Source organism: Rhinatrema bivittatum, chromosome 4 (assembly GCF_901001135.1).
Source record: "Rhinatrema bivittatum chromosome 4, aRhiBiv1.1, whole genome shotgun sequence".
NCBI classification, from domain to species: Eukaryota; Metazoa; Chordata; class Amphibia; order Gymnophiona; family Rhinatrematidae; genus Rhinatrema; species Rhinatrema bivittatum.
The window spans coordinates 339,433,790-339,536,214 of NC_042618.1; the positions used below are offsets into that span (position 1 = coordinate 339,433,790).

Genomic DNA, 102,425 nt, shown 5'->3' on the forward strand with positions numbered 1-102,425 from the left:
CTAAAGCACGTATTACTTATTTAAATTATTATTAATGCAGCAGGACTTCTAAAGTATTTTATTCGGAGCAAATACTTTTGTTTTCCACTGTATTTCCCACAAGAAATATAATAAAAATCTATCTGCTGCGAACGGTAACCTCAAAGCTTGAGTTCTTTTGCTACAACTTAGCTCCCTAAAGGCTTAAGACAGCCTCACTCATCCTTACGCTTCATATTTTCCTCAAGAGTTATTAGGAAAATCAGATATAAATTTAAAGACACAAGCTGATCAATTCCGATGATATCACAGCCCAGTAGGCATGCGCACACATAGAGGAAGACCTTGCGTCATGTATGTTTAGAATATTCGTAGCGCGTTATCACGTGCCATCACCGTTATTTCGGATTGGTTGTTAGACACAGGGTGGGCGGGAACGTGGTCAGGTGAACTCTGAACCTAGCGGCGGCCGAGCCTGATAGACATGGCGCTAAACAGGAACCATTCAGAGGGTGGCGGAATCATAGTGAACAACAGCGAGAGGTGAGAGCTGACATTACGCTTTCGGGGAGCCTGCTGTAGGTTTTAATAGACTGTGGCAGAATAAACTCCCGTCACAGTCTGGCAGCTGGCTAACCCTCCTCACCACCGAGATAAATGTCTTGCTACTACGCATGTCTATTCTGGCTGTCAAGCACTCGTCGGGGGGTCACGCCAGGAGTCTGGGGAAGTTGGCGAGGAAAGGTTTAGTCTGCCCCTGCCTCCCCCAGTGTTACATAACGGGAACTCTCGCGACTCTTCCGTTAGCTGCGCGAGGGTCTGTCAAAAGCACGTGCCACGCCCCTTTCGCTTAGTTTCCATTGGCTGGAACCTGTGGGGCGTGGTTCTGGAAGAGAGAAGAGGGAGGGTGATGGCAATTTCAGGCTGCAAAGTGCAAACTTTGTAACTGGAGTTCAAGGGTATAATAGCTGCAGTTATATCTGACAAATGCAAGGCTTTTACGTTGCGTGCACATCTATGTGATTTGGGAGTGGGGTAACCAAACTCTTCCCCTCGCCCCGCTTACAATGACAAATTTCTTACTTTGCGTTTACAGTTAATTGATTCTTACACACAATCTTTATATAAATCATAAGTTAATTATTCATGCCCAGACAAGCCAATAAAATGCTTGATGCTACAAACTAGACTTAGTGGTAAACTGAGAAAACGACAAAAACAACCTTACTAATAGAAATGTTAGTACTAAGCAACTATTCTGTGCTATGTATGGCGAAAGAGAAGATCATCAAGTATGTATTTGTAAAACTTATAACCCACACCTCCAAATATCAAAATGTTCAATGCAGCATACAATAAAAGCATACTTAGGCAAATTTAAAAACACAACACAAACCACAATTTGAATATACAAACCATTTGTCATCCATTACCAGGAGTTGTAATCGGAGGCCATGACAATGTGGCCTAATGATACAGAAACAGTCCTGATTGGGTACCAGTCATGTGATTAAAAAACTTCCAAGCTCACAGCATGCAAACTTCAGAAAGAAGCTGAAACATTCTGTAACCTGGCTTGGCCAGATTTAAGAGTTTTGCACCCATAGGCAGAGTTGGAGAGTGATGAGATTGGAAAATGGGGAGTTCCTTTCCCCTCACCCCCACCTAAAATCTCAGAGTGTCACAGCAGTACCCCTCTGAAGTGGATTGCTAGTGCAGGGTTCTCCTTGGCACAGTTGCATTCTTTTTTGGGCTGGGTATTTGGTGCTGTCAAAATTTGGCACCCTAGGCAATTGCTTATGTTGCTTATGCCTATGCCTACCGCTGGACGTGCTGTTCACCTAGGACACGGAGGAGTACTTTGAGAATCTGCATGAATTCCAAAGGAAGCAGTTGGAGGAGCAAGAGAGGAGTGCGAAGGAGGCCCTGCGGAGGATAGGGAGCTGCTTCATTCCTTCTTTACGGGGGTGCGGATGGTGGGATGATAGGGAGATTTCAGGCTGTTTCTGGGGCCTTTTCCGCCCCGAGACAGGACACAGCCAATTCACGGGGCCCTAAGCCACCAGAGACATGCTTCCTGCAGCTGCTTGGAAGCCCGGCCAGCGTCCGCTTCCTCCTCCACCTCCTTCTCTTCCAAGGGCGCTCCATGGCCACCACACAGCTATGGCCCAGCGCTCCATCAAGAAGCCACTGCTGCTTCCCGGCTCCAGTGTTTTCTGTCCACTACACCTCAGCACTCGGCATCCTGGTCAAGCTATTCCCAGCTCAGAGCCGCGTTATTTCCTGGGTGCCACAGCCCAGTATGGTATTCCCTCTGCCAGGCTGTACACAGTAGAATTAAGCAACGAGTGCCAGGCCCCGGAGCAGGAGCGACCTCTTCTCCCACAGAAGGTGAGCCCTAGGTGAGCTGATTGGCACAAGACATCACTGGAACAGATGAGAGGATTCCGTCGGAACAGGCGAAAGAGCCGATTGGCATAGGACTGCCAGCGAAGGCAAAAGAGCCGCTGTGAGAGGTAAGGAGGTAGAACTCCCTACTCTTTTTCCCTCCCATTCACCAACCTCCAACCAAGCTAGATCCATTGCAGGGCTTCCAGAGAGGGTAGGGGTTAATCGCAGAACCTGACCAGCACAGGATACCATCGATGCAGGCGAAAGGATACTGCAGGAACCTGCGAGAGAGCAGCCATAAGAGGTGGGGAAGCAGGAATCCCTACCATTCACCCTCCCGTTCACCCACCCTTGGTCTTTGGTCCTACCGTTCACCCTCCTGTTCACCCACCCTTGATCCTCGGGTGGCGCTGCTATGGTAGTCAGATCAAAGGCGCCGGCCGGTAGTCATGCCGTCAAAGATCTAACCACCTCAAACCCGGATGTTAGATAGCAAGTGCTATACCGGGGTACAAATTATATCGCAATGACAGAGAGGAGCACTCGGGAGGACATGTGGCGCTTTATGTCCGGGATGGCATAGAGTCCAACAGGATAAATATCCTGCATGAGACTAAATACAAAGTTGAATCTTTATGGGTAGAAATCCCTTGTGTGTCTGGGAGGACTATAGTGATAGGGGTATACTACCGTCCACCTGGTCAAGATGGTGAGACGGACAGTGAAATGCTAAGAGAAATTAGGGACGCTAACCAAATTGGTAGTGCGGTAATAATGGGAGACTTCAATTACCAAAAGTACATAACGAGCAGGAACTGCACTTGAAGCAATTTCGCAGAACACACAAAGTGCAGATAAGAGTTCAATCCTGACAGGACACTCACAAAGTGTGTATAAATCACAGTTTTTTTATTTCTCCAATATGGCAACTCCACTGAGTTATACAAGCAATAGCTTAATGGCGTCCCCCGACACGGTCCCGTGTTTCGCCGCGGGCTGCATCGGGAGGGCTCGCCACCAGGAATTCACAAGCAAGCTGTAAAACATAAGTATACATCAGGACAACGAAACAGGACTTACAACCAACCATAATGTAAAAAGTGTACAAAAAGTCATAACATACCTGACAGCAAAAGTACTTGAAAGGTGACAGGGAGCGCACTACCCTTAACCACTGACAGGTATTTAAAGCTGAATAAGGGCGCCAAAAACCTACAGGAGAGCCAATCACGTGGGTCAAAGAACCCCGTTCATTGGTTCCCGTTCCTGTAGTGCACCGCAGCAGGAATGCAGACCAACCTATCTTAGTTTATCAGAGCTCTAAGTGAATAGAAACTCTAAGTGAATAGAAACCATTCAATCTCCCGGTTCAAACCCTTCGGAGACACTGAATCTAGAGTGAAGATCCAGCGTTGTTCAATCCGGCCAAGCTGTTCAGAATAGTTACCACCACGGGGCGGCCGCGGAAACACCTCAATCACACTGTATACAAGGTCTGAAAGGGTATGCGATTTTTTTATCCAGTGATCAACGAGGGGTTCATTCTCTCGCGAATGGCGAATATTAGAGCAATGCTCTATAATTCGGGTTTTCACCATGCGAGAGGTTTTCCCAACGTAAATCAAAGGACACGGACAGGTGATAACATAAATCACACCAGACGTAGTACAATCAGAGTGAGAGCGTAACTGAAAATTTTTTTGAGAGACTGGATGGGTGAAACAGGTAGTAGGTGACGTATAAGACGTACATCGACCGCACTACCCGTGCGGTCGATGTACAGTGTGTTCTTATACGTCACCTACTACCTGTTTCACCCATCCAGTCTCTCAAAAATTTTTTCAGTTACGCTCTCACTCTGATTGTACTACGTCTGGTGTGATTTATGTTATCACCTGTCCGTGTCCTTTGATTTACGTTGGGAAAACCTCTCGCATGGTGAAAACCCGAATTATAGAGCATTGCTCTAATATTCGCCATTCGCGAGAGAATGAACCCCTCGTTGATCACTGGATAAAAAAATCGCATACCCTTTCAGACCTTGTATACAGTGTGATTGAGGTGTTTCCGCGGCCGCCCCGTGGTGGTAACTATTCTGAACAGCTTGGCCGGATTGAACAACGCTGGATCTTCACTCTAGATTCAGTGTCTCCGAAGGGTTTGAACCGGGAGATTGAATGGTTTCTATTCACTTAGAGTTTCTATTCACTTAGAGCTCTGATAAACTAAGATAGGTTGGTCTGCATTCCTGCTGCGGTGCACTACAGGAACGGGAACCAATGAACGGGGTTCTTTGACCCACGTGATTGGCTCTCCTGTAGGTTTTTGGCGCCCTTATTCAGCTTTAAATACCTGTCAGTGGTTAAGGGTAGTGCGCTCCCTGTCACCTTTCAAGTACTTTTGCTGTCAGGTATGTTATGACTTTTTGTACACTTTTTACATTATGGTTGGTTGTAAGTCCTGTTTCGTTGTCCTGATGTATACTTATGTTTTACAGCTTGCTTGTGAATTCCTGGTGGCGAGCCCTCCCGATGCAGCCCGCGGCGAAACACGGGACCGTGTCGGGGGACGCCATTAAGCTATTGCTTGTATAACTCAGTGGAGTTGCCATATTGGAGAAATAAAAAAACTGTGATTTATACACACTTTGTGAGTGTCCTGTCAGGATTGAACTCTTATCTGCACTTTGTGTGTTCTGCGAGACTTCAATTACCCCAATATTGACTGGGTAAATGTATCATCGGGTCACGCTACAGAGATAACGTTCCTGGATGGAATAAATGATAGCTTTATGGAGCAATTGGTTCAGGAACCGACGAGAGAGGGAGCAATTTTAGATCTAATTCTCAGTGGAGCACAGGACTTGGTGAGAGAGGTAATGGTGGTGCGGCCGCTTGACAATAGTGATCATAATATGATCAAATTTGATTTAATGACTGGAAGAGGAACAGTGTGCAAATCCAAGGCTCTCGTGCTAAACTTTCAAAAGGGAAACTTTGATAAAATGAGAAAAATTGTTAGAAAAAAACTGAAAGGAGCAGCTACAAAAGTGAAAAATGTCCAAGAGGCGTGGTCATTGTTAAAAAATACCATTCTAGAAGCACAGTCCAGATGTATTCCACACATTAAGAAAGGTGGAAAGAAGGCAAAACGATTACTGGCATGGTTAAAAGGGGAGGTGAAAGAAGCTATTTTAGCCAAAAGATCTTCATTCAAAAATTGGAAGAAGGATCCAACAGAAGAAAATAGGATAAAGCATAAACATTGGCAAGTTAAATGTAAGACATTGATAAGACAGGCTAAGAGAGAATTTGAAAAGAAGTTGGCTGTAGAGGCAAAAACTCACAGTAAAACTTTTAAAAATATATCCGAAGCAGAAAGCCTGTGAGGGAGTCAGTTGGACCGTTAGATGATCGAGGGGTTAAAGGGGCACTTAGAGAAGATAAGGCCATCGCGAAAAGATTAAATGATTTCTTTGCTTCTGTGTTTACTGAAGAGGATGTTGGGGAGGTACCCGTAATGGAGAAGGTTTTCATGGGTAATGATTCAGATGGACTGAATCAAATCACGGTGAACCTAGAAGATGTGGTAGGCCTGATTGACAAACTGAAGAGTAGTAAATCACCCGGACCGGATGGTATACACCCCAGAGTTCTGAAGGAACTAAAAAATGAAATTTCAGACCTATTAGTAAAAATTTGTAACTTATCATTAAAATCATCCATTGTACCTGAAGACTGGAGGATAGCAAATGTAACCCCAATATTTAAAAAGGGCTCCAGGGGCGATCCGGGAAACTACAGACCGGTTAGCCTGACTTCAGTGCCAGGAAAAATAGTGGAAAGTGTTCTAAACATCAAAATCACAGAACATATAGAAAGACATGGTTTAATGGAACAAAGTCAGCATGGCTTTACCCAGTGCCAGTCTTGCCTCACAAATCTGCTTCACTTTTTTGAAGGAGTTAATAAACATGTGGATAAAGGTGAACCGGTAGATATAGTATACTTGGATTTTCAGAAGGCGTTTGACAAAGTTCCTCATGAGAGGCTTCTAGGAAAAGTAAAAAGTCATGGGATAGGTGGCGATGTCCTTTCATGGATTGCAAACTGGCTAAAAGACAGGAAACAGAGAGTAGGATTAAATGGACAATTTTCTCAGTGGAAGGGAGTGGACAGTGGAGTGCCTCAGGGATCTGTATTGGGACCCTTACTTTCCAATAGATATATAAATGATCTGGAAAGAAATACGACGAGTGAGATAATCAAATTTGCAGATGACACAAAATTGTTCAGAGTAGTTAAATCACAAGCAGATTGTGATAAATTGCAGGAAGATCTTGTGAGACTGGAAAATTGGGCATCCAAATGGCAGATGAAATTTAATGTGGATAAGTGCAAGGTGATGCATATAGGGAAAAATAACCCATGCTATAATTACACAATGTTGGGTTCCATATTAGGTGATACAACCCAAGGAAGAGATCTAGGTGTCATAGTGGATAACACATTGAAATCGTCGGTTCAGGGTGCTGCGGCTGTCAAAAAAGCAAACACAATGTTGGGAATTATTAGAAAGGGAATGGTGAATAAAACGGAAAATGTCATAATGCCTCTGTATTGCTCCATGGTGAGACCACACCTTGAATACTGTGTACATTTCTGGTCGCCGCATCTCAAAAAAGATATAATTGTGATGGAGAAGGTACAGAGAAGGGCTACCAAAATGATAAGGGGAATGGAACAACTCCCCTATGAGGAAAGTCTAAAGAGGTTAGGACTTTTCAGCTTGGAGAAGAGACGACTGAGGGGGGATATGATAGAGGTGTTTAAAATCATGAGAGGTCTAGAACGGGTAGATGTGAATCGGTTATTTACTCTTTCGGATAGTAGAAAGACTAGGGGGCACTCCATGAAGTTAGCATGGGGCACATTTAAAACTAATCGAAGAAAGTTCTTTTTTACTCAACACACAATTAAACTCTGGAATTTGATGCCAGAGGATGTGGTTAGTACAGTTAGTATAGCTGTGTTTAAAAAAGGATTGGATAAGTTCTTGGAGGAGAAGTCCATTACCTGCTATTAAGTTCACTTAGGGGCGGATTTTAAGAGCCCTGCTCGCCTAAATCCGCCCAAATCCGGGCGGATTTAGGCGAGCAGGGCCCTGTGCGCCGGTGAGCCTATTTTACATAGACCTACCGGCGCGCCCAGAGCCCCGGGACTCGCGTAAGTCCCGGGGTTTTCTGAGGGGGGCGTGTCGGGGGCGGGCCCGATCCGCGCGGCGTTTTCGGGGTGTGTCGGGAGCGTTCCGGGGGGCGGGCCCGGGGGCGTGGCCGCGCCCTCCGGACCTGCCCCCAGGTTGCGTCCCGGCGCGCTAGCGGCCCGCTGGCGCGCGGGGATTCACGTCTCCCTCCGGGAGGCGTAAATCCCCTGACAAAGGTAAGGGGGGGGTTTAGACAGGGCCGGGCGGGTGGGTTAGGGAGGGGAAGGGAGGGGAAGGTGAGGGGAGGGCAAAAGAAAGTTCCCTCCGAGGCTGCTCCGATTTCGGAGCGGCCTCGGAGGGAACGGGGGTAGGCTGCGTGGCTCGGCGCGCGCCGGCTATACGGAATTGATAGCCTTGCGCGCGCCGATCCAGGATTTTAGTGGCGCGTATCTACTAAAATCCCGCATACTTTTGCTGGCGCCTGATGCGCCAGCAAAAGTACGCCAAATCGCGCGGTTTGAAAATCTACCCCTTAGAGAATAGCCACTGCCATTAGCAATGGTAACATGGAATAGACTTAGTTTTTGGGTACTTGCCAGGTTCTTATGTCCTGGATTGGCCACTGTTGGAAACAGGATGCTGGGCTTGATGGACCCTTGGTCTGACCCAGTATGGCATTTTCTTATGTTCTTATGTAATAGGGCCATCAACATGCATTTGCATGTTGCGGGCGCTATTAGGTTCGGGGGGGTTAGACGTGCATTTTCAACCCCTTACTGAATAAGGGGCAACACTAGCGCGTCGAAAATGCGCGTCTAATCGCGGGTTAACAGTGTGCCTGATAGCAAGCTTAAAAACTAAGCTCTAGCAGTGCAATCATTAATGACTCCGACTCCATTCCCATCTTCCAGACAGTACTTCAACAGTTCTCGTTGGTAACAGTTCTCGCGCAGACCCGATCGTTCGTACCAACAGTTCAGAACACCATCATATTCCACTTATCAAAGGCCACAATCACATCAGCCTCAACAACAACAACAAAGGAGAGGCAAACTGAGATCTCAGAGACAACAAACACAACAACCAGCAACCCCACTAAAAACGACACAATCTTTTTAAGTTCACGGCCGCCACCACTCCCTCCAAAAGCACCCCCAGGAAGAATCATGGCACATTTCTCCGTCTGGGAGACCATAACGTCAGACCAATGGGTGCTAGAAATTGTAAAGAACGGCTATCAACTTCGGTTTATAGCCAAGCCCATACTTACTCATTTGTCCATTCGAGTGCCACAAACATCATCCCTAACTCAGCCAAGAAATAACTTACTTCAAAAACAACGGGTAATCTGACAGATTTCTCTGATGGCCCATTTCAAGGGCTTCTATTCCCCATATTTCCTAATTCCCAAGAAATCCAGGGGCCATCATCCAATTCTGGATCTTCGGGAATTGAACAAATTGCTCATCAAAGAGAAATTCAAGATGGTATCATTAAAATAAATTCTTCCCCTCTTACAACCAATGATTGGATGTGCTCCATAGATCTGAAGGATGCATATACCCATATTCCAATCCATCCATCCTCATGGCAATACCTTTGTTTTCGACATCATGGCAATACCTTTGTTTACAGACATCAGCATTACCAGTACAAGGTTCTTCCCTTTGGCCTTTCAGCAGCACCCAGAGTATTCACTAAATGCATGGTGGTGGTGGTGGTCTACCTTCGGCAGCAGGGTATGACAATCTTTCCATACCTGGACGATTGGTTGATAGTAGCCTCGACTCCAGCCCTATTGCTGGAACATCTTCAACAAGTAATCACTTGTTTACAACTTTCAAAAATCAACGTTGCAACCTACTCAAATTCTACAGTTTATTGGAGTTTGCCTGGACACTACACGCAACAGAGCGTATCTCCCAAATGACAGAAAACAGGAAATGTGTCACCTGCTACGTTCCCTACATGCAACACAGTATCCTACGACTCAGAAATCAACAGTCTTAGGCCATATGGCAGCAGCAAATTTCACTGTTCCCAACACAAGACTACACATGAGACTCTTACAGTGGGGTCTAAAATGCCAATGCAAGCAACACTCGCAACCGTTGACGAAACGTCTATTGCTCACATCCCAAATGAAAAAAGATATAAATTGCTGGCTCCTCAAACCCACACTAGACAAGGGAGCGTTGTTCAACCCCCCCACCACACAATGCAGTCCTCACCACCGATGCATCGCGCAAGGGCTGGGGAGCACATCTAGACCTGTTTGAAACACAAGGCCTATGGTCAGTGACTGAGCAGAAACTTCAAATAAATTTACTAGAACTCAGAGCGATATGCAATGCCCTACAGACCTTTCAAACATACCTGCAGGGTCGAAGAGTCATGATCTACACGGACAACCAAGTAGTGATGTTCTACATAAACAAGGAGGGTCCGGTTCCTGGTCCCTCTGCAAGGAAGCCCTCCAGATCTTCCACCATGCACATCGACATTCCATACATTTGCAAGCCACTTACCTTCCGGGAGTGGCCAATACTAGAGCAGACAGGTTGAGTCGCATATTCCACCGACACGAATGTTCACTCATTCCAGAAATAGTACAAGAGATCTTCGTTCATTGGGGTGTTCGGTAAATAGACCTCTTTGCCACAGAAGCCAACATTCAATTTCCACGGTTCTGCTCAGTTCGACCCAGTCACCTGCAAATTGCTCAGGACGCCTTCCTCATTCCGTGGACAACCAATCTCCTGTATGCCTTTCCATCGATTCCACTTATCACCAGGACAATTCAAAAATGCATAACGGACAGAAGTCAACTGATCCTCATTGGCCCAGACAACCATGGTACAGCTATCTCTTATGCCTTGGATTCTGCGCACATGAAATACCTCACATGGAAAGTTGTTTTTCTCGAAGCAGTAACATCCACATGATGGGTTAGTGAACTTCAAGCATTAGTTCACTACGATCCATACCTACAATTTTACCACGACAAAGTGGTACTCAGAACTCACCCAGCTTTTCTGCCAAAGGTAGTCTCACAATTCCACCTCAACCAATTCCACCTCAACCAACTTTCTTCCCAAAGCCTCATTCTAATGACAGGGAGCGCTTATTACACACACTGGACTGTAAATGTGCATTGGCATATTACAAGGAAAGAACACAAATGGATGCTCGAGCATCTCAGCTTTTTGTCTCCTTGAAGTGCAGCATCGTATGCCTCGCTGGAAAATGAGTTGAGCAGAAGTTCCTCAAGAACTCCCCAATAACCTAAATCAAACAAATGGGGTTGAGTGTTACAATCCCCCTGCATCAAACTGCATCTAAGAAATGTCAGTCAACATCGGCACTGTTAGCGCTAGTGCCTTGATGCACTCGATGCATGGTGTACCAATGGATGCACTCAATACAAGGTACCCTGATGGATGTTCATGACACGCCAATGGACCTGCTTGATGCACAGTGCTCCGATGGATGTGCTCGATGCATGAAGCACTGACAGATGTGAAGCACTCAACCACTTTTCACCATGATAATTATCTTCCTAAACCTGCATACATTTAAGTAATATTACTCAGATTACCTGTATTATAATGCTTACAAAAATTGTTTGTAGAAGCATAATAATTTTGTTTGTTGCCTGTCTATTTAACAACATGCATCCCATTTCTTATGTACTTTTAGCAAATCTAGCAGATTCTCCCCATGCTTTATTAGAAAGCGGTATCCTTAATCCACTCATAGTTTAACCTATGGATGCTGTAAAGTTCCTGCCAAGTACAGGCCTGCCTGCATCTGTGTACATGCCCTTATACTGGCAATCTCTTGCCCACCAAATTGGTTCTCGTTTTGCTTTTGGGCAAATACCTAGCCCTGCAAGCTTCTCCTTGTTGGTTTCTAGGAACATTGAGATCCCACACAGCCCAAGGGTCTTACAGTTCCTAGAAATGTCCCTACAGACCAAATACAAACAATACTGGAATTGTCGAGCAACTAGAGACAAAGCTAACAAATTTAAAAGTTTATTAACAAACAATAAGAATAGTGAACAGAAAAAAGATGTACGGTAATTTGCAAATAGCCAGCAGGTAAAATAACAAGGATTCATATAGTTAACACTGTCTATACAAGTTTCATTGTACTTGCCAGTGCCTGGGAAGGTCAGGTCAGGCTGTCCTCACAAGGAAGTGTAGAACCGGACTGGACTTTTGCACAGATCTGGTTTCACTGACTCCTAGCCAAGCCTGGATAATACTAGTGAGTTCTGGGCTATCCCCCACTAGTACAGATACTATACAACCAATGATAGCCCAAGCACTGGCTTCCTGACCAATCACTTATACTTTCTTGAGGAGACTGGGGGAGTACACATGCCAAACATGTGTGACCTGGCATCACAGTCAATGATTTGAACTATTGGCATGCATGCTGGAGTTTGTGTTTAACTTTGATATGCTTCTTCCAACCATGTATCTCCTTTATGCAAGTTACTGTTTAGAGCAACTTCTAGATAAAATATATTTTATTTCTTCAAGCCTTCTCATGACATATGACCATGTAGAGATTACATTCAGTGATATGGAAGTCACACACGACTCTTTCAGAGGAACCAAGAAAGGAAGCCTCTTTCTTACGCCTTACAGAGTAAGTGGTGGCGACACAACTTTTGTTTCAGACTAGCACATTTTTAATTGGAGGGGTGGAGTGGTTTAACAGGAAGTTTTATCCTCCTCCTCTAGCCATGGCCATAACATTTTTATTTTCCCAGTAAGATCAAGAGTCAAAGTGTTAACCTCCCCATATCTCCGTTTCAGCCAACAAGCCAAGAAGCAACCATCCTCAGTTTGTTTGATCTTAGCCATAAAGGCTAATTGGTCAATAGTGTAGAAAGAGCAAGACTCAATTAATGGAAATTTCTTACCTGAAGCCACAGATTTTTAGCAGCCACAAAAGATTATATTAAATTCTGTTAAGTTTATTTTGGTTCATTTTGTGTTATGTAATACCTAATTGATTCAATAACAAATCTTTTGATCCTTGTTTCCCTGTATGTACCCGGATCAATCCAGACAGTGGGTTGAGCCTCCTGTCCAGCAGATGGAGATAGAGAAAAAACTAAAAGGGTATCCTATATGAGGACAGTGCTCACCCTGCATCCCTTCAGTATTTCTCTATCCAGCAGATGCAGATGGCAGACCCTGCGGCTCCCCTCTAGACAGCTAGATTGTTTGGGAAAGTCTTCTTTCTCCCTCTTTCTATCTTATTTGGATCAAGCAAGTACTTAATTTCTAGTTTCAGTTAAAAAAAAAAATCAAGTTTTCATCTTCTGGTAGGGAGCAACAGTGTTTGCCCCTTGCTCTTACTGGGTGCCTAGGGGGGCTTTGCCCTTTGAGATCCTCAGCCTAGCACCCTACCCGGTGACCTGCCTGGCTAGGGGTGAAACTGGTGGTCCCTCCCCCGCGCAGACCCAGAGACGAAGCATACCTTGGGTCTGCTGCAGAGAAGTTCATTCCTCTGCTTCCTCAAACTTAACAAGTTAAAAAAAATAAATAAATAAACCTTCCACCGGGGGAAAGAGCGGGTAGCTGAACTTTTTCTCTTCCCTGCTCTCAGCCAGGCACTGGCAATTCTTGCCGTCTCACACGCGGCAGATCTGCCCCTCCCCCTCTCTCCCTCTATGCCTCGATCGGCCTTTTGCCTAGCATGTGGAGAGCTAGGCAAACGGCGGACATTTTGGCTCCACACCTCGCTGAAGATTCTGAGCCTGATGGGGGAAGGGACCCAATTTTTCCTCACTCCAACCCTCCCCCCCCCCCAATTTATGCCCCGTGGACCCTCCAGATGCCAGTTCTGACAGTTGCCTGCCTGCCCTCCTCCTGCCAAGGTCCCTAGATCGGCTACAGTGCAGGGACCCAGGACCCCAGACTTTCAAGGGGGGAACTGGGTTCGGGTGGTCCCAGGGGTTCCGGACCCACCGGCCCCCACTGATCCGCCTGCTCCAATCCCAGACCCCGACCCGGATGCCGATGTCCTCACTCTGAATCCACCGATAGAGGGGGACGACCCCAGAGTGTTGCGTCTCTTCCAATGTGAAGAGCGGGATCCGCTTATACCCCATGTTCTGGCCAAGTTGGGCACTGCGGTAAGATATCCCCGAGGGCTCGCCGACAACGGGCAAAGAAAATCCAGGCCCTACGGGCTGCAAAGGGAAGCTCGTATGCCCCTCCCTCGGAAGCTCACTCTTCCCCGGGGCCTGCAAAACAGCTCCCTCTCAAGGCGTATCGAGCGGCTTCGATGGAGCTCACTTCCTCCAGGCTTGGGGGTGACAAAAGTGCTAGGCCTAAAAAACATGGAGCCAGCACTAGGAGCGCGAATCTGCGTCTGACTCAGTTGCAGTGTGTTTCGGCTTTGAGCATTGGGAATCCAACTGCGTCGACACACAGCAAGGCACATGAAAAGACGAAGCATTCAAAGCATGAAGAGTCGCGTCGTCGGCGTGCCGACTCAAAGCAAAGAACATCGGAATTGAAAATAAAAAAGTCGAAGCCGACGCCACATGTATCGACTTCGAAGTCAACCACTCCCAATGCAACCAGCGATGCTGACGCACTTAGCGCCAGTTTCCTCAGACTTGGAGCACATGCATCGCCATCCTTCATCGACGCAGTCCAAGAGACCATCGACGCATACGACGACGCACTCGAAGCAGATCCTGAAAAGGGGAGCGCAGACTCAACCACAAGCAGAAAAACGACTAAAGACGGACTTTTTTCAGGATTCCTTGGTCCAACACCATACTCCTTCACCAGGAGTGAGCACCAGGCAACCAACTCGCCTGTCATGGAGCCCACAACCCACTACACATTCCCACTCATCGTTAGACAGCGATTTGTTGACGGGATCTGAAGCAGAGTGGGTACGAGTCACGTCTCACTCATCACATTCTTCAGCCTCTTCTCAAGTTTTTTCGGACCTGTTGGACCCCGCTAAGCGGCGTGCATCCACCCAAGGTCTGCAGGAACCTTTCCAGGACAAACAACTCCCAAGTAGGGATTGGCATAATAAACAGCCTTCTCGTCCACCACCGGACTCAGATATCCTTGCGGCGGCACTTCCACCACGTGGGGAAGAATCACCCAAAAAACGGGCAATGCCTCCGGAGACCCGCCAAGCGTTCACCCAACTTTCAGAAGCTCTTTCAGGATTCTTCGAAAGTATGCAGGCTACATTCACATTGCCTCCCTCAACACCAAACACTAGGCCTCCATCGCCAGAGCCTACAGCAGTGCCATCTCCTGACAGGCATAAGTCTTCGGTACCGGATATACCATCACCGAAACTTCGGCAACGTAAGACAACACCTGCACCGGTTTCTCCAATGCCAACATATCTACCAACATCTCCAGACACTTCCACGGGATATCCTTCCGACCCCCCCAGAAGAACCGGCAGAACCCTAGTCCCCACCGGAAGACCTGACTTGCCCCAAGTTTCTAGAAAGCTTGGATCAGTTCTTCATCTCGAGGTACAGAAGGTTCCAGACCCTAGAATGGAGACATTAGATCTCTTAAAGATATTTGATCTTCCATCGGAGCCTATCTCACTTCCATCTCATAAGGTTCTTGATAGCGTACTGGAGAAGTCATGGGAGACTCCATTTGCGATCCCGGCAGTCTCCCGAAAGACAGATCTCAAATATAAGATGAAATCATCCCCTACTATTCCGTGCTGCAGTTACCGCACGCTTCCATTGTGGTGGAGTTGGCGTTACACAGGTTGAAGAAAACACGCTTACATTCCGCTACCCCTCCAAGTAAGGAGTATCGATGCTTAGATGAATTTTCAAAACGTTCATTCCAAGCATCTATGTTAACCACGAGAATTAATCAACATCAGTTCTATATCGTGCAATACTTGCATGAGGGCCTACAAGCATTGAAACATCAGCTGCCGTTATCAGATCCAGCAAACCCGCTTCCACAACCCATCCAAGATATGGAGGAGGGAATTAGGCACTTACTACGAACGGTTTACAAGGCGTTCGAAACCTCATCACGAGCGTCGGCCTCAGCTATTGCAGCCCGTCGCATGGCATGGCTAAAATCCAGCGCCATTCGTGACGATGTGCACGAAAAACTGGCCAATTTACCCTGTAAAGGAGACAACCTTTTCTGGACACGATTCCAAGAGACTGTGGCCCAATTAAAAGAACAGTCGGTGGCGGTGCAGAGTCTAATGCATCCTCAATCCTACGCAGCTTCGTCCAGATGTTTTTACATGTCCTCTCGAAGACCGACATTTACCCGTCAACCTTACCGTCCATACGCATCTTACAGGCCACAGCCGTACCAACCACCACTATGAGCAGCGCCTCAGCAACAGATACATAACCGCAGGGGTCGCCCTCGTGCTCAAAGACCTCAAGGACAACAAACTACCCTGGCTCCCAAAACTCCTTCCTCTTTTTAGGAGTTGCTCACCCACCTCCACTGCCACCTTTCACAGCGGGAAGAATACAAGCGCACATCCATGAGTGGAAGATAACTACAGATCGATGGCTGCTGGATATAATTCGACACGGTTACAACCTTCAATTTACAACATATCCTCCACTTCCATCAAATTACACCAGAGGGAGAACGTCGAACCAACATCAATTGAAAATAGAGATTGCCTCGCTATTACAACGGGCAATACAACGTTTCTCTCCTTCCTCCCTCTCTATGGGGGTTCTATTTTATTTTATTTATTTATTTGGTATTTTTTATATACCGATATCCGTTTGCACATCGTATCGGTTAACATGGAACTAAAATGGCATCACCATGAAACAATAGTGAGGCCTTTACAAGGAACAGGAGCAACAACTAGGTTAAATAGACTTATATAAGGAACAATGTACAAGAACAAAGTACAGGGAACAATGTACAAGGAACAAAGTACAGGAACAATGTACAAGATTGATTATATATGAGGAGGTTATTAACAGTTTAAAGTTGACATTGAGGAGTAACGTTATTTACAGGATGACATTGAGGAATAGCGGATGAAAGTGAGATGTGTTGAGGGACATCAACGGATAACATTGATAAGGAGATTTTGAAAGGCAAAGGAAGAGGAAAGAGGTAAGATTGATTAATTGGAAAATAGAGAAAGCAAAAGAAGATCGGAAATTGGATATATACATGTGGATGACCATAGTGAAATTCTAATATTTACAGCTCTGCAAATTTACAATTATCAGTGGGAGGAAGTTGCTGGAAAGGCTTGTAAAAACAGCCAGGTTTTCAGTTTTTTTTTTAAATTTAGGGGTAGAGGTTTCTGTTCGTAGATCCAGGGGCATGGAGTTCCATAGAGTGGAGTCTGCGAGGGAGAAAGCTCTTTTTGTTGTGGTAGTGAGTCTGGTGGATTTGACTGAGGGAGGGCGGAGCTTTCCTTGAAGAGTGGAACGAATTGGTCTTGTGGATATTTCCTAATTCCCAAGAAGTCGGGATCTCTTCGCCCCATTCTCGATCTCTGAGAACTCAACAAGCATTTACTCAAGGAAAAATTCAAGATGATCTCCCTCAAAACCATTCTTCCTTTGCTGCAACACAAAGATTGGATGTGTTCAATCGATCTGAAGGATGCGTACATGCACATCCCTATGCATCGGGACTCCTGGTGTTACCTATCCTTCCTGTTCAAAACTCAACACTACCAATACAAGGTCCTGCCGTTTGGCTCTCGACAGCACCCAGAGTGTTTACAAAGTGCGTGGCAGTGTTATAATTTGTGGTAGTTGTGAGTGGATCCTTGGGCGGAAGGCAGATGACCACACCCCCGGGGGAAGATCCCGAGAGGGACCACTGGTCAGACTCAGAGGTTGGAGTCAGACACACACTAGTTCTTTTATTAAACAGTATATAGAACCACCAGAGGTGGCAGTAGTGAGCTGGAAGTGCCCGGCTGGGCTGTAATCCCTCAGATACTGGAACAGCGATCCCAGGATGGCTGAGCTGTAGAGAAACTAAATATAGTGAGTTGGCAGGGTATGCAGAGTTCCGGTACCGAACCTTGATAGTAACACTCACACAATAGTCTCATAGAAGTAGTCCAGGTGTTGGAATGAGTTAGGCCCTCGAGGAGCGAGTACCTGGTTCCAGGGAAAGCTCTGAGAGAGAGATGATGACTCAATGGTGTGGTAGGCAGCGATGACTTCCAGGCAGAAAAGAGATTCAGCAACCAGTCCGGGAACATGGGCCCTTCATGGGTACTCCAACATAAGCTAGAGCTCTGGGCTCTAGCTTATGTTTTTGGAAAAGATAAGTTTTCTATTCCATAAAAGTTTCATCATTAAGTTGGAGTTGATGTTATATACCTTCAATGGTTTAAAAAATTTAACAAAAAATCTTCAAAAAAAAGTTTGTTCTGCTTAAAAGAGCGGCAGTTTGAAATGTAATTGAAAAGGGTTACTCCATGATTAAAGTTGAATGAGCAGTTACACTTGTAATAAGTGTACAATAGTTAAAACGCTGTGGCAGCGAATGTGTACAATAGCTCATATATGAGGGTTTACCTGAGTCAACAAATTACATTGGATATATGTAATTTTTTCTGGTTTGTTTCCATAATGTGCTGGGCCAGGCCTGGTATGGCCTGTAAGGCATTAAGTTGTGCCGGATCCATGGAGTTAGCAATCTGTTATTATTTGTGGTAGTTGTGGGTGGATCATTGGGCCGGTGGCAGATAACCACGCCCCCAGTGGAAGATCCTGAGAGGGACCACCGGTAAGGCTCAGAGGTTGGAGACAGACACACACTAGTTCTTTTATTAAACAGTATATAGAACCAACAGAGGTGGCAGTAATGAGCTGGAAGTGCCTGGCTGGGCTGTAATCCCTCAGATACTGGAACAGCGATCCCAGGATGGCTGAGCTGTAGAGAAACTAAATATAGTGAGTAGGCAGGGTAAGCAGAGTTCCGGTACCGAACCTTGATAGTAACACTCACACAGTAGTCTCATAGAAGTAGTCCAGGTGTTGGAATGAGTTAGGCCCTCGAGGAGTGAGTACCTGGTTCCAGGGAAAGCTCTGAGAGAGAGATGGTGACTCACTGGTGTAGTAGGCAGCGATGACTTCCAGGCAGAAGAGAGATTCAGCAACCAGTCCGGGAACATGGGCCCTCGAGGAGCGAGTACCGCTTCCAGACTGTGACCTGAAAAACAAAGAGAGAGCGAGGCCCCCGAGGAGCGGGTACCCCTGGTAAGTCCGAGGAGGCAGAGTAGCTTAGAACAAATCCCTTGCTAACTCGATTAGTTAGCGATTTCAAAGACCTTACATATCCGGTACTGATGATGTCAACCTAGGGGGACATCCCTGAGGTTTGCGCCACTGGTGGTACATTAGTTGGGGCCGCGTGCGCCCTTAGGCTCTTGTGAATCATGGCGGAGTGCAGTGTCGAGCCACTCCGGAGATGCCGGAGGAAGACGGCAGAAAGACACTGCAGCAGCCAACCTCCCACTTGAGCAAGAGGGAGTTGCCGAGGAGGGCGGAGTGGAGAGATCGGGCAGCGATGGTTACAACAGGCGGTAGTGGTGGCGTTCCTTCGACAGAAGGGTATCAAAATATTTCCTTATCTGGACGATTGGCTCATAGTGGCCTCCAGCTCAGAAACACTGAAACGTCATCTGCAGAACATATTCCAGGCAGAAAAGAGATTCAGCAACCAGTCCGGGAACATGGGCCCTTAAGAAAGCCTTTCCAGACCCCAAATGAACCCTAACTCACCATCAATTCACTATCAGACTTTAACATTACACTGAAAAACATACCATTGTAAATAATTCCTCTTTTTGTTAAAATTCCTATCTCCTATTTTCTTCTTTGGCTCCCAGTTGTGTACATCCCTGTTTTATTGTAACTGCAACATTTCCAATTTCACACTTGTCAAAGTTCTATTGTATTTATTCATTTTATTCACCCCTTGTTTAATGTAAACCGGCATGATGTGATGCATATCATGAATGCCGGTATTAAAAAACACTAAATAAATAAATATTCCAATGTCTACACAGATTAGGGCTCATTGTCAATTACGAAAAGTCACACCTTCAACCCTCTCAAATCCTACACTTCATAGGGGCTCGACTGGACACAACCAGGAACAGAGTTTTCCTTCCAGACGAACGGAGGATGGTTATCCGATAGGTCCTACAATCCCTCCAAACCACTCTCTCACCGTTGGCTCGTCAGGTACTAACGGTCTTGGGTCATATGGCGGCGGCCATTCACGCAGTGCCAAACACCAGACTGCACATGCGCCGTGTCCAAGGGGGTCTCAAGTGGCAATGGTGTCAACATTCTCAACCGTTAACATGGAAATTGTCCTTGACCCCAGTCATGATCATGGACATACAATGGTGGCTGAACAGAACCGCACTTACAAAAGGGGCCCCATTCACCCTACTTCCTCACAACACAGTCCTAACCACGGACGCCTCCCTAAAAGGATGGGGAGCACATCTTGACCATCTAGAGATGCAAGGCCTATGGTCCCCGACCGAGCAACATTTCCAAATCAATCTCTTGGAACTAAGAGCGATCAGGTACGCTTTACGAGCCTTTCTCCTCCGCCTGCGAGGTTGTCGAGTCATGGTCTACATGGACAATCAAGTAGCCATGTTTTACATAAACAAACAAGAAGGGTCCGGTTCGTGGAACCTTTTCAGAGAAACGATCATCATTCTGGAATGGGAAGCCCGCCACTCCAAGTTCAGGCGACCTACCTTCCCGGTGTAGCCAACACCTGGGCGGACCGCTTAAGTCGGATTTTTCATCCGCACGAATAGTCACTTCACCCACAAGTGGTACAACAGATTTTTGCAAAATGGGGACGTCCAACCTTGGACCTCTATGCCACGGAATTTAACAGAAAAGTAACACACTTCTGTTCCATATGGCCGAGCGATCACAGAACAGCACATGCCTTCCTCATTCCTTGGTGGGAGGGACTGCTTTATGCCTTCCCCCCAATTCCGTTAATCACCAGAACAATTCAGAAATGCATGGCGGAAGGAGCACAACTTATTCTCATCGCACCAGCGTGGCCTTCACAACCATGGTAGACTCATCTTCTACAACTCTCCGTAACGGACCCACTTCGCTTGCCCAATCGGGAAGATCTTCTCTCGCAGGAAGAGGGAACTCTCCTACACCCGCTGCATGCCTTCCTCCATCTAACGGCATGGAGATTGAACGAGTCCTCTTGACCGAACAAAGCTTATCGTCAGAGGTACAGGACATAATCATAGCATCCCGAAAACCTTCAACCAGAAGGAGTTATTCCTTCAAGTGGAAGAGATATAATGCTTGGTGTGCATCCCATCACATTGATCCATTAATTTGCTCCCCGGAGCTCTTATTGGACTAACTTTACAAATTATACATGACGGGTCTAGCCACAACATCACTCAGAGTTCACCTCAGCGCGATTGCACTTTCCATAGACCACATCAAAGTTAACCCATATCAGTACACCCGACTATATCTCGTTTCGTCCGAGGTCTGACACACTTACGACCCCCAGTATCCAAGCCGCCAGTAGCATGGGATCTCAATGCAGTTTTGGAGCAGCTCATGCTTTTTCCATTCAAACCAGTGGAGTCTGCTTACATCAAATACCTAACCTGGAAAGTCGTATTCCTGGTGGCAGTTACGTCAGTTTGTAGAGTCAGTGAGTTGCAGGCTCTAGTTCACTATAGCCCTTACCTTCAGTTTTTCCATCAGAAGGTAATCCTCAGAACTCATCCTTCATTCTTACCAAAGGTGGCCTCTCAATTCCATCTCAATCAAACGATAGAGCTTCCTACATTCTGTCTGAAATCACATCAAATTGACAGAGAGAGACTTTTATACACACTGGACTGTAAAAGGGCACTGGCATATTATAAGCAAAGGACAACATCAATGTCCAGAGCGTCTCAGTTATTCGTTTCCTTCAATCCGGTTGCCCCTGGACTACCGGTAGCTAAACAGACCATTTCCAGTTGGATTGCTCAGTGTATCCAGTACTGCCACCACAAACAGAACTCTCCTCTCACTGTTCATCCTAAAGCGCATCAAGTTTGAGCGGTGGCGGCTTCGGTGGCAAACCTCAGGCATGTCCAACCAATAGACATTTGCAAAGCGGCAACTTGGTCGTCTCTACACACGTTTACGTCCCACTACTGCTTAGACAAACACACTGCCGAGGATGCTAAACTGGGACATGCGATTCTCACTCGCTGAAACATTAGTTCACTTAGTTGACTGCCACATGGATGGGATCACACTAACCAGTCAATTCAGCTTTATAATACAGCGTGATCGGGAGCTTCGGACTCCCATGACATCATGGCTAATTCAGCCCTGCTATCAACGGGAAAAAGCAAATTTGCTTATCGTAAACGGTGTTTCCGTAGATAGCAGGATGAATTAGCCATGCTGACCCATTCACCTCCCTGCGCAGTCGACGTTACGCCGTATCCGGCTTACGCTTGCTTTTGTACAGACTGAAAAGATTCTGTCTTCCTGCGTGGGAACTCACGCACAGCCTCAGAGACAAACTTCTGAAATCTACTTTGAAGTTCTGCCTCCCGGGCCCTGTTAGACAGTTCCCATGACAGCATGGCTAAATCATCCTGCTATCTGCGGAAACACCATTTACGGTAAGCAAACTTGCTTTTCCCGTCAATCAGTCAGTGGAGCTTCCTGCGTTTTCTCCTGAAGACATTGTATGTATGCCTGGCGGTGACCTCCGGCATCTTGATGTAAAGAGAATCCTACTCCAATACTTACAGGTTACTAACGAATTTCGCATCTCTGATCATCTCTTTGTCCTATGGAGTGGCACAAATAGAGGTAACAAGGCCTCTAAGGCTACCATTGCTCGCTGGCTGAAGGAGGCCATTGCGTCAGCTTATATCTGTCGTGGCCGGTCGATTCCGGAGGGCTTGAAGGCCCATTCTTTGCTTGCACAATCTACTTCTTGGGTGGAGAGTCAGTTGGTCTCTTGTCAGGAAATCTGCAGAGCAGCTACTTGGAAGTCTCTGCATACTTTTGCTCGTCATTATCGCCTCAACGTCCAGGCGCCAGTGTTTGGCTCCTTCGGCAGGCAGGTGCTTCGAGCGGGTTTGTCTCGATCCTCTTTAGGGAAGCTTTGGTACATCCCACTGTCTAGACTGATCTGGGTACGTACAGGGAAAGGAAAATTGGTTCTTACCTGCTAATTTTCGTTCCTGTAGTACCATGGATCAGTCCAGACTCCCGCCTGGGCTGTGGTTTCTTTTTGATTCGTCCGCGCGAAGGTTTCTTCTTTTTTCGTTTGGTTCTTAACAGCATTTTGGTTCCAGTTACTTCCTATAAGAACTTCAAGGCACTGGAAGTCTTTCTCAACTGGATATCTATGTAAGAACGGTTCTTTCATGTGTTGATAGTTCAAATTACATGTTGGGTGTTACTTGTTTGATCTTCTACTGGTTAACTTTACCTTTTCTTGCTTTGATAACATTTATACTGAAGGGATGCAGGGTGAGCACTGTCCTTATATAGGATACCCTTTTAGTTTTTTCTCTATCTCCATCTGCTGGACAGGAGGCTCAACCCACTGTCTGGCCTGATCCGTGGTACTACAGGAACGAAAATTAGCAGGTAAGAACCAATTTTCCTATACTGTACAAGATGTCTCATTTTTAATAGTTATTAAACAAAATTACATTTCAGCATAGTTATGTATCTAGCACCCATTTCATTTTACTTTGTGTGTTCAAATGAGCATGTTATGTGACGTAGGAGTGCAGGATGAAGGAAAGCCACTGTTTAAAATGGGTGCAAGCAGTTTTTAATTCATTGCCTGTATCTCTGTTAAACAGTGAACTTCAGAAAGGGTAATGCCATTGTTTTTCTACAGCTGTGTTTTAGTGATCAGTATAAGAATTGTAGAATTGATAAGAAATGAGAAGTAGTTTTAGAATGTATGTAGTGCAATTTTAAGAATGTTTAAGTATACCAGTTTGATCTCTGCCTTAATATAATTTTCTATTCCAATCATCTGCAGATTATTTTTGTGTCCAAAGGGAAGGACAACATGCAGTCTTTCATGATGCCGTTTTATCTAATGAAAGACTGTGAGATTAAACAGCCTGTCTTTGGCGCAAACTACATCAAGGGTGCTGTGAAGGCAGAACCAGGTGGTATGTATATGTCAATAGTGCAAAAAGAATCCAGGGACAGCTATGACATAAATGTATCCACTTTTTCTAGCCGCCTTATTTACTCAGCTTGTCTTCTTCATGCACCTAATAGGAAAAACACAAAACTCTCCTATTTATCCAAGAACAGGTTCATTATGCATATCTCATCTGCATTAGTTATGCTTACTACACAAAAAAATCAAGTATAGAGTATCCTAACCTACATTTTTCAAATCACCATAGAAACATTCCACTGTTTTGAGGTTAATAGAGTGTAAATCGATATTGGGATCCTTTTATTAGAATGTAAGATGTGCTGAAGCCCTTGCTTTTTACTTTATGAATACAAGTGCCTGCATGTTTATTGAAGGAATTTATAAGCAGTATCAGTCTTAGAGTAAGAGACATGTCCTTGGTTTATGTTAGATTATCATAAGATACCTATTTATAGGTGTTTTATTCCAAATTTTTTAAATTTTAAAACAGTGCCATACTATTGTGAAGGGGGAAGTAGGCCTACTAATCAAGCGATTTAATTGGCTAAAATCATGCATTGGTATATTATAATATTAAACTGAGAGTGATAGGAGTATTGTTTTCATCTAGCCCTCTTTTTCTTTTATTTCATTAGGAAATCTTTTATCTCTTAGTTATCTCATTGTTACTTGATACTGATGAGGATTTTCTTTCTTTCTTTCTTGGATACGATTATTTTCACAAACAGAGCATTTATATATCTATATTAACTGCTCCCAAAAAAACACATTCTGATATTACGTTCATCCATGATGATCAGTAAGAGAGAATTTTCTGGCAGTTAATGTCCTCTTAAAGAAGTTGAATGTGGTTGGTCCATTTGCCAACCACTCTTTAAATAATAGGAAATAACTAACTTGGAGGTTGCAGTTTTCTGTCGATATGCAGGCTTATTTAGCCATGTTGTCTGGGTGATGTCATCTGGGTATCACAGGGAGGAGCTGTCTCTCTAAGCTCCCAGAGCTTTTGCCTCTGCAGCTGTGCAGCTTTTCCTCTGCATCTCGTGCGAGTCTCCTCAGCTCTTTTTTTTTCCACACTCTGCAGACCTTGAACCAGGGAGGATGTCTGAGAAGCAGACGCATGCGAAAACATCCACCTGCTCAAAGTAAGAAAGAGCGCCCATTTCGACCCATGTCAAAACAGAGAGATCAACAGAGATAAACTGCTCAATGCAGAAAGAAGCATCTAGTTCAACTCGGTTCCAACCATTGAAGCACCACTCAATGCAAGACAAAGTGTCGGGGCAATCGATACACATTAAAACATTGTCAAATCACTCCAAACAGTACGTGCGTCATTACAGGCGACATGACCAGAACCATTGCTTCGTGATGCAGCGACGAACTTTGAAGCTCTGTCCAAGTACATTGTTAGAGCAGAGAAGGGAGTGCATACTCCAAAGCCACCCCCTCGCCTAGATATTTTCTTAACCTCTCATATCTAGAAAGAGAAGTAGAATCTCTGATTCATATATCATCCTCTCCTTCCCCAGACTCAGAGAGCTCGGGATGTGACCTCTCATTAAAGGACCTTAAACGTGATGCTCCCTTTCTCTTCAGGAACTTCTACACAGTAGACCTAAGCTTCTCGTAAAGGAACCTCCAGCGCCCAGACCTAGAGTCATGGATGCCAGTATTCTTTTGACAGCGCTACCTGCACCAGGGTGAAGGGGTTCCAGATCCCACTCATCTCAGGATATGAGATCTCTTCCCAAAACCTGCTGAAGGTTAAACCACACAGGGAGAGCAAGCGTACAGCAGCTTCCGCTACCTTTGCTTCAGAAGCAATGTCTCAGATTACTACATCAGCTACCCTATTCAACATATACCTACTACCACTATGTCACCTACTGGCTGGTCTGAACATCTCACACTACATCTATGCTGATGATATCCAAATAATTTTACCCATCAACGATACAATTGAAAAGACACTAAACATAGCAAACATGTATCTGGATTTCATCAAGCAATTACTAAACCAGATGGAATTAGTGATTAACATCGATAAAACAGAATTCTTACTCCTGGAACGCAAAAACATTGAAATCGTCCAAAACCCCATCATACTTAAAGACAACCAAAAAATTGTTCTAACTGAGAAAGTTAGAAACCTCGGAGTAATAATTGACACAGAACTTAACCTAAAACATCACATATCTTTAAAAGTAAGGAAAGCATATGCAAAACTCATGACCCTCAGAAGACTAAAACCCCTACTAACAACAAATAACTTCTGCTCAGTACCACAAGCTCTGATTTTCACTAGTACTGATTACTGTAACACCCTCCTACTTGGGTTACCATACACAACGATTAGACCACTCCAAATAATGCAGAACACGGCTGCAAGAATTCTGACTGGTAAAAATAAAAGAGAACACATCACTGAAAGCCTAATGGAATTACACTGGTTACCAATCGAGCAAAGAATACATTATAAAACACTATGTACCATACATAAATTAATACATAATGATAAAGCCGATTGGCTAAACACAGCACTACACGTGCACGTCCCTAACAGAAACCTAAGATCAGCTAATAAAGCTTTACTGACCATCCCCTCAATCAAAACAGCCAGAGTAACCCAGGTAAGAGAGAGAGCAGTTTCCTTAGCAGGTCCTATGCTATGGAACTCCATGCCTGTTGAGATCCACTTGCAAAGAGACATCAAAACCTTCAGAAAACATTTAAAAACATGGTTATTCAAACAAGCGTACAACAAAGGGAAAGGTGAGTAGAACACAGGGATAAAATGGCGACTGGCAAAAACACCCAAACTCAATACCCAATTATACCCGGGTATTTTGCTCCATTTTTAATTTTTTATTATTATCTCTATTCTAAATCCGGTTCTATAAATACGGACAAGATACAACATGATCTTTTAAGTATATATAAAGATCTTTGTTACCGTAAAGTCTTGGCACATGTTTAATGACAGAATTTTTTATCTATCCCTAATAGTAATATTTGTGCCTTATTGTAAACCGTTATGATGGTACCCAAATGAATGACGGTATAGAAAAGTTTTAAAATAAATAAATAAATAAACTCCTTTTTTGCAAACCTCTCTGCAGAACAGCCTTCTTGACCTCATCACTCTCCTTTACCATCTGAAGGAGATCATTCACTTCCATCAGAGGATCTTCCATCTCCTACAGGCGAAGACATCAGCCCACAGCTTCTAAGGAGTCCACGTTTTCCCCTGAACTGGTCGACCATCCTCTACAGTCACCTCTTCACCAGGGAGCTCCACAGGGATCCCCTGAGGAGCCCGCTGAGCCTCCTTGCCACCTGAAGACCTTATGTATTCCAAGTTCTTGGAAAAGGTGGGCACTCTTCTGAAAGTGGAAAACTGCAAAATCTCTGATCCTAGAGCATAGACGATGGGCATGTTAAAGATTTTAGATGTCCCATCAGAACCAACGATGCTCCCCTCATACTCACTTCGTGGACAAAGCATGGGAGGTCACTCATACCACACTCACAACATCCAGAAATTTAGAATGTGGAAGTCCACACACTATAGCATGGTTCAGATTCCACATGCCTCTGTGGTAATCAAATTGGCTATTAAACAAGAAAAAAGACAAGATTGCACTCCAATACGCCCCCCGGCAAGGACAACAGGCTTCTGGATGAATTTGGTCGCAAGATATTCCAAAGTTCCATGCTCAATGCGTGCATCCAACAACATCAATTTTACATTACAGAATATGTGTATGAATTTGTCCAAAAGTTGAAACCCTTGGTCTCTAGGGAATATGGTGACCAGGGAACACTACAGCCGGTAATAGTCCTGGAAGAAGGTTTATGTCATCTCCTAAGAACCGTCTAAGGCCTTTGATACATCGGCTCGGTTCTCAGTAATTTCCATTGCAGCCAGACATATGGCTTGGTTACGCTCCAGTGCAATTCGCGATGATGTACATGACAGTCTAACCAATTTGCCATGTAGACCGGACAACCTTTTTGGGGAGAAACTGAAAGAAACGGTCTCCTAAATAAAGGAGCAAAACATGGCAGTACAGTCATTAACATCACCTACAGAAAACCAGTCTGCCACCAGAAAGTATTATTTCCCATACAAGAAGCCCTTCTACCAGCACAAGTCATATAGGCCAGTGGTTCTCAACCGGTGTGTCGCGACACACCAGTGTGTCGCCAAGAACACGCAGGTGTGTTGCCACACTTCTCGGTCCCCCGCTGAGTCAACTGCTCCCTGATCCACCTCCGCCCAGGCTTAAAATGCTGTCAGCCTGGGCGGAACACGGCAGAACAGCTGGAGTCAGCAGCACTGGCATGGTCTCTTGTTCCCGCCCCCCCCCTGTGGCCCGGAAGAGGAAGTGGTGAGCAGCGGGTGCGTGAGAGGGAAGAAGAGACCATGCTAGTGTGGTCAGCGTCGGTCCGAAGAACAGAAGAGAGGCATGGCCTGAGGAATGAACAGCGCAGCTCGGAGAAAAATGAAGAAGAACGTCAACCCCCGCGGCCAATGGGGACTCCTTTCTCCACGAGGGCTGAAAATGAAGGAGGGTTAGGGTTGGGAGGAGGCTGCTGCTGCCACTAGTTCCGGGGAGGGAGGAAGGGAGAGAGAGAGAGTGAATGAATGAGCAAGCATGTGTGTTTGAGATCCTGAGTGTGTATGTGTGTGAGTGAGATAGCATGTATGTGAATGATTGAGAGCGTGTATATGTGAAAGAGAGAATGTCTGTGATTGAGAGCCTGCCTGTGAGAGAGAGAGCATGAATGTAAGTTTACGATTGGGAACCTGTATGTGTAAGTTTGTGATTAAAACCTGTTTGTGTGAAAGAGTATGTGTGTATGATTGAGATCTTTTGTGTGTGAGAGAGATCATGTGTATGTATGATTAAGAGCCTGTGTGTATAAGTAAGAGAGAGATCATGTGTGTCTGTGCGTGATTGAGAGCTGGTTTAGGTGAGAGAGCATGTCAGTATGTGATTGAGAGCCTGTGTGTAAATGAGAGAAAGAGAGAGCATGTGTGTCTGTGTGTGATTGAGAGCTGGTTTAGGTGAGAGAGCATGTCAGTATGTGATTGAGAGCCTGTGTGAAAGTGAGAGAAAGAGAGGGATCATGTTTGTAAGCATGTGAATGAGGGTCTGTGTGTGAGAGAAAAAGACAGCATGTTTGTGTGTGATTGAAAGCCTGTGTGTGTAAGCGTGAAAAGATAGACAGCATGTGTAAATGTGTAATTAAGAGCCTATATAAGTGAGAGAAAAAGCATGTGTATATGTGAGTGACTGAGAGCATTTATGTAGATTCCCTTGTTACATCAGGAGTGCAGACTCTTCTACATCAACAAGCGATCCACGCTCTCCCGCTTTCTCACATCAACAAGGGCTACTATTCCCAATACTTCTTCATTCCTAAGAAATCTGGGGGTCTCTGTCAAATTTTAGACCTGCATGCTCTTGACAAGTTTATCAAGAGACAAAGGTTCAAAATGACTTCCCTGAAATCAATCCTACCATTCATACAACCCAATGATTGGATGTGCTCTCTGGACGTCAAGGATACGTATACTCGCATTCCCATCAACAGTTCGTATTGGTATTACCTTTGTTTTCAAGTAGGGGATCAACATTACCAGTACAAAGTCTTCCCCTTTGGACTCTCTTTTGCCCAAGAGTCTTCACAAAATGTCTGTCAGTGGTTGTGGCCCATTTATGGAAACAAGGAATCAAGATTTTCCCGTATCTCGACAACTGGCTCATTGTCTCTCTTTTTTTTTTTTCCATTTAAAGTTTTTATTGAAACTTTCACAATATCAAAATCACAAGGCAACTAGCATAATAACAGGGATTATAACAAAGCAGTGAAAACAGTGTATACAGCTCTACAAAAAGAAAGGTATACCCAAGTGCATCACGTAATACCAAAGCACGCCCTGTGGTACAGAACATAAATCCTCCATTTTGGCTCATTGTCTCTCTAAATCCGCACTCTATGGAATCACTTGCTTGAGACAATTTAATGCTTGGAGTGACTGGGATTTATCATAAATTATGAAAAATCCCACCTCGACCCTTGTCAGATTCTTCAGTTTATAGGAGCAAAGATTCCCACATCGCATGTTCCTGCCCAACAACAGGGTGCAAATGTTATGTTCTCTGTGCCAAATTCTTCAGGGGCAGACCCTCATAACAGTATGCCGAATTCTAGTCTTGCTGGGACACATGGCAGAAGCAATATATGGCGTCCCTCACTCCCATCTTCACATGAGGCGATTACAATGGGACTTAAAGTCACAATGGAATTGATGCAGACAGCCCATGTCAAAGAGGTTTCGTATTACAGCCTCAATGAAAAGAGACATATCTTGGTGGCTAATGCCCTCAGTATTGACAATAGTGGCACCATTCAGGAGTCGCAGTCACCAGTTTATACTCACCACGGACCCATCAACAAAGGGTTGTGGATCTCATCATCTTCATCTGAAAACACAGGGCACAAGGACCCCAGCAGAATGCCAGTTCCAAATTAAACCTATTAAAATTGAGAGCAATAACATAGAAACATAGAAATGAGGCAGAAAAGGACCAAATGGTTCATCCAGTCTGCCCTGCAAGCTCCCATACTTATCAGTTTCCCAGACCATCAAAGTCAGGGCCCTTGTTGGTTACTATTTGAGTCCAATTCCCTGTTACCTTTTGCTGTTGAAGCAGAAAGCAATGTTGGAGTTGTTATTGTTTGTAAGGATTTGGGTGGACCCCTAGACTCTGTGGCTGCTGACCATGCCCATGGGGGGAAGTCCCGTGAGGAGCCACAGGTCAGGCTCAGCTTAGGACACACACACAGATCTTTTATTAAACAGTATTGAGGAGCCACCAGAGGTGGCGGTAGTGAGCAGGAATGTAACCTGGCTGGGCTTGTAGTCCCTCAGGCTCTGGAGCAGCGATCCCACAATGGCTGTGACAGCGGTCTCTCGGTATGGAGCACAGGAGCTGAAGTAAAGGCAGGCCCTCGAGGAGCGAGTACCTGGTTCCAGGGAACAGCTCTGAGAGAAGTAGATGGTACTCACTGATGGTATAGGCAGCGGTGTCTTCCAAACAGAAGAGAAGTCCAGGTAGCGAGTCCAGGAACATGGGCCCTCGAGGAGTGAGTACCGGTTCCAGACAGCGACCTGAAAGGGAAGAAAGAGAGCCCGCGAGGAGCGGGTACCCCAAATAGAGTAGTCCAATAGTGGAGGCAGAGTATCTAGGTATGGAGAGCATATCCCATCCATTAGGAAACCTTTGCTAACTCGACGGCTAGCAAGCGCATAGGCTATTTGTATCTGGGATGCGTGACGTCATCACAGGGGGACGCCCCTGAGGTTCGCGCCAAAGAAGGTATTTGAACCAGGGCCGTGTGGTGCGCGCGCCCTAAGGCAACTGGACAGCATGATGGGAAGCAGCACCCAAGCCGGAGTGGGGACGCCGGAGAGGACGGCAGGCAGACGCCGCAGCAGCTAAACATCCATCAACCGCAGGAGGAGTCGCCAGAGAGGTAAGGAGGGCGGAGAGGAGACGTCGGGCAGTGACAGTCTTTACAGGAGTTGCATCAAAGTATCAGGCTAGTTTTAAGGGTAGTAAGTGCCTCATCAGCAAGTTACCCCCATTCTTATTTGTTTTCCCAGACTGTACAGATCTGTGTCCTTGTTGGTTGCTGTCTGAATCTAATTCCTCTTTTCCCCCTGCCATGGAAGCAGAGAACAATGATGGAATTCCATCAACAGTATGAAAGCTTATTGGTTAAGAGTAGTAACCGCCACACCAGCAAGTTACCCCATGTCCCTTTTCTTTTCCCATCCTCTAGCTTTTAGGGATCCACACAATCAATATCTATGCTTTGGAACTCTGTCGAACCTCTTCTGACACCAAGAAATGTAAGCAAGACCTGAAATCTTGGCTTTTCAGCCATGCCTTCTCGACTACTCTGTAACTAAAAGTTCAGCATTAATTCTAAGATTTGTTGATTGAATGTCTTCCTGTCTATATGTCTTCCTCTCACTCATCCTTTGTATTTTTCGTCTATCCTTATACACTGTTGTGATCTAGTGATTCGCACATGGAATGACAGTATATAAAAACCTCAAATAAATAAATATATCTTCGTGTCAATTCTCCATGGGAAATGTGCAATGATTCACACGGACAATCAAGTAGCTATGTTCTATATAAACCAAGAATTTGGGTCAGGTTTCAGGATGTTGTACAAGAAAGCAGTGTAGATTTGGGAATGGGCAGAGAAAAACAAGACAATCCTACCAGCATCCTATCTACCGGAGTGGCAAATACAGAAGCAGACAGACTCAGCAGAATCTTTCACCCTCACAAATGTTCCCTAGACCAAGTGGAAGCAGAGGACCTTTTCAGCCGCTGGGGAACTCCATGCATAGATCTGTTTGCATCGGAGCACAACACAAAATTGGACTCCATTTGCTCAATTCTACCCAGCAAACGGAGAGTATCTCAGGATGCATTTTTAATCCCTTGGTCAAGGGGCCTCATGTATGCATATCCTACGATTCCTCTAATATCTCAGATGATACAGAAGTGTATATCAGACAGGGCAGACATGATACTCATTGCTCCAGTGTGGCCAAGGCAGCCGTGGTATGCCTATTTAGTACAACTTTCCAGTCAGCGTCCAATTTTCCAAGGGAACAGCACACAGTTACTAACGCAAGAGAGCAGGACTCTCATTCACCTAATGCTTTCCTCCCTGCAGATGACAGCATGGGAATTGAGCAGCAGGTCCTAGGATATTTCCTATTTCATTGTTATGACCATCGGCCGTAGGCAGCCGCGGCTGACCCAACTCACGTCATGTCATGCCCTGCTCTCCACTCGGGGTGAATTTGCGGCTGTGGCTAGCCACTACCGCCACGTACCTCCTGGCTCCCGAGACTCCACTTGGCGGCTGGGACGCTGCCGACCTACACGCCGACTTCGGGCCTTTCTAGGCGCATACGTGTGCCACCGGGCCTCCCTTTGAAGGCCCAATGACGGGAACTTCAGGGGCGTCCCCGGCTGATGACATCACAAGCCTGAGATATTTAAGCACCTCCTTTGACCTACGCTAACCGACTTGGCAACGAATTCCCTGAGCTCCGTTGGTGCTTGTTCCTTTTCTCCGACCTGCCGTTCCTGCCTTGGATCTCTGGCTTTGGGTTCCTGCTCCTGGGGGGCCTACTCTGCGCTTCCTTTTCAGGATTTTGTCTTGCGCTGCTCCGCTCCTCGGGGTAGCCTCAGCATTGCTACACCAGAGATCCTGTCTCTACGCTTCCCCGCTCCTCGGGGTGGCCTCAGCATTGCCACATCGGAGTTCCTGTTTCTACGCTTCCCCGCTCCTCGGGATAGCCTCAGTGTTACTACATGGGAGATCCTGTCTCCATGCTTCCCTGCTCCTCGGGATAGCCTCAGTGTTACTACACTGGAGATCCTGTCTCTACGCTTCCCTGATCCTCAGGATAGCCTCAGTGTTACTACACTGGAGATCCTGTCTCTATGCTTCCCCGCTGCTCAGGGCACCCTGCAATATTGCCATAGTGCAGGTGTCTGCGATCACGTGGCTGTGACGTAGACAGCTCGGCTACACCTCCTTTCTCCTGGGCCATAGCCATGGTCCAGTTGCTTGTGTTTCCATTCCACCTCGCCTTCCGACAGTGGGGCCTTGTGAGTTCAACCCCTCAGGGAGAGTCAACTCCCACCTCGGGCCAAGAGTCCACGAAACCTACAAAACCTAATACTCATATTACTGACATTTTAATAGCGGCTAGAAAACTCTCCACTAGGAAGAATTACACTTTCAAGTGGAGAAGATAGTCTGATTGGTGCTGCCAGCATGTTATTGACCCTTTCATTTGCACCCCAGAATGCTTACTGCGATACTTACTCACTTTCCACCTCAGGTCTAGCAGTGAAATTCATATGTGTACACCTCAGCACAATAGCAGCTTATCATATGGAAATGGAAATCCCTTCAGTTTCCTCACATCCCCTGATTTCACACTTTATGAAGGGTTTGCTGCTTATTCGCCCACTAGTAAGAAAACTCCTTATACCATGGGATATAAATATTGTCTTGGAAAGCCTAATGGCTCCTTTTGAACCTATGGAATCCACTTCCTAGAAGTACCTAACATCAGCTAGAAGAGTGAGTGAACTTCAAGCTCTGGTAAGCTATTCACCATACTTGCAGTTCTACCATGACAAGGTCTTACTGCGTACACATTCATCCTTCTTACCAAAAGTAGTATCAGCATTCCACTTGTATCAGAATATTTCATTACCCACCTTCTTCCCTAAACCACATGCGAATAAAAGGGAAAAGATACTTCACACATTGAACTACAAAAGAATTCAAGCAATTAGATGAACATCCTAGCTTTTTGTCTGTTTCAATCTGAACGATCCGGGGAAAGCAGTAACAAAAAAACCACTATTGAATTGGATAACTAAATGTATTCAATTCTGTTACGCATCACACTCAATGGTACTCAGTAAAAAAATTAAGGCGCATCAGGTCAGAGCGACAGCAACCTCATTAGTGTACCTGTATAACGTGCCAGTTCAGAACATCTGTAAAGCAGCTACATAGTCATCGATTCACACTTTCACATTCCACTACTGTCTTGATCAACAAACAACAGCTGACAGTGTATTGGGATCAGCAATGTTACCTCTCATCTAAAAAAAAACTTAAGGGCTGTCTCCAGCATGCCAGGTTGCTAATTAGAGACTGAGAATAATTGATTAACACAAGCAGCCCTCAACTTGGGACTCCTAGACAGCATGGCTAAATAAGCCTGCTTATCGACAGAAAAATGCAAGTTTGCATACTGTAAACTGTGTTTTCCTTGGATAGCAGGATGATTTAGCCATGCAAACCCTCCCGCCTCCCTGGACAGCCATTGAAGTGTACTCTATTATAGATGAATTTTATCATGAATTGAGGAGACTTGCATGAGATGTGCAGGAAGAGCCGCGGTGGAAGCTCTGCGAGCTGAGAGAGACAGCTTTGCCTTGTGACACCCAGATGACGTCACCCAGATAGCACAGCTAAATCATCCTGCTATCTATGGAAAACACCATTTACAGTAAGCAGATTTGCTTTTTCCTAGCTTGTAGACAGATGGACTCAGGACCAGTGTATTATGTTGCCCTGCCAGCAGATGGAGACGGAGCAAACTGACGTCACAGTATATACTCCTGCAGTGACCCCAGTCTGCCAGTATTCTCCGTCTCAAGCAGATGATGGATGTGCATCTCCCTATAGGGATTGCTTTGGTTTTTCTGGAAGGAGAAATTTGAAATTTGACTTAAGGAAATGAAAGCCCCGCCTTCTTGCGGTGATACCAAAAGTTCCATCCCCCATTTGAGAATTACAGAGGTGATTTCTGTGGTCCCTCAGAGGTGTTCCTTGGTCCGGTAGCTGGGTTTCCCGGCATGGACTTAGCTGCTCGTTCAGCTGAAAGGCAGCAGGTGCAGGAGGTCGAGCGTGGCAATGACAGCAGATGCCCTCTCTCCCTGCAGCCGGAGACCATCTCTGTACTCAGCCAGTAAACGCTAAGCTCAGTTAAGTTTAAAAAACAAAATGAAAGTTTTACAGCGACAGAGGGGGTTTTAGGGCTTCCTCCAGTCTCTGTGCTTGGTACGCCATCCTGATATTTATTCCTGTTCCCATTGGGGTTGGGAAACTGGGTAGCCTGGCAGGTTGAGCAGCCCCGGTGGGCTGGGCCCTGCAGTTAGGCTTCTTGCTTGCACGCTGTGTGATAGGCTGCGACGGCATTTTCGCACACTCCTGTGTGTGCTTTGCTACCCTTTACAGGCCATCAGTGTGTGCAGTGTGTTGGCTCTGCACACGCATTGTGCACTCAGTTTTGGGTGCGCCTTTTGTGCGCATAACTTTTCAACTGTTTTAAACACACTAAGCTTGGTGCACAAGTTGTGCCACACTTATTTCTTTTGCGCTTAATTTTGTGCGCATACATTTTTTGAGCATGAGCTGTTCAGACGCACATTAACCACCGCAATGGCACCAGTAAACAAGAAGCCTAAGCGCCTTTCTTTTTGTTTGGCCTGTCATATTAGGTTTTCTCAGCCTGCCCTGTCTTCTAACGTGTCAGCGCAGTTCGGACGCTCAGGGTGAGTTGTCTTTCTTCGGATTTTGCTAAACCTGGCTCCTCGTATTCTGATGATGGGTTGGTTTCAGCTTTGGCTGGGGGGACGCCAGACCTTGGTTCTCCCTTGACTGGCTCTTCTGCAGGGGGGGGCAGTTCTGTGAGCCTGGCTCCAGTTCTTTCTGGGCTTGGTCTGGATCCAGCTGCTTTTTCTTGGATGTCATTTTTTCAAGGCTTACAAGCTTTTCTTCAGGTGCAATCATTGGCTTCACCCAATCCTGTCAGGTAAGACCCTCAGCCAGGGGCTCCCCCCTGTTCCAGTTCTATGCTAAAGCGCTGGAGCTCGCCGCAGCTCTCTGCAGGTATTCCCGACAGGAACTCGGATGGCACTGATGATGAGGCAGATTCTGATTCCGTAGAAAATGGGGAAATTCCTCCTGGACTGAAACAGTATTGAACTATATTGCAGTTCTTTCATAGAGATGAACTGCTAGCACTGATTTATCAGACTTTGAAACAGTTGGGTGTTCCTGGTTTGGAAGCCATGTCGGAGCAAAAAAGAATCCCATTTTGGTTTGCTTGCATAAAGCCTCTTGTTTTTTTCCCTGTGAAGGATGCCATTTAGGAATTGATTGATCTTGAATGGGATGCCCCAGAGGCAAATTTTAAAAGGGGTCAGACATTGGAAGGCCTGTACCCCCTGGATCTGGCTGTGAGAGAGCGTTTGCGCTTTCCCAAAGTGGATGCACTGGTATGTGCTGTCTCTAAGCAGACGACTATCCCCATGGAGGGAGGCACAGTCTTGAAGGATGTGCATGAGCAAAGGATTGTCCTTAAACAAGCCTTTGAGGCAGTGGCAATGACTTTACAGATAGCTTTCTGTTGCACCCTTGTAGCATGCTCGTGTCTGCTTCTCTCTTAAGAAATTGATGATGCTGGAGTGAATTCCAGAGCAGTTATGGAACCTGCTGCCGCCTTTTTAGCGGATGCAGGCTGCGATTTGATTCATACCTCAGCTAGTTGAGTGGCTTCGGTGGTGGCGGCTAGGCGTCAACTATGGTTGCGAAATCGGTCAGCTGACGCAGCCTCCAAAGCTAGTCTTACGAAAATGCCTTTTAAAGGCTTGCTTTTGTTTGGGAGCGATTTGGAGAAACTGGCCAGTAAGTGTGGTGAATCACCAGTTTCTCGGTTGCCGGAGGATAAGAAACAAGTGCAGCACCCCCTTTGCTATGATGGATTATCTCTGGGGTTCCAAGCTGTTTCACCTTACAGAGGGGTCGACCTTTCAGAGGACTCGGCCTTTTGGTAGGTCTCAGTCCTTTCACCCCAGATAGCCCAAGAGAGGAGCAGGCTTAGTGGGGGGGGTGTTGGATCTTCCTGAGCTTCCCAATGAAGGTTTGCTGACACACCATCAGGAACAAGAGATAGGGGGATGCCTCTCTCTCTTATCAGAGGTGGGTCGAGATCACATTGGATCAGTGGGTCCTGAAGGTGATACGAGAAGGATATAAGCTGGAATTTTGCAGCATTCCTCAGGATGTGTTCATGGTGTCTCCTTGCCACTCTCCGCAGAAGAAGCAGGCAGTGGATTCTATGCTTCTAAGGCTCCTCAGGCTGCAGGCTGTGGATTCCTGTGCCCATGTCTCAAGAAAGTATGGGGTGATATTCCATTTATTTTGTTGTGCCCAAGAAGGAGAGTTCCTTTCGTCCCATCCTGGATTTCAAAAGTGTCAACCATCATTTAAGAGGGACTCATTTTCGCATGGAAACCTTGCACTCTGTGATAATAATGGCTGTATAGTCGGGGGAGTTTCTGACCTCTCTAGATCTATCCGAGGCCTATCTTCATATTCCCATCCATTTGGAACACCAGCATTTTCTGCGTTTTGTGGTGTTGGGGTGCCATTATCAGTTTTGGGCGCTGCCTTTTGGTCTAGCTACCACCCCCAGAACGTTTTCCAAGATTATGGTGATAGTAGCGGAGGCATTGAGAAGAGAAGGGATCCTGGTACACCCATACTTGGATGACTGGCTGGTTCGAGCCAAGTTTCCTGCTGGAAGTTCGGATTCAGAAATTGATATCTCAGGTGCGTCAGTTGGTGAATACTATATGCCCGAGAGTGTGGTCTTATCTGCAGGTGCTTGGCTTGATGGTGGCAACCCTGGAAATGATACCATGGGCAAGGGCGCATATGCATCCTCTTCAGTGCTCACTGTTATCTCATTGGAACCCGCAGTCTCAGAACTATTCAGTTTGGCTCCACTTGCTGGTGGAAATCTCCTCTCGCCTTCAGTGGAGGAGGCTCAACTGAAAAAAGGAGTTTATTTTTCCTATCCGACCTGGTTGGTAGTCACAACAGATGCGAGTCTCCAGGGATGGGGAGTTCACTGTCAGGAGCAGACGGCCCAAGAACGTTGAAATGCCAAAGAGTCCCTCTGGAACATCAATTGCCAGAAAGCCCAGGCAGTCCGGTTGGCACGCTTGCTGTTCAGTCACAGACTGCGGGGTCAAGCGGTCCGCATGATGTCGGACAACATGAGGACGGTGGCCTACATAAATCGCCAGGGAGGAACCAAGAGCCAGCAAATGTCGCAAGAAATAGACCAACTTATGGAATGGGCGGAAGGACACTTACAGATGATTTCGGCCTCTCACATTACAGGTAAAGACAATGTAAGAACAGACTTTCTCAGCAGAGAGAATCTGGACCCAGGAGAATGGGTGTTGTCAGCCGAGGCGTTTCTACTGATAGTGGATTGTTGGGACCTTCCATTCCTAGACCTGCTGGCGACTTCTCGCAATGCGAAGGTTTCTCGATTCTTCAGTCGCAGGAGAGATCCGTGGTCCCTGGGCATAGATGCTCTCGTACAGATATGGCTGGAAGACAAGTTGCTTTATGCCTTTCCTCTGTGCCCCTTGTTAGGCAGGATAATTCGCAAGATCGAAGGCCACAGTGGGCTGGTACTCCTGGTGGCAACAGACTGGTCCAGGCGTTCGTGGAATGCAGATCTGTGAAAACTCCTGGTGGAGACCCCCCTTCATCTTTCGCCGCTCATGGATTTGTTGCAGCAGGGACTGGTTCTTCCTGAGGATCCGACTCTGTTCTGTCTTACGGTTTGGCCCTTGAGAGGGCTTGCCTGTTGAAGCATGGACATTCTTCCACGGTGGTTGACACCTTACTCTATTCTCAAAGGTTCTCCACTTCCTTAGCCTATGTGCGGGTTTGGAGGATATTTGAGGCCTTTTGTGAGGAGTGGGGTATTCTTCCTCGTTTGGTTAAGATCCTGATCATTCTGGATTTTTTTGCAGGATGGGTTGAATAAAGGTTTGGCCCTTAATTCCTTGAAGGTACAGGCTGCAGCTCCTGCCTGTTTCAGAGGCCTGGTGAATGGTGATTCCTTGTCTCATTCCAATGTGGCCCGATTTTTGAAGAGAGTGAAGCATCTTTGGCCTCCCTTGAAGTTACCGGTTCCTTTGTTGAGTTTTAATTTGGTGTTGGATTTCTTGGTGGGCCCTGGGTTTCGACCACTGCATAACCTTTCTTTGTGATTATTGACCTTGAAAATAGTGTTCAAGGAAAATAGTGTTCATACGTCTGCGTGTCAAATTTCTGAGTTGCAGGCATTGTCTTGCTGGGAGCCATTCCATCAGGTGAATCCAGGTGCATTACAGCTCCATATTGTTCCATCCTTCTTGCCTAAGGTGGGCTCGGAATTTCATTTGAATCAGTCCATTTCCTTGCCATCCCTGGATAAAGTCAGAGACGCGGAGGAGTATCGCCTTCTGCATCCCTTGAATGTCAAGAGACTTGTCGTGCAGTATCTGGAGGTTTCTGAAGCTTTCCGGATGATGGATCGTCTGTTTGTCCTCCATGATAGAAGGAAGCTGGGTGAACCTGCTTCACGAGCAACAATAGCTCACTGGATTAAGGAGGTGGTCATGGCCGCATATGTGGATGCAGAAAAGCCATTGCCTACTCAGGTTAGGGCTCATTCCACTAAGGCTCGGACAGTGTCGTGGGTAGAGATTAGATTATTGTCTCCCGTCGATATCTGCCGAGCTGCGATGTGGTCATTCTTACATACTTTTTCAGGGTTTTATCGTCTGGATGTGCAGGCCCGGGAGGACACAGCCTTTGCATATGTGGTGCTGACTGGACCACGGGCAGCCTCTCACTCTATTCGGAAATAGCTTTGGTACATCCCACTGGTCCTGAGTCCATCTGTCTAATGCTTGGAAATGGAGAAATTATTTAGCTGATAATTTTGTTTTCCTTAGTGTAAACAGATGGATTCAGCTTCCCGCCCTCAGCTGCTGAATATTGATGGGGCTCCGGGTCCCAAGGAATTACTGGTACATGTTCATCCAGTCCCTGGATTGGGGTACCTTTGTTCTTGTTTGAGTTCAGTGTTTCTTGTTGGTTGAGTACGGTTATGATTGCCTGTTTTTTAATCAAGTTTTTGCTAAGTCTGTCCACAGTTGCTTTTGAAAAGAATACTGGCAGGCTGGGGTCGCTGCAGGAGTATGTATACTATGACGTCAGCTTGCTCCATCTCCATCTGCTGGCAGGGAGCATAACCCACTGGTCCTGAGTCCATCTGTCTACACTAAGGAAAACGAAATTATCAGGTAAGTAATTTCTCCATTAGTAAACCAGAAAATAAAAAAAAGTTGAGTAACAGTTAATGGGCTATTCCCAGGTAAGGATCAGTAGTGGCTTGCTGCTTGTCACCCTGCCATAGCTGATTGTGTGACTGGGTGAAGGGTAGAGAGGAAGAAATAGCCACACATTTTAGATGGCAAGATGGATTGCCAGGGTAACTCTTGATTCTTTGCAATATCAACTTTTTTCACTAGTTATATATCAGGGCTTAAATCAGGCTGTGATATTTCCGCATAAACAGTCTATCAAGTTCATAACTGTGTGCAGCTGTGAAGAAACAAATGTGTGAGATAACCAAACTTCCCATTGTCTCTTTATCAGATAGATATGGTAAGGATTGTATATTCCATAATAATGTACAGTTTTGAATGCCAGCTGAAATGCCATTGATTACTAGTCAGGTGGCATTCCTGACTAGGAAGAAGGTAGATTTGAGAAAAGGCCATGTGTGGGATAAAGAATAAATAGCAAATTACCAATCTGTTTATTTCACGTCTATAGTTGAATATATAAATTTTTAAATAATATCTCAACCATTGCAGTGTTAATAACTTTAAATTTTTAAGATATCCAGTTACATTGTTACTCAAAATAGTTGAGACTTGATGCGTCCTAAAAAGAGAGGGGGACTGGGGGTTCCCTGTCTTCAGAAATATTATGTAGGGGCATCTCAGTGGATGGGAAAAAAGATGAGTGGGGCTGGAAGCGGCAATGCTAGGGGTGGGGGTCCCTGGCTCCTTTAGTGTGGCTGCCTAAGACCTCTCGTATAATGCCGGGGCAAATTCCACCAGCGGTATCTCTTACTCTAAAGCTTTGAAATAAATGGAAAGAATCCCTGGTGGGACAGAGAACCTTCTTTTACAAGGGGTGTCAACGTCTGGGACAAGTGTGGGGTGGGACCCGTATTAAAACATTTGATGAGCCCGCTCAGGAATATGCCCTAGATGGATCCGATAGATACTTCTACATTCAATTGGGGCAATATATAACTGGGAAAGCAGTAAGATCAGACCTTCTTCAAGGTAAAACCCTTTTCGAGGGTTTCTGCGAGAAAGCCCGCTCTATGACTCAGGTGATTTCAAAAATCTATAATATGCTATTCTCAACTCTGGCGTGCCTTCCAGCACATATGAGAGCCTGGGAACGGGACCTTCAGCGACATATAGAGGAGGGGGAATGGGATGTTTGCTACACTAATATACCAAAAAGCTCTATTTCTGCGGCTATTATAGAACAAGGATATAAACTATTATACAGATGGCATCTCCCACCCATCCGACTTGCAAAATTCTCCGTTTCTGGCAGCCGGAAATGCTGGAGGGGATGTGGTCTAGACGGATCCTACTTTCATATGTGGTGGGAGTGCCCCAAGGTGGTACTCTTTTGGGAGGAGATGAAACAGTTTATTACCCATATAACAGGCCTGCCTGTTGATCTGGACCCAGCCTCTGTGTTGCTGGGCATCTCGCTGACAGGTTCGGGCTCCCCGATGCCCTATATTGGCCAACAAGTGATAATTGCAGCAAGAGGGGCTATTGCTTATACATGGAAGGAGGCACAATTACCACCTTTGCAAAACGTGCTCCAACGTCTACAGAGGGTATATTATCTGCTCCGCCTTACTGCTATCCGGCATGGATGGCTACCTAAATTTGAAAAATTGTGGCAATCATACTGTAACTGGCAGACCCATGACCAACAACCTTTGGTGGATAAAGTATAAGTATAATGCGGGGAAAATGAACTTTATATGTCTACGTCAGGGGATGTGTGCATAAGATGAGAAAGTGGGGGGGTGGGGGGGGTAGGGGGGGCTTATTCAATAGGTTTATTTAATAGGTTTATGAGCAGTAAATGTTTATGTTGATATGTCAAGTGTGGGGCTTTCCAAAAAGGAATGGGCCAACGTAATTTCTTGTAGCCCACATTTTTCGGATTTATCTCTTTTTGTATTGATATGACGGATATTGCATGGGTTGTGATATACAGATGAATGCTTGTTATCATTACATACGGTTCAATAAAAACTATTCAATTAAAAAAAATAGTTGAGACTGCTTGAAAGCTTATCCTTAGTCGGTTGTTTCTTCTCACAGGTGGCTGGGAAGGATCTGCAACATTCAAAATAACTTTCACAACTGGGGGTGCTATCGAGTTTGGACAACGTATGATGCAAGTCGCGTCCCAAGGTATTGCTCTCTTTAATCTAGGGCATCCGAATCCTGTCCTGGCAACCCCCCACACAGTTGAGTTTTCAGGATATCTGCAATGAGTATGCATAAGATAAATTGAAATATATTGAGTCTCTGATGTATGGCGATTTCTCTTGCATATTTACTGTAGACATCTGAAAACCTGACTTGCTGTGTGGTCAGCAGGACAGATTTGTGAAATGGTGTTTTAATCTAATGTTTTGAGGGACTGCTTCTGAATTATCTGTCTGCCTCAGAAGCTGTGACCTGGTCTTGCTGTGTCCAATTTAAGAACAGTATTTAGTTTATAAAATAGCAATGTGCATGAAGTACTTATGACTTTAGACTAGATTTTTATGTTCCTTTCCCATTAATTTCCTTGAGAACTGGTATGAAATTTTAGAAGCTGACAGGAAATCTTCCTTAATTCTATAGTTGGGAGTAAGGTTTTAGACAGAAGGGTTGATCTCAGCTGGGTGCTTTAAATTTTGAATCTGATTTTAGGTGCTTGTCTTACTCTCTTTGTAGCCTCCAGAGGTGAAATTCCTGATGGTGCTTATGGTTACCCCTATATGCCAAATGGAGCTTATTCCTTTCCACTTCCTGCAGCTGATCGCATGTACTCTCTTCCACCTGCTGGACACCCATACCCTGTTCCGCCTACTAGTAAGTTTAGTGGGAGTATGATTTTTATTTTTGCTTGATAATGAATGTATAGCTTAGTGCCTGGTTTTTGCATCTTGGGCCTGCCTGGACTGGTATTGCAGTACTCGCAGGCCATAAAAAGGTGGGAAAGTCAGGTGTCACTCAACATCACCAGCTGGCCAAACAAAGAATGTACAGGTATTTGTTAAATGAGTTTCAAAAGTAAGAGTACTTTTTTTCATTTGGCCAGTGGGTTGCCAGGGAGGAGTGGGAGTAATAGTAGTCAAATATCTCATCAGCTCATGTGCTTTCTTATTGTGCTTAGCTGTGCTTTTGCAGACTCTTAGCCCATACCATAGAGTGGATTTTTTTTTATGCTGTGCAAGGCTTTTTTGGTTGAGGCTTATTGATATCTGGTCCAAATGGAGTTTCAGCTGAAAGCAGTGTGCCCAATAGAGTTGCTTTTGAAGTGTTAAGAATCTGAAAGTTTTCTTTCCTTACAGATTTTTACCCAGGTCCACCTATGATCAACGGTGCTATGGGTTACATGCATCCACCACCCCCTCCTTATCCTGGGCCCATGGAACCTCCTCCAGTCAGTGGCCCAAATGTGCCTTCCACACCCGCAGGTCAGTCTCTATCTCTAGCATCAGATCTGCATTGAAGGAGTTTGATTGTGGTATCAAAAATGTTACATGATCAGCTGCTGTAGGTAGTTTGATGCATATTGGGGATTGTTGAATTGAGGCAAATAATCTAAACAAATGAAATAGTAAAATACCTGCTTCATTCAGTATCCTTCCTCCCAAATCTCACATTATCTTCCTAAGCAATGAAGTCCATGTCTGCTGGACCATTGGATCTTCAGTAAAAACAACTTACATTTTTTGTGATGTAAGAATGGACTTTGGTTTATTGACAACTGTAAATTATGAATAAAGTATGTAAATGCAAACTGCTTTCATAGGAAAAGAGAAACAAAAGAGAGGGGAACATAAAATGTTGGTTTACAATTAGATCATGTAGCTATTGGATTTTCTTCTATATTAGTAGTTCCCAAACCTGTCATGGGGGACCTCAGGTCAGTCTGGTTTTCAGGATATCCTCAATGAATATGCATGTGATAAATTTGCATGCAGTGGAGGCAATGCATGCAAATTTTCTCATGCATATTCATTGTGGATATCTTGAAAACCCTACTGGCTGGAAGTCCCTCAGGACAGATTTGGAAAACTGTTCTATACAAAAAGCAAATGATGACTATTTCCTTTTACAATTGTGTTAGCTAAAAAAAAAGAGTCTGCACAGATTATATCAGACAAGCAGCAAAGTAAAAGTGGTATTTTTATTAAATGTACTAAAAGCCATGAAAGTCTCCAGGTCAAAATATTTATCAATTTTAATTTAAAATCAGGTAATGAGGTGACCATGCCCTACATAAGATGGTGAGTGTGGGGAAAGTTTTATTGACTACACCTGGCTATCTGTCTTTCTCAATCCAGTCTTGGAGTATCCCCTAGCCAGTTTGGTTTTCAGAATATCCACAATGAATTTGCATGAGATAGATTTGCATACAGTGGAGGCAATGTACACTGCTCAATCTCATGTATATTCATTGTGGATATCCTGAAAACCAGACTTGCTGAAGGAGTTCTCCAGCACCAGCTTGAGGAACTGGATGGGTCTTCCTCTGATAGGAGATGACATGGCTTGTGCTCAGATATTATGAAATTCCAGGACAGTGGATGCAAATGCTGAATTACAGGATCATTGGCTGGGCATATCTGCTGTCCATTCCTTTAGCCTTTTGTTGCTCTTCAGTGTTAAAGTATAATTCAGTGCAGGAAACCAGAGCTGGTCAGACACTGATAACAGCAACTGAAAAAATTAATCTGATGTGAAACCAAAAAAGGGGCTGTATAAACAGAACAAAAGTATGAGTAGAGAATAGGAAATAATTGTATACATCATTATATTTTTTTAAAAGCTTCCAACTTGAATCATGTGTAAAGGAAACTTGCCGTTACCCATGCTGTCTTTTTCTGTTGCACATTCCTAAATATAGCCCAATCGCAATTTAATTCCAGACACTCCTTCTTCAATGTGAATTTACAAGGTCTTCTCTTTGCACAGTGCAATAATGCAAGGATGCATTGAATTTCATAAATGGACATATTTCAGTCCTTAACTCCTTAATACTGATGATAATCAGGGATATGAATACGTATTGCACAAAACTTACATTATAGTTGTGAATTATAGAGTAACATTTAGAGCTAAGAGAACATCATGCTTGCTTGGGTAAAGCTTAAACTTTATTACAATGTATTTCTTGATGTATTTTTATTTTTTACATAAATGGATGTTTCTATAATGTCACTGCACCACATATTGGTGCTAGAGAAAACTAGAATCTTTTTAGATTGTGATACCTTTTTACATTCTGAAGAAGAGGCCTTTGAGATGTTTCAGTTTGAAAAGTTTATGTATTACATCTTTTTGTTCATCCTTTAAAAAGAGTAACAATGTACAAAGATGATATGCCTCCTCATCCGGTAGGGCCAGTCCAGAATATTGGGATATGCTCACCAACCAGCAGATGGAGACAGCGATTGACAGGCTCACTGATGTCATTCCTTACAAGCATTTGAGGTGACACTAGCCTGCCATTATTTTTTGTCTCCAACAGATGATAGGCAAGCATCCTGTGCTGGATTGTAAAGTTGCTTGGAGGGCTCCTGAGATGAAATTTTTCTCTTTCTCTCAGTTGAGCAGGGTTCTTGATAGGTAGCTTGCCTGCCTTGACGTGCCGATTTTCTAACATGTGCGCATCGACACGTGCATGTTATAAAAGCTACCCACGCACACATGCATGCACGATTTTATTTTGGCACGCGCATGTGCGCGCGAATGCTGTCTCGCACACGTAAGTGGGGGAATTTAGTAGATGTGTGCGGCTACGCAATAGGCCTTTTCCCCAGTTCCCTCCCAGTCCGTTTCAGTAAAGGAGCTGACTGGGAAGGAACGTCCTAAACCCCCTAGCTAACCTGTCTTCCTTTTACCCTATCCACCCTGACCCCTAATACCCCGCTGACTACCCTTGCTTTTTTTTTGTTTTTTTACTTACCCACAGTCCAGAGCAGCAGCAACTTGCGTGGGTCTGTTGTTTTGGGCGCACACTGTCCCAGCCCGCCCATGCCCTGCCTCTTTTTCGGAAACCCTTTCTTTTGCACGTACTGGGAGATATGTGCATGACCGCGGGCATTTGAAAATCCGCGCAGCATGCACGAATCCCAGCCACGCACATATCTCCTAGTATAGACATGCGTAGGCTTTGAAAATTCGGCCTTAAATGAATTATTTGCTTCGGTGTTTACTGAAGAGGATATTGGGGAGATATCCATGCCAGAAGCTGTATTCAGTGGTGATGATTCAGAAGAACTGAAACCAATTATAATGAAGCTGGAAGATGTAGTAAGAAGATTGACAAACTAAGAACATAAGAACATGCCATACTGGGTCAGACCAAGAGTCCATCAAGCCCAGCATCCTGTTTTCAAAAGTGGCCAATCCAGGCTACAAGTACCTGGCAAGTACTCAAACACCAAGTAGATCCCAGTGGCTATTCCCTAAGGGGCGGATTTTCAGAGCCCTGCTCGCCTAAATCCGCCCAAAACCGGGCGGATTTAGGCGAGCAGGGCCCTGCGCGCCGGTGAGCCTATTTTACATAGGCTCACCGGCGCGCGCAGAGCCCCGGGACTCGCGTAAGTCCCGGGGTTCTCCGAGGGGGGGCGTGTCGGGGGGCGGGCCCGAACCGCGTGGCGTTTAGGGGGCGTGCCGGGAGCGTTCCGGGGGCGGGCCCGGGGGCGTGGCTACGGCCCGGGGCCGCCCGGGGGCGTGGCCGCACCCTCCGGACCCGCCCCCAGGTCGCGTCCCGGCGCGCAGGAGGCCCGCTGACGCGCGGGGATTTACGCCTCCCTCTGGGAGGCGTAAATCCCCCGACAAAGGTAAGGGGGGGGGCTTAGACAGGGCCGGGTGGGTGGGTTAGGTAGGGGAAGGGAGGGGAAGGTGAGGGAAGGGCAAAAGGAAGTTCCCTCCGAGGCCGCTCCGATTTCGGAGTGGCCTCGGAGGGAACGGGGGTAGGCTGCGCGGCTCGGCGTGCGCCGGCTATACAAAATCGATAGCCTTGCGCGCGCCAATCCAGTTTTTTAGCAGATACGCGCGGCTTCGCGCGTATCTACTAAAATCCAGCGTACTTTTGTTTGCGCCTGGAGCGCAAACAAAAGTAGGCCTATTCGCGGAGTATGAAAATCCGCCCCTAAGTCAACTTGATTAATAGTAGATAATGGACCAGATGGTATACACCCCAGAGTTCTAAAATAACTCAAAAATGAAATTGCAGATCTATTAGTAGTAATTTGTAACCTATCATTAAAATCATCCATTGTTCCTGAAGATTGGAGGGTAGCCAATTTAACCCTGATCTTTAAAAAGTACTCCAGGATGATCCGGAAAACTATAGACCAGTGAGTCTGACTTCAGTGCCAGGAATAATTATGGAAAGTATTCTAAAGAACAAAATCACAGAACATATAGAAAGACATGGTTCAATGGGACACAGCCAGCGTGGATTTTGAAGAGGTTAATAAACATTTGGATAATGGTGAGCCAGTGGATACTTGTGTATTTGGATTTTCAGAAGGCATTTCACAAAGTTTCTCATGAGAGCTCCTGAGAAAATTAAAAAACCACAGGATAGGAGGCAGTGTCTTATTGTGGATTGCAAGCTAGTTAAAAGATAGTAAATAGAGAATAAAAACTAAAGGCCAGTTTTCTCAGTGGAGATGGGAAAACAGTGGACTACCTCAAGAATCTGTACTGGAACCATTGCTTTTTAATATATTTATAAATGATCTGGAAAGTGAGAGTCAAATTTGCAGATGACACAAAATTATTCCAAGTTGTTAAATCACAAGTGGATTGGGCATTCAAATGGCAGATGAAATTTAATGTGGACAAGTGCAAAGTGATGCACAGGAGGGGAAGTAACCCACACTGTAGTTACATGATACTAGGTTCCATATTAGGAATTACCACCCAGGAAAAAGCAAACAATGTTAGGTATTATTAGAAAAGTAATAGAGAATAAAATAGAGTGTCATAAGGCCTCTGTATCACTCCATGGTGAGGCCACACCTGGAGCATTATTTTGCATTGGAAAAGGTACAGAGAAGGGCAGCCAAAATTGATAAAGGGAATGGAACAGCTCCCCTATAAGGAAAGGCTAAAGAGATTATGACTGTTCAGCTTGGAGAAAAGACGGCTAAATGGGGGATGTGATAAAGGTCTATAAAATCACGAGTGGAATAGAACGGGTAAATATAAATCAGTTATTTACTCTTTCAAAAAAATACAAAGTCATGGGGGCACTACATGAAGTTAATAAGTAGCATCTTCAAAACAAATCCGAGAAAATTCTTTCTCACAGGACAAGCAGGATGGTAGTCCTCACATATGGGTGACATCACAGGATGGAGCCCAATCACGGAACACTTTTATCAAAGTTTCCAGAACTTGATTGGCCCCTACTGGGAATGCCCAGCATGGCACTAACCCTGCAGCCAGCAGGGGTCCCCCTTCAGTCTTCTTTTTTCCGCGCAGCAGTAGCCTCGCGGTTAAGGAGCTCTGCAGAGATTCCTGACAGGAATTTTCCTCACAGAATTACTAAAACTTAATTTGCCCCACAGAGGTCCCTCCTTCAACTTTTTAAAGCCCCGGTACTCCGGTAAGCTTTTTACCCGTTCTCCGTCCATTACCGTCGAGTTTGGCCTTCGCAACCTTTTGGCCGTCGATCGTACCGCGGCTCAATTCTTTCCATGGCCATGGCGTCGGGGTTCCGTCGGTGCCCGGACTGTAATCGCATCATGTCCATCACAGACCCTCATAAAGTCTGTGTAATGTGTCTTGGATGAGAGCACAATGTCTTGACCTGCACCAAATGTGCCCTAATGACTCCAAAAGATCGCAAGGCCAGAATGGAGAAGATGGAACTTCTCTTCCGTGCTCAAACCCCGACTCCGTCCATTGCATCGACGTCGTCAGAACCGGCTCCATCAACTTCACGCCAGCATCGACCACCAACCGGTGACTGTCCGACATCGACGACATCTCGGCCTTCGACACCCTCTAATCCCCCTCAGGACTGAGGGGATCGTAGAGACAAACATCGCCATCGACATCGAAAGTCTCAGACCATCGAGGGAGCAAAATCATCGACCTCGCCATCGTCTGAGCTGCCATCGAAGACATCCCGTCCAGAAAAGGCACCGACCTTTTCGGCAACCGGGTCACCGAGGCAACCCTCACCCAACAGGGTATCGGGAGCCGCGACTCCGCCTTTAACGGTGGTCCCTCTGGCTATGCCTCTGCCTCCTTCTTCTATTCTGAAGCCGGGGCTGCTTGCTCCAGGTCTCCGAGAAGAACTGGACCGGATGGTTCAGGAGGCCATCGACAAGGCGATGCAACGACTCCAGGTTCCTCCGGCACCGACACCGGTACCGATTGTGGAACCGCCTACTGACCCGATTTCGGCAGCGTTGGCACTGCTGCTCTCCAGGATGGAAGCGCTCATTGCCGCTTTTCCGCCGATGGCTCCGGTGCCCTCCCCGCTTACTCTGTCATTGGGAGGAGAAACACCGTTCCGCATCCCTCCATCGGGAGTTCTGCCTCAGCCATCGATGCCGATACGTCCATCGCCACCGGTCCAACCATCGGTGCCGATATGCCCGTTGGCGCCACCGAGCCATCCATCGATGCCTTTAATGCCTTCATTGGTGCCTCCAATTATTCCTTCGATTCCTTTGGAGCCTAGACCAGGACCCTCGGGTATCCCACCACCCCGTCCTCCTCTAGTTCCTAGAGGAGCAGGTGCTGATCCCTATGATACCTGGACTGATGATTCCTCCCCAGACACCGATGATTTGCCTTCACTACCTTCACCCACTGAAAGTAGAAAGCAGAGGACCTTTTCTTATAAATTTTGTGAAGGAAATGTCTGAATTGGTTCCCTTCCAATTACAGACTGAACAGGATGATAAGCATCAGATGATGGAGTTGTTACAATTCCTGGATGCTCCCAAGGAAATAACCTCCATCCCTATCCACCAGGTTCTTCTGGATCTCCTCAAGAAGAACTAGGAACATCCTGGCTCCATTGCTCCTGTCCACAGAAAAGCTGACACTACCTATTTGGTGCAGTCAGCTCCAGGTTTTCAGAAAACTCAATTGGGTCACCAATCTGTAGTGATAGAATCTGCACAGAAAAAAGCAAAGAGATCAAAGCCTCACACTTCTTTTCCCCCTGGCAAGGAACAGAAGTTTCTAGATGTCATTGGTCGCCGTGTCTTCCAAGGATCAATAATCATCTCCCGAATTGCCGCTTATCAGCTCTATATGACCCAATATAATAGGGTAATTTTCAAGCAGATACAAGACTTCACAGACTCCCTGCCTCAGCAATTTCAAGATCAGCTCCAAACCCTAGTAAACAAGGGTTTTGAGGCAGGCAAGCATGAGATCAGATCATCTTATGATATCTTTGACACTGCTACTAGGGTATCTGCAGCCGCTATTTCGGCAAGGAGATGAGCCTGGCTCAAGTCTTCCAACCTTCGCCTTGAGGTACAAGACAGGTTATCCGACCTACCCTGTGTAGGAGATAATCTGTTTGGCGAACAGATTCAACGGATGGTGGCGGAACTTAAGGACCATCATGAGACCCTAAGACAGCTCTCTCTGATGCCTTCTGACTACTCTTCAAAACAGCCCTTCCGAAAGGACTCTAAGTCATTCTTTCGCCCGAAGAAGTCCTACCCACCACCAACCAGATCCCGTTCCACAAGACCTTTTCAAAAAGCCCAGTCTCGTCAGACACGGAAACAAAAACCGCAAGCAGCTCCTCAACCAGGTCCTGCTTCAGGTTTTTGACTTCTACCTAGAGAGCAGCAGCCAGCTTCCATTCCCTCACATACCAGTGGGATATTGACTGTGCCACTTCAACAACATATGGCACTCAATCACCTCAGACCAATAGGTACTGGTGATAATTGCTCAGGGTTACCATCTGAACTTTCTCTCCGTGCCACCGGACTCCCCACCTCTACCAACGTGGAGAACATCCGATCACTCCAAACTTCTGGATCAGGAGGTCTCCCTCCTTCTCCAGTCCAAGGCAATAGAACCCGTACCCTACTCTCAGCACGGCCTAGGATTCTATTCCTGTTACTTTCTAATCCCAAAAAATTGGGAGGCATTCGTCCTATTCTGGACCTATGGGCCCTCAACAAGTACCTCCAGCGAAAGAAATTCAAAATGGTAACCTTAGGCTCGCTTCTTCCTCTTCTACAAAGAGGAGACTGGCTCTGCTCTCTAGAACTCCAGGACGCATACACTCATATTGCAATAACTCCATCTCATCGCAAATACCTGAGGTTTCTAGTAGGCCCCAAGCACTATCAGTACAAAGTGCTTCCATGCGGCCTAGCGTCTGCGCCACGAGTCTTCACAAAATGCCTCGTAGTAGTTGCAGCCTTCCTCAGGACTCAAGGTGTTCACGTCTACCCCTATCTAGACGATTGGTTAATCAGGGCTCCCACTCAGCAAGCTGCTCTGTCGTCCCTCAATCTAACCTTACACACTCTAATTTCATTAGGATTTCTCGTCAACTACGACAAATCCTACTTAATCCCATCTCAAACCTTGTCGTTCTTTGGAGCAGACTTGGACACCTTGCAGGCAAAGGCTTTTCTGCCTCGATAGCGAGCTCTCACCCTCGTGTCTCTTGCGCACCAGCTGCAGTCTCAGCACTCCGCGGCTGTACGCCACTTTCTCATCCTCCTGGGACACATGGTGTCCTCAGTTCAGGGCACACCAGTGGTCCGTTTGGCCATGAGAGGCACGCAGTGGACTCTAAGCATTCAGCCCCTGTCGACCATTGTCCACGTAACTGACTCACTCCGTCAGTCTCTTGCCTGGTGGAAAAATCAAATCAATCTCCTCCAAGGCTTGTCCTTTCAGGCTCCAGACCCTCAATTAACTCTCACCACCGATGCTTCCAACCTCGGCTGGGGAGCCCATGTGGCCAACCTGCAGACACAAGGATCTTGGTCTCCAGAGGAAGCCAAACACCAAATAAATTTCCTGGACTTCGAGCAATCAGATATGCTCTCAGGGCATTTCAGGATCACCTCTCAAATCAAGTTATCCTGATCCAGACGGACCACCAGTGGTACATCAACAAACAGGGAGGCAAGGGCTCCTTCCTTCTGTGTCAAGAAGCTGCACAGATATGGGCGGAAGCTCTCTCCCATTCGATGTACCTCAGGGCCACCTACTTGCTGGGAGTGGACAATGTGTTGGCAGACAAGCTGAGTTGCATCTTTCAACCGCATGAGTGGTCTCTCAACCCCTCAGTAGCGAACTCCATCTTTCAACAATGGGGATATCCTCAGATAGACCTCTTTGCGTCTCCTCAAAACTGCAAAGTAGAGAACTTCTGCTCTCTCATTCGCAGCAAACACTCTCAGCCCAGAGATGCATTCTCCCTCTCGTGGGCAACCGGTCTACTTTATGCATTCCCTCCACTTCCTCTTCTCTCGAAGACTCTCGTGAAGTTACGTCAGGACAAGGGAACCATGATCCTGCTAGCACCTCACTGGCCACGCCAAGTGTGGTTTCCAATACTTCAGGATCTCTCCATTCGCAGGCACATTCCCTTAGGAAAGGACCTGCTTCTGATCACTCAGAACGACGGGTGCCTCCACCACCCCAATCTTCAAGCCTTGTCCCTGAGGGCATGGATGTTGAAAGGTTAATCTTTCAGCCACTTAACCTTTCTGAACCAGTTTCCCGTGTCCTGATTGCTTCACGGAAGCCTTCCTCGAGAAAATCTTACTCTTACAAATGGAACAGGTTTACGTAATGGTGCTCTTCTCAGTCCCTTGACCCCTTTACCTGTCCAATCACGAAGTTTTTGGACTATCTCTGGCACTTATCAGAGTCAGGACTAAAAACTTCTTCCATCAGAATGCATGTCATTACGGTAGCCGCCTTCCATAAAGGTGTCATGGATGTACCCATATCAGTACAACCTCTTGTAACACGTTTTCTGAAGGGCTTGCTTCACCTCAAGCCTCCATTGCGTCCTCCGGCCCCTGCTTGGGACCTCAGTCAGGTTTTGGGTCGGCTCATGAAATCACCATTCGAGCATCTTCAATCCTGTGATCTTTGCTATCTCACATGGAAAGTGATTTTCCTTCTGGCAATCACTTCAGCTCGCAGAGTTAGTGAATTGCAGGCTCTAGTTACCTATCCGCCTTACACTAAACTTCTGCAGGACCGGGCAGTACTCCGCAATCCCCCTAAATTTTTGCCTAAGATAGTTTCGGACTTTCATCTCAATCAATCCATTATACTACCTACTTTTTTTCCCAGGCCCTATTCCAATCCATGAGAGCAGGCTCTGCAAACCCTTGACTGCAAACGGGCTCTAGCGTTCTACCTAGACCGTACAGCTGCCCACAGGAAAAGCACTCAATTGTTTGTCTCTTTCCATCCTATCAAATTGGGGCAGCCTGTGGTTAAACAGACTCTCTCCTCCTGGTTGGCGGACTGCATATCCTTTTGCTATCAGCAAGCGGGCATTCCACTTCAAGACTGTGTTAAAGCACACTCTGTGAAGGCCATGGCGACTTCAGTAGCACACCTACGATTGGTGCCGCTTCCTGACATTTGCAGGGCTGCCACCTGGAGTTCTCTCCATACTATTACAGCCCACTATTGCTTGGACAAAGCCGGAAGACAAGATTCCATCTTCGGCCAATCTGTCCTGCGTAACCTATTCACAACTTGACGTACCAACACCCTTCCGCCTGCCCGTTAGGGTTCAGGATGCCCTAGGCCAAATTCCACCCCAGTTGTTGTGCCTGTTGCACGTCTTGGGTACATTTGGTGCATACTCGGACATCCTCAGCTCGGTACTCACCCATATGTGAGGACTACCATCCTGCTTGTCCTGTGAGAAAGCAAATTTTGCTTACCTGTAACAGGTGTTCTCACAGGACAGCAGGATGTTAGTCCTCACGAAACTCGCCCTCCGCCCGCGGTGTTGGGTTCGTAACGTTTTCTTATTTTATTTTTCGGCACTACCTGTAGCTTTCAAACAAGATTGAAGGGGGACCCCTGCTGGCTGCAGGGTTAGTGCCATGTTGGGCATGCCCAGTAGGGACCAGTCAAAGTTCTGGAAACTTTGACAAAAGTGTTGATTGGGCTCCATCCTATGATGTCACCCATATGTGAAGACTAACATCCTGCTGTCCTGTGAGAGCACCTGTTACAGGTAAGCAACATTTGCTTTTTCAGTCAATACACAATAAGCTATGGAATTCATTGCCGGAGGATTTGATTAAGGCAGTTAGTGTAGCTGGGTTTAAAAAGGTTTGGATGAGTTCCTGGAGGAAAAGTCCATAATCTATTATTAACTAAGTAGACTTAGAAATAGCCACTACTTATAACTGCGCAATAGCAACATGTGATCTATTTACTGTTTGGAATCTTGCTAGGTACTTGTGACCTGCATTGGTCACTATTGGAAACAGTATACCAGGCTTGATGGACCCTTGGTCTGACCCAGAATAGCAATTCTCATGTTCTTAGGAAAATTTTCTTTTGGTGACATAAGGAGAGATCGGCTCCGGAGGTGAAAGTCTAGAGCTCCCTCCCCCCCCCCCCTCCATCGAGCAGGATCTGCAGCAAGAGACTTCCATAAGGGCAACGGTGGATTCGTTCCCTTCCCTCTCATTTCTCCCTCCCTTTGGATACTGGCCTCCTTGTACCTGCTCTTTTCTGATTTGGGCTGATATCCCTTTAATTTTGAGACTGTTTTTTTTTTTTTGCAGCAGCTGTAATAAAATAAAAAAGAAAAGAGAGGGGTCTTGCTACTTCAGTGGCTGAAGCCGAGGTAGTGAATGTAGTGACATCGGGGTCTGTTTCGGTTATTCTCCACGTCGGGTGAGTTGCTGAATTGGGAGGATTTTCTTCAGGCCACAGTTTCCCTTAAGGAAGAAGCATGGCCAGCAAGATGGCACTGCCTACAGTGCAGGGGAAAAATGCAGTCTGCACAGCAGCACGCTTTGGAAGGCACAGGCAGGCAGCGGAGCAAAACTATCTCACAATTGTTTGATGGCTAGGAGGGACCCCCCAGAGCCATGATTTCTTGCCCTCCGGGGGGGGGGGGGGGCGGAGGAGGGGGAGCCAAGTCCAGGATCGATGATGGGCTGCAACTTTCCTGGGAGCCTCAGAGCTCAGAAGGCATGGCAGCTATTTTACAGCCATGGGTTAGTAAGGGGGATTTTGGCCCTCCTCCCCCTCAGCCTGGAGAAGTGAATTGAGTCAGTAATAGGAGTTCTTAGATCAGCTTCTGCCCCAACATTTGAGGTATTCTCTCTGCCTTGGATAGTGATTTCTAAAGCTTTTTTAAAGACTTGCAGCTTTTGTGTATGGGGCAGGACACTCCTTCAGGGATGTCCCCAGCTCTTCCAAAGCCCTCTGATTCTTCTGCATTGCAGGGCAGAAAAAGAGCCAAAGCAGGGGAGGCCCAGAGGCTATCAGAGGAGGAGGTTTCTCCTTTGAAGGATTCATTGGTTGGGTTTAAGATCCCATGGTAGGATGGTGATCAGGACTTTGAGGAGAGTGAGTGATCTCTTGATAATGAGTAAGATGCTTCGATGTTGCTCCTCTTTTGTAAGGAGGAACTGTCCTCCCTGATTGTGCAATCCCTGCGCAAGTTGAATATTGGAGAGGACAAGGAGGAGTCTCCATATCTAAGCAGAATCTTATATTGGTCAGTATCCAGAAGTCATCCATGTTTTTTAACCCGGTTTCAAGCCATGAAGGATTTGATTGATTTGGAATGGGTGGCACCTGAAGCGAATTTTAAGGGTGGCCACTCGCTAGCTAAGCTCTGTCCTTTGGATCTTCAGGATTGTATGCCATAGTCTGCTCAGTAACCAAGAGGGCCACTGTTCCAATTGAGGGAAGAGCTGCTCTTAAAGATGCTCAGAATAGTGATATGTGTGCCTGAGTCTGAGACCAACATGAAGACTGTGATTGACCCAGAATCCTCTGCTGCCTTGGCCTGCTTGCAGTTCTGGCCATGTGAACCCTAAATACCCTATTGAGCCTGACCTGGAGAAATTCCAGGAGACGTCTGGACAGCAGTTGGAGCTGTCTAAGACTTATGATGGGTGGTCACAGGGTCACACTAAGCAGAAGGAAAGGATCAGAATCTCAGGCTAGGATTTCAACTACAGTGGCACTTGTGAAAACATCTTAAGCCATGAAAATTTCCCTCAGGCTGAAAAAATGACAGGACAAAGTACTAACAGAAGATTGATGTGAACACCAGCAAGTAGGCCCCAATTTGGGAAAATTTGGGAAAGGGATCAGGGCAACATAGGTCTAATTTATCTTCTTTTTGACATGAGAAACTGTGTATGTGATACTCCCATAGTTTCATGCAGTTCAGTGACTTATTGACTTCAGATTGATTATTTCACCTATAAAAGAAGAGATAGCTAATGTACAAACTGAGACAGAGAGTAGTACTTCTCATGAACATTTTGCCAGAGAACTGCTGCGACTCTACCTCCCAAGGATACTTGTATTGCTTACTGATATGCAATAAAAAATTGATATTTGTTTCTAAACATTTTGGTGTGGTATCCTGTGTCCGTGGAGAAGTGCCTTAAGCGTGTTTGGCGCTTAACAATAGGAAGATAGAATCTGTGCTTAAGCAGATCTTTGAGGCTGTTTGCATGGTTCTTGAGATCTCTGCTTGCTGCAGCATTATGGTAAGGTATGGTCTCCTTCTGACCCAGAAGGTACAAAAGGATTCTGGTGAGGATTCCTTCCATCTGGAACCAGGGCAGCGTACCTGGCAGATTTCTGTTTTGATTTGGTGTAGTCCTCAACAAGGGATGCATCTTGTGTATTGCTGCTCAGAGGCTCCGTTGGATGCACAATTGATCAGCAGACTCCTTCTCTAAGACTAATCTAACAAAACTCCTTTTTAAAGGCAGACATTTGTTTGGAAAGGAGTTGGAGAAGATGGCCAAGGCCTGGGGAAACTCCAAAGTGCTGAGACTCACAGAAAATAAAGTCAAGACTCCATCTTGGAGCTTTTTTTCTCATTGGGGTTTTAGGGACATAGCTGGGTGTTCAGAGGTCCAAATTCTATTCCTGATACCAGGCCTTTCGTCCCAAGAAGGGAAGTAAGAATTCTCTTGTCATGTTTCAGATGCTTTTCTATTTTCTTCATATTGTTCACTTGCAAAGAAGGTGGCAGTATAGTTAACTCTAGGAAAACTCATCGCTTTAAAGGCAGTAATACCTGTTCTGAAAGATCAGGAAGGCTTAGGCTTATTCTGGATCTGAAGAGAATCAACAAATTCTTAGAGGTGGCTCATTTCAGAATGGAAACTTTAAGATCTGTCATTATGGCAGTACAGAAGGGAGAATTCCTAACCTCCTTGGATTTAACGGAGGCTTATCTTCATATTCTGATAAGACAGGATCATCAGCGATTTTTTTTTTTTCAGTTCGTGGTTCTCAGCTGTCACTATCAGTTTCAAACCCTGCCTTTTAGGTTGGTCATGGCCCCAAAGAATTTTTCCAAAGTAATTGTGGAGGCAGCGTTGCAGAAGGAGGGCATTCAAGTTTATCCTAATCTGGATGATTGTTTGATAAAGGTGAAGTTGCTTAAAGAAATCATAATGGAAACCCAGAAGATGCTTCAGTTCTCCCAGGACAAACAGAATGGTAGCCCTCACAAATAGGTGACATCATCAGATGGAGCCCCATCACGGGACACTTTTGTCAAAGTTTCTAGAACTTTGACTGGCACACTGAGCATGCCCAGCATGCCACCAACCCCATGGCCAACCCCCTTTAGTCTCCTTTTTTCTGCGGAGCTGTTGCATCGCGGTTTGTGGAGCTCTGTTGAGAATTGTTTTTCTCGCGGAACAATTAGAAGTTTTTCTTCAGTTTTTCCCCGCTTTGGGGTGCCCCATTGTGAAGCAATTCCTCCGGTGCTTGGTATGTCTGTTTTCTCGTTGTTGTGGTCAGTTCCCAAGTGTCTACCTTCAGGTGGCCGACGGCCACTGACCGCACACCGCCTTTTTTCAATGGCAACCGGTTTTCGGAAGTGCCCTGAGTGTCCGCGGACTATGTCCATCACGGACCCACACAACATTTGTGTCCTGTGTCTTGGGCCTTACCACGATGTCCGTCAGTGTCCCATCTGTGCTCAGTTGACCCCCCCAACGGCTGATGTGCCTGCCTGGACAAGATGGAGCATTTGTTTGGTTCCAAGCAATCTGCTCCATCGACTCCTGTGGTAGGTACGTCGGGTGTCGAGGATCGATCTGACTAGGGACCATCGCACTCAGCACCCTGCCGCAATGATCACGGGGCAGGAGATTGCCCCTCACCGGCATTGGAGTGTTCAATAGCTTCGGGATCATCATCCTTGGTGCCGGAGAAGATCCGGGCCGAGCACCGTGGGAAGCACTGATATCGGCACTGATGTTCTTCACAGTCTGGTGCTGGCACTGGCATCGGCCTCGGCCGAACCCCTTCTGAAGAAACCCCGAGGAGAGGAGGCCCCGCCCTCCTCCAAGCCCGGGAGTCCAGGGCATTCCCCACAGATATCAGTGCCAGGTACCGAGCCTCCACGGACCCCTGTGGAGGCTCCGGTGACGCCTAGCCTGCCTTCTCCTCCTAGGTCGGTACTTTCCTCATCCACATTTAGAGAGGCGTTGGACTGCGTGGTTCAACAGGCAGCGCTAAATGTCTTTCAGGGCCTCCAGCAGCCACCAAAGCCGGCTCCCATACCAGCATCGGAACGGGTGCCCTCCATGCTGGTGCCCCTGCTAGAAAGGTTGGATGTGCTGCTTGGTGCCTTACCTGTCCACCACCGGTGCCTCCCCCCATCTTGATCCCGATTCCGGGATCCTCAGAGGAGGAGGAGGCAACGTCACGCTGGTCCTCATGGGCAGTGCCACCGATGCCAGATCACATTCCTGGGCCTCCTGGTGCCTCGGCATCTGCCACAGATCCCAGTGCCTTCGATGCTGGTGCTACCGTTGTCTGTTCCACTTCACCGACCATTGGTGCCTGTGCCCCGTACTTTGGCTTCTGGCCTCCCTCTTCGACCCGGACAATTCAGTGGTGAGGAGGAAGCCCCTTACAACCCATGGGAAGATGCTTCTTCCAACCACTCCTCAGAGGCCTCCAAGACCATTCTGTCGGAACCTTCTCCCCCGGACGAAGATGGTGCTCGCCTCCCAAAGACTTATCCTTCGCAAGCTTTGAGCAGGCAATGGCGGAAACCATTCCCTTCCAGCTTTTGACTGAAGAGGACACCCGCCACAAGATGTTGGAAGTCCTCCAATTCGTGGATGTCCCTAAAGGAAGGTGATGGCCATCCCCGTATATGAGGTCCTTTTAGACCTCTACTGGCTCTGGGAACACCCGGGTTCTGTGGCTCCAGTCAACAGAAAGACTGACGTTAACTATCTGGTGCAACATGCCTTAGGCTTCCAAAGGAGCCAGTTGCCTCACCAATCAGTGGTAGTAGAATCAGCCCAGAAGAAAGCCAAGAGGACCTGGCCACACTCCTCTGCACCTCTGGGGAAGGACCACAGAGCCTTAGACGCTCCAGGTAAAAGAGTTTTCCAGGGGTCCATGCTTATTGCTTGCATAGCGGCATACCAGTTGTACACGAATCAGTACAACTGGAACCTCTGGAGTTTGCCGAGAACCTACCACAACAATTTCAGGAAGGCCTAGAATCCATCCTCCAAAAAGGATTGGAAGCCGGGAAACATGAGGTGAGAACGGCCTGTAACGTCTTTGAGATGGCGTCAAGGGTCTCAGCGGCAGGCATTAGTGCCAGACGCTGGGCCCAGCTGAAAGCCTCCAGCCTTCGCCTGGAAGTTCAAAACAAACTGGCCGACCTTCCCTGTACAGGAGAAAACCTGTTTGGGGACAAAATCCAGGACACAGTGGCCCAACTCAGGGACCACCATGAGACCCTACATCAGTTGTCTACTATCACCTCTGACCCCTCTTCAGCGACTCACAGGGTGCCATGTAGGGATTCCAGTAAGCAGTTTTACAGGCAACGGAATACTGTCCTCCAGCGTCCTGTGCTCGTTCAGCTCAGGCTACTCAAAGAGGCAACCTTCGCCAACAAAGAGCGCCTAGGGCTCAACCAGCCCCCCAGCCAAGCCCTGCAGCTGGCTTTTGACTGGCATAGAGAGAGCAGAAACCTAACCCCTTTGCCCGCACCGTCCAACCCACCTGTGGGGGTCGTCTTTGCCTATTTGTGAACAACTAGTCCCCAATCACCACCGACCGATGGGTATTGTCCATCGTTGCATGAGGTTACTGCCTGAACCTTCTCAGATTTCCTCCAGACTCCCCACCCTCTCTGGCATGGAGCCTTGTAGAACACGCAACGACCCTCGAGTTAGAACTCTTGGCCCTGCTATGGTCCAGACCTGTGGAATCGGTTCCCTGGGCTCAGTGTGGTATTTTCTCATTCCAAAGAGAACAGGCGGCCTCCGTCCTATCCTCGACCTCCGGGCCTTAAACCCATTCCTCTGAAGAGAGCACTTCAAAATGGTTTCCTTGGGTACCCTACTTTCACTTCTGCATCAAGGGGACTGCCTCTGCTCTCTGGACCTACAGGACGCCTACGCGCACATTGCCAACTTTCTGCCTCATCGCAAGTATCTGCGCTTTGTAGTAAGCCACCGGCACTTCCAATACAGGGTTCTCCCCTTCGGGCTAGCTTCCGCACCCAGGGTCTTCACAAAGTGCCTGGCAGTGGTGGGAGCACATTTGCGCTGGAACGGGGTGCATGTATTCCCATATCTGGACGATTGGCTCATCAAGAGTTCTTCGAAAGAGGGAGCCCTTCAGTCCCTAAACGTGACATTGAGACTCCTCCAATCGTTGGGGTTCCTCGTAAACTACCCGAAATCCCAGCTGACTCCATCCTGGTGACTCAACTTCATCAGGGTGGATTTGGACACCATGGTAGCCAAGGCGTTCCTTCCCAATGAATGCATAGCCATCCTGACTGGGCTAGCCAGGTCCATCCGTCACCGGCAGACTGCATTGGCCCGCCTGCTCCTGAAGTTGCTGGATCACATGGCATCATCGGTACATGTCACCCCAATGGCCTGCCTGGCCATGAGGGTTACGCAATGGATCCTGCGGTCCCAGTGGCACCAAGCCTCTCAAGAACTCTCCACACTGGTCCAGATAACCAAACCACTCTGGCTCTCCCTCGCCTGGTGGGTGTGGGAATCCAACCTCAGCAAGGGACTTCCTTTTCAGCCCCCTGCTGCTCAGATGATCCTGACCATGGCTGCCTCCAACCTAGGCTGGGGCGCCCATGTCAACAGCCTCCACACGTAAGGGATGTGGTCGAAGCCCGAGGCGAGATGCCAAATAAACTTCCTGGAACCTCAAGCAATGCGCTATGCACTCTACGCATTCCAGGACTGCCTGGCCAACAGGGTCATCTTGATCCAGACGGACAACCAAGTGGCCATGTGATATGTGAACAAACGGGGGCACAGGCTCTTATCTCCTCTGCAAGAGGCGGCGCAGATTTGGGCCTGGGCCCTGTCACGTTCTATACTCCTATGGGCCATTTACCTGGCAGGGACCGAGAATATGGTGGCAGATCGCCTCAGTCAAATCTTCCACCCCCATGAGTGGTCCCTAAACCCATCAGTGATAGACACGATCTTCCGTCGGTGGGGTCAACCAGACGTAGATCTCTTTGCGTCCTTGGATAACCACAAGGTGGACTGCTTCTGCTCCCTGCACAAGGAAGGACAGAGACCAGCCATGGATACCTTCGCCCACTCCTGGAGTACGGGTCTCCTGTATGCATACACTCCGATTCCGTTCATAGGCAAGACTCTCGTGAAGCTACAACAGGACTGAGGCTCCATGATCCTCATAGCCCCGTATTGGCCACGTCAGGTCTGGTTTCCGATACTCTGCGACCTGTCTGTCCAGGAGCCCATTCGCCTGGGCACCTCGCCCGACCTCATCACGCAGGATCAGGGCAGGCTATGCCACCCGAACCTCCGGTCATTGGCTCTCGTGGCCTCGATGTTGAAAGGCTAGTACTGTAGTCCCTTAACCTTTTGGACAATGTCTCGCAAGTCCTCGTAGCTTCGCGTAAACCTTCCACACAGAAATCTTACCAAGCAAAGTGGAGGAGATTCTCATCCTGGTGCACGGAAAAGGGTCTTGACCCTTTCACTTGCCCCACATCTAGGCTTTTGGACTACCTCTGGCGCCTCTCGGAGTCTAGATTTCAGACTACCTCAGTCCGGGTACTTCTTGAGTGCCATCACCGCCTTCCACCGCGGAGTGGGCGACACTCCGGTCTCGGTGCAGGCCCTAGTGGGATGCTTCATGAGAGGCTTACTTCAACTGAAGCCTCCACTATGTCCTCCTGTTGCGGCCTGGGACCTCAACATAGTGCTGGCATGGCTCATGCACTCCTTTGAATTGAAACATCTAACCTGGAAGGTCATCTTCCTAGTGGCAGTTACTTCTGCTCGCAGAGTCAGTGAGCTGCAGGCCCTAATGACCTATCCGCCTTACACGAGGTTCTTCCATGACAGGGTGGTGCTGCGTACTCACCCTAAGTTCCTGCCTAAGGTGGTGACTGACTTTCACCTAAATCAGTCCATCGTGTTGCCCACCTTTTTCCCGAGGCCACACTCTCATCCAGGTGAGCGGGTTCTGCACATCTTGGACTGCAAGCATGCTCTTGCTTTTTATTTAGAGCACACCGCAGCCCACAGGCAGTCCACCCAACTCTTTGTCTCCTTTGACAAAAATAGACTTGGAGTTGTGGTGGGCAAGCAGACCCTGTCTAATTGGTTGGCTGATTGTATCGCTTTCTGTTATCAGGAAGCAGGCCTTCCGCTCGGGGCTGAGTGAAAGTGGACTCAGTAAGGGCCATGGCAGTGTCAGTGGCACATTTCCGAGCAGTCCCTATTGCCGAAAATTGTAAGGCCACGACCTGGAGTTTCCTCCACACCTTCGCAGTCCATTACTGTCTGGACAAGGACAGTTGACAGGACAGCGTCTTCTACCAGTCTGTCCTCCGTAACCTGTTTCCAATGTGAGAGCCCAACTCTTCCTACCTAGGGGCCCAGTATGAGGTTCAGACTGCCCCCGTTGTTGCCAGCAGCACCCCTGTTGTTGTGCCTGTTGCACGTTATTGGGTGCCTTTTGGCCCAATATGTTCTGGGGGCAGCCTACTGCTTGGTATTCACCCATCTGTGAGGACTACCATCCTGTTTGTCCTGGGAGAAAGCAGAGCTGCTTACCTGTAACAGGTGTTCTCCCAGGACAGCAGGATGTTAGTCCTCACGAAACCCGCCCGCCACCCCACGGAGTTGTGTGTTTGTTGTTTTATTTTTCGCTCGTATTTTTTCTGCTTTGAAACGAGACTGAAGGGGGACCCCTTGTGGCCAACGGGTTGGTGGCATTGCTGGGCATGCTCAGTGTGCCAGTCAAAGTTCTAGAAACTTTGACAAAAGTGTTCTGTGACAGGGCTCCATCTGATGATGTCACCCATCTGTGAGGACTAACTTCCTGCTGTCCTGGTAGAATACCTTTTACAGGTAACCAACTCTGCTTTCTTGCAGGAGCTGGGGTAGATTGTCAGTTTCCTCAAGAGCAATCTGTAGCCATTGCAGACGCTAGAGTACTTAGATGCCTGATTCAATACTAGAGTTGGATGGGTACAAATAATGGAGCCAAGGATTCAGAAATTATGTTGCCAGATTCAGGTGGTGTTGTTGGCCAGGAATGCAACAGTGTAGTCCTGTTTACAGCTTCTTGACTCGGTGGTGGCATTGGATCTAGTCCCGTGGGCAAGGGCTGACATATGTCCTCTTTAGAGGCCCTTGCTCTCCACATGGAACCCCCTGTCCTAAGACTATTCCAGATGACATCTGGTGCCAGAATCAATCAAAGTTAGTCTGCAGTGATGGTTAGATGGCAGCTGTTTGAAACGCAGAGTGGATCTGAAGGCCCCACATTGGGTGATGCTGATGTAAGATGCCAGTCTGACGGGCTGGGTGCCCCGATATGACTTTGGCCATTGGCACTATCTACCGGGAGGGGGGGCACCACCGCTCCTTTATGCTGTGGCTGAACAGCATAAAGACTTATCTGTCTAAATTCTAGCCGGATAAGTTGGGGGCATTTCTCGGGTGGGAAGTAGGCATTCCAGGAGGAGCAGAGTTAAGTTAATCGGCTAACTCTAGACATGCCTTAGGGCAGGTCTAAAGTTAGCCAGATAGACATATCCGGTTAACATTAAATTAGCCAGGTATATTCAGCGGCGCAGCTGAATATTGCTGCTCAGCGGCTGAATATTGACCTCCTAGTAGTTGGATTGGGGGCCCAAGATTGCAGGGACCTGAAGGGAGCACTGATGCATGGCCCCCAACCTCGGACTGCCACCACAATGACTTGAATAAATATAAGTTGGGAGGGGATATAAACTAAGGGGAAAAAAGAGCCCTGATAGTTGTGAATAAAGGCTCATTGCTTCAGGCTCCCTTTCTGGTTCTGATTGAGCTGGAAGCCCAAAGGAGCAGGAAGAAATTGCTAAGTCAAAAAAAAAATTAAAGCCCTGTACATTTAACAGAGTCTCCAAGCTCATGGTGTTGTATGTTACATTCAGGTGAGGGCGTACTTTATCACTTGGCCATAGGTGCGAAATGGCCCTGGCTATGGCTCTGAGGGTAATTCTCTGGCAGTGGTGACTATTTTCAAGGCTAGAAAATTTTCTACATCCTTAGCATATGCGTGAGTCTGAAGAATCTTTGATGCGCCAAGCATCAATCTTCAATGTACACTACAGAAAACGTTGGTCCCTCAGATGCTAGAATTTTTAAAGGAAGGTCTTGCTAAAGGGCTATCATTGGAACACCTTGAAGGTACAGGTGGCAGTTCTCTTGTGCTATATAGGGTATGAGTAATGCTATAGGTTTTTGTCATTGCATGCAGATGTCTCATTTTTTGAAAGGGGTAAAGCATATTAGACGTTTACTGTGGATTCTGGTTCTGTCGTGGGAGTTTAATTTGGTTTAACCTTCTTGGAATGATCACAGTTTGTGCTTCTCAAGTCTATATCATTAAAGCCACTTGTGTTGAAGAAGATATTTTTGGTGGCTATCTGTTCAATCAGAAAGATTTCAGAATTGCAAGTTCTTTTTTTAGGGAACTGTTCCTGTTGATTTCTAAGGATAAGGTCCAGAATCATACTGTACCTTCCTTTTTTTCCGAAGGTGGTTTGGATTTCCACTTCATCTAGTCATTCTTGTTGTCCTTTAGCAGTTAACAAGATCGTGAAGAGTATACTCTACTTTGCATCTTGATGTCCGCAGAATGCTGCAGTGGTATTTTAAGAGCACTGAGGGTTCCGGAGGTTGGATCATCTGTTATTTCTGTACAGAAGGGTGAGACAGCTTCTAAAGCAACAATAGCACATTGACCTAAGGATTTTATTATGGCAGCTTATATGGATGCTGGTTTTCTGCTACCTAGGCAGATATGGACTCATTCCATGAGAGCTCAGGCTATTTCTTGGGCAGAGTTGGTGTGTCCATTGGAGATGTGAAAAGTAGCAACTTGATCATCGCTGATACTTTTTCTAAGCATTACCACTTAGATCTCAGGACTAGAGAGGAAACCGCCCTTTGCTTTAGTGCTTCTGCTTGGGACTTCAGACGAGTCCTGCCCCATTAGGGAGTAGCTTGAGTACATCCCAATTGTCTGGACTGACCTGACTGGATGAGGAAGGAGGAGAAATTAATTCTTACCTGATAAATTTCCTTTCCTTTAGTCCAGTCAGGCCACTCCAGATCTTCCCCAAGCTGTCTGGCATTAGTGATTCTGTTTCTATCATTCTTTACATTGTTGAGGTTGTGTATAAGCAGAGTCCGATTACGAAAGAATTGTTTCAGCGCACCTTAGCAGGTGAGTGTTTTTCCTTCTAGTATAATATCAAGATATTTTTCATTTTGCATGCTTCTTTATTCTTCTGGATATCGGACGGTTTAAAAAAAAAGAGGTGTGGTTGTTAATTGTTTCACTTGAAGTTGTCCACTGTTTGTTGCACTGTGGATGTAAGGGAGCACGGGACAAGATGTACGCCCCTGTGGCGAGACAGTCCAAGTCTGGGAACTGGAGAACAAGGAACCTCTTACTGAACATGCACGCCCAGGTGAGACCATCAACGCAATGATGGTCTTTGAACAGTCCTCTGACCGTTCCAAGCCCTTTCAGACTGCCGCTGGGTAACGGAAAGGGCGGCAGGCCGGACAGAGGTCAAGGGCAGACGGAGACATCTGGCACAGGACAAGACTCAGACGTAGGAAGACGAAGACTCAGGCGTTGAGGTAGACTTGGAAGGAGTGCTGTGACGTCACGCGCCCTACACACCCCAGCTAGGATGGTCACGAACCACGATGAAGGCGAAGCAGCAATCAACTCAATTACATTAGAGTTCAAGATGGCAATGAGTACTGAAGAGAAGGCCTGGAAATCCAAGATTAAGGACGTCAGGACAGACGGATGAAGGTAGAAGCAGGCACAAGTACTCCAAAGACCCAGGCAGGATATGAGAAGAAGGATGAGGCTCAGAGGCGGAACTCAGAGCCAGGATGAAGCTCAGAGGCGGAACCTGGAGCCAGGATGAAGTTCAGAGATGAAACTCGGAGCTAAGGACACCAAGACGAAACCCAGTGCTGGGACAGTAAGAACCGGGGTCCTCAGCTGCTTGAACTGCGGCAGAGAAGGAGATCAACAGATGGGCAATAAGGATGAAGATCCAAGGACGAAACTCAGATGAGACGAGGGTGAAGATCCGAGACGAAAACTCTGATGAGATGAGGAACGAGATGACTCCTCAGCGCCGTCTGATGGAAGGACCCACCAGCACCCTACACACCCCAGCAAGGGTGGTCACGGACCACTGGACCACTACGTGCCCTACTCAACCCAGCCGGGCTGGTCACGGACCACGAGGGATGGGTCAGGATGGAGCTGAAAGACATCTGGACGAAGACATCAGGAAGAGACAGACACCTGGAACAGGTGAAGATGTCAAGACAGGAACGGAACTTCAGGAGAACATCTGGAACAACTTGGAGACAGGAACATCAGGGAACATCAAGACATCAGAGCAGAGACTGGAACATGGAACAATGATGAAGACATGGGATCCCACACGGAACAGAGTGCCTTAGAGAAGCTGGAAGACGTGGAGTCCTAAGGAGGACTTTCTCCTTGCAAAGGTAAAGGCTGAATGGCAATGAAGCCCTTTTGTAGGGCTGAAGGAGGAACTCTCACGATGACATCACTGATGGGCTACTCCCTCGCTGTCCCTTTAAAAAGGGAAGGAAGATGCGGCCTCGCTCCCTAGGAGGCAGGCAGGACGTGCAGGACATTGGAGAGCGGCCCTGCAGCGATGCTGAGGAACAGGAGCTGGAGCTGGGCCGTGCAGGCTCCGACGTGGAAGGTAGCTCCCTGCCGCTGAAGAATAGGCCTCAGGCCTGCCAGGAGACAGCGTGGATGGCGGCTCCTGCCGCGAAGGAACCTTGGAGATCCAGGCCCCTCCCCCGGAAGGATAAGGTAACTTCGGCGGCCTCTGGGCCGCATGGAACGCTGTCAGTGGCCTCCTGGCCCCCCGGGAACAGCAGCGCGGCTCTGGCCGTGCAGGGAGAGTGTCAGTGGCCTCCGGGCCGCGCAGGAAGTCACAGCGCGGCTCTAGATGCGAGAGAGTGCCCCAGCGCAGCTGGAGCCGCGTCGGCACGATGGCGACCTCCTGCCGCTGCAGGGAACCCCGGCGCGGCTCACAACACTGTTAGCTTGTTACAGAAATCATGGCAGGCTGGTGTCAGCACAAATACTTATAGTGACATCAGCAAGCCTGTTGATCTCTTTCTCTGTTTGCTGGTTTATGAGCATAAATACTTACTGGACTTGATATGTTTATTTCTGTAAATGCTCACATTGTTATAATGTTTCAAAATTGCTAAGAAAAATGTTCACTTTGTAAACCGTTATGATTGCTCTACCGAATGATGGTATATAAAACTCATCAAATAAATAAACAAACCGATTTTCTAGACTGGCCTGACTGGACTAAAGGAAAGGAAATTATCAGGTAAAAATTAATTTCACCTTATTTTTACAAATAAAACTGTTCAAATTTTCACAGAGGTAGGTCAAAAGCTTCTGAGCCCCACTTTCCTATTTGATGCCAAGTTTCATTGGCTATTTTAAAGAATGTATGTGGAAAGGGAGATATTCTATTACTGACACTCCATAGAATAGATGGCAAGAATAAAAAGCTTTTTTCTTGAAAAGGTAGCACAGGTTAACATTTTTCACAAGTTAATAGCTGGTCCTTGCAGCTTAATGTGATCAAGGACACTGGAGCCTTTTTCAAAAGTAGGGGAGAGCCCCTGAGGGTGGGTGATCCAAGCTGTGGGCGATGTAATGTCCCTAATGTCATCATCTCTCTCCCTGGTTCTCAAGCTCTGCAGTAAGTAGAAAGTTAGTTGGGGGCTCACTGAGCCAGCATGGATGGCACAGGCCATGGCTCCTGAATAGAAATAAGAACAGGGGTGAAATTTCTGAGGACATGTAGGCTTAGTGAGTTCCAATGCAGACCGCCTTCTGCCATGATCACCAGGTCCACTACTGCAGATCTTTGGGAACCCTTGGTCCCCTCTTTTCCAGCACCATGGGATGTGATTTGTTCTTTTTGTTGTTGTTTTTTTTGTTTTTTGATATAGCTGAAGCAAAGGCTGCTGAAGCTGCTGCCAGTGCTTATTACAGCCCAACTAACCCTCATAACGTCTACATGCCTACAGTAAGTTTACCATGGTGTGCTATTTGATGTTCTGTTTACTGTATATATTTTCCTATTATGTACTCTGTACATTTGTTTGTTTCTGTACTTGTTTGTCAACTGGGAATAGTCGCAGGTAAGCTAAAAACTATCTAGTTGGGCAGATAGAGGAGCATACACTGACCTGCCATCATCATCCATGAGTTGGATGGTGTTCCTTGAGTTGAATATGTAAATGGAATTACTGTAGCCAAAAGGAAATAAGTCCTTATAATATTTACTAGATATATTGCATTCTCAATCATAATTATATCTACAGGCCATGGCTGTTAGACCTGGCTAATGCACAGATGCATACCTGATTTTGTTTTCAATTTTAGAGCCAGCCTCCTCCTCCTTACTTCCCACCAGAAGACAAGAAAACCCAATGAACTGAGAGAGTGTCTCCCTCGCCCCAGGAAGAAGACAGAATGACCTGAAGCTGGTTTCCATTTTCTGGTTATCATCTGGACATTCTTTATTGGATACTCCTGCTGTTTCTATAACCTGTTGGAATTGATATTCCTCTTTCTTTTCATATGTTTAAGATCTGACAATACTATTATAATACCCCTTTCCCTGTTCGTCATAGATTGGATACTTGCTTGTTTGACCTGTCTAACTTTTGTGATGGGAAACATTTTCTTCCATTCCAGAGAAGAGACAGATTCTGTCTTTAGTATCCCATTTGTTAAGACCTGCTTTCGAAGTACTTGTGTTAGTTTCTGGTGTGAGCTTTACATTCCCTAGCAGTTCAGTGGCAGGGGCCTGCTCCTCCAGCAACATTGTGTTTCAGCAAGTGAAAAGTAGCATAAAGTTGCACATGGTGTACATGTGTGTGTGTGTGTGTGTGTATGTATGTGTATATATATATATATATATATATACACACACACACTGTATAAAATGCTCTTGAGGGCCCATGTAACTGAATTATAGCATGAATGTTGAATGGTTTAGTGAACTGCACCCTAACCTGAGAACTAGAAACCAAAGTGATTTAATTCTAGATAGTGAAAGGAGGCTTTGCATTTATTGTGAAATTCTCCAGTTGGATTTGTTTTTGGTTCATTTTAACTACTAGAAGTGTCCTTTCTGCTTACTGTTGTGATGAAACAGCATTGTTTGATGGAGCAATCAGATCACTTGAGTGGTTAAATGCGAGTTGTTTGGTGACCAGATCCGAGTTTACTACCTCATGCTGCAGTCCCTGATATAAGTCAATCTCATGTATAAGTCGATAGGCAATTTTGAGATCAAAATCCATTGAAATGCATTGACCTATGTATAAGTCGAAGTTTAAATTGAGCAATCTATCAGGAAGATAAGAATTCAAGAAAAGCCATGTTCGCATTGAAAAAGTCACGCAGCACGCTAATTTTAAAACAGATCAGTGGCACAACCAGAGTTAGCCGTATAAGTTAAGCAGCTAACGCCACTCCATTTTGGCAGTTGGCACATATGTGGAAAGTATGCATGTACAAGTCAACCCAGCTTTTTTGGGCTGATTTTCCGGCATAAATTTCTCGACTTATTCACAAGTATATATGGTAAGTAGATGCTTAGATTATCATACTGTGCTAAGAAAAAACATGGTTCTCTGCTGAACACTTTGCACTGACAGTATTACTCTTTTGGTCTTGGCTACAGTACTCCACACACTAGTGAGACCAGTGGACTCATGTTGTATAGATGACGGAGGGAAAGCAATGATAGTATGCATGACTTCTGAGCCTGTACATTGCAACAACTATTCAAAGAGACTTATGAATTCCACATATTGTCCTTTATCCCCATGCCTCTTGACTACACGCTCTGTGAAATATAGAATCTCATTTCTGTGACTTTTTACAGCCTACTTAGTCTAAAGAAACTTGATTTCAGCAGTTCATCTTCACAAGCTCTGAGCTGAGGAGCATTGAGCAGGCTTTCAGGTACATCAGTGGCGATCTTAAGTTAGATTAATAATTCCTTGAAGAGTTATAGCTACTAGTGTTATAATTTTAGGCATAGTTAAAAATAGCAGCACTAGCAAAAATTCAGCTAGTAAAAGCAAAAATCATTAAGATTGGTTACTGAAAGGATGTTAGTGCGTAGTTTTTGTCTTGTTTGACTTTGAATCTGTTTATTTTATTTTATTTAATATTCCACAATTCCCTATGGTAGCATAAAGCAGATCTAAAAAAATAAGTAAGCATAAATGAAACAAATACCAAAACATTCATTAATCAATAATCGGAAAACTATTCATTTCTTCACAAGGGAATTAGATGGTATAATGCACGTGTTACATTGTTTTTAGACACTAAATACAGTAGTTTATTTGTTTATTTCTTCCTTCAACTTACTTACTGCCCATTCAAAAACGTTCTAGGCAGATTTAGAAAACATAAAATACATTTGAGTAAAAGCAAACACCAAACTAAATAAATCAATAATAAACAATTCTAAAATATGAGTCTTAGCAACTAAATTGTATTCTTTAAGCAATGAAACATACTAGTGCAAGCATGTACCTGCATATCATAAAAAATCCCGTGCACGAGTATACTACCCACAAAATAAGTAATTTCCTTTTTATATTTTAAATTCCATGTGTAAAAGTCTGCAACAGAGCAGTGAATTTGTAGGCATGTAGTTGGCTTGTCAGCAATGACTGCAGAACTCGATTTCTTTTAATTGGTAGCATTCCAGTGACTCTTATTAATCCAGTTTCTGTTTTAGTGGTGGGATTTGAACCTGAGGTTCCTTATCATACATGTGTGGTTTGGCTAAAAGAAGACTACAGCTGCATGAGATAACCTTCTAGTTTCTTGCTTGTTGAATGAGATTTTAGTAGTGATTCAGAGGAAGGAAAAATAAACCCTACAATTTGAGCCAATCATGTTTTGGAGCGAAAACACTCCCAAAACATCGCGTATTTTGACACCTCTCTTCCCTTCCTGCAGAAGCTGCTGATAGTTTGTTTTTTCCACTTGGATTGCAGCTAAGAATATTTACATGATAAAAATTACATTTGATATTGCTGAGATAGTGTTGATTTATCTGGGGAAAAAAAGCAATTGATGGAGAGAGAGCAAAAGTGGGACAACCTTTGGGCCAAAGGGCCACTTTGGGGTCCAGGCTTGAAGGGGGAGAGGGTAAAATGAGGGTTTCTACCCTTCCACCCTCCCCTCACAAGGTCTGAGGAGAGGGCATGGCCAGAGTTACATGCTGAGGAACATAAGTCTGAGGGGGTGCACAGCAGCGATGTCCTCTTAGAAGTGACATGCTCATACTGCCACGAGTCTGATGCGGCCCACGAGCTGTAGTTTGCCTGTGTCTGAGATAGAGGCGTCAAAGAACATTCCTTATTGCATGTTACTTTATCACTATTTGTGAATGGCTATTGAATTAGTGTTTTGTTGTGCAATATTATCAGTAAAACAAGTTTGCGTGGGCACATTTCATCATATACTGAAGACAAATCCCTTCTTTACTCTGATTTCTGATTATCATTACCTTGGAGTATTCTACAGCTCAATGGCAACTGATTTTGTTTAACTAAACAGATATTTTAAGGGTGCAATCTCTCCTGCTTTCAAGATGCCCCTAGACCCAGACTTGAGCTTCTGTACTGTAGTATGGTGAGGAGTTTTGTGGCTTGCAGCCTGCTAGCACACAATGAAATTAACTTCATTTTTTCTTTCTGGTTCCTTGGGCATTTCTGCTGCTGTTGCCAGCTGTGCACTGATTGTCTTTTAGATTTGTCATTTAAATTGTAGTAATATAAAGAAATGTGTATTTCAATAGATTATTTATTTTAAAGAAGTTAATTTAATGTTCATGTGACATGATTAATACTCAGATGCATAATATATACTGGAACTGTGAATTAAAAGTCAAAGAGCTAAAGCTGCTTGGTTTCTGTGTATGTGCATTGTACAGTTCATGACCCTGCTTGTTTACTGCTTGATGCCATCAAGCTGCTCCTTCAAGCCTTTAAGTAATTGTAGAGCAGATATTTACCATCCCAGAGCCAGGAGTTGCTGAGGGTGATGGGGAGGGGAGGAAGTCAAACTTTTCACCGTAAGTTGAGTAGAAATTTACAGTTAAGTTACTCACTGGAAAGTAGTATGGGATTTCTTACAGCTGTACACTCAACGACTTGTAATCGGTCATCTTATAGCAGCCCACTGTACCAATTAAACTGATTTGTGAGCAATTGTATACAGTACTTTGAGCTGTTATGTGTGGGTACCTTTACATAGCATGAATATGCATATTTTTCAGTATGGGAGTCAATATTCAAAGGGTTTATCTTGCTAACTTTTGGAGTTAACCAGACCAAACCTGAGATTTGTATATGCTTCACCCTTTCCGCTGCTTGGCTGAATTTTGTCTGGGCAACGCATTACCCTCACAGAATTCAGACAGATATAAAGAAGTAGTGCTGGAGGCATTCCCAGGGCATGACTGAATTTATCCAGTCATTGCTCATATTCAGTGCTAGCTGCATGAACTTATCTGGCCAAATACCTGCACTAAAGTTATCCAGATAACCAAGACAGGCCCTGAATGCCTGCCTTCCAAAAGAACAATGCAGTTTCTAGATTCCCCCTCTCTCCTGACCCAAGAGAAAAAGAAAATTAGCAGAAGTACCAGATACCTCCTGCCCCCTCCCAATATAAGATAGGCATGCCAGATCTCCATTCCCTCCCACCCTCAAGTAGCAGCCTATCCCACAATCCCCTACATAAAGGTGCCAATCCAGGCCATAAGAACCTGGCAAGTACTCAAAAACTAAGTCTATTCCATGTTACCATTGCGAATGGCAGTGGCTGTTCTCTAAGGGGCGGATTTTAAAAGGAGCGCAAATAGCCTACTTTTGTTTGCGCTCCAGGCGCAAACAAAAGTATGCTGGATTTTAGTAGATACGCGCAGAGCCGCGCGTATCTGCTAAAAATCTGGATCGGCACGCGCAAGGCTATGGATTTTGTATAGCCGGCGCGTGCCGAGCCGCGCAACCTACCCCCGTTCCCTCCAAGGCCGCTCCGAAATCGGAGCGGCCTCGGAGGGAACTTTCCTTTGCCCTCCCCTCACCTTCCCCTCCCTTCCCCTACCTAACCCACCCGCCCGGCCCTGTCTAAACCCCCCCCCTTACCTTTGTCGGGGGATTTACGCCTCCCAGAGGGAGGCGTAAATCCCGCGCGTCAGCGGGCCTCCTGCACGCCGGGACCGCCCCGGGCCGTAGCCACGCCCCCGGGCCCGCCCCCGGAACGCTCCCGACACGCCCTGAAAACGCTGCACGGTTCGGGCCCGCCCCCCGACACGCCCCCTCTGAAAACCCCGGGACTTACGCAAGTCCCGGGGCTCTGCGCGCGCCGGTAGGCCTATGTAAAATAGGCTTACCAGCGAGCAGGGCTCTGAAAATCCGCCCCTAAGTGAACTTAATAGCAGGTAATGGACTTCTCCTCCAAGAACTTATCCAATCCTTTTTTAAACACAGCTCATGAAATGTCTCCAGCTCTTAAAAAGGCAACATGCTAGCAGTTGGAGACGGATCTGACGTCAGCACGGGTATATATACCCCCACAGGAAGCGTAGCAACTCAGTAATCTTCCTTGCAGGCTGTCGATTTTGCGCAGCCTTGCACGCGCCGACCCCGGATTTTATAAGATACGCGTGGCTACGTGCGTATCTTATAAAATCCGGCGTACTTTTGTTCGCGCGCGCGTACTTTTTAAAGATCTACCTCAGCGTGTCATTTACCCCTCCACAGAAAAGAACTAATGGCAGACTTAAAGATCAGTAGGTCTTTATTTTTAATCCAGAGTGGTATCATTGCAGACAATATAGAAATTTAGGGAGTATGATCATTTTAATCAGGGTACATCTCCCCATAAGCGATAAGAGAAGATCCTTCTATCTCTCTAACAGTAGCTTAACTTTGTCTAGTATCACTGTAAAATGTACTTTTAGATCTTTGTCCTGCCTCGCTAAAGTAATTCCCAGGTATTTTAAACTGTCTCTCGCCCATGTCAAGAGGAAATCACCCTGCCATCTGTTGTGTAGTGAGGGGTCCAAAGGAAAAGCCAGGGATTTATTATAGTTAATCTTAAGCCCTGCAAAAGCCCCCAAATTGTCAATGGTAGTTAAAATAGGGCCCAGACATGTTCCAGGATTGTTGGACAAAGAGCATCTGCGAACAGCCCTAGTTTCACCCTCTTGGTTTTTGTGTGCAGTCCATGGAACATCTCCAGCTCACGCAATTTTTTTTTAAATTTTCTATTTATCAGTTTACAAACTTATCAAGCATTACTTGAACAGAAATACATGCTTTGTAGCTCTTAACAATCAACTCTTAGTAACCAAAAATTATCCAAAAAAGAAACATCATTCCCCTCATAGTTAGTTAATTAATCAATATTTAACCAAACAAATAATAAATTATTCTAGGGGAATAAACCACAAGTTATAAACTACAAAGCATATCTCAAGCCCTCAAACAAGGGTCCAAGATTAACTCAACCGTAGGAATTTCTTTAATTAAACAACAATCATGGTAAAGGGGATACAGGTTTACTTTATGATAGAACTAAAGTTACATCTTTAGAAGTAAACAGTCAAGTCACTGGAGAGGAAGAAACCACTGTATTCTTTTTGCTGGCTATAAATGAGATTAACTGGGATGGTTGAAAAAAAAAAAAAGAAGTACCTTGGTGCTTAATCAAGCACTTACAAGGGAATTTTAATAAAAATAAACATCCCAGATCCAAAACTTGAGGTTTCAACAAAAGAAATTGTTGACGCTTCTTCTGCATCATCCTCGAAAGGTCAGGAAAAATCTGAACTTTATAGCTAAGAAACAATTCTGTTCGATGGAGAAGTACTTTTTAAATACCCACTCTATCGGATTCAAGTAAAAATACTACTATTAAAGTTGACGGTACTGCTAAATTTTCCTCAGATTGTTCAAGGACTGCTGAAATGTCCAATTTTGATGATTCCCTAGGGGCCAACACTTGAAAATTATCAGAATGTGTCTAAGTTTTCTTCATCGGGGGAATATAATAAACTTTTGAGAATAATGGGTAAGGTTTCCTCTGAAATTGTTAAAACCTCCAACATATATTTTCTCCAAAGCTCCTTTGGAGGCATATAAGGCAGCTTGGGAAAATTAATACATCTCAAATTCCTTGCCCGAATTTGATTATCCAAGTTTTCAAATTTCTGATGAAGCATTTGATTTTCCTTTATCATTTCATGTTGTAGATTGTTTATACTCTCCATTTTTACCTCCAGGGACTGTAATTTTTGTTTATTTCCAGCTGAATCTTTTTCAACTATAGACAGTTGCCCTTCCAATTTTTCCACATTTTTAGCTGATTGTAAATTTTGCCGTGAAATATTGTTATTTGTCTCTTTTATAGCCTCCCATATAGTTTCTAGCAAGAAATTTTAAGGCCTTAACAGCTCACAAATTTGTCCAACACTTTCGAGGTCTCCAGAAGTTTGCTCCGGTATCTCCCTTTTCTGCGACTGCTGTCCACTTCTGGTGTAGCTTCTCCCATTTCCCACTATCCAGCACATCGGTGCTATCCTTCTCCATGCTGGACAATGCTTGGGTCGAGCAACATCACCACTGCCATCGGCACTGTTCCGCACAGTTTTGGCAGCCCTTGGTGCTCCAGAAACACTGCATCGAGGTCCGAAGAATTCTGCACTGGCGTCATGAGACTTCGAGCCGCTGCGATGAGGATCGGGATCACGAGCTCGTTAATTGGCTCCCCTGTTCCCAGGCGTGCCCCACCGTCATCGGTGTGGGATTGTGGCCCTCCGTTAATTACGGTGTAAGCGCAAGTCATGCCCAGCCTGTCTCCTCTATACCTGCGCCACCATACCAGGCATCAGAGTTGAGACGGACGTCTAAGTCCACAGGCTACCCCTCGAGGACTCCAGAAATCCACGGAGCCAACAATCTTCACTGGCTCGTCCTTTGGCGATCCACGTCAGATGGTAAGTACCCGCTTCGGCGGTATTCCCATTGAGATGTGTTCTCTAATTCAGACCACATGGTTCGAAAAGTTCTAGGTCATGTACCGTCCAAGAATCATATTAGTGTCACATATCTCTATGCTAGCTATGTCAGCCACAATACCAGGAGAACCTCTCTATCATTTCTCTGGGATTGTATCAGGGCTTCCTCCCTTTTTCAGCAACGAGGCTCTCTACTGATTAATGCTCTGGCTTCTGGTTCCTGCTTCAGAACCAAAGTTCCAGGTGCATTCACTGATCTGCTAAACACGAGATCTAACAAATACTGCCTCAAGTGCAAGTCCACTTCGAAGCCTAATGACAGGTCTCGATGTCTCCTTGTACAGCACACAGAAATGCAGGTAAGACTTTACTGCTCACGTTCCCGTGGGAAGTTACATGATATCAAATTACACCAGCCCGTCCAGTTGGACACCTCCTGGTCTCCCAGCTGGCCGGATATCAGAGCAGCCACCCCACCTTTACCAAGGTTTCCGGTACACTCTTCCAGACGCTACAAAGCGCAGAGGGGGGAAGGGCGGGGGGGTTGGGGAGTTTTAATTACACTATTCTTTTTTTCAATAGAAAGTAGTTACTCTCTGTCCATCCTGGACCTCAGAAATACCAATTTTCTTCAGAAGGCACAGGTAAAATGGTATCTCTCGTTACCATGCTTCCATATCGCAGTAAGTACGTTACCTCTAATCTCCACGTTTTTCCTTGCATAGACAGCTGCATAACCACAGTCACTCCACGCAAGGAGCTCTCACTTCTTCATGACTCACTATACATTTACTAACTGGGAATACTGTCACTGCCATAAATCCCTTATACAACACTTCTGGACACCACAGTCATAATGACATTCCTGTCCAGCATACGCGCAGACATTCTAATAAATTCTTACATGTCCCTGAGCGCATTTTTCCATAACCTCAGCCCCTCAATTCTTCATTGTCGGGCCATGGGGTTTTTTCACTATGCACTTTTCCTCATAGATCCAAAACTGCTATGGGTTAGATTCTGTGAAATTCCATTATCAGTAGGACTAAGCTGTTCAACCGCTTTCGTCCCTCATCCATATTGCAGATCTATAACCAAAACTTAGTCTGATCCTGCTCATGCTCGCATTTACTTACAGGGTTGTAAGTTTGACCTAAAATCTTCTCAACCCAATATGCGTCTATTCCGCTCCAGGCACAATTTCATATAAACTTCCTGGATCTTGTAGCCATGAGTTATACCTTTATGCCTTCCAATACTGCCTCTGTGCATACAGACAGACAGCATAGGGACAATGTCTTTTCCAAAACACAAGCCCGCACAACATCTTAGCTGCTCGGCAAGGAAGCTGCGCAGCTCTACCCTTGGCCCTTGCTTACTCAATGCATCCTCTGGTCACTTATCTAAGACACTTACTGAACGCACTAGTAGACCTTCTCCATATAGGTGTCCATCCTCTCGAATGGTCTTGGACTACATGTGTAGCGAGAGAAATCTTCTAGCGCTGAGATCAACTGAACTTGCCCTCTGCATCAGAATCGAACCATACAGTACACAGATTCTACTCCCTACACGTTTCCAATGCGTTCCCATAGACACCTTTCTTCAATCAAGGGCCTCTTAAATGTGTCTCTTCAGCTGCCTCTCACAGCCAGCACTCTTCTAATGCTAAACCAGGACGGGGTTCACTGTTCCTCAGACCCATGTCCTGGCCGGCACCAGTATGCTTCCCATACTTCATAGCCAAAACTCTCGTGAAGCTACAACAGGACAGAGGAACAATGATCCTCATAGCCCCGTACTGGCCTCGACAAGTATGGTTTCCCATACTCCTCAACTTCTCAATCAGAGAGCCAATTCACCTGGGCACAGAGTCCACTCTCGTAGCTCAGAATCAGGGCAAGTTGCGTCATCCCAACCTGAAAACTCTTGCCCTGACAGCTTGGATGTTGAAATTCTGCAACCATTTAATCTTTCAACACAAGTCTTTAAAATTCTCGTAGCTTCACGAAAGCCTTCCACACGTAAATCTTACCACTTTAAGGGGACTAGATTTACCAAGTGGTGCACACAAAAAGGTTTTGACCTTTTCTCTTGCCCCACTCCTTCTTTTTTAGATTACCTATGCCACCATTCAGATTCTAGTCTCCAGACATCCTCTGTAAGGGTACACCTAAGTGCCATAGCGGTATACCTCAATGGAATAGGGGGAGGGGGCGCCAATAACAGCGCAACCCCTACCTCGAAGGTTTATGAGAGGCTTACTTCTCCTTAAGCCTCCCATTCGATGACCGGTCATTGAATGGGACCTAAATATAGTACTGACGAGACTCATGCGGTCACCATTTGAGCCTCTACATTCCTGTGATGAAAACATTTCTTACATGGAAAGTATTTTCTTAATAGCCATTACATCGGCTAGGAGGGTCAGTGAGTTGCAAACTCTCGTCACATACTCGCCCTACCCAAGGTTCCTGCATGACAGAGTAGTCCTTCGCATTCACCCAAAATTCCAACAAAGGTACGGATTTTCACATCAATCAGTCAATAGTCTTGCCTATTTTCTTTCCAAGACATCACTCTCACCAGGGAGAGAGAGTCCTACACACATTACACTGTAAACGTGCGCTAGCCTTTTACCTGAACCGCACGGCGGTCCATAGGAAATCCACCCAACTCTTTGTTTCTTTTGACAAAAATAAACCAGGAGTTGCGGTAGGAATACAGACTCTCTCCAACTGGCTAGCAGACTGTATTGAATTCTGTTATGAAAAAGCAAACATTCCTCTCCAGGGGCGAGTAAAAACACATTCAGTAAGGGCTATGTCTGCATCACTAGCACACTATCGTTCAGTGCCCATTCTCGACATATGTAAAGCTGCAACATGGAGTTCCCTTCACACCTTTGCAGCTCATTATTGTTTGGACAAAGGACGACAAGATTCAGCCTTTGGACAATCTGTCTTAAAGAACTTATTTCCAGTATAACTCCAACTCCTTCTACATCCATCCTGCTGTGATTTCAGGCTGCCTCATTTTTTCCAGCAGAACATCTGTTGTTGTGCTTGTTACACAAGTTGTATGTTGTTGGTAGAATATAAAAATGACTCAGCCTGTAGCTTGCTAATCACACATATGTGAGGACTATCATCCTGCTTGTCCTGGGATAAAGCAGAATTGCTTACCTTGTAATAGGTGTTATCCCAGGACAGCAGGATGTAGTCCTCACAGAACCCACCTGCCACCCCGCGGAGTTGGGTCCAATACGTTTTATTATTTTATTTTTTGGCTTACGCATGCTGCTACAAACGAGACTGAAGGGAGACCCCTGTGGCTGAGAATATCATGGCATGCCGGGCATGCTCAGTGTGCCAGCCAAAGGTTTATAGAAACTTTTGACAAAAGTTTTCTGTACCAGGGCTCCATCTGATGATGTCACCCATATGTGAGGACTACATCCTGCTGTCCTGGGATAACACCTATTACAAGCTAAGCAATTCTGCTATCCTGGGGGACAGGGATTTCCCCTTATTGATGATCTACCACCCAGAGAAGAGACTCCCTGCATTTCTGTGACTTAAGCACATCAGTAGCTGGGAGCCCAAAATGACAATGGCGACTAACGCCTGACGATCTCATGACATGGTTTACTTCTGAGGAAGAGAGAGAGAAAAATTCTTAAGCGGATTGCTTTTAGCCTTTAAACAGCCCTCACCCCCTCAATCAGTACCTGCTCTAGTGGGGGGGGGGGGGGGGGCTGATGTGTAGAAACAGCTTCCAATAAGCACTATTCTATTAGGATCAGACCATAAAAGGTTCTTTGACAGAGGAAAATACTGTGCAGTAAGGTTTCCCTGGGAGTTTGGATTTACTGCATGATAACTGCAAACATTCTCTGTGTTAAAGCCCTAACACATCCTAGTAAATTTCTCCCTAAGTTTATACCTAGGGCAGTGGAGGGCAAAATGACCTGCCCAAAGTCACAAATAGCAACTGCTGGACCCATACCCTGGCCTTGCCAGTCCACAGCCCCCTGCTTCAATCACCAGGCCACTCCCCCTTGGAGGGAGCTCTGCAGAGGGCCTCTGGTCCCTCATGAACTTGCCTGACCAGGCTAGATGGGGGACACCTGTCAAAGGGCAAACCCCCCCCCCCCCCCCAGCACTTACCTCTCCTCTGCGAGAATCCAACCATGACTCTGGGTCCTTATGTAAAAGGATTCATGACTTCATCTTCTCTGTCGCTTGTTACCTGTGGGCAAAAGTCACCTTGGCTTCCCTGAGGACTTTTGGACCCAGAGCCATTGTACCTATTAGCCAGGGGAGAGAATTAGAAGGAAAGACCAGTTAAGTGGAGCTTCCTTCTATCTGATTTGGGACTCCATAAACCTTTTTTCTTCCTCTGCTAGCCATGGACTTCATACCTGAAGGCAATGCTCACTCACTGACTCGGTTTCCCACCATGGAGAAATTTCTCCCAGCTGGTTAAACATAGCTAAACAGGTAGAAACAGATATATGGAATTACCTTGCTAAAGTAAGGTACATCATATAATCTGCCCCTCCTTTTTTTTTTTTTTTAAACTGCAAAGCTTAAAAAAAAGGGGCTGCCATCCTCTTCAGCAGTGATCCTATCAGCCCCTTTAGGACCCTCTGGCAAGCAGAGGGACAGACAGCGGGTTCCACCAGATGTTCCTTCAATCCCTCCCCAGCTGAGAGGGTGGGAGAAGTGAGCTCCCAATCGCTATGAGAGGGATAAGAGATACAGCATGTGGCTTGATTGCCTTAATAAAGGTAAGTACTGTCTAGCTATATATATATATATCTTTTTTCTTTTCTTTTAAACAAGGTACATTGGCAGGGTACCCAAGTAAAGCAAGGTACTGGAACTTGAAATTCAAGCCAGGTTCCCTGATAACTGATTGCAGCTGATGATCTAAGTCAATTCCAAGTTGCCTACACCTTCACCAGCTGCAAATCTGGCCATTAGGCTTGCTTTTCACCTACCTCCTAATCGGCCTTCCCTGTTGCTGTGATCCTCTCATCAAGGAATATTCCCACCGCTGGGAGTATACTGCAAGTATACTTTTTTCAGCTCTACAGCCATAAAAAAGAATTCTATCGTCTTCTATAAAGAAAATTGCAATTATGAGTGCATTTTGCTATTTTATGTGGGATCTGAACCCAGGATCTCTAAAAAGGTGAATCTCAAGAAACAGGAGATGAATTGCTTTGCACGCAGGCTCATGGAATATCAGCGCACGGAAAACGGGAGATCATGATGGAGCGCCTGCTTTCCTAACGCATGCTGATGCACCTCTCCGGGCTGTCCGATGTAATATTTAAATGGGCTGCCATGATAAAAAGGCGGCACTAGGGGAAATTGTGCAATCCTAGCGCTTCCTCAGCAGCAGGTGCCAAGACAGGTGGCTGTCAGTATAGGTTAGGAAAAAGGACGCTCAATTTTATGAGCATCCGTTTTCCTAACCTGTGCACAATTGAGCGGCCATATTCCTAACCTGACCACGAGTGACTTTAAAAAAAACAATTTTTTTTCCTTACTCCTTTTTTCTGTTCCTCCGACTTAATGTTGCCACGATATTAAGTCAGAGGAACAGAAAAATGAACAGAGAAGCAGTATTTTCTGCTTTTCTGTTAACTTAGGGGCTCGTCAAGAATTAACGCCTGCTCGGGGCAGGCGTTAATTTTTAGAGTAAAAATGTGTGTGTCAGGAGCACTTTTTTTTTTTTGCATCAGGGGGAGGGTGGTAGATAATAGCTAATAGCCTCATCAACATGAATCTATGTGTGATGGGTGCTATTAGCTATGCACTAGTTAGGATTCACATTTTGGATGCACTAATCCCCTTATTGAAACATATAGAAACATAGAAATGACGGCAGAAAAGGACTAAATGGTCCATCCAGTCTGCCCAGCAAGCTTATGGTAGCATCTGCCGTGCCATACAGGTCACCCTGTGCTTATTAGTTTCCCAGACTGGCAAAGTTAGGACCCTTGGTTGCTATCTGAGTCCAATTCCCTGTTACCTCTTGCTGTTGAAGCAGAGAGTAATGTTGGAGGTGCATCAAAAGTATCAGACTTATTGGTTAAGGGTAGTAACAGCTGCAACAGCAAGTTACCCCCATGCTTATTTGTTTTCCCAGACTGTAAAATTCAATGTCTTTCAGGCCGATACAGAACGGTGCGCTCGGCCAAGCGCACCGTTTAGCCCCCGTTTGGCTGCGCGTTTTAGACGTTATTATTACCCTTTATACTGTAAGAGGTAATAGCATGTGGAAAACGAGCAGCCAACCCCCCCAAAACTAATAGCACTCATCACATGCAAATGCATGTTGTTGAGCCTATTAGTCACCCGAAATAGAGAAAGTAAAATGTGCGGCCAAGCCGCACATTTTACACTCAGAAATTAACACCTGCCCAAAGGCAGGCGTTAATTTCAGATGGCACCAGGTAAGTGCACAAAAAAGCAGAAAAAAAATGCTTTTCTGTACAGCCGCCGACTTAATATCATAGCGACATTAAGGGGCGGATTTTCAGAGCCCTGCTCGCCGGTAAGCCTATTTTACATAGGCCTACCGGCGCACGCAGAGCCCCGGGACTCGCGTAAGTCCCGGGGTTTTCGGAGGGGGCATGTCGGGGGGGGCGTGTCGGGGGCGGGCCCGAACCGCGTGGCGTTTTCGGGGCGTGTCGGGAGCGTTCCAGGGGCGTGGCTACGGCCCGGGGCGGCCCGGGGGCGTGGCCGCGCCCTCCGGACCCGCCCCCAGGTCGCGTCCCGGCGCGCAGGAGGCCCGCTGACGCGCGGGGATTTACGCCTCCCGGAGGGAGGCGTAAATCCCCCGACAAAGGTAAGGGGGGGGCTTAGACAGGGCCGGGTGGGTGGGTTAGGTAGGGGAAGGGAGGGGAAGGTGAGGGGAGGGCAAAAGGAAGTTCCCTCCGAGGCCGCTCCGATTTCGGAGCGGCCTCGGGTTTGCGCGCACCGGCTATACAAAATCGATAGCCTTGCGCGCGCCGATCCAGGTTTTTAGCAGATACGCGAGGCTCCGCGCGTATCTACTAAAATCCAGCGTACTTTTGTTTGCGCCTGGAGCGCAAACAAAAGTAGGCCTATTCGCGGAGTATGAAAATCCGCCCCTAAGTCGGAGGACCCAAAAATAAAAAAAAATAAAACATCTTTAAAAAAAAAAATCTGCCCGCCCGCTGACAGCTGCCGCTTCTGCTAATAAGGAGGCACTAGGAATGCGCTAGTGTTCCTAGTGCCTCCTTAATAGCGCCGGCCCTAATTTAAATACAGAATCGCGTGCCCAGGAGAGGTGCCTGGGCACGCATTGGGAGAGTGGGTGCTCAACATGGAGGTCGGCTCTCCTGCGGGTTTTTTTTAATTGGCCTTAAATAGCTGCTGTCTGAAACTAATTCCCCCTTTCCTCTTTTCCCTCTGCCGGTAAAGCAGAGAGCAATAATGGAGTTGCATAAACAGTATGAAGGTTTATTGGGTATTAACCACCACACCAGCAACTTACCCCCATGCCCTCTTTTCTTTATTTCCATCCTCTAGTCTTTAGGGATCCACAGGGTTTATCCCAAGCCCCTTTGAAATCTTTCACTGTTTTTGTCTTCACCTTCTCCTCCAGAAGGGTATTCCAGGCATCCACCACCCTCTCCTGAAGAAATATTTCCTGATGTTGGTTCTGGGTCGTCTTCCCTGGAGTTTCAATACGTGATATCTATTTCTACTGATTTCATTCCAATGGAAAAGATTTGTCAATTGTGCATCATTAAAACCTTTCAGGTATCTCGAGGTCTGTATCATATCTCCCTTGCACAGACTTTCACATACCTGAAAAGTTTTAATGATGCACAATCGACAAACCTTTTCATAAGGGGTTTTGGGTGTCCATCCAAAACGTGCATCCAAGTGTGTGTTAAGCAGTCCGATCGGTTGAGAACATAAGAACATGCCATAATGCGTCAGACCAAAGGTCCATCAAGCCCAGCATCCTGTTTCCAACAGTGGCCAATCCAGGCTACAAGTACCTGGAAAGTACCCAAAAACTAAGTCTATCCCATGCTGCTGGTGCTAGTAATAGCAGTGGCTATTTTCTAAGTCAACTTAATTAATAGCAGGCAATGGACTTCTCCTCCAAGAACTTATTCAAACCTTTTTTAAATCCAGCCACACTAACTGCACTAACCACATCCCCTGGCAGCAAATCCCAGAGTTTAATTGTGGCGTTGAGTGAAAAAGAATTTTCTCCAGTTAGTTTTAAATGTGCTACATGCTAACTTCATGGAGTGCCTCCTAGTCCTTCTATTATCCGAAAGAGTAAATAACCGATTCACATTTACCCGTTCTAGATCTCTCATGATTTTAAACATTTCTATCATATCCCCCCTTAGCCATCTCTTCTCCAAGTCTTTCCTCATAGGGAAGCAGTTCCATCCCCTTTAACATTTTGGTCACCCTTCTCTGTACCTTCTCCATCGCAACTATATTTATTTTGAGATGCGGCGACCAGAATTGTACACAGTATTCAAGGTGTGGTCTCACCATGGAGCGATACAGAGGCATTATGACATTTTACATTTTATTCACCATTCCCTTCCTAATAATTCCTAGCATTCTGTTTGCTTTTTTGACTGCCGCTGCACACTGAGCCAACGATTTCAATGTATTATCCACTATGACGCCTAGATCTCTTTCCTAGGTGGTAGCTCCTACTATGGAACCTAATAGCATGTAACTATAGCATGGGTTATTTTTCCCTATATGCATCACCTTGCACTTATCCACATTAAATTTCATCTGCCATTTGTATGCTCAATTTTCCAGTCTCACAAGGTCCTCCTGCAATTTATCACAATCAGCTTGTGATTTAACTACTGTGAATAATTTTGTATCATAAACAGTTTGCAATCCACAAAAAGACATCGCCACCTATCTCATGACTTTTTACTTTTCCTAGAAGCCTCTCATGAGGAACTTTGTCAAACACCTTCTGAAAATCTAAATATACATCTACCGGTTCACCTTTATCTACATGTTTTCAACCCCTCCAAAAAAATGAAGCAGATTTGTGAGGCAAGACTTGCCTTGGGTAAAGCCATGCTGACTTTGTTCCATTAAACCATGTCTTTCTATATGTTCTGTGATTTTGATCTTTAGAACACTTTCCACTATTTTTCCTGGCATTGAAGTCAGGCTAACTGATCTGTAGTTTCCCGGATCGCCCCTGGAGCCATTTTTAAATATTGGGGTTACATTAGCCACCCTCCAGTCTTTCAGGTACAATGGATGATTTTAATGATAGGTTACACATTTTTACTAATAGATCTGAAATTTCATTTTTTAGTTCCTTCAGAACACTGGGGTCAGGGCCGGTGCAAGGGTATTAGGCACCCTAGGCAAACCTTACAGTCTGGCGCCCTCTCCCCATACACAATTTTAAATTATGTATTTATAACATATTTTACATGAAAAATAACATTCTGAGGTAAAATTAATATAGACGTTATTGTGATAATTTCATGCACTGTTGTGATGCCAACAAGAAAACTTTGCATCTTGGAATTCATATGGCATCATACCTATTGTGATATATTTTGGCATGGTCCTCCTGTATCAACACAGTACTATTTGCCAACATTCATAGAATAACAACCCCACCTATGAAAAAGAATACCACAAATATTACACCAGAATCTAAAATATCAATATACCTCCTATCAGGAAAACAGAACAGGCCAAGCTACTACAGATCCCTACAGAGAAACCATGTGCTAAAAGAATGCTTCATCTCAGTCTTTGCATGCAGAACACAAACCCTCACCAAATACAGAATAAAGCCACATAACATATAACTAGAAATGTGCAGACAAAAACTGAACTGTAAAATCCATCACGCCAGACTCTATACAGTGTAACAATAGAAAAACAAAACTTTCATCATTTCTCGTGAAACAAGTCAATAAAATCAAGATATATAAATCATTAATCATAATTATAAAATCATACAAATAAAATAATTTCAAAACAACTGATGAATAGAATATCCAATAATTAAAGACTCATGCAAATTTTGAAAGCTTTACCAAACACCAATAAAATATTTCAAACAGCAGACACATCACATACTACCCAATAATTAAAATGGTAGTCAATCCAGAAAAATGAACTTAAAAAGCCACCTTTATTTACCCTCTCCAGCAGTTCTCCTACTCCTTTCCCTTGCAGGCCACACCAGAAGCAGCAGTAGCTGCTGAAGCTGTCCTCACAGTCCTCTTCCTTAGGGACCACAACCAGTCTCTTCTCTCTCTCACATACACACACACCAGTCACACACTCAGGACCATTTTCTGTCTCTCACACACCAATCATCTCCCCAATCAGTCTCTCTCTCTCTCACACACACACAAGCACACACATACCAGTCATCTCCCTGATCAGTGTCTCACACACATACACACGTCACCTCTCTGGCCAGTCTTTCTCAATCACACAATGCTCTCGCTCTCTCTTACTTACACACAGGCTTTCAATCACACACATGCTCTCTCTATTTCACTTACACACAAGCTCTCAATCACACACATGTTCTATCTCACAAGAGAAGCTGTACAGGCTCAATCACATACATGCCCTCTCTCACAGCCACAAGCCAGCCAAAAACATTCTCCATCTCTCTCGCACACACACATTGATACACACAAGCACCCTCGCTGACTCACATATATATCACACACACACATACAGAAGCACCCTCCCTGTCTCACATATACACCACACACATACAGAGGCACCCTCCCTGTCTTACATACACGAAGCACCCTCCCTGTCTCACATACACATTACACTCTCACAGAAGCACCTTGCTTTCAGACTTGCAAAATGATTTTTCACTTTTACTAAAAGTGAAAGTGATGCTCCCAACCGTTAAATAAGAAAACCACATTCCTATCTGTTGTGCCGCTCGTCCCTTCCTGACACTGCTGAATTGGCATATCTCCTGGCCAACTGTGCTTCTCGCGTCGCTGCGAAATGGCAGAATGCCCTCGGCATCCCTCAGTGTGTCACGGGCTGCCTCGCGAGCAGAAGGCCTGGACGTTCAGCCAAGGCGTGGCCTTTGGCTCAGGACATCCTTATGCACACACGGTAGGACGAGACTTGAAGAGACCTGGGCGGGAGATTCGGACTCCACCCCAGGGATGATGTCATCGGGGACGGGTTATTGAAGCTTTCTTCCGTCTTTGGTTCTTTGAGTTAGCAAGGTTGGTTTTCCTGCTTAGCTACTCTGTTCCTTCTTCCCTACCCTTCAGGGCTGTGTTTATTTGGGTAACCGCTCCTCGGGAGCCCTTTGTTTCTTTCAGTTCATTATTTAGGTTTCCGGATACTCGCTCCTCGTGGGCCCTTGCTCTTCATTTTGGTGCCTACTGTCCTCCTACCTCCATCTACTATCTGCCTGCTTGAAGGACTGGACTCGAATTCGTTCTTGTCTACGCTTCTCTACCGCTTCCGTGCTGCCACTGGAGCTCTCTCTCTGCCCTTCAGGGTAACTGCTGACCTGGGTACCCGCTCCTCGGGGGCCCTCTGCTTTATTTCAGGGGCCTTGCAGGGAACAGGTACTCCCTCCTCGAGGGCCTGCTCTCCCTGTCTCAGTGCCTGTACCTTCTACTACATACCTGGTGGAATCGTATACCAACAGCAATCACCTAGTGAGTACTCTAACTCTCAGTCTATCTCATCCACAGTATCTCCTAGCTGAGAAACCTGCTGCAGAACCTCCTGACATCATCAAGGAGAGAAGGGCTCCCTCTACCGAGGTCCCTGAGACTGCAACTACCAGACTGCCTCACCACTGCCACCTCTGGTGGTTTTCTTCAAGCTGTTTAATAAAAGAACTAACTGTGTTTTGTGCATTACGAGTCTAGCCCAGTGCTGTGGCTCCTCACGGGGCTCCTCCCCGTGGGCATGGTCATCTCCCACAGCACCCAAGGATCCACCAAAAAAACTTAACCACAACACTATCAGAAGGCGAAATTACACCCTTCCTTCAGGTTCTGTCCTCCCAAGGGACAGCCACCCACACCGTACAGCTTCTCTTGTTTTACACTTTCAGGCAATAAAGCAAGTCTCTTTCTTCAAACTAACAGTCGTATGATTATTCATGTGGGAGATATGGAACAGAAAGACATCCTTAGTCAGCTTCCCTTTTAAATGGGAAGATTTCAGTCTTAGTCATTTAAAAATATACATTTTCTAAAGGCTAAAAAAAAAAAAAAAAAGCAAAACCGTTTCAGATTGCAACTATTCTAGTCTTCATGCTTAAATTATGCTTTAAAAAAAACTAAACCCCACCTGGCATCAGTATCTTAAATTTGTGATTTTGCTGAGATGAACATTTTAAATAATTTAATTTTTTTGCTTTAGTATTTGTCTCTACCCACTTTAAGTTAAATTTTATTTTCCAGAAGCGGAATGCTTAAAATTCAGTAATTTCATCTTTCATCCAACTTTTCAAAAGCTGCGCTACCAGCACAAAACTTGAGGTATATGTATTATCCCATTTCATTTTTTTAAACTGGCAGAATCCCAACATAAAGGTTGTTAATACCTGTAACACACACCGAAATATTAAAAGAAAAAGTTTGATCAAATAGGCCACATGACCAAGTTTGTTAAAAAGTATGTCTTCTTACTAGAAGGGATATGTACCTTGTTTCCCCCATTATAATACCCTTTTTTTTTTTTTAGATCCCATCTAGGATAAAATTTCATATTTTTTATTCCCAAAGTCATAGGTCAAAACACCCTGCTGCATAAGGATGGTGTGTGCTTAAATAGCTACTCCCATTGGTCATGGACACGCAGTGTCGGGTCTCTGTTTCTTTGGTGGCCTGCATGGTGACAGGCCTCTGGATAGGAAGACTCCGTGCCACAGGCTGGTGGCCAACCTGGAAGCTGGTGGTATAGGGCTCTGCCTCACACACAGAAGCACCATTCCTTTCTCACATACACATCACATTACACCCACACAGAAGCTCCATTCTTTTCTCACATACACACACACATGCACCCACAAGGAAGCTCCATTCCTTTCTCACATAAACACCACAAACACCCACACAGAAACACACAACACAGAAAGAAGATCGGCGCAGCCGGTCTAGCTGATCACGTAGCCGAAGAAAAGAAGATCGGCGCAGCTGGAGACCAGGCCGGCAGGGCCGAAGAAAAGAAGTCCGATCCCCCGATAGGCCAATCCGCCCCTGGTGCCGGTGGCCTTCAGCCCCTACCATGTGACAGGGGCCAACCAATGGCACCGGTATCCCCTGTCACATGGTAGGGGCTGAAGGCCACTGGCGCCATTTTGGTTAGTGGAAGCCGAGGCCCCGGGAGCGGCAGATCGCTCCCGGGCCCTCCGCTGGACCACCAGGGGGGTGTTGGGAAGGGGCGGGAAGGGGCTGGGGGGGAGGCAGGGCGAGTCGGGGGCTGGCAGAATTTTGAAAGGGCACTTTTTGCCCTTTCAAAATTCTGCTGCTTGCTGCAGCACCCCCTAAGTCTCGGCGCCCTAGGCACAGGCCTAGCTCGCCTAGTGGTTCCTCCAGCCCTACCTGGGGTGTATACCATCTGGTCCAGGTGATTTACTACTTTTCAGTTTGTCACTCAGGCCTACCACATCTTCTTGGTTTACCGTAATTTGCATCCATCAGACTGCATGTTAGAAAGAATTACCATGTAACAAACTGGCTTGGAGCCCTGGTTTTCCTGCTTACTAGTCATTTACCTTAACCACTGAGCCACTTGCTCTCCTAGTTACCTGAGGATGGCTTGTTGGGTTTACGGGATGTGTCCACCTAAGCAAGGCACAGTTCTCTCCCAAACAGATTCTAGCCTGAACAGGAGAACTCATCCAGTCCTGATTATGGTACCCCAAAATCAGTTCTACTATACTCTCCTTAAAAGCAAGGCATGTTCTTACAGTGCTCTTGTGTTGCCCACCTACTATTTCACAGCAGTGGTTGTGGGATGGAGCTTTACTATCATATATGAGACCCAGGTTGGATTCACAAGCCCAGTTTCTGCTACTCAGGCCAGTAGAAACTTGTGATCCACTAAATCTTACCTGCGATGTTTACCTTTCTGCCACTTTGGCTTCTGTCCTACCAAGGAAACCAGAGCCTTATGTTGGCTTTTTGCCGCTCCACCAGGGAAATTAGTAACTTGTCAGGCCTGTTGCAGGACCCACCAAGATAAAAGCCACAGGAATTCTTCTCCAGTGCTTTCTCCTTGGTACTGGAACTCAGACTCCATTGAGTAGGTTCCTACAAGAGAGGAGGGTGGGTTGCTCAGCTAGCCCTCCTTTTCAGTGAATGGCTACCTCTAAGCACCTCAGGAAACCAGACAGACCAAAACAGCTGGTTGCCCTGTGGAAGGGAAGAACATCCCTATGGAGGACTGTCATCTCAGAGTATGAAAGGCAAAGCGACCCTATGGAGGGCCATTGCCCTGGAGCCACTCCTTCTGTTCCTTGTAACTACAGCAGCAGATCATCCATCTACACATCTGCTGAGGCAGAGACCATACTGAAGAGCAGAGGCAGCACCGGACCCTTATATGGAAAAGAGACTCAATGATGAGCTTTTGGTCTCTGCCTCCATCTGCTGGCCGGAGGATTATCCCACTTGTACAGATTGGTCTGGCAGGATGATCAAGGATCTGCAGTTTCTGGATACTGATTTGATTTTGTACCATGCTTCAGTGGGAGAACAGGAGCGGTTTTAATGGGACATGCACCACTTGATCATTCTCCTAAGTTGTTCTTTGAAATTGCTGATACAGCTGTACAGTACAATATAAGCAAGATTTACACAGGCAGCTGAATATCAAGTCTATCCATTCATCTTCCATCACACTTGCCTGCAGCAACTTTTTTGTTGTATGATTTTTTTTCCTGAAGGATCAACTACTTCAGCATTCACAACAGATCTACCTCCCAATTAGTGGTAAATAAGGGGGGAAAAAAATCAGTCCCTGATTATATTTATGATGGGAATAACCAGTGGCATGTGGACGGAAACAGAATTACCAGTTCTCTGTTTGCTTAATTAAATAAAATGGTATCCCTGCAGCTGCAGAGGAATGTCACCAGCATGATTGCTTTTGTTATGGTTTGCACGTGGGGGAAGGCAATCTGCTGTGTTTCACTGAGGGAGGGGGAGGTCATGTGAAATGTGGTATCTACTAGCACCATTGAAACCTCTCTGCCTTGAGCAAATAGCACACAAACTAGACAACTCTTGGCTGGGAGCAGAGTCCAGTTTGAAATTTTGAGTTCTAGGAGACAGTGCTTCAGCAACTGAGTATGCTTCAGCTTCCTCTGGTAAGTTTACTTTTAACTTTTTACTTTGGATGTACAAACGTGGTCTTCAGCATATGTGTGCACACATTAAGCTTCCCCTCAGAAGACAGGAGAAGGTCTTGCAGTGACATCAGAAACTACATATTTTAAAAAGACAAAATGTTAGAAAAACCTGTGCTGGGTTGATTATAGCAGTGTTTCCCAATAGGTTTGCCTTCAGAGCCGCTCAGGCATGCCACAGTAAAGTCACCACTGTCTGATGCTCTGCTCTCAGCACCTCACAGAAATAAGAGACAGGCATTAGCTCTTAAACATGGAGGAACTCCTTTCTGAGAATATGTGCCATCATGCATACCTCTCTTACCTAGCTACAGCATTAGCCTTGCAGTGTGGTAATTATTAATGGGCAGCATGCACACAGCACTTCCTCATCTCTCCCTCCTCCTGCACTTTCCTCCTTTGAGTCTTTCCAGCCTCTTATCTGAGTGAAAGAGAGAGAGAGAGCATGCATTGATGATTACTGCAAGTGATTCACTCTGAGTACTGGGAGCAGCAGCAGTGGAGAAGCTCTGGCAGCCATATACAGCAGCCAAGGCAACTAACCGAGCTGGCTGCTCACGCCACACCAACTTTGCCCTGCTCCTGCAGGAGCAGGTGCATCATGACAGGTTCATATGTGTCTTTGTCCCCTCTCTTCCTTTGTTTTAGAATTTGGAAGAGACACTAGTGGTGCTCTCATTGCTTCCCCAGCTCTCTTTATGGCCATCTGAGGCCTTTCTATGCCTACACTGCCTGCACCATGGAGGCTAGCGTGGCATACAACATTTTTGTTAAAGTAGGTGTGCCTTGGGCTTGAAAAGGTTTGTATACACTGGATTATAGGACTTTGTAGCTGGAATAGCTTTGGAAGAGAGAAGTATTTGGATAGCATCTATATAATAATTGTATAAGGAAATGCTCAGGAATAGATAAATACTTTGCATATATTTCTATAAAAATATTATTGCAAATGAAAAACTTTAAAACATAAGACTATCTACCTTATAAATGGCCTGTGACCGACGGCCCGCAAATGCGCAGTAGAGCGCAGCTCTACTGCGCATGTGCGGGCAAGGATGTCGCTCAGAAAAAAAAAATGGCGGTGGGGCCGCAGGAGCGGGAGGAGAAGCAGCGGCGCCGCGCGCGCGCGCGGTGCCGCTGCTTCTCCTCCCCAGATCTGCCGGCAGATCTCGGGGGGGTCACTGCCGCGCGCGCGGGAGTGACCCCCCCCCGAGATCTGCCGGCAGGAGCGGGAGGAGTTAGTGGAGCCGGGTGAGGGTTGCGGGAAGTCGCGCTTACGGCGCCGGGAGGAAATGGCGGTGGGTGGAGGGAGGGAGGGAGAGGGGGACTGAGTGAGAGGGAGGGAGAGGGGGACTGAGTGGGAGGGAGGGAGAGGGGGGACTGAGTGGGAGGGAGTGAGGGAGAGGGGGGACTGAGTGAGAGGAGAGGGAGGGTGGAGAGGAGTGGGTGGGGGAGGGGGGTGGTGAAGAGTGAGGGGAGAGAGAATGAGGGGGAGGTGAGAGACAGAGGGATGTAGCCCGTTTTAACGGGCTTTACGGCTTGTATATATATATAGACTGCTGATTATATTGTGGATGGTTGCTAATTCACTAGGCATGTGCATTAGTTTAACGAAATAGACAATGGCAATGAATTTGTCTATTTCGTCATGTTTCGGGAGCACCCCAAAACGAAAAAAAAAAATCGACATTTTGTGGAATTTCATATTTTGTGTTAGTGCACACTAACGGGACTTCATGCGCACTACCTAGTTTTCTAATTTTGGAGTTAGTGCGCCCTAATAGAATTTAGGCGCACTAACTGGTTGTTATTTTGTGTTTCCCTTGTTTCGGAGTTAGTGCACACTAAAGGGGCTTAGTGCTCCCTAATAGGACTTAGGATGCACTAATTGGTTGTTAGTGCATACTAACAAAAAATGTTACCAATAATTTACAAAATGTGTCAATTGAGGAGTAGTTCGTTAGCTAGAGGTATGGTTCTGCATTCCCATTGGCTGTCTCCTTACTGTATCTTTAGAAGGAGACAGCCAATGGGAATGCAGAATCATACCCCTAGCTAATGAACTCCCCCCAATTGACACTTTTGAACTTATTGGTAACTTTTTTGTTAGTGCGCACTAACTTTAGTTAGTGTGTGTTAACAACCAGTTAGTGTACCCTAAGTCCTATTAGGGCGCATTAACTCCGAAATTAGAAAACTAGGAAGTGCGCAATAACATGGAGTTAGTGTGCACTAACTCCAAAACGAGGGAAACACGAAATAATTTCCTCCCGAACCGTTATAAAAACGAAATTTAACAGTAAACGCTCCAAAATGAAAATGACACGAAAAAAAATCAGTGCACATCTCTAATAATCACTGTATAAACATAGCAACAATTGTCCATGTATGAAGACTTGTATAATAATGTTAAGTTAATTAATGAATAAGTCGATTTGGATATTTATGTATGAACATAAGAAGTTCAAAAGACTACATGGCTCTATGAATTTAATTTGAAAGGTGGTAGTCACTCAGAAAACTCCCAAACAATAATATCAACTAACGCACCACAGTTATATCTCTCTTACTCAGAGATAATGACCATCATACTGGGCATCGTCATTTTGTGTAAAGACACATTTCAAACTCTGCCAATATCTAATCATCGATCATTGTTGTTTTTTAACTTTTTTATAAATGCAACTGTGCTTATTTATAGAAAACATAATGTTCAACCAGTGCAGTAGATTTCACCGCGATAGTACCATTAAAGTGTTCATAAAAGAACTCATTGATATATTATATATTAGAAAAAATAGTCCACTTAGCTCTATCATGTCCAAAGATGTGATTTTTGATCAATTCCTGTGCCCAGATTGTTGCTCAATTCAATGCCCGACACAGTCCATGTTTCGGCACACAGAACTCACAAGTTGAAGAAATTGATCTGCTGCAAAGATTAATTGCCCCATGACGAAGGATAGTACTCTGAAACACAGACTGTGACGGGCATTGAATTGAGCAACGATCTGGGCACAGGAATTGATCAAAAATTACATCTTTGGACATGATATAGCTAAGTGGACTATTTTTTCCAATATATAATATATCAATGAGTTCTTTTATGAACACTTTAATGGTACTATCGCAGTGAAATCTACTGCACTGGTTGAACATTACGTTTTTCTATAAATAATCACAGCTGCATTTATAAAAAAAAAGTTAAAAAACAACAATGACCGATGATTAGATATTGGCAGAGTTTGAAATGTGTCTTTACACAAAATGATGATGGTCATTATCTCTGAGTAAGAGAGATATAACTGTGGTGCGTTGTTGATAATATTGTTTGGGAGTGAACATAAGTGCCATGCTGAGTCAGACCAAAGTCCATCGAGCCCGCATCCTGTTTCTGACAGTGGTCATTCTGGGCAGATCCCAAAATGCAGCTCAGCTAGTTAGCCAGAAACTTATCTATCTAACTTAGCCCATATATTCAGCAGCGCAGCCACACCTTTGAATATATCTAGCTATCTTAAAGTTAGATGGATAAACATATCTAGCTAACTTTAGGACAGCCCTATGGGCCAACCAGACTTCGCTGGATATGTTATCTGGCTAACTGAATATCTGAGTTAGCCAGATAACTTATCTGGCTGAGTCTGCTCCTCCCCAGAGGTATTCCTCCCCGGAATACCTTCACACTGCCCACCAATTAACTATTTAGCTGGATATCTAGTTATCCAGCTAAGTGGTGGTCGATCTGCGGGGGGCCAGATATTCAGCCTCTGCTACTTCGCCAGATAAGTTATTTATTTAATAGCATTTCTTATCTGTCCCTTCAAACAAATCTGGAGCCAGGTACAAGAAAACATACATGAAAAATACAATTAACAATAGAATAACTAAATTGTTCTCCTGTTATTTATACTGATAGTTTTTTTTATATTTATTCTGTTATTTATATATTATTTGTTGCTCTGTGTGCTTTCTTTCGGCCTCCTCTTTTCTCTCTTGTCCCACCCCCTGTCCCTGTTTTATGTATTTTCCACCTTTGGTTCTGATGTAAACCGATATGAAATAGCCACTAATGCCGGTATAAAAAGGTTTTAAATAAATAAATTACAGTCAAACAAAGATAAGAAACGTTTAAAGGCAGATCACTGGAATGCCTCAGAGAAGAAGTGGGTTTTCAGTACTTTCCTGAATTGCTTAGTCTTGTGTGACCTGGAAGAATAGAGGCAGAGAATTCCAAAGTGTGGGCCCAAAGATGGAAAAGGAGCATTCACGTGTGGAGACGGAGGCCTGGGAGAAGGAATGGCTTACAACTGCTGACTGGAGGATTGAAGGATGCGTGCGGGGGGGGATATGTATCCAAAGGGTGGAGGTAATCCAGGGAGATGAGACATGATGAAGGAGATAATGAATCATAACTGCAGTTTAATGTTTGACATTGGTAACCAGTGTAAATTCTTCAGTATTGGGGGTGAAGGACCAGTCAACAGATGAGCGGCAGAATTTTGAATTATTTGTAATGGTTGGAGGGAGTGTTGAGGTAGACCTGCGTATAGGGAAAGATCTGAGACTGGAAAACGGTCCGAAAGTTCATGGGTCCCAGGATGGGCTTTATGTGATGCGGTATTTTTGCTTTAAAAAAAAAGGAGGTTCTGTTAACTGATTTAATGTGAGGAGCCATAGAGAGTGTTGAGTCTAGGATTACACCTAGATTACGAACTATGTGTGAAAGGGAAATAGTGGATCTGGCAAATTAAAATGATTCAGGGATAGGAAAAGAGGGGCAGTGGCCAAGGACAAGGAGCTCTGTTTTGTTCAGGCTGAGGGAGAGTTTATTGTTATAGCAAAGGATTAATAGAGGTGAGACAGAGAGATGCGAATTGGGCAGTGGCAGACCATGTGGAACGTGATGGGAAGAAAAACTGTTTTATCAGTGTAGATTTTGTGAGTGGCTCCTGGTTGAGCAAATACAGTAAATGGCAGAGAGGTGAGAGAGATATTGAAGAGTGCAGCAGAAAGGGCCGAGCCCTGTGGAACCGCAGAAGTGATAGAGTGCCATGAAGTGGTGCTTCCTTGAAACAGGTTTGTTGAGAACGATTACAAATGAAGGAAGAGAACCCTGAAAGGACAGAACCAGCTGTACCAGCATCAGAAAGACAAGACCAGAGAATAGTGTGGTCAAGAGTTATAGAAAGCTGCAGCAGTTACTGAGGAGAAGAAGAAGAAGATACCAAGTAGCAGAATCAAAGCCTTGACAAATAGTATCTAGACTTGAAATGAGAAGAGTCTCAATGCTGTGACAGGAGCGAAACCTGAATTGGTGTTGATCTAGAATAAGAGTGCTCGTCAAAGGATTTCAAAATTGTTTTAGGAAGGATGATTCACTGATTTGAGAAAGAAAAGGAAGAGAGGAAATGGGACGATAGTTTGAAAAGTTAGAAGAGTAAAGAGAGGATTTCTTCACAGATGCTTTGTTCAGGGAAATATCCTGAAGACAGAGATAGATTAGTAACCTTTGCAAGATAGGGAACGATCCCATCGTGGCAGCATTTCAAAAGGGCGGTGGCACAGGGATCAAGTGACCCAGATTTAACGGTTAGTAGAAGAGATAATCTGTGAAATTTTGAAATGGGAAATTTCAGAGAAGTTGTCCCAGAAGGGTATTGGGGGGCGGGGAGGGAGTGGGGGAAGGGATGGGATCGAAGATAGAAAAAGAGGAACAGAGGTTCTGAATTTTTGTAAGCCAAGAAAGAGGCAAAATCCTCAGCCAAAAGTTACGTTTGAGTTTGGCTGGGAAAGTAGAGAAATTGAAAGTGTGGTCTGGATTAGAGATTTAACAACATGAAATAACTCGCGTGAGTTGTTAACAGAAGTCATGATTCTGCTATTGTAATGCATGCATTTGACAGCACTACGGTATTGAGATAGAAATTGCTTATAGGACAGGAGAGTTAGGACTTTTCTGGCTAAGTAGCACTGAATATCGCCCTCTAGATTTACTTCTCGTTACGCATGCTGAGGGATAGTGATAACTTTCCCTAATGTATACTTGGTAAATAATGTTCTGTGGATATTTCCTCCAGGAACTTGTCCAAACCTCTTTTAAACTCTTTATATTAGTCACCTTGACCAAGTAACTGATTCCACGGTACGATAGTGTGCTGAGTGAATAAAATACTTGCTATGATTTGTTTTGAATCTGCTGGTTATGAGTTCCTTCTTTTAATATTATTTGAACTGTTCTTTATTTATCTGATCCACCCCACTCATGATTTTATAAATTCCTATCATGTCCAAGCTGAAGAGCCCCAGCCTGCTTAACCTCTCCTCCTAGGGGAGATCTTCCATCCCCCTGATCATTTTTGTCACCCTCTTCTGCACAGAACTGTGCACAGGCCTCAGGGTGCGGGCACTCCATGGCTCGACACGCAGGCATTATGATATTTTACATATTATTCTTCTTTCCGTTTTGGATCATTCCTATCATTCTGTTTGCTTTTTTGACCACCGCCGCACACTGAGCCGAGGATTTTCATGCAAATGTGATAAAGCTTGGTTCCCGTTTCCGATGGCGGGCGATCCTCAAAGCCTGGTAAACTGGCTCTGTGAAAATTAAGCCTCCCCCCCCCCCCAATCTGTCGAACGTTTTACGCAGGACTCCACAGCACACACATTTGTAGGGAAAGTATTCCTGGGGGCATGTTTTGGGCAGGTTGCAAAAATAATGGGCATAGGCTGAAGTTCCAAATCTACACCTGATTTTTCATTTTATTTTTTTTTTCTGGCAAGATTTTGCCCGCATTAAGAGCGAGCGCAAAAGTCTGCGGGTACTTTGTACTTGTGGCAGTTTTGCGCTCCCTTTTGAAATGTGGTGCAAAGTCTGGGAGTAAAAAGTGTCTCTGGACTTTGCTCCAGAGCGGACAGTCTGAAAAATCAACCGCCCTTCCCCCTTTGCCTCCCCCATGATCCGTGCTTCATTTACAAGGTTGCTCTTGAACAAGAAGCAGGCCGGTCCCTTTAACAGTCCATTGGCACTGGATTATTTTGTGCAAACCCATGGCTTCGCTGTGAGCTTGTGCTGGTTCTTTTCCATCTGCCCACTTCTGCCTAGAGCTGTTAAACCTTTTGATCATACTTGAGTCAGACAAAGTTTTGCTAGTCAGGAGACGAAAGTGGAAACTATGGTTTCAGAGTGGCCTGGCTTACTGAAATCAGAAGTTTATAGAGGGCACGAGCCGGAAGCATGGTTCCTTCCTCCAACATGTTAAGTATTAGAAATTTCAATCAGTCAAACCAGTACATGAGAAAACGTTCCTAATCCCACACACTTCTTTTCCAGAAATGGGTGGAAATGTACACGCACTGTCCAGAGCAGACTAGCAAGTTCTCATTTAATGGTGCCGGAGCTTCCTGCTCTGTATACAAGTGACAATTTCCTGGGCTCTCTCTCTCTCAGAGTTTCTCCAGTACACTGCCTTTCAGCCAGAGATTGCTATACCCCTCCACCTTTTCTTGTTTTAGCGCTTAGAAGATTTGTAGTATCGATGGTGACTTTTCTTCCGCCGCCCACTATGGGACGAATCTCTTCAGCCTGTGCTGAGGGCTCACGGTCTCTCCGTTGGCCTTCTGCTAGCCAAAGTCCAGTTGTACTCTGGTGATTTCAGTAGCCAGGCTTGTCACCTTGCTCTAAATGTCTTCAGGAACAAATACAATCTTGGTAATTGATTACTTAATGAGTTCACAAGTCAGTTTGGAAAACCTTTTCCCCAACCTATCAGCAGAGTTTAATTAAAAGCACTGCCACTGCAGGCTAGTTAAAAAAAAAAAGAAAAAGCAAAAATATTAACAGTGCTTTTCTGAACACACTTTGGCTCTCTCTTTTTTTTTTTGCTTTTAAAAGTAAAACTAGGGCCCAAGAGGAGCAGTGTAACTTTAACTTTGTTCTGGTCCGCATCACCACTTGCTTAGAAACACCTTGACCACTGACTGCCCCACCTGGGTGCAAATGACTGAGAACTGCCAGGGCAATTTTAATGGTGTGAACTTGTGGATGGAGGCCCCCCCCTCCACCCACCCTTAAACTGAACTGAGACTGTCTGGTCTCTTTCCATGGGACCCCATAACCCTCATGTAGCAACTTTTGGGCATTGCTAATCTCTATTAAACTCAAAGCAGTGACTCAGAAAGGTGAAACGAGATGAATGAATGCTTACAGTGGCAGCCAGTATGAATTACAGCCTGTATTTTCAGGTGAAAGCAGCATGCATTGGCTGACCCCTCTTTCTGATGTCTTCTCAGTATGTGTTACAAAGCGAGGGCTGGCAGACTGGATAAGCCAATTGCTCTTTTCCTGCAGTCATCTACTGTGTTACAGTTAAGTGTAATGTAGCTGGGAACGAAGATACAAAAGCATTGAAAAGAGAGCAGGCAATTATAAAGGCTGTCAATGACTATAAGAGACTGTAGGATATTAGATTATAACACTGAGCCTTATAAAGAGGTGATTATATATATATATATATATATATATATATATCTCAACCTCAACAGCAAGTCCCGCAGAGGGCAATTTTCAACACCCTTTAGATCGGTAAATAGTGTTTTACCCATGCTAATTGACAGATGTAAATTTTACCCTCAGCACTGCTAAACGTCTGAGTGTCCTTTTAGCTGCATTGAGAGGAGGTGGTCCTGAAGGTCGGGGGAGGAAAAGATGATGCATTGGTGGTATTTTCAAATCGTGGCATACATAGGTGCCAGCTCTGTGGGTGCATTAGGTGCTTGAACACCCCCCCCCCCCCAAGACTGAGTAAACTTCTTTTACTGCATCCAGGGAGGAGTCATTTGTGTTGAGTTTAGCACCCCTGATTGTTTTGAAAAGTCGACTCTTGTGGGTCGCATGTGCTTTTCCAATCAAAAACCTTACCCACAGGAAAAGCAAGTGCCAGGGACTGCCCTGTACTTTGTACCCACTGTGAGTTTCAAAGAGAGAGGCCTGCGTACCAGAACCATAGCATGCCTATGGCCAATATGGCCACTGCCATAAGCGTCATAACACTGCCATGTGTCAAGGAGAGCAGTGTGGCCAACGGGTCCTCAACAAGAGAAAAAAAACAGCGCAGCCTTGTCGAAATCAACAGCATGGTCGGTGCAGCCTTAGTAAGTGGAAAAGCAGTGTGGCCCTGCTGGCAATGCTGCTTATTTTTGCAGGGCCACATTTATCACGCCGTCAGTTTCAGCAGGGCCACTCTGTTTCGGAGGAACGCATCCTGCCAGAAGTAGTCCATTGCTAGACATGACTCGGCCTCGTGGCTGAACGTCATTCCCTTGGCCACGGGAATTGAAGAGGAGGCTGCTGCTGCTGCTGCCTGCTACATCAAAGAGGAAGTGAGTGAGAGAGAGCATGTGTGTGGGAGAGTGAGAGCATGTTTGTGGGAGAGCATG

The 102,425-nt window shown here is 45.8% G+C and overlaps 1 protein-coding gene across 2 annotated transcripts; it reads left to right on the forward strand.

The window, feature by feature from the left end:
- Positions 1-410: 410 nt before the first annotated feature.
- WBP2 (WW domain binding protein 2) lies at positions 411-73,427 on the forward strand. Of its 2 annotated transcripts, XM_029600479.1 has the most exons (8): positions 411-522; positions 12,123-12,231; positions 23,661-23,796; positions 42,722-42,814; positions 43,346-43,483; positions 43,966-44,091; positions 69,439-69,515; positions 69,875-73,427. In XM_029600479.1, the coding sequence occupies exons 1-8, from the start codon at positions 464-466 to the stop codon at positions 69,923-69,925; spliced, it is 789 nt and encodes a 262-aa protein (XP_029456339.1). In that variant the 5' UTR covers positions 411-463; the 3' UTR covers positions 69,926-73,427. The 2 variants fall into 2 exon arrangements, with proteins under 2 accessions (XP_029456339.1, XP_029456340.1); XM_029600480.1 differs by lacking the exon at positions 69,439-69,515.
- Positions 73,428-102,425: the final 28,998 nt, after the last annotated feature.

Excerpts from the sequence above, each read along its gene's own strand:
- WBP2 (XM_029600479.1), top strand. The coding sequence starts at position 464 with ATGGCGCTAAACAGGAACCATTCAGAGGGTGGCGGAATCATAGTGAAC. Across the intron at positions 523-12,122 it reads ATAGTGAACAACAGCGAGAG|CCTTCTCATGACATATGACC; the intron begins GTGAGAGCTGAC and ends TATTTCTTCAAG. Across the intron at positions 23,797-42,721 it reads TGTGAAGGCAGAACCAGGTG|GTGGCTGGGAAGGATCTGCA; the intron begins GTATGTATATGT and ends TTCTTCTCACAG.